Source organism: Cyprinodon tularosa, unplaced genomic scaffold (genome assembly GCF_016077235.1).
Source record: "Cyprinodon tularosa strain WSP-4 unplaced genomic scaffold, ASM1607723v1 ctg225, whole genome shotgun sequence".
NCBI lineage: Eukaryota > Metazoa > Chordata > Actinopteri > Cyprinodontiformes > Cyprinodontidae > Cyprinodon > Cyprinodon tularosa.
The window spans coordinates 385917-530095 of NW_024038839.1; the positions used below are offsets into that span (position 1 = coordinate 385917).

The 144179-nt window shown below is 38.0% G+C and overlaps 2 protein-coding genes across 5 annotated transcripts in view; both read right to left on the minus strand.

The window, feature by feature from the left end:
- Positions 1–40464: 40464 nt before the first annotated feature.
- Positions 40465–80225, minus strand: LOC119784401 (cytochrome P450 26B1). Its single transcript, XM_038286434.1, has 7 exons — positions 79123–80225; positions 58117–58341; positions 48165–48283; positions 46627–46783; positions 46310–46465; positions 44758–45042; positions 40465–43725 (listed from the first exon to the last, which is right to left on the minus strand). The coding sequence occupies exons 1-7, from the start codon at positions 79324–79326 to the stop codon at positions 43333–43335; spliced, it is 1539 nt and encodes a 512-aa protein (XP_038142362.1). The 5' UTR covers positions 79327–80225; the 3' UTR covers positions 40465–43332.
- A 26488-nt stretch (positions 80226–106713) lies between these two features.
- Positions 106714–144179, minus strand: part of exoc6b (exocyst complex component 6B) — a 145783-nt gene continuing 108317 nt past the window's right edge. For 2 of the 4 annotated variants that reach the window (XM_038286421.1, XM_038286423.1), the window contains 3 exons: positions 111124–111236; positions 110402–110413; positions 106714–107748 (listed from right to left, as the gene is read on the minus strand). In XM_038286421.1, the coding sequence (XP_038142349.1) occupies positions 107622–107748; positions 110402–110413; positions 111124–111236 (252 nt within the window). In that variant the 3' untranslated portion in view covers positions 106714–107621. The remainder of the gene's footprint in view (positions 107749–110401; positions 110414–111123; positions 111237–144179) is intronic. The other 2 variants (XM_038286424.1, XM_038286422.1) reach the window with 1 other exon arrangement.

A 144179-nucleotide genomic window follows, 5' to 3' on the forward strand; every position in this document is an offset into this window, starting at 1 on the left:
CTGTCGGCATTCCTAGGTTTACCAAATTCCCAGAGACAGAACCAGTATGAGGAAAAGGCTAGGTATGAATGATGGTCGCTTCCAGCCACTTCCAGCCATATTTCCGCCTATCAATGACCCAGTTCCATGCCTACTGTCCCGCGTTGGGGAAAAAAATCACCCGGACAATAGAGGGTTAGGTGAGACAACATTCTGGAGCTCACCGGACATCAGGGCAAGAACCAGGACCAGAACCAGGCTGCCCTCTGGACCTAATCAGCCAAAGCAAGAGATTGGAAAAGCCCTCTGGGGAATCAGCCCACTAGAGTAGGGAGAGAAGGTAGCAGGTTGCTTCTGCTAGCTCAGGAAGAGAATAGAGAAACTGTATCAGCAGGGAGAGGCTACAGCTGGCTGGGGCTAGCTATAGAAGCTAAATATGGAGGAGCAGAGGAGCACAGTACCAGAAGGGAAGTGCACCAGGAAGACTGAGAAACCAGTCAGGGAGACAGAGCTAGGAGAGGCTATGGCAGGTGATGAAAGGAATACCACAAATGATCAGTGAAGCTTGTCCAGGCAGACACCGTCTGAACTAGGAAGAAAAAGCATTGGCTGACCATTTGCGCTGGAGGTAGGAATAAGAAACAGGCATTCTAAGGCTAAATTGAAAAAAAGAATCTTAAAAGATACATTAAATCCTCCAAAGAACATTTAGTCTTCATCCTTTGTCAACAATATTGTCTCTATCCTACATTTTTTATTTAAACGGAAGCTTGTGACCTACACTTCATTTTAGCTTACAGCCACATCTCATCCCTGACTGGATTTTGCAAGGCAAATGTAAAAATAATAGCTCCCCACTGAGCAATATCCATGTAGAATGTAAAATATCCTACATGTGGGGACTTACAGGTACATATGGGGATATTCAACTGGTCCCCATATGGTAAAGTTCTGTCGTGTGAGTTAGGGTTAGGGTTAGGTTTAGGGTTAGGTATATGTTGGTGATAGATAGCTTTAGGTTAAGGGTCTAGGTTAGGCCATATAAAATGAATGCAAGTCAATGAAATGTCACACACAGCTGTGTGTGGGGGGGTACATTCATGTGTGTTTGGTTGTACCTGTCTAGGCAGAGTGCGGACTATTTTTCCAATTTTACCATCACAAAGAGGACCAGTTGTTGTAAAATGAGTTTGTTTTGCTGGTACTCACAAGGTCTTTTGCTAATGGTTAGGTTTAGGGCTAAGTTGTCAATTGGGTTAGGGTGAGGTATGCACTGATAATGGTTAGGTTTAGGGTTAGTTTTAGGGTAAGGACATAGAAAAGGTTGAAAATGACTGAAAATCCATGGAAGTAAATGGGAATAAACACATTGTCCTCACTACATATACTGTAACAGAACGAACATTTGTGTGTGTGCTATATATATATATATATATATATATATATATATATATATATATATATATATATATATATATATATATATATATATATATATATATATATATATATATATATATATATATACTTTACTTACAAATGAAGTTTCTTTTAAATTGTTTAAACATTTCCCTGTCCAAACCAGAAACAAATTTTACATTTACTCATTTAGAAATTATTTTATTTCACTGAGAACATCATATCCTATTTGTATTTAGATAAACAGGAATAAATTAAAATTTTCTGTTGTTTTTTTTTTCTACTTCTGAAGAAATCTGTGTGTGATATATCTACATAGATATATCTAATTTTTGGACTGTACAAACAAGAGTTATCTATCTCATCAAATAAACCCTGCAGACTGTGATGTGAATGTGAAATCTCTGCTGCTGCCTGCTGTTGTTCCTACAGTACGTGATTTATAAGTTGTATTGTCATTATTATGCCATTAAATCCACCAACGCTAATGTCTACACACATCTGTTAATGAAATGATTGCATGTGTCAGAATGGATGGGCCCTCCTTTGTTTGTTATCATAGAGAGTAATATTTGTTCTATAGGATGACCTCAGTTTGTTTTGGACCTTGTTGTGTCGGTTAACCTGGTGATTGTTGCTAACGATGTCTGCTTTGTCTGTCGGTTTGTCAATATGAACCAGACAAAGAACTGAGGAAGAGAACATGTGTTGGTTAAATTCTGCACACGTATCTATGTTTTTGTGTTGTGATTTGTTTTAGGGCGCACAACAATAACTCACGGACAAATTTACTGTTACGATTCATAGGGGATTGTCAATAGAACAGTCTATATACTATAAAACCACTTTATGTTTTCAGGCAAGGAACTGTGTACTTTCAAAGCTTTCACTACACTGTTTGGTATGATTCATGTTTCCTTTCATTATTGCAAGTTATTCAGGTCCAGAAGACAAAAACAGGCCCAGATCGTCACACTACCATCATCAAGTTTTGTCCAAACATTATCATGTTTGACTGGAGTTTGTTTCTAATCCTAAAAGGAAGTGTTTCATAGTAGAGCTAAAACAGTGGTTGTTGTCCCATTAATTTACACAGAACAATTACCAAGAGTCTTGAGGAATTTTACCTTTACTAATCCAGACATTTTGAACTAATAAAGCTTTCTGGGTGGGAAGAAAAACATCTTCAATGTTGAAAAACAAAGTTCAGTGGCTTGTTGTTTTTTTTTTTACTTTTTTGTAATAACTATGACCTGGATGATGGAGAATCTTCACCAGCACTTTACATTTTTGTTTATTTATTTATTTTTCATATGTTTTGTTTTTTTGTTTTTTGTTTTTTTGGTGAGCAGTGGTTCCATCCTTAGAAATATACAATATAAACCATTTTTGCCCAGTCTCTTATTGTGCGACCACGATCAATGAACCTAATTAACTCAGTGCTTCCCTGCTGTTAAGCTGTATTTCTTTGCTAGATTAACCCACTGATGGAGTTGTTACGATTATTAACTTTTTTTCTTTTATAAACCATTGAAATTAGTACTGGATCAGTCCTTCTGAGCTTCTACTGTGAATATGCCTAAATACGTCTGCTCAAAGACCCACATGACTGTTCACTGTGCCAGGTTCTAATTGAGGCGTCTTTTGATTAAAACGGTGTTTATCTTTCCATTGTCACAACAGGGGTATATGCATTAGGGATTGCTATAAAGATAACGAGACAATATTTATATTTATATAACAATAATATAAGGACAACAGGGAGGATCATTGGGGCTCCTCTTCCTTCCATAAAAGACATTTCCTCCCAGCGCTGCATGTCCCGAACCCTTAAAATCATCAGTGAGCCCTCACACTCCCACCATGGACTGTTCTTCCTGCTGCCCTCTGGAGAGAGGCTTTGCAGCATTTGCTGCAGGTCCAGCAGGTTCTGCAACAGCTATTTCCCCGTTGCCGTAAGACTGGTAATGTCATTATCTGCCCTGATAGCTCACCTAAATTATTCATGCATTTTACCTGCTTAACTCTCTCCAGCTCCCAATTATCACTCTTCTCATCCACCTGCAGCTTACCTGTGTTTCTCTCTACAGAATCAGTGGGGTCGCGCTCCGCACCTGCAGGCGCTGCATTCACAGTTCTACAGCAGCGCATTTCTGTCCTGTCTGTTTCTGTTTTAATAAATGTTTTGAGCTTTCCTTCTGGCTGTCTCAGCTTAAAGACTGCGTCCATCTGTCCAGTTTTATGACAGTTGTACTTTCACACTGTTTAAACCCTAAACTGGACTCTGCATCACACTTGCAACATTATTTTGCATCAGCAATGTGGCTGAAACTTTTATAAGCCTTTTAAATAGTACACAACTCAATGTTATAGTGCGTTTTGCAACACAGTTATTTTGCACTGCACTGAACCTTTCCATATTTATGCCCTTTTGCACCACTATTCTTTTAAACTGGTTTCCCTTTTTCCTGTACTATCTTTGCATGGTAATGCTGCTGCAATTTAAATGGTAAAAGTCTTACAATACATTTTATGTCAGTATACTAAGTCACAAGGATCAAATTAATGAGATGGGGAGGAGGGGGGGACTTAGAGACACAGTTGATACTATTAAGTCACTGAAGTGCAGAATTGACTTCTAAGCATGTAGCAGTAATATACATTCACTTGCATTTGTTATTAACACACCAGGGTTTGCAAAGACAGAGCATCCAGACACAAAAGGAACACACTTTAGCCTTCAGTAAACACTTTTCTTTTAGAACACAGTCATTGCATCAATTGCTCTATGCCATTGTTTTAACTGTCTTTCCACCCCTTAGCTAGTAGATGACTTTAGATTATTTTATTTTAGATGCAAAACTTAGACTCCTTGAATAAAGGAACTGTATGAGCTTTTAGCACCTTATAGCTTCTGATTATTTAAATCTGGCATTTGTGTTTATGTATGTGTTGTGTCTGTATGGGATGTTGTTCATCTTTGCTAAATATCGTATCAGAGTGTCAGCGTGATAAAACATCTCTTAGCAGAGCAGTGAGATTTATAACACATAGTCAACATCCCTAATCCATCTGTTACACACAGATATGGAGACACACACACACATAGCCCCTTGACTTTTTCATATTTTTCAGACATTTTTAACACAAACGGTGGCACAAATGTATTCACACATGAGCCAAAAGTCAGGCAGATTCACAGCTGACCCTGGGTTACTTACTGTATATACAAATTGTATTATGTAGAATGCATTTCCAAAAAATTAAACACTCTCATATGCACACTCACCCACAAGCAGACCACAGAATGATAATTTGAAAAGTAAAAAACCACAAAAATCTTCTCTGCAAGGGATTAATATATTTTTTCTTTTTTAATCCTTTGTTTCATTTCTCTTTTTGTTGCTGTGTTCTCAGCAGTCGTAATTAAAAACACCTGAAACGACTTCTCATCTCCTCTTCGCGTCTCCTAAATCACGTTGTCACAACAAGGCATAGGTCTGTACACATTCTGAAGAATTTTTAAATCTCTCTGCTCAACATCAGTTTTTCATTTGGATAATATAAAGAGAAGTGCTTAATTCTGTGTTCTGTCCATGGGTTCGGGCCTGTTTTCTGAAGCAGACTTTGTGTTTAGTGAGGTGACTTAAGGTCCAACAGCCTCTATCAGAGCCTACTTCCAGAAGGTGATCTCACATGTTCTGCACTGCACAGTAATTAGCCAAAAGTATCAGCAAAGAGGATGATGAAGAGAACTCACCTCTGTACATCTGATAGGCTGTCTCAGAGCTGTAATAGCTTCAAGATATAACAGGATAAGCCAGGAAGAATGTGTTTTATAGTTGTTTAACAGGTGAGCTTGATTCCCCAAAGTTTTTCATTCATGAGCTGTTTTTACCCACACAAGCCATTACATCATCTCCCACCATCATTTTTCATAATGTTTTGTTAAATAAAATTTGTAATGGAAAACTACATACCTCTGTGCGCCAACTCCTCTTTGTTTGTGCAAAGCGCTCGAGGGAAAAAGTGCTTCAGTAACATTAGTCAGTGTGATGCGGGATTAATTAAATACTTTGTGTATCTGAGAGGTAATTTTCATCGATCTGTGGAAATAACGGACATAGTAAAGTGATAAGCTTTAGGTAATGCTATAATGCCACCCCCTATGATGAATGCCTTAATATGACTTTTTGAAATTTGATTTCCTTCCACATTATCATGCCTTCTGCTTATGTTAGCACTGTGTGCTTGCTTTTAGTTTCATAACGACAAAACCTTAGGTTGTGTTTTGAATAGTTGGATTTCATAAACATGTTTATAATCTGTTTGGATGTCTTTTTGGTCTTTGAGAACACATGATCTAAAAGGCTTCAGTGCAACTCTTGAAACTATTGTGGGCTAACATACAAAATGTCAGGCTCTTGAAATAAAGAGATTTTAATTCACGAGAGACATTTTAATTCATGGTTTGGTCCATTCATGATGCATCATCTGTATTTTGAAAGGTATCTTAAATTTAGTTTATGTTAAAATATTGCAAGTAACATTAATTAAAAGATTCTGTTTAAGTTGTTATTGTGAATTATTTTAGCTCTTTTCGCAATGGTTTAAGCACTTAGCCTATAGGAGTAAAACATGCAGTTGCAATTGTTTCCAATTATGTTTCTTCTTTCTCTTCCTGCTTTTAGTCAAACTTGAGCTCCAACATGTAAGGCTGGTTTGACTACTCTTCTATTTTTGAACATTTTTGTCTCACTAGATAATTGTACATCTGCTATCAAAACTACAAATAAGACAACTACATTACGCCCATTCAGTTTTTTCTCGTCCTGATGCTGTAAAACCCCTGCAAGAGATTTTGTGGATAGTCTTGGCTAATGCTGGGCCTTTGGCCAACCCATCTCCAGCTGCTCCTGTGTCCCTGAGAATTGTCTCCTCTAATTATGTGGGTGTTGCCAGTTAGTAGATACTGCCTGGAAACCTGTGGCCTTTTTCTTGTAATTAGCAGTAAACCTATTGATGCAGAGAAAAAGTATGGTACCTTCAACATAGAAAAACTTGTTGTTTTTTTTGTTGTTGTTTTTTTTGGCCCTTTTTCTTTTTTCTCACCTTTGCTATTGAGAAAGTTTCAGAAATGTTGTCAATGCTGAAATATGGTAATTTAGCATGTGGCTGGCAAGAATAATCTGCTGGCTGACCGCTTTTTCCAGAGTGCAAGTTAATTCCATGCAATTAAGGTTTGCTTATCTTGCCATGGTCACAGACTGACGATGATTCTGGCTTTTTAAATCGGGGAATACAACTTGTGTTGGGAATAGGTCCACTTTTATGAGTGGTGCAGCCCTTCTTTATAATGTGTTGACTGGCAGGCCACATCCAAACCATCTTTGCATCCCACTTACTGGAGGCAAAGTAGCCTTTAGATCGAAGGTCTAACAGTGGGTCCATGGCCCCTAGGGGGTCCACAGAGGTACGAAAGTTTTGGTTGATTAGACTTTTTTTTATATTCCCCCCTGCAATTTTTCCACTAATTGAAATGTCTTTAAATACACATTAACATGAATTCAAAACACTATAGTGAGCAGAAGAATGGAGTCAGAAGATGTCTTAAGGTCATCAATGCACACATTCAGTAACACAGGAGCTCTTTCAAGCTGGGCACTGTTTCATTCACACCTGTTCCATCAACGAGGAATCACTATTAGAAATACTTTAATAATCCCAGGGCGAAATTGCTTTCGTTACATGACTCCCCGCTCCATCTCGCAATCAGTTTGGGGGTCCTTGGCCCGGAAAATGTTGAAGACCCCTGCTTTAGATGTTTGACACAGTTAATTCCCTTTGACAGCCAAGTGTTAAAGCTTTGATTAAATTTATAGGAGCCAATTTTGTGTGACAGGTCCTCAGATGTCCAGACATGGATATCTTCCACTGTAGCTTACCAATGTGTTAAGATGTATTGGAACACTAAGGCTCTGTTCAAGCAGTTTCCTGTTTTGAACAAGTCTGAGCATATGCATGTGGAATAGGTTGGTCCATTCCCCGCATCCAGTGGTTTTACCTATTACCTGACAATTGTAAACAGGACTACACAAAGCCAAAGGTGGTTCTTCTATCAACAACCACTTGATGTTGTTTTACTATAAGCCATTACATACATTTTGTATATTGGGAACCAATGTCCATGGTGAATGAACAATAGTAGAGGAAGATCCAGTTTTGCTCTGCTGCACCAAACCCCAAGACCCTCCCACCATGGTTGGGAATAAAGACAGAGATATCTACCCACAAACACTCGTAGTCTTTAATTGTAGGATTCCAGAGGTGCCTCATCAAGGATAACAAAGACAAAATTGTAAATGGGATTAGCAGAGTTCACAGGTCAAGTAAATTTTAGAAAATATATAACAGCTAAAGATTTTATGTTTTTGATTGTTTTTGATCATTTTATGTGATGGCTGTACTATGTTAGACAAGCTAACAAATTGAGTTGCTTGGTAAACTATGCAGATATGGTTTGAGTTGTGTTTATATAGGTAAAACAATCTTTGTTTCACAAGGGCTCATACACTAATATAGTGTTAACATCCGTGTGTTTTCTCATGTACTCATTGTATTTAATTACCAAATTATGACCAAAAAGTCCTTTAAGAGGAGTGCTTGCATGCCTGCTTACTACTTTCCAAAACAGAGACCAACACAGCCTACAGGTCTGGCAAAGTTAAGAGTAGAGTTTCCAGACAAACAATTTGGGTTTTTGATGGTTTGTTGTTGTGTAAAGCAAGCTTACAAGAAGTTAATGGTGACCGCATGGCACCCCATGTTTTCCTATTGTTTAGCTGTTGTTTTGAAAGTTAAAACTTCTTTTCTCATCTGCTTTAAACACTGATTTAATGTTTAAATGAGTTTCACTAGTTTAGTTGAGACTATTTAAATAAAGTTTGTTTGCACTGGTATTGAATTGTTTTTGTTAATAAATTCTTATATTCCTAATGGAGGTTGTGTATTTGTTCTTCATGTGTGCAGAGTTAACTGTTTTATCATGATTTACACTTTGACTGACATTATTTACACTTTCAATTATTGTCCAAACAAACAGGCAGTTTACATTAGTGTCCTGCACGGGTCGAGTTTAACCAACCCGCACCCACCCGAACCCGTTAGGATGACTACGGAACCCGACCCGTCACCCGCGGATATCTTCAATTCAAACCCGACCCGTTGATATTTAACCCGCAACCCGACCCGTTAACACATCAAGTAATAGGCTATAGTACGCTGCGCTGCAGAATAGCGCCATTTACACTGCAGCAGACGTGTATGCACTGACTGTGGCCTTTTTGGAGGGAAGCCCACACTGCCGGCAGGGCTTTAAGCTACAACAAGGGTGACCCCAGTGCCTGATTAATATAACATTTCTGATGTCCATAACAACACACATGCATAAAAAAAAATCACCAACTACCCGCCTGCACTAAAAAAATATCCGCCCGACCCCCGACCCGTTTATTTTTATTTATGTATTTTTCACCCGCAAAAAGAGCATTTAAGCGGGTGACCCATCGGGGTCGGGACCCGTTGCAGGACTCTAGTTTACAGTGTGTTCACAGAACAACACATGACAATCTGAAAGTTATTTTATTAAATAACATATTAATAATGAGTGGTGTTTCTTTAGACCTTTCAAGCTTGTGCATGTTACCAGCCTAGCCAGTTAATTAGCTCAACTTCTTAGCCACGGCCATCACCCAGTTTTTCTTTTCCACTGTTCCTATTTTTCTCACTAGAGCTGGTTTTCCACTCATTTGGGCAATTTTGTGGCAGTCAACGCAGGGCATCCCTTGCTGCTAACCCATGTGGCTGTAAAGAGCAGCCGTGGCAGCCATCTTATTAAACTTCCATACTAGTATAGTTAGGGGTCACAAATGTTTTGTTCTTCCCTTTTTTGTTACTTTTGGTGAAATTTCACATCATGGTGAATGGCCTGTCCTTATAAAGAACCTTTTCTAGTCAGGGGACTCCAAAACTCATTGCACTACAATCAGTCTTTCATCCAGTTTGACATACGTTCACATTTTGATGATGATAAGTGACATCGTAGCCACACCTGCACTCGAGCTGTCTGAAAGAAGCAAGGTAATTGTCTTGCCCAATGGTACAATGACTGAAACAGACAGCCAGAGTTTGTACTGCCAACAACCCAACGGCACGGTGAAGTCCTGCATACTACATTACCTTTACTGTATTTGTTTTTTCTTTGTTTTAAGTTCATAATAGTTAAAGCGAGACATCCTTACTTCTTCTCATCTTCCTCTGGTGAGATCATCAGAAATATGTAAGAACTATTGATAAAGGGATTATCGATAAAACACATATTTTAAAGAAAGTACAGAAGTGCTAAGAAACAGTGTATCCACGGAAATTTCATTAAAATTTCATTGGTAACTAACAGGTACTGGCTAGCAGTGTACATGAACATGTTCTACGTCAATAGAAAATCTCTTGTTAGTTCCACACTTAGGAAATTTCTCCTCTGCGTTTAACCCATCCCTTAGGTAGCATTGTCCGACCACATCAAATGGTACACATGGATGAATCCAGCAGTCTAGGTCTGTCTCTTTACCCTTTAGGTGAGCAGTTCCCAAAGTTAGGGTTAGGACCCCCAGAGGTTTGCAAGACACCAAGTGGGGGTTGTGAGGTAATTTTCACATTCACTGTCATGTAATCCCTAAGATATAAGAAGGGCCAAAATATCTCAAAATACATCAATATAAATGTCATATAAAACATTTTTAGGAACCCTCTCTCTCTAGGCAACCACTATTTCAGAATCTTAAATCAGGAAGTAGCCTACAGTAGCTTCATTCTCCTGCAAAATGGGACACATTTGACAACTACCCAATGCAAGAAAGTGACTGCTAGTAATATGTATGTCATGGTCTTGGCACCTATGGCTGGATTTGGCTCATTTCTCACATCTGCTTTGCTCCATCCAGCGCTCATTGTCTCTCATCAGATCCAACTGTTACTGCTCCTATTTAAGCTACCTGTTCCCAGCCATTGGTGCCAGATTATTCGAGCCAAGTGTGAGAGTTATCTAGAATACCCAGTTGTGTTTTGACTGCCTGACCCTGACCTGTCTCTGCCCCCGGTCCTCTGGGTTCTGCTCTGTGTGCCTGATGTGTTTCCATACTGTTACCTGGATTCTGCCTGTTAACGTCTTTGGACCTGTTGCCTGACCCCGGCTTGGTCTGCTCCCATGTATGTTCTGACTTCTGCTTGTCGTTGCTCCACTTCTCTCCTTGAACTCTGGAAACGGCTCTGTTAGAAGCTACGGAGAAGCCACTCCTCTGCTTGAAGTCTGCTTGAATTCTGGGTCCTAACAGAACAAAGTTGCAAAATGTAAATATTCATAAGCTTACCATACGTTATCCCTTGGGTTAATACATAGAGGCTTCTTATTTGCTGATATCCCACAATACATTATTATAATATTGATATTTGAATACTCAAATTTGCTAAAAAGTTTTCTAACTGTGCTTTGTTTAACATCTGCAAACCTTTGGCTGTCCTTCTGAATCATACTGGGGAATCCAAGTCACAGGAGGCAGTGATGGAAAGTGTGTTATATCACGACTACAGAAGAAACAAACTTGTTTACTTCTGAGACTCCTGAAAAATTGGCATTTCAGCTTGTGACAGAGAGTTTTCTCAGGACAGAAAGATGTTAAGGCCTGTTTTTTGGCTTGCTCAGCAGCTCAGGATGCTCTGACTCCTGGAGAGTTTTAGTCAGTCAGTGACAAATGAGGTTTTGATTGAATTCATCAACAATATGAGATCTGGATGAAAGATGGTGAGATGTGGAAGAATGAGAACAGAGGGGGTAAAATGATAAAGGGGGGGCAGTTTGGGAGGTATTGCAAGGTAAAGCTCAAAAAACAGAGGATGAATATTAAATTCAGAACAAAAGGAGGTAGAAAATTGGGAGAGCAAAGTTTCTGTGTCTTCACTAAGTTTTTGTTGATACTAGTTTCTGATCCCTCCATGACTCACTTATCCCTTAATAAATCACAGCTGTGGAATCAACAATCGTGTGATCAAAACTCGATTCATGTCTTTGACCTCTTTGTGACCATTCCTGTGTACTGGTAAAGCTTTTTGTCTTCATCTGTTTGTCAGGAAAACAATGTTCACATTTTCATTACACTCAGTTGAAACTGTTTTCCAGCTAACTTTGGGATTTGTTTTGTTCAGGAAAGTTTTACTCTATCATTCGAATATGAATCTAGTTCTATTTTCATACCATTATTTACTGTATAGTTTCATCTAGATATGTGTTATCTGCTACCTATTTCAGATGTGAGTTTTATACCAACAGAAATATGGGTCAAATGAGGTAGAATTTTAATACATATATATTACAGAAGTCGTAGGAATAAAGAAAAACAGAGAGAGAGAGCGATTTGCAATAGTTATTGAAAGGTTTACTTTGTCAAGTTTAAAGTAGACAAAATAAACTAATTTTTGAAAAAGATGGTGTATTCCAGCCTGCAGTTTTTGAGGTTTGGAGGTCCATTAAGAAAAACTTGGTTATCCACTCTTGGGCAACTGTGGCTCCAAGTAGTCTTCCAATCTAAAATTTCAGTCCAACAGTTGTTGATTCCATTTTAGCTTTCACATAACAATATATACCCAAGCAAAATTGAATGGTCACAGTGACAATAAAAGTGCTATGTAAATTGTGTTGATTTATCATTTCCTTATGTTTATTCCAGCAAAATATTACAATCATACATACAGGGAAATCTTCTAAAGGATTAAATGTAAATTACCTTTTTAATGTCAGATCAAGATAGAAACTTATTTTAGCTCTTTATATCCGGGATTTTGTTCTTTCAGTTGTGATCCAGATCTCATGCCCACAGGGTTGGACAATTGACTGACTGATTTCTATTTTACCTAAATCTTTATTTAATTTAATTTTCAATTTAGTTTATCTATATAGCACCAATTAACAACACACGTCATCTCAAGGCACTTTACAGTTCACTAGATCAGACAGTGAAATTGATTCAAAATTTTCTATCCAAGGAAATCCAGTTGATTGCATTGACTCATTCACTCGCAGATAATCCCTCACACTGAGCATGCTTGTAGCGACAGTGGAAAGGAAAAACTCCATTTCAAAAGGAAGAAACCTCCAACAGAACCAGACTCATTGTGAGTGGTCATCTGCTGAGGCGCGCTGGGGTTCAAGGAGACAGAAGCAGAGATACAAAAGGCAACTGTAAAAGGCAACCCCCTTCCAGGAAATACACAGCCAGGCAGACAAGCTCTGAGCAAGATCCCATGTCAGAGGATGAAGAGAGCAACTGTCACAGTCAGAGAAACAGGACTACACTGAAAAACAGGACAATCTGGAACACCTTGGTGTTGATGGCAGCAGCACAGCTGATATCAAACTTAGAAGATCTGTATTTCATCCCAGCTGCTTCCCTTTTTGCTCCAGGGTTATGACTTGAAGCTGTCAACAGAAACACAAAATATGTGAAGATATGTGCAGTTCCTTATATCCCCCACAGATAGACGGGCAGATAGATCTCAGGTGCGTCTGAGAGCCAGCCACGTCCACCTGCAGTGTGACTGGAGAAAATGAAAAACTCTCCACACAAGGGTTCTGACAAAACCCTCATCTGTCTTTTATGACTGCTAATAAACTTTTAGTAGAGCACCCCATTTCTTTATTTTAGTGGGGTGGAACAAAATCAGTTGGCATATCTTAATATTTGTGCCACACTCTTTGTAGATCATCTGCAACCTACCAATAAAGATTATTGCTCATGCAATTTAGCATCCCTTACTACACACTGTGACACTTCATTTGTGATAAGGACTCATCGTTTCTAAAAAAAAAAACAGGAGGAAAGATAAACAGTTTGAGAGTATTTTCTGGCACTAGTGTGGTATTTTTGCTGTTCTCTAAGTTCTCTATCAGGGTCTGTACCCGTGTTTAGTGCTGTTTTCATCTGTTTCAGGTATTGTGATATTCCTACTTTGAACAGTATGACCCTTCGTTTCTGTAAAATCTATTGTTTACTCCAAAGCTTTCAGCCTGTATGAGATATCTGGGTTATTTATTTCTTTACAACCCCTAAGTTGACAAAATGTGCGTAAACATGTGGAATTGCCCATCACATATACTGTATGTTTATTTTTCTCCTAGCTTGCACTCCTTGCCCTTCAACTAAATGCATCACGCAAATAAAGAGGCTTTGTGAGTTGTTAGAAAATACATTTTTTTCTGTAGCTAAAATGGAAACCTTTAAAGTAGAATTAAACATTTTTGGCTGGAAGTCCTGCTTTCATCTACACATGAAAGCAAAGAAATGAGGTTCTGGCACTTCTGGGAGGTTGCTGAAGACATGTTTTACTGATCTTTTGAACATTTCCAAATCCACTTACAATTTGTATCGCACTAGACCATTTGATGAGTCAATCATAGCATAACCACAAATGGATTTCCATCTCTTTTAAGGGTGTAATTTATTCTCCATTCCTCACAAAGCATAAAGGAAGATCTCAAACACATTCATCCTTGTTAGAACCACATACCACAAGAGGTATGTTTCTGCAGGGTAAATGGGAGTTTTTTTTAATCAAATAATAATTAAAAATGTGTTTACGGCACAAAATCTCAATAAATACATTAATCCTGAATTTAATTAATTCTAGTGTCAAAATGTGGGGGGAAAAAACACTACAAGGAAATAAATAAGCAACTCAGCACAGAATGAACTCCATATACAAAACCCTACTAATGATGTTAAGCCCGGAAATAATATTTAAGAAAGAAAAAAAGAAATTGAAACATGTGGATCTTGATATTCTACTTATGGTTATTCGGGTGAAGGTTTGGAAACCTTAGTATTGATACCATCCTTGATTTCCAAAGAAAAGGCTTTCTTATTCAATTCTTCAATCAAATCAGGACCTTTTTACAAGTCTGATGGCATCCCTGCTGCCATCAGACTTTACAATGTGGCACTATAATTGCAATAACTTGAGCAATAACTAATGTGCAATCACATTTAATAACCAGTGCAATAACCTGATTTATATTTAATACCCAGTGCAATAACTATATATATATGAAGATGCACTATAAATACTGTTTATACTCAATGCATCTTGTCCTCCTTTTGGTACTTTCTTTTTGACTATTGAGCCGATGTAACAAGTAACTGTGAGATCAATAAAGTCTATCAATCAATCAATCACATGTCGACTGATGTATCTGTATTTTTTTGTTTGTCTTTGTATCCAAACCCTTTCCAGGCTGATGGGCTGCATTTGCTTCTCTAAGTTCATGGCTGATTCCTTTCCAGCTTGGCATTTTGTTAACAAACTCCAGTATGCTTCAGGCAGCAAACATTTTAATACGGTCAAGGCAAGCATTTAAAGTGGACCACCCAGCTGCTCCTTCTTCTCTTCTCTTTTTTTTTTTTTTTTTGCATATAGCTTGTACAATCTAGAATTCCTGTTTTCTTTTAAAAATCTAATAGTAAAAAAAAATCCTTTAACCATCAAATTTAAACAAAAAAGAAAATGGAAAAGAAAAAAAATCCTCATAACACAAGTAACACATGCCCTGCAGTAGGTCCTACTTACCAGTGTCTTCTGTTTTCTTGTTTTCTCAGCTTCTTGTTGGTCAGACTCTTGGCAGCCTGGTCCCGTGCATCAGATTTGTTTCAGGTTGTCTCCAAACTCTCCACATTATGTCACATCATTCACAGCGATGTACAGCCGTTCAAAGGAAACTGGAAATGGGCCACTGGATCTGGTCCGCAACAAGCTGGCGTCTGTTAAAAGCAGAACATCTGAAGGCACCTTAAGAGTGACGAATCATGCTGGCGGCTTGTCTCTGGTGCGCTTGATCTCTTTGACGGCAATGAAAGGCTAAGTTTAAACACTGAAAGCCAGGTAAATGAAACACCAAGATGTTTTACAGCTAAGACAGTCAGACCACTTGAGGTGATCTTATTGTATGTATGTGTGTGTACTGCATTATTTGGAAAAACTTTTCCACCTTTATTTTGGGGTATATTTTGCATAATTCAACATAAAAGCTTAACAAAAATTAATAAACTTACAAATTAATCTCAGCATTTTCAAGACCTATATAGTCTCTTGTTGATTTCTTCAAGAATTTTCCTGTATTTATCTAAATCCATATTTCCATAGATTTTGTCCCCGGTGAAGAAAGGCATTCCCACAGGATAATGCTGCATGGTGTGTTCAGGATGGATCTGACCATATCGTTTTCTGTGGGTTTTCTGAAGGCCAAAAAGATCAGTATTCCTCACTATGGTTGCTTTCTCCCTTTTATGAATTGTGGTAACTATTATGTTTGTTTAAAAAAAAGAAAATCTCCCTTCCATAAAGGCAAGAGGAGGGTGAAGTACTAAATGTCTTGCCAACAGATTCAGTTCAAAAGCAACTTCAACTGTCAATCTCTACAGCTCATCCTGACTGTGCGTCTTGGCTGATTTTCTGATTACTATCTCAGTCAGTTAGTTTAGGAGGACAGCCATGTCATGTTTTGCTGTTGTTCCATTCTTTTTTTCAGCATCAGATGATGTAATAAATTGATCTCTGTAAGATATCTGGAGTTTAGAATATTTCAAATTATTATTTTATTATTTTCTTCATGATGCGTTTTATTGCCTAATGTTCTATAACAATCATATGAGGCCTTCATAAAACAGTAGTATTTCTACTGGGATTAAATTACACACAGTTGAATTGGGTTTACTAGGTAGGTGACTTGAAGGGAATCATGTATTATAAAACTATACATTTCTATCAGTTGTAATTAAAAAAAAAAACATTGTATATAATTTCATAATCCCACACCACCCTGTGTTGGTTCATCACGTACATTTTCAATCTACTATAATGAATTGTGAAAACTGAAGAGACCCTTTTCCAGTCTATGTCACAACTAGCTCATGTAAAACAAAGTGACAGCTGGCAGATTGTGTTGGTTGCCAGGGACAGATTACAGACAGAAGTTTTATGTGTAGGTCGAACTATCTGGTTCTGCCCTTTAACGTTAACTTCTTTAAATAAATGTCCTGGTCCCAGAGAGTAAATAAACTTTCTTATGCAGATAAAATCAGATTTTCTACAGCTGTTCTTCTTTTCTTTTTTAAGAGAAAAGACTTTCTCAGGTGAATCTTCCTGTCCTGCTAAGCTCCACCCACAGAAATATATCACAATGTTTATGAACTGAAAAGGAGTCCATAGAAGTTAGAAAACACTCAGTGCCTGCTGTTAAATAGGGTGGTATTAGGCTACATGCCTGTTTCTCTTCTTGATACTCTCTTTAGAGAATCTGTTTAGACAATAATTCTGCCAGCTGCACTACTAGCAACTTCTTTGCTAAATGCTTGCATTCTTTTTTTACTGAAATATTTATTTTCTTCACATAACATTACATCTGACTTTGTCCCAACATTTAGTTGAATGTCATATGAAACCGAGGAAAGAGCACATTTTCCTTCTCTGCATGCCTTTCCTGCTCGTTTGGTCTTTAATTTCATCGATATGATTACTGTAGACAGCTTTGAAGGACCTTAAAGACACTCAGTCTCTTTGAAAGGGACCACAGTCATGTTTGGCTCTGTGTTGGGACACAGAGACAAATGGAACGTACATTGTTTTTAAACCAGCCACTTCCCACAAGCATCTCCCCCTCAGAGCAGTGGGAGTCGATGGATTTTAGTGGGTGTGTGGAGGAGAGTAGGAGGATCAGTATGATCTGTGGATGTTTACTGGTTTTCCATCAAAATAGTGGCATGGTATGAAACTGGGATTGTCAGTGCATTCATTGAGGTTTGTTTGCCCTCACTTTTTTCTTTGAAATCTTCTGAAGTTTTGTTGCAACTTTGTATTCTGTAATGACTCTATTAACTTTTACATTTATACTATCTGTGTCATGATGGGTTAACAGAGAGGCCCAAGATGCAGAACACTGACGACTCAGAGGGAAAGTTTTAACAAGTTTATTGTTGCACAAGCATGAATTAAATGAACAGTTGAACTGGTTCAGGTCTGGGACTGGTTCACCGGAGTCTGTGAGAGAGACAGTTCTGTTAGCGAAGGCTTGGTTGGGATTGATCTTGGTTGAGTTCAGGTTTGTACCTTGAAGTGCGTAGAAGAGGCTTTGGGAGCGGAACTGTTGGGTCCGGAGATGATTTGGTTCTGCAGAGTCCGTAAGCTGTTTCAGCGTCTTACTTCTAGAGACGAGTTTGACCTTGGCTTGAGTTTCCAGTTCAGTATTCAGAGCTGCTTGGAAATCCAGAGAGTAAGTCTTCAGGTTTGGCTCGGAGGGCAGGCTCGGCTGGTTAAGCTCTTCCAGAGCTTCACAGGAGAAAAGCAGGTAACCTGGAAGCAGAGACAAAAAGGGTTAGAACCCAAACAGGACTCAGGAGTAACAAGGTTCTCAGAGGATCTATGGCTTAGGTGCTAACCCACTGATTAAGACACTGCGACGTCGAGGCAAGGTCTGAAGACAGCTTATGTAGTCTGGTCCTCCAGATGAGATGATCAGAAGCAGGTGCGTCGACAGCTCAGCTGAGAGGAACCAGGAAGGGACTCTGCTGGAGAAAGTAGGCATTTCTCCAGCTCCCAACAATCTGTTTGATCTACCATTCTTAAGTTGTTGTCTTATTTCTCAGTTGGTCAAAAATTTTACCAAGAGCCCAACCATTTATTACAATACTGCAGATTACTCTGTTTAAAGGTTCTGACAGACTGAAGACAAAACTCCCCCACTCACACAGAGGTATGTGTCTGCAAGTTTGTCGAATGAAAACAAGGAAAATGAAGGACAATATGTTCAAAGAAATTAAACAAGACACATTTGTTCAATGATGGACATGGAAATTTAGCTAATGTAAAAAAATTAAATATTGAGACAAAACAACAGGTTGCTTTTTACTGTTGCAATATTACAAATTTAAAACATGATCTGCATTCGTGAATTTCTCTATTCTAACTTCCATTCTGAGTATAAAGCAACACTGAGTAACTTTTGAACCAAATATTAGCTTAATTTGAGACATAATAGATCAATTTCAGTTAACATCCACCTCATTTTGGGTAATCCTCACCTATTTTCAGAGATGGCAAAAGTACTCACTTTCCTTACTTGAGTAAAAGTACAGATACTTGTGTTAAAAAAATACTCTGGTAAAAGTGGAAGTACTGATTAAACTTCTTTACTCAAGTAAAAGTAACAAAGTACAGGCTTGTAAATTTACTTAAAGTATAAAAGTAAAAGTAGAAACCACTTTTTTCATGCCGTTGCCTACATTTTAAATGGATGTCTGCCAATAGGACTAGATCTCCGTTGTGTTCATTTTTAATCATCTCGTCGTCCATACTACTATGCTAACGCCACCGCCACCAAGCTGCAATGATTTGCCGCGAATGAATACCGCCGAATCTGTCGATTCATCTTGTACTGGTGCGTCAAATGCAACGTAGATTCCCATCCAATTAGATTGAATTTGGTATTGATGACATGAAAAATAATAACGGTAACTCCATTGAAATGATTCAAAACTAAAGTAACGAGCCAATTTTTTAAAATGTAAGGAGTAGAAAGTACCGATATTTGTGTAAAAATGTAAGGAGTAGAAATAAAAAGTCGCCATTAAAATAAGTAGAAAAGTAAAGTAAAAATATCAGAAAAATCTACTTGAGTACAGTAACGAAGTATTTGTACTTCGTTACTTCCCATCTCTGGTTATAAAACAATATTCTTAGCTCTGAAAATGTCAAAAACATTTATTTAATACATCATCTTATAATGGAAAGAATAATTGCAAACTTTCCAAGCCATAATTTCCCACACTAACTGACGGGCCAGGAAGGAAAAGCTTGAAGGAAAGCAAATGATAAACTTATAGTTACTCTGGATGAGCTATACTTAAGGCTGTAGTTCCAACCAAAGGTTGGTCTATAAAGTGTCCCTTGACACACCTGTCCGCATGTGCAACTTCTGCCGCAGCTTCTGGCTGTAAGGATGTGAAACAGCACATAGCTGGAGGGGAAGGAGCCTGAGCTTGTGGTTGAGAGGTACCAGTTGGATATAGTCGTGCTCACCTCTACGCACAGCTTGGGTTCCGAAACCCCATCTCCTGGAGAGAGGCTGGACGCTCCACTTCTCTGGCGTTGCCCACGGGGAGAGGCGACAAGCTGGGGTGGCCTTGCTCATTGCCCCCCATCTCAGTCACGTTTTGGAATTCACCCAAATGAACGAGACGGTCGCGTCCCTACACCTTTAGCTTGGGAACAGGTCTCTTACCGTTGTCTCGGCCTATGGCCCCAACATCGGTGCAGAGTACCCAGCCTTCTTGGAGTGCTGGGAGGGGTACTAGATGGTGCTTCAATTGGGGACTTCATTGTTCTATTGGGGGACTTCAACGCCCACGTGGGCAGCGACAGTAAGACCTGAACAAGGGTGAGCGGTAGCTATTGGCTCCCTGATCAGAACTCGAGTGGTGTTACGTTACTGGACCTCTGTGCTAATCACAGTTTGTCCATAACGAACACCATGTTCGAGTACAAGGGCGTCCATTAGGGCGTCCAGGACATCCTAGGCCAGAGGTAGATGATTGACTTTGTAGTTGTGTCATCTGATCTCCGGTCTTGTGTCTTGGACAGTCAGGTAAGGGCTGAGCTGTCAATCGATCACCACATGGTGGTGAGCTGGATCCGCTTGCAGGGGAGGAAGCCAGTCAGACCTGGTCGGCCTAAGAGTGTCGTGAGGGTCTGTTGGAAACGTCTGGTAGATCCCTCTGTTAGTGGGGTCTTCAACCCCTCCTCCGAACAAGTTTCTCTCAGATCCCGAGGGAGGTTGGAGACATGGAGTCGGAGTGGTCCATGTTCTCCTCCTCCGTTGTCAATGTGGGATGCCGTCAAGCTGAAGAAGGAGGCCTACCTGACCTTGTTTGCTAGTGGGACTCCGAGTTAGCTGAGATGTACCAGCAGGCCAAGCGTGCTGCAGTTCATGCGGTCACAAAGGCAAAACCTAGGGTCTGGGAGGAGTTCGGAGAGGCCATGAAGGAGGACTATCGGTCAGCCTTGAAAGTGTTCTTGCAAAATGTCCGCCGCCTTAGGAGGGGGAAGCGGTGCTTTATCAACACTGTTTACAGTGCGTGTGGGGAGCTGCTGACCTCGACTAGGGATGTTGTTGGGTGGTGGAAGGCAGAGGCTGGGGACTTAGAGGCAGACTCGCCCATCAGCCAGGCTGAAGTCACTTAGGTAGTTAGAAAGCTTATCGGTGGCAGGGCCCCTGGAAGTGGATGACATTCACCTTGAGTACCTTAAGTCTCTAGATGTTGTATGACTGTCTTGGCTGACACATCTCTGCAGTATCACGTGGTGGCCGGGACAGTACCCTTGGATTGGCAGACCTGGGTTTCTCTCTTTAAAACAGGGGGACCAGAGGGTGTGCTCCAATTACAGAGGGATCCCACATCTCAACCTCCTTGATAAGGTCTACTCCAGGGTGCTGGAGAGGAGGATCCGGTCGATAGTCGAACCTCGGATCCAGGAGAAACAATGCGGTTTTTGTCCCATTCGCGGCACACTGGACCAGCTCTATACCCTTCATCGGGTACTCGAGGGTTCATGGGAGTTAACCCAACCAGTCCAAATTTGTTTTGTGGATCTGGAGAAGGCTTTTGACCATGTCCCTCATGGTACCCTGCATGGGGGTGCTCCAGGAGTATGGGGTGTGCAGCCCTCTGTTAAGGGCTGTCTGCTCAATGTATGTCCGCAGCAGGAGCTTGGTTCGCATTGCCATCCGTAAGTCAGATCTGTTCCCGGTGCATGTTGGTCTCTGCCAAGGCTGCCCTTTTTCACCGATTCTGTTCATTACATTAATGGACAGGATTTCTAGGAGAAGCCAGGGAGGATGTCTGGTTTGGGAACCTCAGGATATCATCTCTGCTGTTTGCAGATTATGTTATCCTGTTGGCCTCATCAAACCAGGACCTCTGACGTGCACTGGGGTGGTTTGCAGATGAGTGTGAAGTGGCCGGGAATAGGATCAGCACCTCCAAATCCGAGGCCATGGTTCTCCACCGAGGTAAGGTGGACTTCCCTCTTCAGTTCAGTTCAGAGTCCTTATCTCAAGGGGAGGAGTTCAAGTATCTTGGGGTTTGCTCATGTGTAAGGGATGGATGGAGCGTGAGATTGACAGATGGATTGGTACAGCGTTTTAAATTCTCCATGTTTTGTGTTTACTCTAGGTACAAGTTGCTCTAGGTCTAAAGAGTACATCTGTGGTACCACATGGCAGAAAGGTTCCTGGTAAAAATACGCATGCTGATTCCCAGTTTTGAACATTTGAAGTCCTGTTCATTTGCCTCTGGCATCTGATGAACTCAGCAGGAGTCTGGAACAAAAGCCAGTGTCCCTGTTTATAAAATCCTCCTTCCCTCTGTGTTATCCAGCCAGCAGCATGACAGTAATTATTTCATACCAGTTTTCTATTCCAGCAGCAGATTACTGGTTTAAAATGATGGGACCAGGATTTACTGACAGATAAAACAAGAATCCAGCAGATTTCCAAACTTGGCTTGGACTCTCTGAAGCTCAGATCGGTATTTTGGCACAGCTTGAAATTTCAGAAACTAGAAAAAGTCTCTATTCCAATTATGTATCCAATGTGTTTACATTATCAAAGTTTATTTGAGTTTATAAGTCAAAGCTTAGAGTATTTATTTGTTGATTTGGCCCAGAGCAGTTGATGCTCAGCACGCAAGTCTGTGGTTTTAGTTTAAAATGCTTAGTTAGAATGTAAAATGTGAGCCAACAACAAACTCAGCAGTGAGATAGCAAACACAATGCAGTGGTACCCTTTGAATGGATGATGACAGCAAGAATGTGCATGACAAAACCTGAAAGGGAACAGAAAAAAATGATTTTAGAAAATAAAATAATCAGACATAACCTCAGCAGGCAAGGGTAATTATTTGTCTTATCTGTTGCAGCAGAATTTCTCCCTACTGGCATGAACTTTATTGAAATGCCGAGGGCAAAACCTCTGTTCAGCACCCTGGACAGCGGCTCAGAAATGAACTGACTGTCCTAGAAAAACAAGTCTAATGTAACAAAATTAAGATTCTAAATGGACTTTCTTTTTTTGTCTTCTAAATTTGTGTTTCCATGAATTACATCAAGTTGTTCTGGTACTGAAGCCCGAGATCATCACAACACCACAGATAAGTGTTGGTGGGAGGTCCTTCCTTTGAAAAGCTGTAGTTTAACACCAGATGTAAAATGATGCACAACATTTGAAAAGTTGCTCCTTATTTTTGCAGAATATTTCTTGTTAGTCTCGGTGATCATCAAGATGTGTCTTGGAAATGTGAGACAGACCTTTGTGTTCTATTTGTGTTCCCTTTCATTTCTTCCTTTTAAATAATGAATATTGAACCTTAACTGAGACCAGAAATACTTGGGGATATTTAATTGAATTTTTCTGTGACCTCATGGAGGAGTTGTTGAGGCGAGCTTGAAGTAAGTGTGCTACCACTCCAACAAAGGCACATAACTTTTCCAAAATCTTGATCGGTGAACTATAACTCTCACTGTGGTTCATTAGTCTCAAAGCCTTTGAAATAGCTCTGTATCCCATTTGGCAGAATGATAGAATGTGATATTGTTTTTCATCGTTTTTTTCCCATTTCTTTTGAAAAGAACACTATGGCTTCCTTTTTGCGGTATTTCATCCAGCTTCCTGTTGTTAGACCAGTTCTGTTTAAATCTGTTTCCTTTTTCAGATCACACCAGGGTGGGATTTGTGTAACATAATCAAATGCTTTTATATATTCACAGCACTGTTTCTGTATCTGTTTCAGATTACAATCAGTTGGAGGAGGCTTGTCTGTGATCAATATACTGCAATTCAATCCAGAGACCATCTGTCATAGCTGTAATGGTTGTAATGGGAGTATGATAGAGACACTGGAAGTATAAGATGAAACAACAGGTATGGAGACAAAACAGAGCCCCCTGTTGTCCAAGAAAACTTAAATACTAAAGGAAGGCTAGGCAAGAGAAACCAGGTGATCAGGTGGAACAGCTGAGCTGATACAGGAGAGAGGAGCTGGGGGAATATGATGAACTAACAACATAAAAAAAACAACTATAAACCTAATTACAGAGAAATAAACTAGTACATCTAACAAATAATCATGGAAATTGAGAACAAAGAGAAAACACACAAACAAAAACTAACATAAATGGATTATGACACAATCTTACTGCTACTACCAGATGCGTTAAATTAGTAGTTAATGAAAGCAGCTGTGTTCATTTAAAACTGGATATATTTATAAACTCTTACATTTGATGATTGGGTAAAGCTAAATGTCCTATGGAATTTTTTGTGACATTCAGACCATAATTTTCAACATTTACAGAAATAAACACTTATATTACTGTAGCACAGATGACAGGCAGGAACAGGGCTCAAGCCCATTGATGGCTTGAGGTAAGTGTACCCTACAAGGAAAAGCAGGTACAGAGGTTTGATGATAGTGTAATCAGCTGAAATGCATCTGGTTGCATTTAACTTTCTGTCTTTGGATGTGTCTTTAGATGATATTTGCTGGCAAATGGAGCTCTTTCAACAAAAAAATGAATAAAAAAAAAACATTTCTCTTATTTGGTCACATTAAGGTCCCAACTTCATATCATATGTATCATGTACACACACCTACACAAACACACAATAGGTCGAGTCAGAGTTTCTATATCTGACGAGATCTAGTGCAGCAATTTCCATCTGCAAGTAAAATCTTTAATCAAGCAACATTTGAGAATCATTTTTTTTTTTTTTGCCTTTGTTTTAAACAATCCAAACTGACCTCAAAGCCATCTGTCTGTCATTGCCTATGTCATGCTGAGATATGGCCCATTGGCTACCCATCTCTTGAACGTACAGTATGAGACTTTTTTTTCTTTCTTCTGTTAATAAATAACAGCCCTGCTTTTTGTTGTGCTTCTTTATTTTGTTTAATCCCCCTCCTTTAGCCCCTATCACTTTTCCTCACTCCCTCTGCTTTTTGCTCTCTTTTCCGTTGTAATTAGCTCCCCTTCAGTCGAGTTCAAGCCCTGCGGTTGGAAATGTTCATTCCAAAGAAGGAGAAAAGCTGAGGAAGATGAGTAAATAAAGGAAGTGTGGGACAGAGAAAGAGGGATGAAGAAAGAAAGCATTGTTCCCTTATAAAGGCTGATAAGAGCCCAATAACCATAGGGCAAATCGAGTCAAAATAGTCCATGTGAGTGCGTGATGGTGGCGATAAAGGAGCAGAGCTTTCCCTCAAAAATGTAGATGTTAATGGGTTGATAGAGGAGGTTAGATGTACAGAGCCAAGACACAAATCTAATGCACAGCACCTCCTTTAGTTCATTTTGTTATATTTTTTCTTTATCTTTGATTTTCTCTTTTTGTCTACCAGTTTTCTGTTTTTACTTTGCAATTTGTTAATTTTTTTCCTTTTTTCACTTTGACTTTCAAATAGCGTTTGCCCTTTTAGATCTTCTGCCTATATTCCCTACAGTGTTTTCATACACCCCATCCCACACACACACACACACACCAACTTGTCTCTCTATCTTTAGGGGACATTTCCATTGACTTCCATTAATTTCTGTACCCTGGGCATGACGCTTATCTTAACCCTATGCATTACGGCCTCATACCCAACCTTAACCCCAACCTAAACTCAACTGACACTTTAGCCCTAAATATTACCCGAGACTGAAAAACAGCAATTCCTCTCATGGGGTCTAGGCATTGGGCAGCATAAGGAGCAGTCGACTGCAAACCTGACTGTTTCACCGTGTAATTACTATCCATGTTAGATCCAGTTCCAACAAAATTAGTTCACGACGCTACAGTACGGAAACCGCGGCAGACCAAACCAGATGAAAGTGCGCATTCAGCGTCTGCTCTGCCGATAATGCAAGCGTAGAAGAAGAAATGTGCTGTTTACCTGTGCAAAGAAAGAAACAACGAAAGAAAAATGTCTGAGGACTTCAGTGTTGAGGAAGAGCATGAGTTATTTGCCGAGCTGAATGTGCACTTTCGTCTGGTTTGGTCTGCCGCGGTTTCCGTAGACTCGTGAACGCGCTTTTAGGAAATCCTATACACTACTGTTTATGCTCTAAAAACATTCTAAATGACTTCGTTTCGAGTAAATTATGGACGCTACCCACTCAGGACACTTGGATTACATTGGACGAGCAGTATGGAGGAATATTGACACGTTTTTTGTGGACTTTTATGGACCTTTCTGCCTCGGGCGCCATAGACCTCCATTATTTGAATGTCAGCAGACAGCAAGAAGCCTCCCAGATCTCCAGATGCATTTGAGATATCAAAAAAGTACTCCAGAGTGTTGTTCAGCATGGGGGTGAGTAGAAAATGAAGGCTAATCATGTTTTGGGTGTACTATTCCTTTAATGTAGCGGTAATTAAACCTTTACCCAAGAAATTGTCTCATGATGACTTGGTCAATTAAAGACCTATATCTAATTGTTCTATCTGATCCAAAATTCTTGAGAAAGTAGTTGCCAACCAAGTGTGCGACCACTTACACCATAATTAACTGTCTGACACCTCTACTGTAGAGAGATATCAGCTGGGCTGCCATCATCAACACCTTTGTTTATAGATATTGGAGCTTCACCTGTTTTTCAGTGTAATCCTGTTTCTCTTACTATGACTACTGTATCTCAGAGCTTGTTTGCCTGCCTGTGTGTTCCTGTACAAGGTCCGTTAACAGGGACGTTTTGTATCTTTGCTTCTTCCCCAGTCGGCCTCGACAGATGGACACTCCTACTGATCCTGGTTCTGCTGCAGGTTTCTTCCCATTAAAAGGATTTTTTCCTCTCCACTGTCCCTACATGCATTGTGTAAGGGATTGCTGTCGAGTTTAAAAGTCAGAGAGGCTGAGGTGAATACATGTAGTTTTAATGAAAAAATGGTTAACAAAGGCTGTCCAAAAATCCAACTAAAATGTAACAGACCATAACCATGGAGACATCAAGGGAAAACACGTAGAAGGAGCCATGGAGAGACAAGGGGAGACGATTGCAGCGATGACAGGACCAGCAACAACAGAGGAACCAACAAAGAGTGAGAGCAGAGGGAGAGCATAAATAGCTGATAGAGACAAAGGGAGGGCTAACGAGCTGACAAGGAGCAGGTGTGAGGAGACAATGAGGGAGCCAAGGGGAAAGGAACACACACACACACACACACAAGAGGGCAACAGAAAAACATGAGTACTAACATAAATCTAGAAATTACAACAAAATAGGAATTAAACCAATAAAACTAGAAAACAAGGAGCAAAGTAAAGCACAACATAACCAAAACCATGACAGAACTAGAGGTGGGAAGGAGTGCCCATTGCTACCCTTAGTCAATCATTGGACATTTGTGTTTGGCTACCCCACAAGGTAATTTGTTGTTCAATATAAGTCATCACCTCCAGAACAAACAGTTCCTCTCTAAAACAGAGGGCGGCAGAAGTGATACTCTCAATTGGGATGTCCTAAGTAGTTTGACATTTTGTTAGTATATTGATCATAAACCGACAAGGTTTATGGTACTAAATTATTCATTTCAATAACATTAAAGTTGACAAAAACAGAAATGATGCTCTTCTCAGAATTAGTTTTCTTATTTTGTTTTAGGTGGAGAAGGGGGACTATCTCTGCAAGTCACCTTTGAATCTGATATTCAATTTGAGATAAATAACAACCAAAGCCATGTAATGTATGAATTTATGTACTGTATTTCAATATTATGCAGAACCATGACTTATAGAAGGTAAAGTAGGCTTATCCAGATATGTAGGTCAGAAATGCCCACATCACTTTTATCATGCAGGCTGAGACCATCCCACCTGCTCAACTGCCATCGCTGAAAAGACTTTCCTGATTGCAGTGTTTACACACTAAATGTAGAATACACTCTACATTTCTATTTACTAGGGCTTTCCTCTTTAAGTCATTAACATGCACCATTTTCTTCTTGCGATTCATGATTATTATATAGTTAAAAAGAATCCAGTCATTCACACATTCAGCACACATTCATTGTGGAAAGATTCATTGTTGCCACAGCTGCTTTGGGGCGCATTGATAGAGTGAACGCTGCCATGCAAAGGCACCACTGGACCCTTTTAGCACCATCAACAAGCAATGAGGGGGAATTGTCTCACCCAAGGACGCAACAACTGAGACAGATGAAGGGTTTAAACCTGCTACTGTCACGGTTGAGTCGAGGTTTTTGAGGACCAAAAGCAGAGATCAGGAGGCAGAGGTGAGTCTTGTAGATAATCAGGAAAAAACAAAATTACAAAATACAAGAAACAAAAAATTAGCAAACATCAGGAAACAACTCACATGGGGAGCCAGAGATGAGGAAGCAACAAACAACAAACCAGCACTGAGTGACTGCAGAGGTTATGTACTAAATAAATGCGGAGACTGAACCAAGACAGGCTAATTAGCAGATTAGGAGCAGGTGTGCGCAAGACCAACTAGGAGGAAGCCAAGGGGAAAGGAAACAAGCACAAGGGGGCAACAGAGAGTAACTAAAGAACTCTGAGAGCACTGGTAGAAAACAACTACAAACTCACAGAACACAAAGAAACTAAAAATAAACCCAAGCAGAGGGCATAACCCTGACAGCTACCCTCTGGTTCAAGTTTTAACCTCTGCCTCGTATGTCACTGTTGCCCCAGACAGTATTCACTTTTTATTTATTTTTTGTTTTTAAAACTGTATTTTGAAATGAGCTTAAAGTGCTTCTTTCTTACATAAACTTCTCCCTCGTCATCGACTTCATGTTGCTGCTTTTGTCTTACCGATATCACAACTATTTTTGAGCTGTTTTCTTTCATGACTTATCGATCTGCTGATCCTTCTATATCTTTAATTGGTTTTAAATCAATATGCAGCAGGATGTTTTCATTTGTCATCCATTTCCTTGTATTGAGTGGCACTCTGAGATCCCTACAGATAATTTTCAGTTCATCAATATCCAGCTTCAGTATCCACAATTCCATCAGCCTTGCAAGCTGTTCCTGCGGATCGGCTTCACAATAAAATATGCAAGAAAACATTAAGTATATTGGTAAAACGGATTGTGTTTCTTCTAATAGGATGAAACACATCTTCCCTCAAAGTTGGTGTGCATGCTTTTAATAGTTTCATGAAGCATCTGAGAGACCCAAGCTAAAGTGTTTGTAAACAATATTATTCTTAATTTAAAATATTTGTGTTATGCATTATTTTTTATGACATATGTTGTAATTCTGTTGGGGTTTTCTTCTGCTACTGTTTTTATGTTTTCCCTATGCAAAAGTTGCATTTGGAGACTTAGACAGTGCTGTTTGCAACTTTATAAAGTTTGCAACAGTGAGTGTTGCTTTGACAATGACTGCCGCATTTCCTTTCATATGTTTTGAATAAAGAGTTTCCTTTCATTATAAGTCACATTGTTTCACTTGGAACTTAAAGAAAGTTTTGGAGGGACTTCAAAGAAAAGGTAAGTATACATAATTTTTCTTTTGTTCAGCTTCCAAACTATACACATTGTTTGGGAGCATTTCCCTTATCTTTTGATGAGTTTAAAGTGTAAAGTTTAAAAGTTGCTCTGTGTATACATGCATGTTCGGCTTTATTGCTTGTATTTAAAGGCATTGCAGGTTAGTCTAAGGGGTCATTGTTACATAAGGGATAAATTAGCTTTAATTCAAAGGGCTATTTAATTTGTGTTTTTTTATTTTTTGTGTTATTGGATTTATTTCTGTTGTAGAAATATTGTGGCATGTGTATATAACCTTTGAAATACTAAATTCAGTAAGTCACATCAGAGCACTAGCTGTGTTTTTTTCCTGTTTTTCTTTAACTGGTTTTATTGATATTTTAACCCACAGCACCTGTGTTTTTTCTTATTTTCTTGGGGTCTCCTACATTTGTAATTGTTGAAAGTGCATTTTCATACTCCTAATGGGTATTTCAAATGTTAGCAATGACAGCAATGTTTATACTGCTTTAATACTGCCACTTTGGATCTCTGAAGTTTTAAAGAGGTGAAGAAAGTATTTTTAGATGTTGAGATGTGTATTTTTTTTTTTTTTTTTTTGGAGTTTCATTAGGTCTGAAAATGGGAAAAACCCACATTTGGTTTAATTTTATATGTAATTTCTTTTCCCTCATTTTTGTGTAAAATATGCACTTGCCTTTTGAAATATGATATTTTCAGACTCCTCAAAAATAAATGGCATTTAAAGAGAATTTTTTGTTTTTAATTTTTACCTGCAGTGAATAATTTCAGTGAATTTTTGTTTTATATTGTAGGGAAATTGGCTTGTAATGTTGTGAAATTTTGAGTTCTAAAAGGGGGGGGGGGGGGGGGGGGGGGGGGGGGGATCTCATTGACCTAAACTGAGTAACACTTTAGCTTGGGACTAAATATAATGTTTTGAGTGCGGAACAATGGAAACTTGACTTTGTGTTGATTCAGAAAATTAAGTTGAGAAAAATTACAAAAAAATCTGGTAACAAAATTACAGCATTTCAATTAGTTTATTTCAAAGTAAATCTATACTTATATGTAATGTAAAAAAAATGTATTATTTCCAAATTGAAAAAGTTAAGTTGTAACGAAGGATAAAACTTGTTTATGGTCTTTATTATCAATTATAGTTTCACTAGGTATGAATGCAGCTTCTTTCTTTGGCTTAAGGAAAAAATATATTTCTAGTAAATCAAAATGTATAGTTTCAGCCACATCAGAAAGTTAATTCGAGACTAAGTAATAAATTTAGGTGTAACAAATTACAGTATTTTTTTAAGTTGATCCAAAGTATCTTTTTTTCAGTGCAGGTCCTCAGAAGTGTAGAAATATGTGTGCCTGTGCTTGTTCTTTGAACTCAGTTTGACTCTTGCACCTGCTGTGTTTAAAACACATCATACAGGTTCACCTGAAGTTCGTGAACTTACATCATTAAGTGCATACCTGTACTGATTCCTACTGTTGATTTATGATTTTTATCTTTCCATCGTTCATTTGCCCCAAGCCTTTTTTTTTTTTACATTTCCTTTATGCTCAGAATGCCTTTCTTGTCTCTGCTTCCTTCCCATCACCTCTTCCAGTTTTTGTTTATTGTGACAGTCTCATGAACTGGTGTCTGCTGAAGTTGCTTTGTAAGTCACCTAAATATTTCACCTTTGTTCCCTGTTGTCAAAATAAAACGATACACAGTTACTTTATAACTATGGCAGAAATGAAACCAGGTTCATAGTGAAAGTAAGAGATTAATGTGGTAATTTTTGTCCCAACGTACAGGGGATTTCTTTATCAGTTGCTGCTTTCACTCCACCACAGAATGAAATTTCTCATGAAAGACCAGAATGCAGTTCTCAAAATAACAAGCAATGCTGGCTGCAGATATTGCTTTATCAAAATGAACTCTGGTGAACAAGAAAGCACTTAAGCATTTTGAATTATATTTTCATTTACCACAAATGTGATTACATTTATTTGTATCTTATTAACAGTTCGACACAGAGTAAACATTTTGTTAACTACAAGCAAAAGAACAAATACATTAGTATACAGTAAGTTTAACTTAATCTAAAGCAGCAGGTGTTATTGGTTTGTTTTAACTGGCTTCTACATCTAAACATTTTTCCCACTGTTGTTTGTAAAAGAGCTAATTATCAGTAAAACTATGTATTGCTACAGCTTCTTGGTTAGGTTTAGCTCTTGATGTTAACTGAGGCATTCTTTAACATGTATGTTCACTCTTCCATCTATTTTAGCTCTTGTTTGCCTTATTTAGCTTCATCTATCTTTCACCAGTTACTCTCTCTGGCTCTCATCATGCTCTGTGATAGATTTTCTCAGATAGGTTTAGTGTAGAAAGTTGCGTCTCCATTAATTTTGTTCAGTAAACGTGAAAACTGGTCAGCAAGCCCAATAAAGTGCCAATAAAGAACTGTCCCTCTAATTTGTTTTAAATGAGAGGAAAAATTATCTGTGTTTCATCAACTGAAACATAAAGTTTAAATGGCTGCTTAGCCTATGAAACATGGATGCTTTATTAGACTGAATTTGTTCATATTTAATATGAACAAATAGTTCATATAATTATTTCAGCTTGCACTGGTCCGTTGATTTTGCAGCAGTCATGTAGCGACAGTAGAGAGAAAAATCCCCTTTTAGAAGAAAGAAATTCACTAAGAACACTCTGCTATGACTGACAGGGGGTTTTAGCAGACAGAGCATACACACAAAGAGATCACAAAATCACTGATCCAGAGGAATCTTCTATGTGTGAAAAAAAAAAGTAATAGCAACACCTGTAGTTGCTTCATTTACTGAAGAAACGAAGGTAAACAAATAAGTGACTCAACCTTCCAGTCCTTAGGATGAAAAAGAGCAGATACCTTTATTACACTTAAAACGCAGCCAAAAGATATGTCTAGGAGAAAGACAAAGTTACTCACTAAACGATTAGGCCAAATGTATCACCTTTAGAGGGAGTACATTAAGTTTTTTGTCAAAGCAAACCAACTGAAACCCCCAATTAGGTGGTTGTCGTAGAATCCCACCCACCAAGCAAAAATGTATTGAAAAGATGACATGATTCACATCCAAACGATGTCTACATTTGGTTGACAAGTAAAACATGAAAAACCACAATTTTTGGATAGTTGAAAAGACGTTGAAAACCAGTTTTTATATAAATTTGTATTTAGTCCAATATTAATGTCTAATATTGTCTAATAATATTTCAACAACTATTTCTGGACTAAATCAGGACTATGGCAGACCGACCAGATTTAGACTAAAAACCATCGTCTAAATGATGTCTGATGTTTGGCTGGAGATTGGGCTACTATGTAGAGAAAAAAATAACAGGGAAAAAAAAATCTTAAAAGTTCAAGTTCAAAAGAGTGGAGCCTAAAATCTAAAAGATTTGCCTCCAATACAACCTTTAGAAACATACAGTAAAACTGAGAGCAAAGTGCTCTGTTAGGAGGATGTAGATTAATTAATCCCAGATGTAGGATTCAACTTCATAAGTAGGAGCTTTATACTGTATGTGAAAATATTTCTATTTGTTGTGGTGTTAATGTCAGGTTGAAACTTCCAAACGAAATAAATAAAAAATGAAACAATTTACAAATCCAATGTGAGCAGCTTTCATCCTTGAGAAATTCTGCTGCAAAATGACACAGGCATAAAAGCGAAACTGCTGATCATCATGGAAACAGTTTGAAATATACCGTAGATAAAGCAGACAGATTAATGTTTACTTTGGAAGTTGACCTGCCGCGAGGATTTGTAGATGTGTGCTGCAAGTCAGACTGTTAGTCCATGGTATGACAGCTCATCTATGCAGGGAAATCCCATGGAAATGCCACGCCTCGTACATACCAGAATACTTACCAGTTTGCCAACTGACAGTACGGCCTTGCTTGGAAATATTTGTGCAAGCTCAAGCATGCAGAGGCAGAATCTAAAGCTAACTGTGAAGATGGAAAATTAAAACAGAATCAATTTCTGCAGAATATTATATCACTTTCAGTTTTTTATTGCACAACTTTATAAAAAACATTTTGTACATGTCTTGCAATCCTTTATCTCTAATCTTATGACATTTTACTATGTTAAAATCCATTTCTAGTGACCTGAGACTGACATTTATTACTCCTTGTATCAGCAATTTGCTGTGGATTCATCCTGCAAATCTGTTCTGTTCTCTAACGAAGAGGCTTTTCTGCTTCATTTACAGGAAAGGGTGTTTTTGTTCTTAAAAGAAAACTGGTTGACAGGTTAAATTAGAATTTGTGTGACATTTTAAGCCTTTATAAGCAGTTTTGCCCCAGGCTTTATATACGCAGGTGTAACTGCTGCTGAAAATTCCTTCAAATTTCCGCGACTCAACCTCTTTGAACATGATGATCGACATACACCTTAAGCTACAAACTGTTTGCAAGGTCAATTTGAGGTTAGAACAGGGAGGGAGTTCTTTGTCAAATCCAGATATTTTTTAGGATGTGTCAAAGTCATTTTTGAGGCAACTAATGAATCTCATTAAAACCACTTTAAAGCCAACAAGTCAGCACGATGAGACAGGAATTTTACTAACTCTTGAACATCCATAAACATTTTCCTCAGTCCTGCTGCTTAATTTTCTCATATTAGTTTGTACAGTTTTACTTTTGATGGATGCTTTAGGGGCCTTATTCAAATTTGTGTATTTCACAAATCTGCATTAAAACACCTTTTTATATAACATGAGTCATGTGGTTAATAGCCAGACATTAACAATGGCAGAAAAAGATTGAAGACAACAGGAGGATGGTGAATCTGCATGGTTCTGTTAGGGAGTGTGAGTTGAATTGCGTTGATTTTTTTTATTGAAAACATTGCAATCCTCAAAATGTGTTCTTTTCAGCAAAGTATCCACAAAATTTTACATTAATTTGTAATGAAAACATTGCTATTCTTGTGCAATTTTACCAGCAAATTATGAATGTATTAAATAACTAGAAATGGAAGTTAAAGTAAATTAATCGTTAATTAAAATCAAGCGTGAAACAAATGAAAAATTATTTTAGTTATAAATGTAATTGTCATTACCTTGGCATTGATGACTGGCTTAATTGTTCATTTCATTCACCTGTCTAGCTCCGCCCCATTTCTCATCACTTTTCATCTGTGTCACCACTCTTTATTTAAACTGCTTGCTCCCAGTCATCAGAGCCAGATTATTCAAACCTTCAGGTAGAGTTCTCTAATGTACCTGTTTGTTATTCTGATTGCCTGATCCTGACCAGTTCTGCCTTCAGACCTTTGAGCCTGCCTGTTTCTGTTTCGGATCTGTTTGCCTGACCTCCCTTCGGACTCCTGCCTTTATCTGCCAGTGGACTCAACCTGGATCTGCCTCGACATCAACTGAGATTTCCCCTTGGTACCTTTTTGGATCTCTGATTTCCTGGCATGGACTCCTGTTAACTTCTTCAACACAGGCTTTGGCTTCGTCTTCTGGAAAGTCCTGCCTGCCTTAATCTGCTTGGATCTGCTCGTCAGCCAGTTCAGCAGCCTTCTGCTCCTGGAACTCTCTGGGCCGCGTTCACCACGTGCTGTTGGTAGGCATCCAGCTGGATTCCACTCTTTCTTCTGGGTACAGACTGAACTCTAGAAACAGGTTAGTGACTCACACACTGGTAATCGTCCTCTGTCAGATTTATGTGGTCACTAACCTCAGTTTTCCCTCTACAGAGATTCCGGCTTTTGACGCCCTAGCTGCTGAGTTGCAGATCCGACATATATTAATAAACGCTACTGGACTTCTTGACCGGCTGTTAAAATCCAGCTATCTGTTGTCAATTTAGTCATTTATCAAGGGTTATCAGCAGAGTTATCAACCAAAAACCAAAGGAAATTGTTTCTGTTTCTTCCACCGTTAACCAAACAATTTGGATCTGGCTCTGAGTGATAAATTCATTCACTGTATAAATAACCACAGACAACCATTGTTTAAAAAAATTAGTACTTTTATTGCCTAATAATCCGTATTACAATATTATTGTATCTAATAACTATGTAACCCTATGTAAAATACTTTGTAAATACTATGTAAATAATACTATGTAAAATATAGATTGTCACTAGCTTAACATGGCTGTAAACATTTTGCTCTAACTGACCAACCAGGGGACAGAATGGTGACGTTCCTCACTAATATTGTTAAGGTAACATCAGCCAGCACTGCTGATTCTGAAGGCACTGGGCAGATTTGTTTTACCTAGCAACACACTAAGGCTGAAATCTGATTGGACAAACAATGAAGCAACCGCATAATAGTAATGGAAGCAGCATAGCTAACAGAAACACCACAAAATTAAAAGAACTGATTGTTTTGAAATAAATACAGCTGGATGGAAAAAAAAGAATTAGTTTTGTAAATTTAGTTAAGTGTTTCTGATTGATTTTAGGCCAGCAGTGAAGGCTTTGAATGCTGTTATCGTCCGCCACTGTTATAATGTTGCTAGACAGTTGTGTAACTGGCCTATATAGTATTTGATGTTGTTAAAATTTGCATACAATCTTGACTGTTAAAAAGATTATTTTATGTTTAAACTGGACTGTTGTATTGCTCTTCAATAAGGCAAATGCAGTTATCAATGAATCACTCTAAAAATTTATTCTTTGGGTCACTGTCCTCCTCCATGTCCTGCCCTTCATAATCCATTTAATTAAAGTTTTTCAGCTTAAAATGTTTTGCATCTCAGCTGGAAAATGTATGTAACTGTCACTGAGTTATGACATGCTCATTGTGTCATTCCACTTGTGAGTTAGTGTCCTAAGTACCACAGGAAATCAGAGTGGCAATCAGCTTCTCCGTTCACTCCAAACAGGAAGTTTGGGTCCACTTTTCCCAAGAGGTCATTTGAGCTTCACACTGAGCAACGGTTTCATCTGTACCACAGCCCGTTCAAGTACCGCAGGAAATCTGAGTGGCAGTCAGCTTCTCCGTTCACCTAGGAACAACCGCAGTCTGAGTAAACCGCCCAACACCAAACAAGACAATCACTGGAATCTTCCCACACAGACAGGATTCCATAAAGTACACCTTTATCTGGAGAAGTGAATCTGCAACCTATTCCTCCAATTCAAGCCTAAGAATCTAATTTCCCACTGAGCCTCAACTAACCGCAGTGCCTTCCCTTGATTGATTGATCATTTATTTCGAACACTTAATAAAAAGCAAATATAAGTAAATTAATAAAGTCATACAAAACAAAAAAAAAAAAAAGAAGAAAAAGAAAAAAAAAAAACATATGTACATCCCATCATGTTCGAAAAGGAGTAGGAAGAAGTAATAAAACTTATTAAATCCTACCCCTGTTCTATATTAACATCTACCAATGTTTAAGCATACATACATATCACCTTCCAGTTCCGGTTTGACAGTGTTCAGAGCAGCACTGGATTCATCACCATATTCTAATAAACCAGTTAAACTTTTCCGTGGTCTCTCTGTTTGGTCTTCTGCATTTTGGGTCAGACCTTTAATTAAATCAAGACACTACCATGTGTCCACACATGGTGCTCACCTTTATTTCCCCAGAAGCCCTGTATCACTGATGACAAAACCTCTGCCTTCCTTGATTTTCCAACAGCTAAATAAAATCCTGGCAGTTTTTTGTTTACTTTTCCTGGAGTTTCAGTGTTTTTTCAGACACCTGACCTTGGTAATGTTGGCATTCCTTTTTACTCAGGTGTTCATTGATGTACGCATTTCTCCCCCTCCACCTCCTTCCTATTAGCAGAGCTGTTTTGTGCTTTCGATTGATCAACCTCATGATGAGGGAATGTTTATCTTTAGAGCTTTTTGTCAGCTAGGGGTGACAATCTTTGATGCGCCCATTGTTCAGGTTAATCCCATGGGACAAGAGAGAATTAGCAGCCTGTTGTTCTATGGAATCAAAATCCAGCTTTCCCGGTTCTTGGAATCCACCATGTGAGTAAATTACCAGGGTTTAATCTGTAGCAAGGTGATAATAACGTAATACATCCTTGTATACTGCGATAGGTCAGACACTATGTCTTCTAGATAGGCCATCCTCTTGTCCTTCTCTGAAAAATTTGAGCAGAGAGCTTTCATCTCTTCAAGAAGCTGGAGAATACATTTTTGAGTCAGTCTGATAGAAAAAAAACTCCTCTGAGAGAAAGTCCAGGAATTTTTTTATGTTATCCTCCATCAGTGGTGTCCTGTTTGCCCCATGCTGTTAATGCTTGCCTTGGTTAATTTTATTTTCTAATCTTAATCCACACAACATAATTAAAGACGTCAAAGAACTGCCACAAAAAACTAAAAGTTCCAAAAACAGGCACTGCCCATTATCGCAACATGCAGATACGGGTTGAGACCCCATTAAAGAAAGAAAACACACATGATGACCTGAGGTAAATTTACAAAGATAAAACAATTACAACAAGTATCGTTTAACAATCAACCTCTGCTAAGTCAGTGAGGTAAATCAAGTTAAGTCAATGTCAAGTTGGCAGCATACCTATACTGTAGAGTAGGGAAAATAAAAACAAGTTTCAGTGAAGGTATTTATTTAAAAAGTATCAATGAAAGTGCAGATGTTGGTTGGCACTGAATGTAGATCAAGATAATTGTGATAAAGATTTTTTTTGAGTAGGATCAATATCCAGTATTTTCCAGTTGGTTTTAATCTTTGCTGTCATCATTTCTATTTGGATAAAATATGTTTTTTCAGTTTCTTTCTTTTTGTGAGTGTTGTTTTGCACGTTAAAGCAGCATAACTTTTAGGTATAAACACACTCTAGAGAACAATTTCCTTCGGGCTTAGATTATATGTGGGGGCAAAATCTAAACAGACATTTGTCACTGATGACAGAGCATTTCCCTGTTCATAAAAACTATCGAATAATTTCAGCTCCCTTGAAGTGGTTCGTCCTGGAGTACTATGTGTGGCAAACAGGCTCTCCTGGCTGCAAACCCACAAACAAACTGAGCTAAACTTGTTCCAGCAGTGAGCGGTGTGTCACTCTGGACAAGGCCCAGATATCTGCTTTGAATCCCTTTTTTAACCACTCACTGCTGATCTCTGTCTCTCTCTGTTATTTCACCCCACATATCAAAGTATTGTTACTATAACACAGTAGACACGTGTGCCTGCTTCTTATCCTTTGGTGTTTATGGGCAGCTGAAAGTAAGAAAAGGGCTCATGAAAGTTCACTGTTCCTTAGTTGATTGGAAAATCACCAGTAAATGGTTAAACATGTGGGGCCATCAGCGCCTAGGAGTTTAAGGGTACTCTGCAGTATTTCAGCCAAAGTTGGGCAAAACTTCATTAAGACTTGTAGTTGCTTATTCTGAAATGTGCTGAAGTGTAAAGGCTTATTTAAAGACAACTTTTAGTGCTTTCTTTGTTTGGATCCTATGTCTGTTTGGTGACTGGGAAAACTCAGAGTCTGTCTAATACAGCACAGGTAGTTTCGTGGAATCCGAAACCTTTGGGCACTTACGGAGCCTTCATAATGCACTTAGCCCAGCTGGGTTTTGCAGCACCTCACAGGGCAGGCAGTGACTCAGTGGTCCATGGCTTAGGACGGCTCACAGCACAAAAGGCACCTCCAGTACAGATTGTCTAGACAGGACGGATCCAGGTGTTGTTTTAGTTAATCAATGGGCGGAGATTTAAAAACTCCTCATCCATGGTACAAACAGACAGCACCAGCGAGGGTGTGTTGCATTTTCAGTTTAAAGCCTCTTCAAGGAGGGATTCAGTCCTTTTCGCCAGCAAAAACAGACCACAGCTCAAGGTTCTGCACAACGTTGGGTGTAGTGTCCAACTGGATGGTTATGTCTCTTTGTCCAGCACATTGGTCACCATTGAAAGAAGAAGAAAAATGGGGTTTCAGTGGTTTTAAAGGAAGGGCTACTTGAGGATGTGCTGTCAGTGGGGCGGGGTGCAACAAAACTGATCTGTATTCTCATGCCTCCAAGGGAAATTGCAATTTGATCCATAACAACCTGATTAATGTTGAATCCATAGTCAATAGACCTGTGCATTTTAAAGAAGCAGATTCATTTCTCCTACTAATGCGCTCTATGCACAGCTCCATTTCCTGAAGTTCAGCAGCTCGTTTGCTCCTTGTCTTTCATTACTGGACAAGCTGATTTATCCAGGTGTGTCTGCCTGGCTACTGAGGTCCGTTACTATAGTTATTCTGGTAAAATCTCATCATACATAATGTTAGCAATACTATTATTTTTATTATTATTTTGTCACCTGATGAAATACTAAAAGTGCTATATACCACAATATTTAGAGCTACAAAGAAAAACATCATTATAAATGAACAATAAACAGGTGATTATCTCTTCCTCCATCATTCTCAGATCATGCAGATTTTGTCTCATTCAGTTTTCCTGTTACTTTTCCCGTTTTCCTTTACTGATTCCTATATTTTCATGAGACACTTTTATTTTATTCAGCCAAACTGAGTAGTAGGATTTACACCTAAGCCTTCACCTTCTCTCTTATTTATAAAAACAGTAAAATCAGGGACGTTTCCAGGGACAGCTTTAGTTGGGGTCAGGTGGTCTAAAAGGTGGATTGTCCCCAGAAATCGAGGACTTCTGCTCCCCATACTAAATATGTAGGAAGGTGTTCAGATTTTAAAATGGTCAAGCAGTCATTTATCCTTGTAATATAATTTATGTAGATTAATTTATTGTATATTTATGTAAAATTATATGTTTTATATTTATAACATATGTATTATATGTATATCATATAGCCTATGTTTTAAAAATAAAGTTTAAACTAGAGTCTTAGCGCTTTGAAAACTGCTGTTGGTATTAGCTTAAACACTTTTGTGCTGTGCAAAAGTGTGCAACACCTTATGTTCCTCAGCCCATCTAGCTTATATCACTTTATCTCTAACTCTGTCATACTGGCAGGTGGCAGTGATTGACTAGTGAAGTAACTTACTAATATAGGCATTACCCAGTGATCAACTCTCTACTAATAAAAAGAAACTCAACACCTTAATTTGTCCACCAATATGTGAGGATGGTCCTGTAAGGGAGATGTGCATTATTTGTTTTCTGTCACTCATAGACTTTTTTCTATGTATTCTCTGATCAGGGAAGAGTCATCCACATGTTTGCAGAGGATTTGGTTTCGCTATTATCAATAATGCCCACATTACTGTTGGACACATTCAAAGATGTCTTGAAAACAGATTGCCTCCCCTATGTTGTATTCCCTTTGTGACTTTAGATAGGCAACCCCACCACATGATATTGCATATCTTAACACTAAGGAATTTAAACAATACCATTGTTCCTTTTTCTCTTTAGTCAGTTAGATTATAAATCATTTCACATAGAGATGTATTTTTCCTTTGTGGTTTATTACAGGAGTACACATAACAATCTTGGTAACAAAAAAGACAAACTATCACAAGACATTTATAATTAAACTAAATGAACATTTCTTCCTGTAAAAAGAATTGCAAATATGTACAGAAGGACATAGGGCAGATTTAGAAATAAACAGGGTGAAAGGAAGAGGAAACTGTAGTCGCATGGCACTTAAAAAATAAACTTATCTGGCAAGTGCTTTCTGTTTCTATAATTAATGAAAAATAAAATGCAGTGATAATATGTCTGGATAACAAAATAATAATTATTACAGTAATCAAATCAACAATATCAACATTTTAAACACTGTTTACAATATAAAATGAAATTCATGACATTCTAAATACATCCAATATTTTACCAAAGACATTCTCATGTTGGCTAAAACTCAAAATCTGCAATAGAATAAAAATAGCATTTCAAATATCTCATAGCAACAATATTAATTATACAATAACATTAATATTAGGTTATTAGTTTATGTAAATAGCTATTTTCCCCATATTCTTATAAGGAATAATGTACAAGTTAATACACACCTATTAATAACCCTATTAATGTTCTTTATGCTTAAAAAAAGTTTTAAAAATAATTGACATATTAAATCTCACTCAGTACAATCTATAACTTTCAATTTGAAAATGTATACAAGAAAAGCAGCAAAAAAAAAAACATTTCAGTTTTCAGATTTGTATTGTTGTAAAAAAAAAATCAGTGGTGTGGTAGAGAAAAATGAAAATGGTATGGCACAGGCAGTCATGGTTGTCCATTAGTAAACACCTTTTGAGCGGTCCTTTTCTCTGGCTCTTTAGAACAGTCCTAGAGCAGGCTGGAATGTCTGAAAGTTCCTCTAGAAAGCTCAGGAACTCCACTGAGGAAAATCCACTCCCCAATATGTGGAATAACTGAACAAACTCCAAAGGTTCTGATTGAACAATCAACTCAATCAAATTTACTCTTCTTGAACTGAGTCTGCTTTACCATCTTATTACTGATTTGAGGAACAACAAGAGCATAAGCACCATTGTCCTCAGTGGTGGTTGTATAATAACAGAAGTGCACAATAAAGACAAAGATAAGGCAGCAATTAAGCAGCATGTATGTAGGTCTCTTCCATTACACTTTCACTCTAACCGCTGATCTGATAACCTGGTTCCACCATAAGAAGGTGCACTGCTTTATTGGAGCAAACCTACTATGAAATAGGTTTAAACACCCAAGAAATTTAGTTGAAAGTAGTGTTTAATACCTAGAGCACAGAATTCAATTTTGAAAACTGAACATTTGCTATTTCCCACTAAACACCTGTAAAGAGTATGATAGATGGATAGAAAATTGCATGAGCCTGAAACAAAATTGAAGTTTGCTATATAGTTTTTCCAACTATGAAATTATAGCTATCTAAGAATGTCAGAAATATATCAAAAAGCAGATACTCTAATTACTTTTACATTGTCTTTGCACCTGAGTTTCATGTCAGCATCACTAGGTTAATAATATTTAGGAAACATTCAAGCTCCCGCTTCTTAATGTTGGGAATAGGCAACCTGTGCTTTTTTTTTCTTTTTTTCTTTTTCTTTTTGTAATTGCTTTACTTTGTCTTAAAAGAGAAACAGAGGTATATATGTGAATGGGTTGTATATATATCCAAATATATTATTCATTGTTTGAAAACATGATCCCAAAACTACATTTTTAAGTGTGATCTGTCATCCAGCTGTTAGGTAAGTCAACCAATTTTCCACCCCAATTTTGGGGTTGAATCAGATTGTTTGTTTCCGATTCGGACATCTACATTTGGTTCTTAAACCCAATCAGACATTAGAAACTGGGTTGCCTAACTAAAGATAATTGATTCTTAAACCAAACTAAGTAGGCTTTATTTATTAATATGACCATTTACAAACATTCGGGTCCCAGACTAAGCAGATTTAGATCCTAAACCTAATGAAGATGGTTTAACCTTGGTTCATAAACCTAAACATAGATCGGATGCACATATTTTTTTTTTTTACAAATGGTGAACCAAAAAGGACTATAACGAACAAAGATGTAACAGTTTTTTTTTCTTGATGCACTCTTTAAACTGTTTTTGCAGAGTGTGTTGCCAGTTATGTAATGTGAACTTAATGATAAATGTCTGCTTTCTGCCTATAATGGTACGAGCACCAAAGGTTTTTTTTCCAAAGATACCATGGACTGAAAAATTCCAGTAAATCAAAGCGGTTTTGCTGTTGATCTTTCTTTTTCTGATCTTTTTTCTTCATCCCTATATCAGAAACAATATTACATGTTTTAGCTCAAAGGTGCAAGGCCAGCTTCTGATTCAAATGACCGGATATGCTTAAAGTGTAATGAAAATTTTTTTTTTCCATAAAATCTCTTGTACCTAAAATTATTTGTTGAATGTAAGCACAGGCAAAATGGTTTTGAAATTATATTCCTTCTCTCTATACCCTGTTTTATCTCACACCTCTTCCACACTATTACTTTTCTCATCTCAACACTTCATCTCACCAAAAGTCTGTTGTGCACTACACTGTTTCAAATTATATTAGATAGCTTTTTGTACATTTACTGTAAGTATAATTCTTCAGAAAACACACAGAACAGAGCACATTTTTTAACTTTTTGGCAGTTTTCTCCTCTCATAAAGAAAAGTCCTGATCATCAGTTGTTAGAAGACACGAAGAGTCTGAAATTATGCTCCAACTTGGCAGAACAAAGGTGAAAAAGGAATGATTATTCCAAAATATTAGTTTTTCCTTTCATCTGTCCTCTTTCTAATGATTTACATCACCAAACCTCTCCACTCCCCCCTCATAAGCACATGCCCTTATTAAACAGTTGTGCCAAGCAGTTCTTCTGACTTTTCCAAAATCTCGTTCTGGTTGGAGTCCAGGCCGTAGAACTTAACCTTTAGCCCATCGACAGGGTGAACCACAGGAACCGTGACAACACGTGGGAAGTGGCGAGTGGCTAGCTCGAAGCGACTTGTGCTGGCCAGTTCGATGGCTAGAATGCGAAGGAAAAGTGTGGCAAGCTGCTTTCCCAGACAGGATCGAACGCCACCACCAAACGGCAGATAGTGGAAGCGGCCCTCTTTGTCTTCGCTCCTCTCCTGACTGAAGCGGTCAGGATCGAAGGCCTCCACGTCTTTAAAGACAGCCGCTGTGTCATGAGTGTCACGAATGCTGTACATAACACTCCAGCCCTTGGGAATCTGGACGCCCTATAAAGGAAAAAAAAAGAAAAGAAAAACATGGTTACAAATGAATTTGGCTGATACAAATAGTCAGTTTTAGGGGTACTGTTGACCTAGTGGGTTAGAGCAGTGCATTTGTGCTCTGAAAAGATTGCAATATCCAGTTTGATCCCCACAGCCTGCACTCTGGGTTCCTTAGCAAGCAACTTAACCCCCAATTGCTCCCTGGGAGCTGCACAATGGCAGCTCACTGCTCCACAAGGGGATGGGTTTAATGCAAAGGTAAATTTATCCAATGTGAGATCAATAAAGTTCAATTATTATTATTAAATTCTTGCCATTTACAGTTTAAGGGCAAAGCCCGAATATTAACAAGGTACCTTAAAATGCCTGAGGCAGAAATAATTACCTAAAAATGTTATTATGACCATTTTAATGTTGCAGTGAATGTCCATTTCAGTCACTGATTTATACTTAAGTTAGTCTATGATAGCTACGTAAGACTGCCCCCCTTCAGGAAGCACCTACCTCAGTCCCACTGTTTGTGCACTGTTAAGAAACACCGACTGGGGGTGGTGATTTAAAACAACGGCTCTGGCTCTTTAGCAGCTAATCTACACAGCACATCAACGTTTCTTATTTATGGTAATATTAAAGTCATAAAAAAACATATTTTTTTCCCCCAGTTTAAGACTTTGTCCCACCTTTAGAAGTGGTATTAGGTGACGTCATGAAATGACCACAAACAGACTGGGAGAGTAGGGCCTTGCCTTGAAGGAAGGGTTTTTCTTCTGGGTTGAAAGAAATTGACTATATTTCATGACAGATATATACTCCATAGCATTAAGAGAAGTATTCTATCATATATTTGCATATAAAAGCAAGACAAGCAGGACATTTAAATTGACTCCTAACAACCTGAGCAGAATGGGGCCTGACACTGTTCCATTAGGTGAGATGGTTTGATACACTCTTTATTTTAACCAGTAGTTATTGCATGTTAATCTGGATGGTGAGAAATTACTGGACAAATGACATGTATTCTACATAAAAACTTACATCTAGTTCAAAGGTCTGCATGGCTGTTCGGTAAGCACCAGAGACTGGTGTGTACAGTCTTAGCACCTCCTTGATGACACAGTCCAGGTACTTCAGGCTGACGATCGTATCAAGCCTCAGCTCTCTTTCAGGACAGAGGCAGCCATTGTTGAGGAGTCCCCTGCCTCTCAGCTCCTCCCTGAGGCGCTCCAGAACCTGAGGGTGGCGGAGGAGCGCCATGATAAGGGAGGTGCTTGCGCTGGCAGTAGTGGCGAAGGCAGCGAAGATCAGCTCGATGGTTGATTCCTATGGAGGCATGAAAACAAGTTGATATAGCTATCCCTTATTATCAGTTTTAAAACAACTACGACCTGCAGGCTTCTACAAAAAGGGGCAATTTTGTGATTAAATGAAAAAAAATAGTGATGATCTTTTTCAATCGAATAGCAAGAAAATTACAAAATATATATTTTTTTGCTTCATCTTGAAGTTTGGACACAAATCGCCTTGATGTACCAACAATACCTTTGGTGCTTTCTGATTACAGAAAATAGACAGTGTCTTATTTTGAAAACCACGGTTGGTTAAAAATAAAATCATAGCAATTTGAAGGATGACACTTGTTTTAATAAGAAATCTTCTATTCACACCTTTTCTATTTTTTGTCTTGGCAATTATGACTAACCGGTTTAGAACTTACAACTGAAATATGTAAATATTTTTGATTTCTGAAAAGTGGCACTTTTGTTTTCCAATAATACAGAAAGCCTGGTGTTGATCCTAAAATAAATAAGACTAAGCTGAATGCCCTAGATTGCAAATCTCCCCATTGTCAGGGTCTGTGCTTCTCTCTGCATGTGTGTGTTTGAAATGGGTCACAGACCTGAAAGGGAGAGCCTAGGCCTCTACGACAGGGCCTCCCCAATTCAGTTTTTTTTGCACATTTGAGTGTGCACGCACAGGAGGGCTTATTCAGACCCCTAGCAAGAGCAGTGTTGACTTATTTTTGGTCCTGGACTTCACCCAAAAGCCACAAACAGTGAAGCGGAGAGGGGAATAGGCTTCCACAGAATTCCTCAAATAGGTAAATAGTGGGTGTGCCTATCCTTCATTTGCTCCCTATTTTACAAGAAACTTGACAAATATGTCTCATTAGATGTTTGCATTTATTTGAAATACATATAATCATTGAAAATATTGTTGCATATCTCTTTAACTAATTCAGTGAGTTCTTGTGTGTTTGGCTAAAATCCAAAGTATTTGTTTAAGCCCTCCTTTTCCTTTTAAAAGGTGTTTTTTTTTCAAGCCCCAAAACAGCAATCTGCAATTTGTGGGTCAAATTAGATGTGGGCGGCGTCAAACCCTTGAGCACATAAAGCCAAATGTTTTCAAGGTTTTTCATCTGTTGTTTTTGAAAAAGTTTTACAAATTTTACAGTACAAGTAGGACAAACATGACAAAGTTTTTGATAGAGCCTAGGCTGTGGTCAGTTTTTTGGCTCCGCCTATGTATTGAAATCACCATGAGATGAAGACTATGGGGTCTTCCTACTATCTTTGCAGAGATGTCTTACCTTGAGCTCCTGCATGCTGAGCTCGGAGCCGTTCTCTTTGGCACTCTCCATCAGGACATCTAAAGCATCACTATAATCCTTCCCCTGGGACCGCAAAGGCTTTTCTCTGATGGCTTTTTCTATGCTTTTTTGAAGGGTGTCTCGTGCACGAATACCCTGGAAACAAAAAATACACAGAACCACTCTAAACAACTAGTCAACCATGTCTTTGTATATTATGAGTATAGAGCGCTCTGTTCACATTGGTTGTCTCAGAGCAGGCATGAATCATATAGGGAAAAGTTTTGCAAGGGGAATCTGCAGTTTCGAAATCCTACCTTCCTGTAGCCACTGAACGGTAGATCAATAGGCAGGCTGAAGAGGTTGTTTACAAAGTCTTGAAAGGTTGAAAACAGGTGTCTCATTTCGTCCTCCCCCACTCTGAAGCCCAGCAGCACCCTTACCGCCATGGTGAATGATAGCCTTTGGCTCTCCCTGTGGATTAACACCCACACAGTTACACCAAAGACATAACAAAAACCTGAGAAATCTTTATTTGCAAATCTGGCAAAACCTAAGAGACCAAGTCTGGCCAAGAAATGTTGTACTAGTATTGGTGCAACTACCGGAAATAAAGAACAGCTAGGAAATCCTATTTCTTCTTTCCAAAGGCAATAGAATTGCTACAGACCCAACGACAAGCAAATCATAACTAACTTTCTTCCGTTAATACTGGTCTACAAAATTCTGTTTTATGTTTCTAATTGTTCTTGGTTTTATTATATGAATTTCGTAATTTTATTAAATGCTGGTCTTTATTTTAGGTCTTTTTTTAAATAGCTGATTTTACCAGATCTAACAAGTTTGTTTGTTTTTATATGAAAGATAGATCTAGTATCAATATTAAATTTATTAGTTATATTTCTCTATCACTTTTGTTACTCAAACACGGGTTCCCCTGTCATATCTTAGGTTTGATTAGTAATAAATAGCTAAAATGAGTTTTTTGTTGACGAGCTGCAGGAAAAAAGGTTAACAAAATTATTTATTTTTGATTATTTTCACACAGGCCTCAAGGGCTGTGAAGTTAAATGCATTTGTGATATTGTGTAAATTGAACAAAAAGCAGTCTCACAGAGACATTCTGTTTTGGTCACATTGCATTTAACAAGAGTAAGACACAGATTTTCAAAATGTAGTCCTTTAGATGGCACTTATAATACTCTTAAGTTGGGTTTAATGCCACAACGAAGGGAAGAGTTGCAGCTAGCATGCAGATCCAGGCATGCAAGTAGAAGAAAGAACTTGTCAACAAAACAATAACCAATTCTAAAGTCCACAGGGATAAATATGCTGAGTCAAAGTACATAAACTCTTTTGGAGTTATTAGAACAAAAACTGGAGTGAGATACACGCTATGTAGAGTTCTAATTTAAGGCTAATTCAGAGTGGGACCAAATGCACTCTTAAATTGTTACTTTAACACTGCAAAATTGGCTCTCAGGAAGAAAGCTTTTAAGTTCCTGGATAGAATGAAACTCTGGAGTGAAACAACTAAATGCCAAGTGAAAATTAAAGTCAATATAAAATCATAATTGCAACAGAGTTTGAAGAAAAGATTGCAATTTTGCTTTATGGCAAAATCAGTCAATATTGGTACAAAAACTTCTACTTCCAGTTCAAAAACATGACAGTCAGGTTAATAAGTCACTAATCCTTTCTTTAGGGTGAGGTTCTATGAGGATGTGTTGCTATTTGATTGAATGCTACCAGTCCAGGACGTAGACCACCTCTTGGCCAATGACAGTAGTAGAGCTCAAAGGTCATAGAGGATTGTTTAAGCCTACTGCGTAACCTTCCTGGACTACTGGCTTACCTGTAGACATTGATGGGTTCAGGGTTGGAGCTCCATACTCTGAGGCTCTCTTGGATGACCTGCTGGATTTTTGGGAGGTAGGACTCCAAGGCTTCATGGCTGAACACTTTAGCAAACACCTGCAGAAAAAAAGTCAAAGACAACTCCAATTAAGATAGATTTCCAACCCTGTGTATATAAAAACCTGACAAGCCCTGAAGAAGCTGCAGTCACCACAAATGCTTACTTAAGACCACAAATCAAATCCATACATCTTTCTTTTTAAAAGAATTATGTGTTAAAAAAATGAAATCTAGTCAAAAGTTAAACTGTGGATTAAGGAAGTCATTTCTATAAAAAAAAAAAATTCCTCCTCCATTTACTTGCTTACTCTTTTCTTTCTCTTCCTGCTTCAATCTTTAGTGAAAATGTAACATTTAAAAGCTTTTTCCTTTGCAGTCAGCAAAGAAAAGACTGATAGAGTGAAGAGAAAAAAGTCTAGTGAAAAGCACAAGTAATGCCTGCTAAGACCTTTTTTTTCGGGATGAATCAATCACCAGTCGTCAGCACTGTTTGAACAAATAACATTCCATCAGATCCAAGCTCCTTAACTGCCCTTAAAACTGTTCTGGGTATGGTTCAGAAAATGACGGTTAAACATGGGATCTTTATAATTCTTTTAAGAAGTTTCTAAAACGTATCTTTATCTAAACAAAGACATTTTCATGGATCTGACAGTCAGAGCTATTGGAGAACGTGACATAAAGAAGATGCCTATTGGGTCCATTTCAGGAAACCAGTTTTCAGTTCAAGTTCCACAGATTTTCCATGACAAGGTTTGAGTGAATCAGGAATCTGAAGGAGGCAAAATGGCACATCCTCCAGCACAATGCTCAGCAAACAGCTGCACATGGTTTGCATTTTCTGCTTGATGAAATGAGTCTGGAAGGCCTGAATAAGCTTTTTTTTTTATATCAGAGCTTCTGTGCGAAGACTGGTGGCCTGTCAGGCCCATCAGCTACCTCTGACACGATCACAGTAGATGTGGGTTCACAGAAAAGTCACACATCAGTTTCTCTTTCCTCATTTTCTCTTTTTGTTATAAATGAAACCTAAAATAGGGATAGTTGACATTAACATCTCTTTTTTTTTAAGGAAGCCCTGCCGTAGCATAACAATGCAGCAATTTTAAAATTACATCAAAATTATTTAGAATATAATGAAGTACATTTATGTCAACAAAGGGGCACTACATTAGTCAGACATAAAGAGGGAGGAAAGGAGTTCCCACTGGGATTTGATCCATGTGGTTCACCATCACTTGGGCATTCATCCTCCTCTTTTTTCCCCTTACCTCATTCTGCTGCCCTTTATGTTCCTCTTTTACTGCTCATTTCTTTAAATCCTGTGCCCATCCTTCCACTTAATGAATAAACAATGGTCTACTGAGTCCCCGCTGCTTGCATGAAAGTGTTTACGTTTTAGTTATGTCTGTTAACTGTTTGGGTATGTTAGCACGGCTGCATTTCATGTGGCTGCTACATCAAGTGGCTGCAGGTCTCAAATCAGCAAATATTACACGGCATCTTCCTCTTTAAGAGCAGATTACAAACAGAATCTGACATCAAGGTTTTAGTTTTGGTTCTTTGTTCAAAGAGGACCTGTGAATGGTTGCCTTCCTCCAGCTGTTTAGAGTTCTACATGTCTAAAAATGCTAATATGTCTACAAAATATAGTTTTTTTAGTGTTATTTAGCAACTGTGTTTAAACTTATTTCTTTTTTAGTGTAAAATTGATTGATGTTAGCAGTTATTTATCAATTTTCTGTAAATGAAAGATCCAATTAAAGTGAATTTCAAAAGAACTATACAGCTTTGTAGGATTTTGTTTTTTAAATCCTGGTTAAACTTGGTTAAACTCAATATAAGTCTGTGAGATACAGCGATCATTCTAAAAGAGAGAGTTATAATGAGGGGGATCTTTTTTCTAAAGTGTCTATCACAAGTCTGTTGCAGGAGAGGGTCTTCCAAAACCACCCTTCTTCAAAATAACTCTAATGTTATTCAGAGCTAATGTTTAATTAGTACTTAGATTCTGTTCCTCAGCACTATAAGCAGTTAAATATGAGAAAGAAAAGAAAAAAATATATAATTTGATAAGATACAGTTGGACATTGGAAAGTGGGTGGAGTGGAGGCCTAGTGGTTAGGGCATAAAGCTTGGAAACCTGAGGTTCTGAGTTCGAGCCCCACTCCCACAGACTGCCACTCTGGGTCCCTGAGCAAGACCCTTAACCTCACACTGCTCCCCGGGCGCCACACAATGGCAGCCCACTGCTCCCCAAGGGGATGATTTAAATGCAGAGAGTGAATTTCGTTGCTCTGTACTTGTGACAGTGGAATGACAATAAATGCTGGGGGAAAAAAGAAATTCAGTACCCTTGAATTTAACCCACATTCATAATTTAGAGCTGATGCATTAAAACTGACACTTAAACTTTAAAATGCTCCACAAATTCCTTCTGCCATGTTAATATTAATCAATGTGGTTCTGATTTATCCAGGATACAGTGCAAGATGAAAAAACGGTGTGACAGCAGCTTAAAGTTGGACTTCTTCACCCAATTTCCAATCATTTTTTTAATAAATTCAAGAACAATTGTCATTCTGTAAAAATAATATATTTAATGAACCGTGGCTGTGTCAGCATAAAAGACAGTTTAGGATTGAAGTAATCCTAAACTGAATATTTAGGCCTCTTGTTACCACTAATCTCAAAGACAGATTTGGTCAAATATTGAGTTTAATCACAGAAAATTATCCAGACTAACATGGCTTTCCAGACAGAAAAAAGGATATAGATTTAACAAAGTTATTCCCAGTGATGAGAAAATAATATAAGTTTTAGGTCCTGTTTAATTACTTTGAGTGAAAGTGAGAGAAAAAAATCTAAGTCCAAAGAAAACCATCCAAAGACCAACAAAAGCCCCTGAAGAACTTTGGATTTAGACCACTTTAAAAGATTACAAGATGTCTGGTTGTAAATTCATCCGTCTAACCTGTCTGTGCTGGATTGTTTATCATTGCTCGGGCTGCCTTCCCTGCTGACACTCACTCAGACATGAATAGACAGGGGGCAGAAGGGCTGCGCTACTGTAGGACCAAGGAGTCAGTCTGTCACTGTGTTGCACCCTTAAAGGTAACTACAGGTCATCCAAACACACACCCACCCAGCATCTCTCTGCAAAACCTGGCTGCCAATCAAACGCTGCTTTACTGCAGCGTCATTCTGGGACGTCCAGGTCCCAGTTTGGATGAGGGTAGAGGGGTGGTGGAGTGTGCTAAAGGGGGATTGTTCTGTACAAGTCATTCTACTGCACCACAAAAACGTGACTGTCTTCTGTAGCCTGCAGCGCAAAGACAAAACACACACTCACGAACACAGTTGTCCTAATAACGTCCATATGTCTTAAATTATGTGAAAGTGCTGCGAGCTGCTGGTTCCACCGACATGTAAAGACTCCTTTATTCTTTTTCTCTGCCCTCAGTGCTCCCACCTCTTCCCGTCTCTGCCTGCCCCCTTCATCCATCCTCTTTTCAGAAATACTGCTTCGCTCTCTTCTTTTCACTTCATACTGTACGTATTTCACACTTCTGTCATCAATCTGAATCAGAGATGGCTTTGTTGGTGAAGGGGTCAAGATGTCTGAGCGGCCAAGCGATGTTTAAGTATTAGCTTCTGCTTCCCCGACCATGTTTTACATCTCAGACAAGAGACCATAAGATTCAAGTTTCTTGTTTCTAAAATTTTAAGTAGGCCGACTGGCTCCCAACACCCATATATCTATTTGACGAGTTTTTGTTTTAAAGTAACTGCCCGAACACCAGAGGTCATTGGTTTTTGGGCTAAATCTGGTCGGTTCGTCGTAGACTTGGTTTAGTCCAGGAATATTTGTCGATAATTGGGCTGTATTTGGTCGGTCTTATTTTGTCCAACTTTAGTCTAATAAAACACGTTAAAAACCCAGTCTTCACCGTCTTTCACTTTTCAACCAATTGTACATGTCATTTGGAAGTAAATGATGTCGCCTTTTAATGTCTTTTCAAACAATTTTTGCTTGGATGCGCATTATACAGAGAGAAACTGAAAATTGGTCCATGGTGACTCTTGAGAAATTGCAAATATACTTAGGTTAGTAGGGACAATCTGTCAGTACAGAAGCAAATAAACTTACACTCCACAAATTTGGACTTTATGGATGTGCATTAAGAAGAAAGCCACTGTTTAATGAAATCTACAGGAGGTCATGTCAGTAGCATTTCAATTTGTCAAATGACACTAGAATTGAAGTCTTTGGACAAAAAAAGAAAACTTGTGGTCTAAGTGTAACAATTTAAATGCACCCTTCCAGTGGTACAACATGGTGGCGGTAGAAGCATGCTGTGTGGGATACTTTCTTGATCTGGAAGTTTGTCAGAATTGATTGAAATTTGAATTGGATCTAAATACAGGACAATCCTGGAGGAAAACCTCGTTGAGGCTGTAGAAGACTTGGGACTTGTACAAAGGTTCACCTTCCAACAGGACAAGGACTGCGAACATACATCCAGGGATTGATGAAATGTTTTTAATCAAAGCATTTTTGTGTGTGCAGAATCTGTGGAGCATCTTAAAATGTATCAATTAAGTCTCATTAATAAAAACCTAAAAACTGGTAGAGACAGATGAACCAAAAGTTGCTTTTAAACCTTTATTTTTTTATTTATCAAAAACTAAAAATCAGTCTTCATCTACAGTACCACATAAATGCCGTGCTCTATCTGGTGCCTTATCACATAAATGCAAATAAGTACAGTGAATGTTTTAGAACAAGAACAAAACCATGAATAGTGGTTCATGGTTAGTATAGTGAGTTGTTTTGCAGTTTTTCTTAATTAAAGATGATCTTGTTTTAAACTAATTCTACTCCACTACTTAAAAAAAATGTTTCCAAACACTTGTTTACCATCATTATGATTTCAAGTCACTTTTTAACAACTTTAACTGAATGATTTTACTGATTTAGACCAAATATGTATTAGATTCTTTAATAATGTCAAAAATCTCCTATTTATAAAGCTTCAAATTTTGCAAATGTGTTACATTTAGACCTGAGAGATGGAGAGAAACAGTTAGAAATAGCAGTGCCCCCTACTGGTAATAACAATTATTTGGAAAATATGTGAGGCTTGATGAGGCATCACCTCACTGCAGTACAGCATATAAAAGCCATCTTTTAAATGTCTGCATTGCCTGACAAGTTCCTGATTTAGATTTACAGAGTAAGTTGACAGCTTTTGTTTCTTGTTTCTGCTTATTTATATATATTTATATAAATTACATTACCTATAATCTAAATTATAGATCATTTAGCATTAAAAGGTATAGAGTTTAGTCTGACAAAGACATCATTCATTGCTACATATTTTCTGATGTTGGTCAGACAGAGCTGACTGACAGTGACATACACCTGGTTCAAATTTTGATTCAACAAAACTTTTGTTAGTTCAGTGGCATCTTTACAAGACTAAAGTGCTTCAGATTGATTAGATCAAGCTTTTGTATTCTTGAAGGCAACAGACATATGCATGTTACAGATTTGCTTTAGTCAGTTTGATACTCCTGAATGTTTGGCACAAGCTGGTCTTTCTTGGAAACCCAGCCCTCTGTGGTTCCTTAAGAGACTTAGCTTTCCAGCTCAATACTGGGTTATATGGAAACTGGCTGGCTCTGTTGATCCACTAAAGGCTAATGTGCTGTGTGAAGATTGTTTTTCCGTGCAAAAACCTCAGGGAGGGCAGACATACACACTCGGGTCCAGTAGGTCAAACAGTAAGCCAATTGCTCATTCTTATTCTCAGCCGCTGTCGTCCTGTCTCAGTCTGTTGACTTGGTTTTATCACCCAGAAAACTCGACTTAGTACTGCCAACGAACACACACACACTGACCAACTGTAGCCATCAAATCTACCACACTGCATTCACACACTCCCTACAAAATCATGCTTTTGTTAAGTAAAATATTGGTCTTTATTTAAAAAAGATAATGATTCTCTTGGGCTAAAGGGAATAGATCTGACAACTGTGTGTGTTATTTGCAGTATGCAGCATTTATAACATCTAAGTATGAATAATCAGTAACAACATTTTATCAATTTTTCTGTCATGCTTAATCTCAGCTGGGGTCATGAGGGGTGCTGGTGCCTATCTCCAGCAGTCTATGGGCGAGAGGCGGGATTCACCCTGGACAGGTCGCCAGTCCATCGCAGGGCAACAGACATACAAACACGACAAACAAGCATTCACACACTCACACCTGAGCAGAATTTAGAGAGGCAAATTAACAGTAATGTTTTTGGACTGTGGGAGGAAGCTGGAGTGCCCTGAGAGAACCCAAGCATGCACAGGGAGAACATGCAAACTTCATGCAGGGAGACCCTTGGCAGGAAATCGAACCCAGAACCTTCTTGCTGCAAGGTAGCAGTGCTACCCACTGCTACCTGAGCACCAACATCTCAAAATCAAATTGATAGCTAGAATCAAGTGGACAGTTATTTAAAATCATTCTAAATGCTGCTTTAAATAGGTAACTTCCTTCATAGAATGATGTTTCAGATATTTAGTTGGAAGCACCACTAGCTGACCCCTTTACAGTTCAGTATTCAATGGGCCTGCCACACATTTCAATAGCTGTAAATTTGCTTTCTGCAGCCCCTCCTTTTCACTTATTTGGCTGATTGTGTTGAGTGAGTAGTAATGTAAAATCTCTGGTTTTACTTAAGTTCAAGAAAATGTTTTCATAGCTTGTATTAATTGAAGTTAAAGCTATCCAAACACAAGCTTGTATTTACTCACAATATATATTTTTTTCAGATGCATAACATTAAAGGTTTATACATTTCAGTTCCGGAGTTGCAAAAGTCAACCTAATAGCTATGACCTGTTGAATAAACTAATTCTGATAAAACTAGCATTTTCGAAAAGTTGAAGTTAAAAATAATTAAAGTAAAACTAACAACAATGCAAGTTTGCAGAGACAAAAAGATAAGCTTTTAGGTGAAATAATAACCAGTTAAGAGCAAGCTTAGCTCAAAGCGGGGCATATTTCACGGTTTACTTATAACAACTTAAACAATTTAAACACAATTGGTCCCTTTTGCACTAGACATGTATATATGTGTGTGTCAAAATGTACTCCTGTATACAATATCTGTGTGGCTTTGCTAATTGATAAATCAAGTTCATAATTCTAGCCTCTAATTGAGTTGGAAAAAAAATACAGGTTTACACTTTTTAATCTGCTCCTCTTTTTTTTTCTTTCCTCCAACAGACATTTTTGAAACTTTAATTTAAAAATCAACATACGTGTTTGAAAAAATTTTAATTAGCTACTTGATTCTTAAATTGTTTTTATGGTCTGTTTATTTTTTTATTTACTGAAACTATAACATTTTTAGTTGAAGTGATTTTAGATAGTAAAGCCACTCTTTTAAGCAGCTGACAGTGGAGATAAGCTTTACTTTATTTCACTCTCATTTTCACTAGACTACTTTAACTGCTGCCTACTGAATGCAATATTGGGAATTTTGAGACTGGCTTTGCAGAACCAACTTAAAAAAAGACCATCTATAGTCTAAAACATGAAGAACCTTTTTAATTTGTTGTATTCTTCAGTATTATATTACCAAAACTCAGCTCCCTTGTCATGTTCTTGGAAATCTCTTTGTAGTGAAAGTATAACTTTGTTGTTAACAAAAGATATTTTCCAAAAGACACTTAATCTCTTCATCTGCACACTAGATCAGTTTTTGTTGCTATCCAGGTGTTACAGATAGAGTAGAAGTAGGTGTGGAAAACTGGTTGTCATGTCCTTTTTGCACAGCAAGATGAGACATGAAATTATCTCTAAAATCAACCTTCCTGATTTCACATCCATTGCTGTGTGTTTTATTGTGTATAAAGCCAGGCAGAGTTCAGGTGTGTGCGCACAGATGCACTTCCATGCTTTGTGTGTTTGTGTGTGTCAGGCCCCCACACAGAAAGCCCCTCTTTGTGCCATGTCGGAGGCAGCCTTCCTAATCAGGGGTCATTACATGAGGTTAGTCCTGGGGTCTCAGGGGAGAAGAGAAGGGATCAGAGCTCAGATTAGACCCAGACGACCCCTTGCCGTCCCCAGGCACCATGGCAGCGAAACCGAAGCCTCTCCCTCTCCTCAAAATGAGAGAAAATGAAGCTGATTTACAGGAAAACACGGTGGGCTCTTTCTCAAGCTTTTTGACTTGTGTGTTTGCGCATCAGGTGAGCAGGAGAGGAAGGTTATTACCGGTAATGGTTCTCATACACACAACACAGAGGAAGGGATGGTAGGGACGGAAAAACTGATAATCGAAGACAGTCTCCTTTCGGAAGAGAAGAGGGTGGAATGATGGAGAAGTCATTCTCATGCTTCACTCGGCAAAACGCGCTGATAACACTCAGCCTGAGGGATAGTTTTACACCAATCCTTAGATTCTGAGTCAGTCTATGCTTCAGCATAGAGCATCAATACTTTGCATTTACCATTTACTTTCCTGCTTAGAAAGTTTACATTTCATACACTTCCATGGACGTGTTTTAAACTGTTTTATTCTTACAGTTCAGAATCTCTCCTACTCTTTTTTTCTTTTTAAAATAATGAAAATACTCAATTGAGAGACAAATGTTGACTTTTACAATAATGACACTGATTGGGATTAATCCACATTTTTTTTAACTTGTTTATCACAATATCAGCACCTCTTTAAGCTTTTGCATCTAAAATATGAGGTCTAATATAGAAGATATTTGGTATAAAAGCCTGGTATTAAAACATAGATCCAAATGCCATACATTGATTTGGTTCAGCAATTTAATTCTATATAGTCAACTTTGTAGTTTTCTGCTTTGACACACCTGCATAAATATGAAACAGTTCAGATTTTAGACTGATAAAGATCTGCTTCAGTTTTGTGTTACTTAAGTCTCAAAATAATAAGCTCTACGCAGGAGTTTTTAGCACCTTTATCTGCTTTTTTTCTTAAAATTAATTTTGCATAGTAAGTAATATAAAAATGTTTGAGCTGCTTTTCAGTCTTTGGCAATTATAAGCAAAGTAATTCTAATATGTCAACATTTGTGTCATTTTTCTGCCGCTTCTTAATAAAAGCTTTCTATCTTTTTAAATTTCTATACTTTTCCTGTTTTTCTGTATTTTTAGCAACATTTAAGCATTTGAGTAAAAATTTCACAGCTTTGCAATAACATTTATAAGATTAACACATGTCAAATCAGGAATAAATAAATCTGCAGAAAATTTAAATGTTATTTAAAAAAGTATTGAGATGGAACGGTCCTTTTTCTCATTATAGAATATGTGTGAATATGTGATGTTACATATTGTAGATAAAACATGTGAATGAGCTCAGAGTAAATATAAATATCTCTTTTAAATTTTCATCTTAATAAAAATCAAATAAGTTACAAAGATTGGAAACTTTCAATTCTTATGTAGAATTTCTTTAAATAAAAAACAAACAAAATCAAAATTTAATATAGGACTGCTTTAACTGGAAATGAAAATGTGTCACATTTTCTTGTAACAACAGAATGTAAATCCTCAACATTCAGCCTAATTCACTATTTAGGCATTAATATCAGCCGTTTGCCGATTCTGCTTTTAAAAAAACTTAAAACATTTGGATTTTCTTTTGAGTTTTACCTCCATCTAATTTAGATGCATATTACTTCAGAGTAGTATTGCTTTTTCAAAAGCAATATTCTTTACCTTTATGTAATGCATTATATGTGAACAATGAGCTTGGTGAAACCTTTCAGTTGCATCAAACTCATTTCTGCAGCTTCAAACAGTTAAACTGATCAACCCTCAGTGTTTGAGAGTGTAGGCTGAGTGCTCTGACCTTCCTCTTCTTGCGATGGATGTCTCCGATGCTGTTGGCCAGAGAGTTGGGCCCCAGCAGTGTGGACGTGCTCTGGGGCCAGTCAACCGTCACCAGCGTGTGCTCCCCCATCAGGACCTTACGGACGTTCTCAGCTCCCGTCACTCGGATCAGGGGACGGCCGAGAAGGTGGGTCTTGAACACATTTCCGTACTTCTGTCTACGCGATGCATGAAAGCCCGAACCCTGCGGGAACAGAACAGAGAAACCAAAAATGTTCAGGCTGATTGTGTTTTTTTGTTTCGCTTCAACGCAGTTTATTTCAATGTCGGTTAAATTTGAGACTCTAACCTTAAATTTTAGCATCATTATCGTCAGTATTATAATTTCTTTAAGTCTATGGGGGAAGAATAACATTTATAATCTTTGAATGCCTTAAAGAGATAAATCCAGATGGGAGTTCATTTAACTAAATAAATTTAATTTTAAAACCTTCGAATCCACCCAGGATCTACTTTAACAACTGGTTGATGTAGGTTTTCAGCCATAAGAACCTCATCAAGAACTTGATCCCTGTGGCTGACTTTTAAATGTGAAGTAAATACGATACATTTCCAAAAGAGTTTAAGATTTTTTAGTTCAGAAGGTCTTTAAGATAATCTTTAACCTTTTTGTAAATGACTATCATTTCTTATTTTATTGTAAGAATTACTTATCATAAAAGATAAAGAACTAAAATACAAAATTGGTGACCCACACTGAGGTGGGCTGATAACATTTGAGTAACTAACCGATCGATTTCTCTAAAATTTCTTTTCAAACATGTTCAATAAAATATATTTTCTTCCTTTTGCTATTTCGTATTGATCCACACCGTGTATTTATTCCACACTGGAGAAGCCTGCTTGCCGGTAAACCCACATAGGCCCAGACCTGGAGTCAGTTTTCTGGCTGACCGAGTGCAGCGTTGACCTCCAAATGGTTGGGGTCATGACAGAGCGAGAGGGAGTCAGAACTGTAGATGGCCTGTTTGAGTGAGTGGACACATATCAGCCTGGGGGCAGCCTACTGTGTTACGCACACATGTAGGATGCTCAAAGCATATCTCACATTCACATGCAAGTATTCACACTTATTGTAAAAACACACACTTCCATTGCCCGCATGTTCGGTTCCACATACACACTTTGGAGACTAAAAAGAAAGCATGCAGCGCCGTGCAACAGGCAGGCTGTGCTACAAATTGCTCTGACAAGACTAACTGGTTTGACCCCACTTTACTTCAGGGGTAAAATATATGCATGAGACACACTTACACACATGCACACACACTTTTACAATGAAATGTGATGCATGTTCAAGAAACAAGCACAACTCTAAAGGGATGTTTGAAAATTTACATCACTTTTTATCTAGAAATCACCATTATCTTGTGTTGTTTTTCACTAATCTATGAAACTAGCAGAAACTCTGAGTGCAATCCACTTTTCTAATGTCTGCGACCACCGAATGAATGCAGAAATCAGCATCTAACTTAAGCAGAGTTTATTTGTTGTTTGAGACACGCCTCTGTCAGCAGGAGTGTGTTCTGTTTGTTTTTAAATGCGAGCTACGATGACACGGCTCTCCAAGTTGCACTTCGATTTTAAAGTTATCATACTAGATGCAGGCGGGTAATTTAATCAAGGTCATCTATATTTTAAAAGCAAACATTTTCAGAATTAATAAAGCTTCCTTACTAGATTTGAAAGTAATTGTTTCAAAGAGCAACTTGTGAATCACATGCATAAATTGTGTTTTACATTGTGTTTATATGTTTCATGGGCTTAGATTTGACCCAATCCTTTAAAATTAACTGCAGATTTGTTAAAAACCTGCAGTTCTTTCAATGTTTTGGTTTTCATTTTTATTTTGATTGTTTCTGTGTTTTTCATAGTTATGTTTAATGGGTCTTGCCAAATAAGGTTGAGTTCATTATCATAAAAAGGCATTTCGAATCAGTTCATTCCTTCGCATTAACCTTCATAGTCTATTATTTTCTATTTTTCTCTATGCATTTTGATTTATATCTATTAGATCATATTTCTAATTTGGTCATAGCCTATTTGTGTCAGATAGTGAAGACTTACACTGCAAAACCTATATAAAAATAAGTAAAAATTTCTTAAATTAAGTGTATTTACCCTTAATTTGAGCAGTTAAATGAGTTTGCCAATGGAATGAGACATTTTACTCTTAAAATAAGATAATTTGATAATATGCACTTGAAATAAGACAATTTAAATGTGTTTTCTTATTTTAAGTGTACCGGTAAATTGTCTTGTTTTATTGGCAAAATGTCTCTTTTACCTCCTCAATTCAAGAACAAATGCACTTATTTTAAGAAAAAAATGACTTATCTAGATTTAGATTTTTTACAGTGAAACTAACTTGGGTTCCTAGAGAGCTGAATCTCTGATAGGTCTGTGTCATTAGGTTCTTTATTTGATTTGAAGGTTTGTGGCTTTTTCTTTTTATCTTAAGTCTATGTTCTAAACCAGTAAAGAACGTATACTGTAGGTCATAAATATCAAACCCATGTTTTTAAAAATTTTACAGGCAAATGAATCACCTTTTCTTTCCTTCCTAGTGCCTTTTGACTCTAGAGCTCCAAACCATGCAGCTTATCAAACATCCCATAAAGCAGCTGCTCTATTTGCAAGCTTCAGTTTAGTGAATATTCATTTCTTCTAATGCGTATCTAAAACCATTTTTAGGTTAAATGGTGGATATTAAGAACTATTTTAAAGTATTTGGGTATTTCTATCTATGCTTCTTTGCCACTTTATTTAAGGAGCAAATATTATAATTGTTTTATTATAATTATAATAGGTGTAGCTTTAGCAACTTTATTTGCTTTAGACAGTTTGTTCAAAATGTGTTAAAATCCAAAAGTGAAGATAAACTATTTGTCCCCAATGGAAAAATTCATAACCTGAGATGAAATCTGTGGGCTCGCTGTTAAAACACTATACTGTAGGAGTGCATGTTGGGTTTTTGTTTGTTGTTTCTTTTTGAAATCATAACTAATGATAGGATAACAATGAATGGGCTTTAATTACCTCCCGATAAGCATCATGTGTTACACCTTAAGGGCTTTACGGTTGAGTGAAAATAAAACTTTGAAGGCAATGGCTATCATCCAAAAACAACTGAGAAAAATCTTTCATCCAGATTTATGGTTTGACATTTGTAGTTGGTGCAAAGCATTCAAGTAGCGACAAGCAAAGGGTTTTTGGTTGACAAAACCTTTAGCTTTATAAGAATCGTTCACAGGATCAAATTCATTCTTTGCTAAAAAATGGATATTTACACCTAAGCTGCAAAAAATATTTGCTACCACGAATAGAAATGATGATAAAAGCACCAGATATTTAACCCATGTCAAGTGTATGATTTGTAAATTCAATTATCTTAATGTTTCTAAGATATAAATCATTTCAGATTATTTAGCATTTGGGTTTTTGCAGAGATGTTTCATTTTTTTAAGTAAATAAATAAACATTAAAAGAGAATGATCTAATAAAAATAAAATTTTGTTTTTTTTAAGTCTACCTTGTGTGACCTGAGTGTTCTGCATTGTTTTCAATAGAATATCGTGAAATAATGAAATCTAACCTTTCTTTCCTGCCATATTAAATAATATATAATGTTTCTTGGGTAAGAAATTTGACATTTTCAGTTAAACATTAATTATAATCCAATATATATTTCTCAGACTAAAAAATGTATTATAGTTGTTAACTTCATGTAATTGCATACTTCAGTGTTTATGCTTTTAAAAGCCAAGGGGCTAAACAATCCCAAAAGGTCTTTATCGTATATTGATTTGATTTTTTAAGTCTGTAAAAGTAAGGAAAAATTTAAATATGGCAGCAAATGTTTGGTAGTAAAATGCTAATTTCTCACATTGTTAGAATTGTTACTGCCTTACTCCAAATGATGTTTCATTAAGCTCTTTCCTCAAAATATTACATCAATAATCCTTTTATATAAATATGGAAAACATTTTTTTTTTCAGAATGTTGAAAATCTTTTAAAAATATAAAACGAAGGAATCTTATTTATGTTCGTATTCACATCCTGTGCTTAAAACTTTGTCTATACGTCTTTAACTACAGCCTGATGCCTCGAACTTAGCACAACTTTAGGCAGTTTTACACATTCTTATTAGAGATATATCTGAGGCTCCATCAGGTTGGATGTTTACAGCCATGGTCACATATCTGTGTAATCAGATTCAGTTCTGGACTCTGGTCCGACCACTACAGGACATTCTTGGAGATCGTGGCCGTGCGCTTTGGGTCACTGCCTCCATCTGAGATCAAGAGTGTAATGAGAGCAGGTTTTTATTTGCTACATTAATATTTCCTTCTATCCTGACTAACAAGTTCCTGCTGCTGAAAACTTCTCAACTGCATGATGCTGCCACCACTATGCTTCCCTGTAGGGAAGGTATTGTCGTGGTGCTTGGTTTCTTTCATACATGACATCTGACATTCACGGAAAAAGTTTAATCGATGTCGCATCAGAGCAGACAATTATTATTTGCTGTGGTATAATGTTCTTCAGGTGCCTTTTGGATTCAGACCGGTTGCTATACGTCCTTCATTGAGTAGTGGCCTTCATCTGGCCACCCTATCATTCAAGCCAGACTAGTGAATGCTAGAAACATTTATTGCTTTTAACTTGGTTAGTTTAGTCCATCCTTTGCTTTATGCATCCTGCTGAATTTCATCAGGTGTTACCTTTCTTACAGTTAAACATCTTGCGACTCGGTTTTTGCATCACATTTTCGGTGCAAACACAAAAGAAGTTTGGACCAGAGATACCAGATTAGCTTTCAATCCAACTTCTTCACGTCCTCTGGCTCTTTCTCACCTTCCTGCGACACATCTCACATCTTTCTCCATGTAGGCCAAATTGAGCACAGATGCCCCAGCCTCCCTGCTGAGTCATTTAACCGTTTCATCTTGCTTTAAGGAAGAAAAAAAAACTATGAACACCAGACCTGCTTTTATAGAAGCAAAATGCAGCTAATCAGCCACTGCCAACCCAGTCTGAGGGTGCATGTGTTGTAATTGCACTTAAGCTTGTTCAGATGTTAAAACTCTATTGTAGGGTCTATAAAAATTTTATTCACACTGCCTGTTTACACCAGGGTTTTCCTATAGAACTGCCTTGGAGCTTATGTTTATCTTGAACGGCAAATTTTACGGTTCTTAGTTTTTAGTGTATTTATGTTTTGCGTTTGATTTCCATCCATCTTTCAGGGTACAAACTGTTGACCTGAGCTGTTTTCCCAGCTCCTGTACACTTCCTCCTTCTCCAGTGGCATGCAGACCCTCTCTCTCTCCCTCTCTCTCTCACACACACACACTCACACAATAAAACCAACACACACCGGGTTACCGGCTGGCCTCTGGAGCCCTGGGGGTGTGTGTGTGTTTTGGAGTAGGGTTGTTTTCCAAGCTACATTTTGCTGCCACATGGATGTAGAGTGGTTTAGTATGTCTGCCTGGCAGACCTGTCGACACACGCACATACACACACACACTGAGTTTAATTCAAAGGGAGTTCCTCAGGCAGCCAGACAAGGCTCCCTTTCACACTCTCAGATACAGCATTAGATTGGAGTGATTGTGGGTGTGCATATGTTTGCATTATGTGAGTTTCTCTGCAATCTGTCTTTCCACTGGCCTTTTCTTTTCATATGCATATTTCGAAACTGAAGGCTTTATTCTGTCATATTCTGTTCAGGAAAGTGGAAAGAAAAGCTGCAACAACACCAATAAGCTGCTGTACTGAAATAATCTGAGTCTTTCTGCCAGGGGTGTGGTTTGGATGACATTTAACTCAAAGGTGAGACGAGTACACCCCCACTTCTTCCTCTTCCTCCAAGTTTTGGCCAAAAAGAAAAACCCTACATGTTCACATAAATAGAGAAAATCATGGAAAGTCATGATGTAATGACGCCACTCTTTCTGTGGCCCACAAACGCACGCGCAGACGTCTGAGCAGCAGACGTAGCCACAGAGACGCAGGCGTCGCAGCTTCGCGCTGATTGAGCAGGCAGCGACACAGTTTCCCTCCAAACGTCAGTGAAGCGAGGGAGCTCTCACTGTAAACACTCGATCAGTTTTCATAAAATAAACCTCCAAGAAACCAAAATTACCACCACAACATTACGGCTGATTTTACCAGAGAGGTCAGAGGCAGAAAACTCTGATGTGAGTTGAAAACCATAAAGAGGTTCCTCCTAATAATGGCAGGCGCAAAGTTTTTAAGGCCCTTTTTTTTTTTGTCGACATGTTACTAAGCAACTGAAGGAAGTACATGTGAACTGTGGAGACAGAAAACAGGACTTGTGCAACCTTTAGGTTTCTCCAGCTTCTTGTCATCTTAGAAAAATATAAAACGGCTTTATGGTGCCATGGAGTTTTGTAGGTTACTTCAAGTATGACCACGTTAATAAGACAATTAGCTCTCAATTTAACCATTTAACCAACTTTAGAAGAAAAAATTATCAGTATATATCGATCAAATTGTTTCTTTATTCTTTCTTAGAAAAAATAACTTTCGTTTCGAAGGAGTTTAAAGTATTTTTTTGACACACAAACGTAACTAAATATGGAGATTTTAGAATTTGAGGTTGCTTTCTAATAACAGACTACATCTAAGCAAACCAATCAACTACATGTTTAAAATGCAACTTTCTACCCTATTCATTATTTAAATAGGTCCATATATTATTTATACATATGGTAAAATTATCTCTATAACAATTGCTTCAAATGCTAACATTTTCCCATATTTCCATCTTCAGGAGTTAGGGAGCTTGGCACATTATGCTGCATTTAAGACTCATTATTTGATTAACTTTGTAGTTTAAAAAACATCTGATTAACCAATCTAAAATTGAAATATTTAGCTATTCTAATTTCTAGCTATTTCAGATAATTATTTACATTAAACGTTTTGGCATATCTTTATTATTCTACGTTGTGACACCAATCTTATATACAACTCTATAATTTACATCTTTTTAAATAAAAAAGGGTCCTGCTAGCGTAAACTAAGGATTAAAACCAACATTTTGAGTGTTGCTTTTTTGTAAAACAGTATATTTACTTATTACTGTGTATTAGTAAAAGCCCAAATTATTCTATATGATGAAATTGACAATACCAACATTTTTCCTCTCCTTTTTTAAAATTAAAGTTAACTAGGAAAAAATACAATGAGAAAAACATCTTTAAATCATTAATACTATATTTTTACCTATTTATATTTACACCCTTTGTCCTTTTTTAACAGATACTGTTCTCATTTTTATAATATTCAAACAACTTAAGCTACCATAAGTAAACTAAATATAAAAATCGATAAAACATTACTGACCTCAGCAGAGTAAACGGTGGCAATAAAATGCTCAGTATCGCACTTCTGTGGCAAAAGAAATCTAACATATACCATCATTACTTTGTGTTTAACAATGCTTAATGCATGTCGTCCCTTTAAATATTTCCCACATAGCAGTGTCTATAAAAATAAAAAATAAAAATTTAAATCCAGTGTTCTGTAGCTTTGTAAAATGAAACACTTCCCTCTGTTTCCCATGAGTTCCCAGCTAACTTTAATGCGAGAATAAGTCCGGCGCCGGTGAAACGAAAGCTCCTAGCTTCAAACTGCACCCCAAGGCGTGGTTAAAGCGAGGTCAAAACACGTTTCTGTTCGTGTTAAAGGTTTCATACTCGCAGTAACACTAAATGAACGGCTGCAACAGTGTGAGGAGATGTCACCAAAGGAAAGCCATTTAAAATCGGCCTGCTTTTTGCAGCCTTGGTAGAGCAGGTCTGGTAACCTAGAATATCCACTTTCACAGAATTTCTTTATCTTTCAGAGATTTGTCAGATATTTTACTAAACATCCAGTAAAACTGAGATAAACGGAGGTCTCTCTGAAATCCCACACCCATGAAATCTAAAGAAATTTCCTGATAAACGCAATCCTAGATATTCCCACCGAATATCCCTTTTACTCTTGTTCTCTATGTGCAAACCAACAGACTCACTTACACTGTCCCAACACAGCTCTCTAACCCGCCGGCCGGGCTAAAAATACCCCCGTCTGTACTGTTGGGGTTGGCTTGGGGGCAAACCTGGGCCAGGGCTTATAAATGTGTTCTTTGTAACGCAGTGGAAATGTCCAACAAATGACTCTTTTATTAGGGCAAGACAAAAAAACACAGCTAATTATGTTTACTTAGAGCAGACACACATTTGTGCGTGTGAGGAGAGAGAGAGAAAAAATTCAAAAATAAGGGTATTAGCTTTAAGGTATTAGAGACGGACAGAGATTCCTGGAAAAGAAACTCTGATAAATACATTTAAAAATTACCCATTTCTTGGTAAAGCTTACAGTTTGATGCTTAAACCTCAAAGCCTAAAAATGGCAACAACAAAAAAGCGTAAGTTTTCGATTAAGCTTCCAAATATGGTTCTGATTTCCTGTTATTATCATAAATTTTCATGAATTTTTCGGCAATGTAAATTTGTTGAGATTGTGGAACGATTGCAGGATATTTAACAGATTATTGTTCTTTTTTTTTGTTTTTGTCTTTTTGAAATTTAAATAAATCTTTATGATATAATTTGGAATTAAAAAACAACATTTTATTTTCGGTAAACTTACATTGAGATTTATAATTTATCGTATTCTTGAAACTCTTCCTAAAGCACATTTGGCCAGGGTTCCTGCTCTGCTGCTGATTGGTTGTTGGTTATGGCCTGTTGGGGCCAAAGTTAGCTGGTGGATGCAGTATAAATATAACCAAGTCTAAAGCAATCAATGGTGGAAAAGGGCCGAGTGTCAGTAAGGTACAGTCTGTTCTCAAACTAATCAACCAGCAGGGTTATTTCGCCCTCTTGGATAAAAAATAATAATGTTGATTATAAAAGAGACAAAAATTTCTGGCATGATTTAATGGTTTAAACTCTCAGTCTCCTTCAGGGAAATCAGGGCTCACCAGGAAGATGTTCTTAAAGGTAGAATTTTTGGAAACCCCAGTGTGCGATTATGCATAATTCTTTTTGACAGTGTTCTAGTAATCTATTTAATTAATGGCCGCTATACTATTAAAATCAGACATAATTCGTTTCAAGCTGTACACGGAAAAATAAAGCTGAAAGGCAAGAAAATTCTTGGTTGGAGAAAGCTGATGATGAGTCAGGTGAGTCACACATCTTTCCCACAAGTATTGCAATGAGTACATGTAAGTATGCACAAGAATCATAGAAACTGAACTTAAATAAAAAATCCGCTCACAGGGCTTGACTGGCAGGTAGATCCAGACATACAAAGCCAGCAATCTCCACGGTTACTTCTAAAATAAAGGTTAAAAATGAAAAAGTAAAACAGCAAAGAGAGCAGCAGAGAACAAGAGAGAGGAAACGAGGTCAAAGGCACCGAGGGAATTCCTCCTCTCTTTTCAGCCGTCAATCATTCAGCTGGTGCCAGAGATACCGCGGATCCAGTGTAAGGGCTTTTATGTGTGAGTGATTGTGCATTTGAATGGTGTGATAGGTCCTCGACTTGACAATGAACCCCGTCCCTTTGCGGTCACGCCACCGCATCAAGGAGACCTGGAGGGAGGAGGAGAAATGAGATGAGAGAAAGCAGAGAGGGAAGGAAACCAAGAAGAGTGTAAGGGGGGATGCAGGGAAGGGAGACACAGCAAAGAGCCAAAAACGGAGGCAGAGAAAGCGAGCGCAGAGCGTGGCAGTGGAGGCGGAGAGATGGGATGGGTGCTCATTTGATACAGGACGGATTAAGGGGGAAAAAAGTTTTGGATGGTTCAGCCAGAAAACACTAAGAATAGAGAGGGAGCGGGAGAGATACAGAGGGGGAGGTAGGGCTGGCCCCTGACCCGGGGACATTATAGAAAGGGAGATTATGGTTGTTCAAAACTCTCTAAACACTAACCCCAGGACCCCAGCTAATGCTCTGACACACACACACACATACACACACACACCAGCACACTGACGTATCCCTGCTCCAATAAAAACAAAGTAAAATCTCAAATATATGCAGTGGCTCATCAAATATACCAATAAAACCAGCCATTTATGTTGCTTTATTCCTCTATATGCAGATGATACAAAGCAATTTCAGCAAAACCTTAATTTATTGCTTTTCTGTCAACATATAATACACCTTAAACGGAATGCAATGTTGACTTTATTTAGCAGCAAATTCTTTGTAGATAAACCTCAGAACCATTCATCTAAGTTGCAACTTTAGGTTTATGTAGGTATTTTTATCTTGACTCCATCGTCTCACATTTTAATGTCATCATAACATAATTTCTCACCAATTTCTGATTAATTAATTTCTGTTTATTGCAGTTGAAATAAGGTGCCTGTTTAAACAAACATCATTATTAGCTTCGGTGTGGTAACACTATGCTTCCTTGCCGAAGACTACGAGGAGATATTATAGGATGTACGTTGGTATAGAAAGTGGAGTAAAAAATGTCCTAAGACAAATGGCTTCTTTCTGAACCAAAAGAATTGGGGTTAAACTTTTAAAACTACTAAAGACAAAAGTGATGAATGGACAAAACACAAAGATTTAAAAGACTACAAATACAAGCAGAAGACCAAAAAGTGCAATGTTCAGTCTTTGTTTTTAATCTCCATGTGTGCATTCTCCAAGAATACAACATTATCCAATATGTGATAACAAAACAATCCAAAGTCCTTCTCAGGCAAGTGACAACCCAGCATATTTTACCCACCTCTGGGACTGTGGACTAAATCAAATACCAAGGCAGTTAATCCAAAAAAACAACAATTTGATAAAGGGATTGAGAAAATAACATTGACAGCCTAGTTGTGAAGATTGGACTATTTTCTAAGAGCTTTCAAGTCTGGTCTTAGAAGGCTTTTTGGTGTCACAAGAAATCAAAAAGTCTCTTGACCAGTTAGAGAGGTATGACTTTAAGGATGGTGCAAGTCTATAACCAATTCTACTGTTTTTGGTTTGAATTGCTCTTCTGGCTCTGTTGCATCTATTTTTCTATTTACCAATAAATCTTCCTTCATTATGGCTATGTCTGTCTACCCATCTGTCCATCTAGTGATGCGCCCACCATGCATCCATGCATCTATCCATCTGCATTCTACCTGAATTGTAAATCTTCAGCTGATAGAGGTGGAAATCCTGTTAGAGCCGCTGGTTTGCTGGGTCGGTTAACATGAAAAACCGCCTGCCCTTTGACCTGATTATAACCACTGACACAATCTGGACAATTCAGATTTTTTTTTCTCTATGGATCTCTACATGTGGAATAACCCTCTGCTTGAATACCTTTTAGAAACAGTTCTACCGACAATTAATGAAAACAAACTACATGGAGGTAAAGTCAAATTGGTGGGAAAACTCTACCATGAGTCTTCTTCCGCTCGTTTGTGGTAGTTTTGTTGACCAAAGAACATAAAGACACCCACTTTATCCTTTAAGCTTTTCACACACCTACACACTCACTGGATGAGGAGAGGGGGGATTATCAGTGGCCTCTATAGTCGGCCCAGGACAAGAGTGTTGAAGGAGGGAGCAGTGTGTTCTCGGGGTGAAAGAAGGGGCAGAGGGGGCTGCTGCCAGAACCTCCCGCTAATCTACAAGAGGAGGAGGAGGACAGCGAGGTCGCTTGGACCAGGAGAGGGAGAGAGGTGTTTTAAATTTTAAGAAAAGTTTAAGTTTTTGACATGAATCAACCTTCCATTGGATACATTTAGATTAAGATATCTGATAAGTTGAAGAAAATTGGAATGAAAATATAGATGAGCGGAGTAGAAAGTCGTCAGCGAAGAAGAGATAGACGGAGAAACTGAATCTGATTGAGTAAGCGAAAGGAAATATACCAAAAAACCTGAAACCTTCTCATGTTGGAGAAACCGCTGAATTCATAAGGAAAGTTCGAAGGAACGTAAAAACAAGGGCAGCGGAAATAACGGTAAAGCGATAAAACTGAATTTCAACAAAACTTTTTCTACTCTTAAAGATGTTGTTTTTTATATATATATATATATATATATTATATTATCTTTAAACACTATTTAAGGAAAACTGAAAGAAAAGAAAGATGGATATCTTAAAAGTTCATGTAACGGGCGAAGAAGAGCCCTAGGAGGTTCAGGATTCCTGCCTTGAATGTTAACACTCCAAGGGCCGCCCCTTCATGCCCGCTTAATGAACTATGTATCTTAAACTTAGAAACTTAGAGTTCTCTTCCAGGAGGACATCAGTACAGGATTCCTGCACTTATTTCAAAATTGCACGCTTTACCAGATTCAAAATTTGTCAGTAATTTCTGGACATAACTCTAAACATTAACTGTTTATGTTCCTTCTAAGTATTTAGAGCGTGATCAGGCTTTAAACTCAAGCAGAAAACACCTGAAAAAGAGTAAAACGTATCAACAGAGAAACATCAACTCTCCAAACCCTAAGAATTTTGAGGGCAGTGATCAGTCTTTGCTTTTTAAGGTCAGTTATTCTGGATATACACAAGAAAGATAGGATTAAAATTATAGAACCAAGACGATGAAGAAAAGAGGCCTTTGTGGTGACTATTACCATCATTTTTGTGAATATAATACCATGTATGTTCTAGACTTTATTCACTGTCCTGTTTTTCTGAATAAAATTATTTAAATTAGCTCTAAAGATTGTATTATTATTATTACCATCCTTATAAAAGGAACAGTTAATAAAAAAAAACTGTTTTTACCTTTCCCTAAAATTGAGACATAGATGTTTTTCACTTAAAAGAAAAACGCAAATTTCCACAATTTAATATAATGATGAACATTTGTTAGTTATGATGTTAGATCTATAACCCCTATAATATTCATACTTTGTAAGGCTATCTGACTTGAAATCCGCTGATAATCAACAGGATGTTTTCAAATTTAATTTGTAACCAAAGTGTAGTAGAGTTGCTTTATGTTTTTCTTAGGTTTTCTGCTACAAATATTCTCAGACGGCCAAATTTCTTTTTCGCTAGCACGGATTGAAGTGGACCACTCTTTTTAGCGAGTTAACTAGTCTGCTACAACAAGTGAGATAGGGGAATCCTACGTTACCATTTGCTTCCTAAAGCTGTAGAAAAATCTCTTTCCACCAATGAAAAAGATATTAAGGCATGGAGAAAGTAGGAAGTCCAGATTGTTTTGTTTTCTAACTTTATTAAACCTTAGTGCACCTCATTACCAATATGTGATCCGGGCCTCATCTGGAAATACTGACATGTTTGCAAAAGTTTTCTTTGTAAATATTGTTCTAGACCTGAAAGATAAATCTAATTCCACATTTTCTTGACTATAAGAGAAAATGCGTTTTCTGCAACATCATGCATTATTCTATGGGATATTTCATGACTTCATGTGATTCCTGCCTTGGGTATTAGTGTGTATAACCGCAGTCATGCAGCACACAGTGAGCTGCACCACAGTAATGGAAAATACTATAGATGAAGCCACTGGGCCTCACAATGCTCGCTCTGTCTGAGACGCTTAAAGGCACAAGCCTCTAAAATAAAAAAAAAACGCAGAACAGGGAGTGATCATAAGAAGTCAGCTTTGAAAGGATTTTTTTGGTTTTAATAGTTTCTGTCAATATTGTAGTTACTCTGTGGCTTTCTAAAGAATGGGAGAGGATGTTCTAATGGTTGGGTATTTCATGCATTCACTGTTGAATCAAGGGAATTTGATCCCGTACTTGTTCTGGCTGATTCAAGCAAACCCTGCTCATTTCCACTGTATTTATTTTACCAATTAGGTTAAAATGTGTTCAAATCCTTCAGCGTTGCATGCTTTCGATTTCTATATACAATGATAATACAGTAAGCATCCAAATTATTTAAAAGCATTTCAAAAGCATTTATTTTTTACCCATTTTGAGAATGATCCAAAGGCATTTACTGTTCACACAATCTATGTCTTAACTGAAGTTTTAATTACTTGTTGAACTAATAAAACTATTAATATTTTTCCTTAAATACATGTATGTTACGGTAACTCTTAGGGTTTGGCATCTCTTCGTTCATCACAGGTGTAGATCTACGTCCATTTTAACGCTTCTCAGCCAGAAAATAACCAATACAATCACTAATAAGTTAAGTATAAAGATTTAGTAACTGCAGTTTTGTTGTTGTTGCTGTTTTTTAAGCTTAGATTTTTAAAACATACATTTGCTATAAGTTTGTTGTGCTTTAAAAAAAACTTTAAAATGCGCCTTAAGTTTAGTCATTATTTCTTCATCCGCTGTTGTTTAAACTCCTTTTAGCCAATATGCTAAGAAAGGGAAATTAAAAATTGAGTCTGCGGCTATAAAACACCCACGGAAGTGATCCACATCTGACACCACACCATATAATAACATACATTTGATTTTTCAAAATATTTGTGCTTTTACTTTGAAGATATTTAGTTCATGTAAATATCTAAATAATATAGTTCTTTAATTTTTTATTTTTTTTTAACCATTTGAAGACTAGTTAAAAAATATAAATTTTTCGCTCATTATGCATTAAATTAATTCAAAATTCTAAATATAAATAACTTTACATTGGACTGTTTTGCACTATATTTTGGACTCATTTTTAAGAAGCTTCATGATTTTAAATAGTGATAAATACAATTATCAGGGCATTGAGAGTATCTAAACAAAAAAAAACAAAATGTGTGATTTTTTGAGAAATTATTCCCTGATGTTTAATTTACAGCTGATGAAGCAGGAGACAGGATAGGGCAGGTGCTTTAGGAAAGAGAACTAAGTGAGAGGAGCCTCTGTCATCGCTTTGTGTGATGAGGGTGTTTGGTCTGCAGGGCGGTTATTAACCTGACCACCATAATTTACACTTCATCACTGTAAATCAGACAGACAGGAAGCCAGGCTGGCAGACAGACAGACGGATGATACACTGTGGAAGCCACATCCAAAGAAACATTTGCCATGTCTGATTACTTCCAAAGGTCTATGACGAAGTATTATAAACAGAGTGATTGTTCGCCAATATAAATCAGGTAACATTTAGCACATTCATATTATCAACAGCTGAGTGACTGGGATGTTGCTGACTCTTCAAAAAAAAAAAAGTCTTGCACTGGTTTTGATAAAAACTTTTTTTTTATTTTATAATTAAAAATTTTAATGAAATTTTTACCTTCATAAAACATTTCAAGAATTGTGCACTTTAGTGACACCGTGTGGAAGCAGGAGATAACTATTTAAAAGATAATTTGCATTTATTAATTAGGGACTGTTTTAGGTATGTTCCAAGTGATTTTTTTTATTCTAAATCTTTTTATAAGTAGTGGTAGAGAAAATGCTTTTAATTTTTTTTTCATTACTGATTAAAAAAGAAAATGTTGTGCTTTCATCAACAAAACCAAAATACCAAACTTTAGGAATTATGTTTTGAGCAAAGTTTGAGCTTTTTTTTATTTTCATGCATCTTGAAATACTATTGCAAGGGAAAAATCAACGAGGACACTTGAGGCACTTTAGAAAATGTTTACCTAAACAACTAATATTCAAATGCTTTTGTCTGCCATGCTTGATATCTATCAAGCATCTATCTAGCTGTTTAAAAGAATGTTGATCAGACACCCTTACTTTTTTCTGGACTAAATAAATGACAACTTATGTTCTTGTTTTAACGCTTATCCTAGCACAAACAAATATGGAGTCCAGGACATTTCTAAACTTAAGACTTAAATCGTTTTTTTGTTGTTGTTTTTTTAATCAAAAGTGAAGTTGAATTTGTGCCAACTACGTTTTATATTTTGTTTCCAAAAGGCCTCTAGTTGACATCTGCTGTAATTTGCAGCAACATAAATAAATCTGATTTGCATAAAAAGAAATAGGTATTGGGTTTTATTTGAAGCCATCACATCTGGATTGGTCCAAATTGTAGTTATTTCTGCATGCTGTTTTCTATGCATAAATCTACCCAGTGTAGGTAAGTGATTCTCTGCACTGTGTGTGTCCTCCCTCAATAGCTCTCCTTGCTTGGCACCGTCCATTCAGAAAGCTCCGGCTCCTAATGAGAGCAGACAGATCCTTGGCAAAATGGCCACATCACTATTTCTAACTGTAGATTGCTTTAAAATGGATCGGCCACAGAAATATGTTGCTGTGTGTGTGTTGAGGTAAAAATATACGAAGTGTATACACTTTGCACACACATTTAGACACTAAGTGTTTATGTTGGAGTTCTGAATGAGGTGCCAGGGGACGTCAGCTGAGAGAGCAGAAGAACAAAGTGAGGATAGGAATCGAGAAAAGAAAATAATCTCAAACGAGTCGATTTGTATTGAAAAAAGAAGAAATAAAAGCTTTACTGTTGCCTCACGACGTGCTTCTACAGAGATGCCTCTTGTTCACTTATGTAAACAAACACCCTGCTGTAATTCTTCATAGTGAGTTTTACCTCAATGTTTTGCTCCCTATTGCCCAAATGAAGTATTTTTGTTCTCTGTTAACTCACCCACAGTGCTGTTTTTGGCAGACAAGAGCAACAAAAACCAAGCAGTTACAGCTAGTAAATACCTCTTGGAACACTCAGTATGTGTGGTGTACTAGCCAGGTCTTGCTTAAGACCAACCTGAACCGAAAAAAAAAAAACGGTTTAGGGCAAATAAAATGTTGCTTGATAACATATAAGCGAAAATATTCGAGAGTTATTTGAAAAATCCTGTCTGCTGCCACCATGTGGCCAAACTTAGCAATTGCAACCGCATATAGCAACTCAAGCATAGCCAAACTATATCTAAATAAGATACTTAACATTCATTTGTAAATTTTAACATTCGCATATTTATGGTTATAAGGAAAACATCTAATGTGAGGCAATAGGGTCTGTTGTGCCAGTAGTGAAACAATGATGTAAAAGCTTAGCCTCTACAATTGTAGAAAAGAGTACACAGTCAAAACACGGGGGGTGAAGTTATTAAAAAAAAAACACATTTGGATAACTGCAATTCCTCTTAAAAACAGTAGGGGTCAGTAGATGAAACTTCTAGAAAGCTCCTTTTATTTTTTATTTTTTTAAGTTTTTAAGTACTTAAAAGTCAAGTTCTGCAAACGAAACCAAGGATCCATATTTCAAAGGTTACCAAGGCTGGGTTCAATTTCGGTCGATGCGGCTGAACCTGGCCTACCTGGACAGGGTCCATCAAAGTCCATGAAAATAAGAGCTCAGCTATGGATTCAAAAAGATCCACTCTTCTCCGACTGTCACTCAGCGTACGTTCTGTTGCCAAGCAACTGTTACAGTTGACTCACAAAGAAGGCAAAGAATGGATGCCGAACTTCTTACTGCTGTTCTGTATACTACAAACTACAAACATTACCAATTATTGTATTTGACTCAATAACCATCTAAATTAACTATTTTCCTTAATTCAAACTGAGATTATTCACATACTTGTATTATAATAAACTGCACTTACAATATTCACCACTGTTGGCCGCTATTTGCCTTTTTCCTCTGAAAACGGAGCAACCAGCTTGCTTGGACTCGCAATGAACGATACAGGGGATCTTTCCTACCAACCCAGAAAAACGAAGGCTTCGTCTGTTGGCCGCATACAAAGGAGTCTTCGAATCCGAAGAAGCCACAGCACCAAGTAATGACGTAATAAGCCAAAAAAGCTGGCCTTTGAAGGACGCAGCTGTCGGATTTGTAAAAAGCCATTAATGCATGTACTTGCCTGACTTATCAGGCCTGGCTAGTTTGCTCCATAGCAAAACCTGTTGTGTCCAAGAAGGGAACAGCAATTGAAAATAATCTGGAACTAGTTAGATTCTAGAAGCTAGTTCTAGAGTTTAGTAAGTTCTAGAATCTAGAATTTACAATGTGCAAAAAGCTGCAAATGTGCTCTAAATCTTAAGAACTCAAAAAATTATAATCTACCAGGTAGTTCCTTACTTCATGAACATGGTAACAGGCTTTAATGAGTCAGACATTTTGACTTGTATGTAAAACTCCTCCCTAAATCTGTCTGACAATTCATCACCACAAACAATCAATCAGTAACATTCTTGACCAATCGTAATCTTTCTTCGTCTAATGCAAGTAATATGATAAAACTCACCTGTCTTTCACATGGATTTAGGTATACATACCCACCAAGCAAAAATTGGTTTAAGAGACATTGTGATTGAAAAGTGAAAGGTGAAAGGCTTTAATTTTCAGATCGTCGAAAAGATGTTGAAAACTGGGTTTGCAACATCTTTTCCACATCTATTACTGGACCAAAGTGGGACAAATTCAGACCGACCAAACACAGCCCAATTTTCAACAAGGATTTTTGGACTAAATCAAGACTATAACAGACCGACCAGATTTAGCCTAAAAAAAAACTATGTCTAAATGGTGTCTGAGAGGAAAAAATTTTGAATCGTGAGATGCCTGTACAAAATCTCAATTGTCTGAGTTATGACAACCACAAAACAGCCTTAAATTCAGGTTAAATTGCAGATAATTGGACTTTCACTCAGTTTTTCCAAGAGCATTTTGAAGCCTAGGAGTGTTTGTCAGTTCTGTCAGTTCGCGCTATAGCTACCAGTAATCGCAGCACTGATGCTCTTTACCATCCGGGGACCCATCCTCCTAAAGACAGTTCAAGATTCAAATAAATGACCCACTAATTTCCCAAGGGTCATTGGTTAGTTAATGGTTGGTTGGGTTGTGTTGTATGAGTTTTGTATTTGGCCATTTGGATCATGGTAAAACAAAACTGTGCCAAACTCGAGTTTTCTCCTATTTAGGTCTGTTTTTTGGTTTAATTGTGAGGTTTTGCTTAAAGGCTATTAGCCCACAGTAGTTAATTCTTGAGGAAACTTCACTTAGCACAACTCCAGGTTAGTTGTTACAACAGGTTTAAGTTAAAGGCTAGCCAAAGTTGTCATCTACCCTTTTTAAATAACTCCAATTTCAGAAGGGTTTACTCAGAAAGTAATGATTATTCTACAGAAAATGGGGGTTGGAGGCAGCTATTGTGCTCCTGTGTTAAAACAACAAGTAGAGAACTGAACTAAGGTGTCTTCAATCTGAAAAGCATATTAATAAGCAGGCTAAAAATCTGTAGCGTTAACTTAACACATCTGTATTTTCATTTCTTTGACCTAACTGCTCTACGTGATCTGTTCCCCAAATCGGAATAAGGTAGGAAGATCATCGATGTCCCATCACCTCCAACATCTATCAGTCAGTTTTTGTGTAAATTGCTTAGTGGAAAGGGTTAGACGATGGTAAAGTAAGATCCAGACCTACTACAATGAATTGAACATTAGAGTTGTTTCAGGACAGCAGTGTCCTCTTTGGTTTCACATTCTGTCTTGAATCCAACTAAATTGAAATTTCAGCTGAATTAAACTTTATAAGATCCTAAACCATCCTCAGCTTTATATACAGCAATGCAGCAAAGAAATAACAGAGAAGGAACTTAGCAACTTTTTCTTGATCAGGTCTAACCAGTGATGAACAGATCAGATGCAGAAATAAAATCTGACCTTTTTTTTCTAGATGTATGAAACATGTTTTTTTTTTTTTTATCAGTCAGAATTCTAAATTTACAAATTTAATCAAAGAAATCACAATTTTTATATGTCAAAAAAAAAAAAAAAAAAACAGTAGGCAGGTTACACCACATAGAAAAATGGGCAGTGTGCAGGAAAAGGCAGATCGGTACTGATCTCTAATTTCACTCAAGTCTCCTCCAGACCCAGCCTCTTTAGGAGAACCAGCGCCGCCGCCAACAATCTGGACTTTTCCACACTTTTCTGCGCTTTCGGAGACATTTGGAGCTCATAAGTGCAGACAGCCTCAGCCTCCTCCATCAGACTGACAGAGAAGCCCCCTCCGTTCTGCTCCCCTCTTCATAAACTTGGCCGTGGTCCTCGACTGCATTCCGGGAACGCGTCTCTCTCTCTCTCTCTCTCTCTCCCCCTCTCTATGTCAGATGTTTCACCGACAGGAGCACTGCGAGTTCAACCTCCGCGCGCTGCCGACGTGCCTCCGCGCGTCCTGATGAACTTCGCTCATCATGTTCCTCCCCTCCAACACCATTATCTGTGATTTTTATTAATGCAATTCTTCTACTCAAACTTGTTTATCTCTTTTATCCATATTTCTCCTTCTGGTTTACTCTGAGCGGTGCGGAGGTGAATTTGAGTGGGTTTTAAGTTGGGGTGGGGAGATGCTGCAGGCTGTTTAAAGGTCCCGGAGCATCAGATGTCTCATTTGGGATTTTTTTGGAGCATGCAACAAGCTGTGAACACGAAGCATGGAAATCACTTTTCCATCCAATTTAAACCTCTTCTCTGCTCCCCATCTCCATATAAACAATCACATTCCTGCCATTGCAGCCGATTCCCTTCATATCTGATGTGATCGATGCGTTTATCAGGCTGACTGCAGCTCGACCCCCTGACGCGCGCCGCTCTGAGATAAGGGACTAAAGAAAGTGACCTGATTCCTCCACCAGCGGAGCAATAAATATATAAACCCATCAAGTTTGTGAGACAAAAAGTCTGGGGAAACTCTGCGCAGGATGGGGATAGACTCCAACTCAGATCACATCAGATATGCTTGCTTTTAACTTCTCTGGTGCTGATCAGAGCAAATTTACATTTTATCACAGAGACAGATCTTTGATTTGCAAGAGTGAAAAGTTGAAAAGGGGAAGAAATATTTGCAAATAAATCAATACTGAGATATTGTGATTGTCCTGCGGGAGACTAACTCATCAGTGACTTGATAACTTCCCAACATGTGGCCAAATGGAAAGTGTAGGAACAACAATTAAATGCTTACAAAGTGTATTTGATAATATATAAGGAGCATTTAAACAATTAAATTGGAATTGTCTCCATAGGGACACTAGAACCATCAATAATTTATGATGCCTCTTACCTGTACCAACCAGTGGCAGGTCTCACCGATGAAGGGGAAGCCCATGGAGCCCTTGGGCATTGGCAGCTTGCAGTTCTTGTCCCGGGTGGCCGTCCACCGGAGCTGCCAGAGCTGCTGGGAGACGGCGACCAGCAGCGCCATGGACACCAGGCAGGCGGCCAGTGTGGCCAGAGCCGAGATCAGGTCGAAGCTGTCGAACAGCATGACGAGGATGACGGGCGGGATGATTAAAGAGAGCTTTAAAAAGTCTGGGACACAAATTGTGGATATGGGTGGTGATTTTTTTGTGCGTAAAAACAACGCAGCGCCTTTTTACGCACACCAAACTCTCCTGGAAGTTAAGAGCGGTAGGATTTTGCTCTGAGAATGAATGAACTGTAAAGATATGATATGAATTATGTTCTGAGAATAATCTTTAAGAGGCGTTTTAGCGTCTCCAGAGCGCAATTCGCCTAAAGCTGAGGTGATGAGATGCAACAGGTGACGCTTTTATCTAAAACTTTCAGGAAAATCAAATTAAACCACCAAAAGTTAGTTTGATTTAATGATTTAAACTTCTGAGACTAGAATCACACCTGACTGGGGACGCTCCTGGTGTTTTAAAGTTCATTTTTAGTCTTTTATGGGAGTTATTGAATTCAAAAATAAGAGTTATAAAGAATAAAATGTCTAGAAATCTGAAGGGAAATAATTGCAAAATGGCCAGGACACGTGGGGGCAAAAAAGTAAAGCCGAACCTAGAGTCAATAAAAGTTTCAACTTTTATAAAAACTTCTGGAATGGATGGAAAAAAGTTGCTTTTAAAGGAGAAACTCTTCCAGAAATCGCGTTATTCAGGTCCAAAGCTTAAAAATATGTTTTTTTCAAAAATGTTTACGAGCCTCTGTGAGGAGTTGGAGATGTTTTAAGATCCGTGAAGCTGCAGTGATGCACAAGAGATGCTCCGTCTTGCTGCTGCTGCTGCGCTCTTTCTGCTTCTGCCGTCCACTCTCCTTTCTGTGCACCTTTCTGTCTCTCGGAGCGCTTCTCTCTCTCTCTGTTGGCTGCATATACAAGTCACCCTCAATGCGCGTGTGTGTGTGTGCAAAGAGTGTGTGCGTCCAGCCAGAGGCACCAATGAGTGTTTATATAGTGTGGAGGCAACTGGAAGGCGAATAGGCGGCCAAGGGCTCCCGTCGAACCCCCTCTAGCCCCAGACTTCCCTCCCATCATCCCTCCTCCACCTCTGCTCCACCTCTCTCAGCTCCCGGAGAACCCCCTCCCCTCCCCTCACTGAGAGGGGGTGGGGGGTGCTGTAAAGTGAGCGGCAAGCGGCGTAAGAAGAGAGGAGGCTCGGAGCGTGCTGCAGCTGGAGCAGCGCCAGCGGCTGAGGTGGAAGGAAAGGAAGAGAGCGAGATCCAGTGCTGCAGTGGCAGTCCTGACTCCATGCAGGACGTGCGCTCTCCCCATCCTGCTGGTCCTCTGGAGCTAGTCACCTGCAGGCTAAAACAAGCAGCACAATTGATGGAAAAAAACAGTTTGTTTCGTTTGGTTTCTGCGCAGTGCGCCTTTTACGCACAAATCTGAGCGCGTGCTTTTTCCAGTTTCTCTGTATTTATTACTCACGTTTTCTTTCTGTCTTCGAAAAATAAATTAATAAATAACTTTTTTTTGTTTGTTTGTTTGTTTTTCATCATTTGAATAACATTCAGTAGGCTCAAAATATCATTTAAAATGCAGTTTGACTGAGGTTAGGAGCAGCAAGAACTTGGTCAGAGTGTCTTTCTTGGAGAACCGCCACTGTCTCCCACACAGGTTTCCTTAATATGTTAATTAGGACTAAATGGTCCGGATTAAGTTTAACGTGTTTCTGTCTTGGTCATATTTATTTAGAAATATTGATTTCTTTTTTTACCAAAAACTTATTAAAACTGAACTTTTCATGAATACAATAAAAATGAAAAATGGCCAAAAATCGCACTTTGACCCAAAATGGCCGACTTCCTGTGGGTTTTAGGGCATACCTCCAAGATACTTTTTTTCATGATTTGAGGAGATCTACCTGTGTGCCAAATTTCAAATCTCTGTGACTTACAGTTTCCCCCAACTCACGTTAGGGGGCGCTGTGGGGTAATTTGGGGGCGGCCATTTTGGATTCCATTATAGACCGGCTATTTCACGCGGGGGACAATTTACTGCCACGTTTTCCTGAGTTTTTGAATATGCGAAGTCCCCTTAAAATGCGTTCGAAATGCCAAAAGAACCGTAATAATAATAATAATAAGAAGAAGAAACTTTCGAAATACAATAGGCCTTCGCAGCACTTTGCTGCTCGGGCCTAACTATAAAATACATTGCAGAAGTTATACCAGGCCTAAAACCACCACCAGAAACAATGATGTCATGGAGATGATGCTTAATGAGTGTTCTTATACATAAGGGGGTTAGATTAGATTTTTTTAAGTCATTGCATGTTTGTTATTTACTAGGAAACATATGAAATTAACTCTATAAAGCTTAATGTGCCTTAAATGATAATAAATAAATAAAAAAAATAAAAGATGCACTGAAATGTCCTATATAATACCTGATCCATGTAAGCTTTGTTTCTTAGAAGGTGCATACATGTTTTCTTGTCCTTAGATCCCCCATCAGCAGGTTAATGAAGACAACACCAACTTTGATAAAGACCTAACAGCCTCCATAACACCAGTATATATGTTGATATAATATACTGATGTGTACTTTTTGCGTTCTATGTTATAAATCATTTATTTGGTGAAGCAATATTTTTGAGGCCCTGTAAACCTTGGGGCCCGTGCTCTGCACAAAGCTCCAATCCAACTGGTCACTGTTGGTTTAGGGGTTGTACGCCAAACCTGAAACCCATGAAATAACTTCTAGTGACATTTATCTATACTGCTAGAGATAAACAAGATATTCTCAGCAACATTGAGGGAAATACATTAGATTTATATTCTTTAAATATTAACTTAAGTTCATTTGTCAGGTTACATAAATCCCCTGATTTACATAGAACTATATTTATAGTGTAGTGCACCATTAAAACACTGTAACTCTCCTGATTTTAGCCTATATTTTGTGAAGCTGGGGTCATGCGGGGGGGACAGGAGTGAGCAACAAAGATCATAATACATTTTTAAAGCTACCAGTTTAAATTTTCATGCATAGAACTGCCATCCTGGTTCTTGGTGTCACAACTGATTAATTTATTTATCTTTTTTTTCCAAGCTGACCTTACAATAAATAGGAACAGTTAATATTTGTGGTTTATGTGACTTCATACATCTCTCACATCCTTCTCAGCTTCATCATATGTAAAATCTGTTTGAATGATTTTCACAGAGATCCCCTCGTGCTTAAATTATGCTAAATTAAATAAACATTGTGACTAATTATTTCCTTTTCCAGTCACTGTCTTGCCTTCCTCACCTCTAAAGCTGCTGATGAAGCATAGCTTGGTATATCCAGTTACAGTAACAGCCCCTCCACTCAGATCAGTGATTCCTCCTTTAAAGCTAATTTCATATAGATTTCTTTCATAACTCAGTCATGTAGAGGAATCATTTTCTCTGCTCTAAACTACTCCTCTTGCTTCACTTCTTCCTTTCCAGAACAGAGAAGAAACCTCACTGGGGTTTCCTCATTTTCCTATTTCATGGAATCTTCTCTTCAGTGCAGCCCTCAATTAGCAGCTCAGCGATGCCGCCTAGTGGAGACAACCCTCACTGCAGGCTCTCTAACGGAACAGACTGGGGAGAGCCACAGATTAGAACACATTTTAATCAACATTTAGCTGTTTATTTAGATGCACTTGATGCTGTGAGACAGATTAAAAGAAAGATTGCACTTATTGCACTGCTGTGCAGTATTTTATTACCTCAAATTGAATTAGTTTTTGTTTCTACTAATATATGGAAGTTATGATATGTGATATAAATAAGATATACATGCAATATGATATTTGACTTGTGTTAAAGCAAATTCGATGTATGATACTCAAACTCATGATAGATGTGGCCATCTGAAATCCCTGAAAAATTCAAAATGTAGTGAATAGATTTCATTTTCACAATTAAATTAACATTATTTGAAGTTGAGATGCAAGTTTATTTCCCACCAGCGACAATATGATCTTTAACACATTATTTTTTCCTTTTTTTTTTTGTATCAGGGTTTGGGTTATAAGTGTGAATTGGTAGAAATCATATTCCAAAGCAAGTCCACAAATGCAGGACAATAATATATATACATATATATATATATATATATATATATCAGTACCAACTTTTCTGCTCTAGTCCATCTATGTCTGGCTAACCAACCAGACATCGTGTTAATCGACAAACAGCAGAAGAAGGCAGTAGTGATAGATGTGGCAATCCCAAACGACAGCAACATCAAGAAGAAAGAACACGAGAAGCTTGAGAAATACCAAGGACTGAAGGACGAGCTAGAAAAGATGTGGAAAGTGAGAGCAGCAGTGGTGCCAGTGGTAATTGGAGCACTGGGGGCTGTGACCCCCAAACTGGGAGAGTGGCTACAGCAGATTCCAGGTAAAACATCAGAGGTCTCTGTCCAGAAGAGCGCAGTCCTAGGAACAGCTAAGATACTGCGCAGAACCCTCAAACTCCCAGGCCTCTGGTAGAGGACCCGAGCTTGAGGATGACACATACCACCCCACGAGGGGTGAGAAAACTGTTTTTTTTTTTTTTTTATATATATATATATGTTGATCAGTTTTCTCGATCGGTCCTGGCTAATTGCAGGACTTTCCATTAATATCTGACTGCTGATTTTCAGGTCAAAAACCTTTTTGCTTCTCTTTTCAGTTGAACGTTTTAAGGAAAACAGGAGGGGTCCCAACAATGTAGAGCATTGAAAAACTCTGCTCACCTTTCATCCAGTCCTCTAAAAGATAAACAAAAAAATCAAGTCAGGTTGGTTTGATATTAATGAATACAGAGTAAGTAGACAACAGAGTTTTGACTGTTGACCTGATGAGTAAAACAGGTCAGCTCTAATCAGATGATCTCTCCCTGAAGCACATCCTTTTATGTCCACTTTTTGTCAGACTTCATTCATGTTTATTTAAGAAAATGCATGAATATCTGTATCCTGTCAGCCTGAATCGATACCATGACTAACATGACCGACACTCCTAGAAATGTAAGTGTTTTCAGCAGCTCTGACTCAATATATCGGCCATCTTTTTTGCGACAGATAATCGACTGAAACTTGGAGTTTCAGGTTACTATTGTGAAATTGAAAAGATTTTAACACCTCCTGAAAAAGAGGGATATACTAAGATTTCTTTGTTTTTAATACTAAATAAACAAAAAAAAAACTCTTATTAACCACAGATTGGGCAAAGTACTAGATAGGAATACCTATCTTCAAACAGAGTGCATGTATAAACTACATCCTACAAGCTTGTTTTGACTTAAAATAGGGTTTCCCCAAGGCTCTGTTTCAGTACCACTGATTTTTTTCATTTATTTATAAATAATAATCTGAAAGATTATTGATAATTTTCACAAAATGTTCAATCCATTTTATAAAAACAACATTCAACCTTATATTTCATGACAATATTCAGGGTTCTTTGAACTATATAAGTTACTTTCATTCTGGAAAAAAAATTTAAAAAGTGGTAAAAGTAAAAAGAGCATTAAAGATAGGACATTTTGAATTTTTAAATCTTTTTAATGTCCTTCAAAAACTGTTTGTGCAAAACTACTTTTATCAATAAATTATTAAAGGTCTGAAACAGTGAACCCTAGAAAGTTATTTGCTCCTTCATTTCCTCTTATCTAAGCCTCTTGCAAGTTATTCTCACACATATAAACAAATATGCAAGACGCATTTGTTCCAAATGTCTTTTACGCAACAGAAGAGCTCAGTTTAAAAGCTATTCTCTAACATTTATGTTTAGGTTTTTACTGTTTGTTCCCTCATTTTCATTCAGTTGCATTAAAGTGCTTAATAAATGCAGGAGAAAGCCAGGAAGATGAAGTGGAGAAAAATAGTTTGATTCAGTATTTGTTATTAATACTTTGAAAGAACTCTGGGAAAACATGCGTTTTTAATTAGTTTGCCAATCCATCTGGAAATTCACAATCTTTCCAAAACAACAAAAATGGAGATCATTAAAAGAGTAGAACAAATTGAAACAAAGACCTTGCACTTTTGCTAAAACAAAAAAATACAAACAAACGTTCAAAAAGTCCCATTTTGCAAGCTCTGTTTCGTGATCCACAGCTTTTCAGTTTCTTTTTTTTTTATTTTTTTTTTTTTTTATGGAAGCCTCAAATCACTTCCCACAGCCCTGATATAGACACTATGACATATAAAAATTGCCTATTTTTGAGAAATAGACAAACTTTGATTTTCTAAAAGCTTAAGACGGAGGCAGTTTAACCCATAAACCTTTAGTTTCCTTTTTAAACTAACAAAAACATGCTTCTTCTGAGTACAATTGATCATCTCAGTGCAGGACAGCTTGATCTATGGAGGCTTTAATGTTTGCAAGTAGAATAAAGACGGCTCCTTTGACCTGCAGCAAGTTTCACACAATATTTTCAGAGGGAATTAACTGCACTCCAAGCATTGATGAGTAAGTAGAAAGCAGCCCTGATTCAAAGCTGATTCACAACCTGCTGCTGTAATAAGGATGAGATAATGGCATACGGTGCCAAACATCTGATTTACACAGTTCCTGTAAAATCAACCAAATAAACCCTCCTCTTGCTGCGAGGCCATGACCTCCTGTGAGATGTTCAGATCTGGCGCAGCTCAACCTGTTAACACAGTTAGACGTGTAACTCTGCTTTGTGGTGCTGTGGCCCAAACGTCTGTGTCGCTGGAAAAGCACAGGCTTATCTTTACATTCCATGTCTATGTCCATTTAAGCTTTTAACACCTGCAGCACACTCGCTCAACTCCATCGGGCTGACTGGAGACGGTGTGCGTGTGAATGATGATGTGGCGCTGCTGCTGCTGCTGCTGAACACATTTTCAATTTCCTCTGACCCGGGAACAACCTTTCACAGCCAGGGTGTTTAGTTTAGGCTTTAGAGGGCTTAGGGGGACACAGGAAGGGAACATGGGGGCACATCAACAGTGAGGATAAAGGAGACTGAGGTTCAATCCTGTCTGTGGTTCCTGAACATCTGTCATTTCAAAATGCTAAAACCTTTCTGGGCTCGAATTTACCCGATTTTTAGTTCAACTTTGAACCTACTTTATATGGGAGTACATTAAAAATAAAATAATCTCAAAATATTTGATTTAATAATAATTCTATAGTAATGCTTCTATAATATCTTGTATATCAGTGAAGGAATCCAGTTACTGATGAGGCATCATCTAGAAACTTTTTTTATTTAAATTTTATTTTTATGCACTCAATTAAGTGTTGGTATTGCTGTATAATGTTTCTTTGCAAAACTTTCTGTGTCTGTTAATCTTTGCTTGGTGTTTCAATAGAAAGCCAAATGCTTTGAAAACTGTTTACAAAGCTATGCCTTCCATTGAGATCCACCCACTCTAGGGGTTGTTTAAAAAGTTTTCTATTATTGCAAAATTCTTTTTTTTGTACATAACACAGCAGTGAATAGTGATTTTTGATTTTATTATTAGGAAGTCTATATAGATAATAGTCTATATAGTTAGAAGCCTTCCGCTGATCCAAAATGCTGCAGCCAGAGTTCTGATAAAAATTAAAAAGAGAGATCATATCTCTCCTATCCTGGCTTTTCTTCATTGGCTTCCTGTTAAATCCAGAATAGAATTTAAAATCCTCCTTCTCACATATAAAGCCTTAAATATCATCAGAGATCTGATTGTTCCTTATCTTCCTAACAGAATACTTTGCTCTAAATCAGCAGTTTTAGTAGGGGTTCCTGAATTTTAGAATTGGAGGCAGATCTTTTAGTTATCAGGCTCCTCTCCTGTGGAACCAACTACCAGTTTTAGTCTGTGAGGCAGACACCCTGTCTACTTTTAAGACTAGGCTTAAAAATCTCCTTTTTGATAAAGCTTATAGTTAGAGTGTCTCAGGTTATCCTGAGCTATCTCTATAGTTATGCTGCTATAGACTTAGACTGCTGGAGGACATGGGGACCCCTTTTTCATGATTCTTCTTCATTCTATCTCTGTTCTCCCATTCTGCATAATTTGTTAGTTCAATGTCTAGCCTTATGCTCTCTCTGCTTTTTCCCATCATAGCAGCATGATCTGGTTTGTGCCTGTTTGGCTGTGACTCCATCCTGGAGAGAAATATCACCTTTGTTTAAAGACCCTTCGGCCTGTTTTTCAGCGTAGTCCTGTTTCTCGGACTGTGACTAAAACTGTATATACGTTCTTTCTCTGACATTGGAGCTGGCTCGGCGCACTTCTGCCTGAGTGTGTGTTTCTTGGACGGGGTTGCCTGTGGAGCTGGTTGACAAAACTTTTTGTATCTCTGCTTCTTTCTGTATCTCTGCTTCTGTCTCCTTGAACCACAGTCGGCTTCAGTAGATGGCCGCTCACACTGAGCCTGGTTCTGCTCGAGGTTTCTTCCTGTTTAAAGGGAGTTTTCCTCTCCACTGTCACTACAAGCATGCTTACTGTGAGAGATAACTGAAGACTCAATGAGTCGATGCAATCAGCTGGTTTTCCTTAGATAGAAAACTTTGAACCAATCTGACTGTATGATCTGGTTGAATTGTCTCTGTAAAGTGCCTTGAGAGGATATGTTTTGTAAATTGGTGCTATAAAAACAAACAGAATTGAACTCAAAACAGCCACACCCCTCGCTATAAGGACAATTAAGACTATTCTTTTCTTCTTGTTCTCTGTTCATTTCTATTCTAATCTATGCTACTATATATTTGTTTAATTCAGTTAATATTAATGTCTTAACCTTATCAGGTAAATCAAAGATTCTGTTTAGAGCACTGATTTTGCCCTCCTTTGCTAGATAGGCAACGCATATATATGGAAAAGCATTGAACAAGGTTGCTATCTCGCAGATACAATATACTTTAGCGAACATTAAGTAAATGTGCTTTTTTTGCTAGTAGTTAGATGCATTTACCATATTTTTGATGCCAGAATAAATGGAACTATTGGAAACTGCTTCAGAAGAGCTAAGTAACTTTTTGGGAGCTTAAATGGATTTAAGATTTCATAACAAAACTAAACCAAGCAGGTTCTAATTATGTCAAACATAGATAAAAACAAACATATTGTAATCTCTACTAAAAAAAATTGCAGCTGCATGGTCCAACAGGGCGGCTTGATTAACTGTCAGGATTGAGAAGATCAACTAAACAACAGTAAAGCCAACATGACAGGAACACTATGGTTACAGATGTGGCCGATGGCTCAGTGTTACAGCAGAATAGAGGTTTTTAAAGTTATTTTGATATTTTATTATCTAATCTGATAATAGTCTATATCCTGTTCTGTTCTCAGCAATCGAAAACTTCTAAAAATGAGAATACTGAGAATTTAAGGTGGTTTAGTTTACTAAAAAGTTCACCCAAGGTAAGTAGTCTGTTTTTTATTATCACCATTAATTTAATTTAATTCCTGAATTAATGTAATTTATGAAGTTCCTTTCATCTTTTCATGTGACACAGATTGAAGACCTGTTGCTGTGAAAGGTGGACATATTTTGGGGTTAAATTTGGTGAGAAAACAGTGTGTGGTGTGTTTCGTGTCCTCTGGGTTACGGGTCAGTGACTAAATGCGGTTAAACAGCTCAAGATTTCATGCAGATTCCTTGAACTAATTAAGAACAAAGTGGCGGTCCTGCTCCTTGCCAAATTTTCTGGATAAGGACTTGTGGGAAGACTTCCGAATAAAACAAGGATGTGGGTTTTTTTCCAACTCCACGGGGTTACTGTGTGGCACTTTAACCATTTCTCATCAGACTTTATATGGTTGCATTTATGGGAAATAAGTCAGCCTTACTCTCTTCATTAAAAAATACTACTGCAATGCTCTATTTTTGCTATGAGCCATGTCCTATAATCTTCATCAGCTGCTCTGCTACAGCATATGTTGTTTGGGGTCCGAGTTAAAGATAGGCCAGTATGAAATCCTCACATTACGGCAAATTACTCTATAATCATTTATATGTTTTAGTTTTGATATTTTGTAATGCTATCTAAACCATGTGGCACTTTATTTAAAGCAACCATGTAACCAACTTGCAAACTACAGCTTCAAAAATGCATTTTGTCTAGAGTAATGGATGGTGCTTATTTAGGTTTTATAAAATGATTTGTCTGTGAATTAAGTTTGTTCATATGTTTCAAAACAGCTGAATTTATCTCTTTTTTTAATAAAAGGGATAATGTCACAGCCATCTATCAAACAGTTGACTAGCACAAGATATGGGCTTGTTAAAATCTGCATGACTGTACATTTTGTACTTTAGAAATCAGGGTTAAGTCTAGGCGTTTCTTGATATGGCTAGCTGGCCAATTTCAGTACATCAGGCTGTCCATTGGTGATGTTGTATGAAAGAACAAAAATATGTGCTTATATCAATGTATAAAAGCTTTTCAAACTTTGAATTAAAACATTTTTAATAGCAGTCAAAATAACTTCTTTTACTTGGTTAAAAGAATACACATTTTATGTACTTTTGAAAATGTTAGTCAAAATTGGCAAGTCTTGTGCCATTGGCTGAAATAAGTAAGATGGCTCTTAAATCTATTTGCCAGTCTGAAAAGGAGATAGACACACGCTTTTATTGTTCATGGTCCTGCAGTTTGGTTTACGTTCATGAAAACTGCTAACAACTCCTTCCAGCCGCCACGAACAGTAGAGGGGAAACCCCCAAGAGATGACTGGACCTTGGGCAGCTGCTGCTGGGGATTCCCAGCAGGCATGCAGGATGTCGGAGGCCCCGTCTGCATGCCTCCGACAGTAAAATAATATCTTAAAGCAGGATCATAATCTTGATGAACTGACTGATCAGGCAATGTTTTCAGATGGACTTTCTCGAATAAAAATATATTGAAACTACTTTTTACCAGCTTATCGCAGAAAACAAATCAAAACCATTCTCTGCCATCGAACATGGGAGGAGGGGTTAAATGTCAAGAGGGAGAAATAAATAAAGGAGAGAAAGAAGGATAGAATACACCCTTTACATTTACTGCTAAATCTGCAGAGAGAAATAAGAAAAAAGAAAGCATAATGAAAAATAAGAATCTTGTTGTATTTGTGTTGTATTTAGTTTGTTTTGCCAAGTTTACAGGTAAAAACTTGATGTCAATGCAAAAAAAAATACATATAATTTTCAGGAAGCTTAAGTTTTTGTTGTTAAAGATTTAGAGAGAAGGACTCTAACTTGATCCAGATAAATGCAGTCAAAGTTATTCATTGTTTACGAGCAACCAATGGCTCATCTAATATCTGTCGAATGCCTTTACCTCATCTAGGACCCAGGATGCCACTAAAACTTCACAGAAAAGTGTCATTTTCCTAGTGAGATGAAGGATGGCTCAGATTAGCAGAATAACTTTTGGCCAACAGGCTTAAACCACGCTGTCACATGTCTGATGACGTAACAAAGCGAAGGGATTAAAGTCGCGTCTTTGACAAATAAAGGCTCACATGAAAAAATGAGCTGAGGCGAGAGTAAAATAAGGACAATAAAAGTTTTTTCACTGAAAAAATAAATGCTGAATGACAAGAACAAATGGGCCATGTGGAAGGAAATGGGACGGCATTGACGCTATGGTTGAGACACGAACACTGAGCAATTACATCAGGCATCAAACCCCATGGGGAAAATGGATCAACTGTGATTTTTTCCTGTTTTTATTCATGGGTTCATTTCTTCACATACAGTAAACATTCTTTTCTATGGATTTTTTTTTAACTTTTACGGAATGACTCTGACCTGGATGAGTGAGAATCTTCTTCAGCTTTATTTTCTATGATACTAATCTAATTTTTTTCTGTTTTAAATACCAACATTTTTTTGACCATAAACCTCTAAATAATAAAATATACTTTTAAAATTCCTCTTGTTGCAACTAACAACAATTCTAGCAACTTTTCTTGTGCTCATAAAGTCAAGGGTTATTCATACAACTCTTAAACAGCAAGCAGGTATTACTTTAGACCCCCTTTCAAATCAAACCTTTAAAAAACGCTAAATCATGTCACAGACTCTGCATCACACTGTTAACACCAAACTAAACAAAATGCACATTTGCACCATATATATTAATGATTTTGAACAATGCATTTTTGCACTACATTTTCTATACACTGTGTATACAAAACAACAATAAAAGTTGTCCAAGTCTCAAGTGACCCCTAAGTTGTGGGAATTGGTCTGCTTCCACTGTATGCATTAGTGTATGCATAGTCAATTTTTACAAATGTGTACACGTATGGTAAACTTCATTGCGGAAAAATTATGCTTAGTGGGGGAAAAAATTCTTCACATTAAGATGTTTCATATGTGACGTAGAGCTGTAGCAATGTAGAACATATCGGAAATTGATAAGCTCATTATTAAATCTTCAAAGTCAGACAGTGAGCATGAAGTATGCGAGACAGAGAGAATGAACCCTGCATCATGAGGCAGTATATGGTTGCTGTAGCCAATAACAACTGTAATTTGGAGTCCTAGATAATCAGGATGGGTGCTTTAAAGTCAACCCAGCCATTTGTTTGACTCTGATTTTGCACTGAGAATGTAAGCTGTAAATGACTTAGCCTACTATGCTGATGCTGTCACGTTAACTAAGCCTTTGTTATTAATTTTATCTACTTGCATTCCTGATTTATTCATTTTTTGTCTAATGGTGGGGGGGTCGGATTAGGCGCTTGTTTTGTTCATATTCAGACACAGACGTCTGTCAAATACTGAGCTATGCTTTAAATAATGTTCAACTCCTAAAAGCGCTGCTAAATGCAAGCTGGAGCTTGACTGATTTTAGTTCCCATTCCTTTGGCGATCAGTGACATATTGCTGAAAAACCTCAGTTTTGGAGGTGTCTGATCTCCAGCTGACATTCATGCAGCTCAGCGCCAAGACAGACAGAAAACACATCACAAAACTATTAGCCTGCACTGCAGGAGAGAAGGGGGTGAAAAGTAAGTGTGTCTCTTTGTCAAGCAACACATTTTTCACAACCATCCTGAGTTACACATGTACAGCGCTCCTTTGCATAGAGACACACTGTTTTTAATCAGCGTTTTATAGTTAACACATGTAGCGCCACTTTGGCATGATGACACACAGTCCTTGGCTGGAAAACATGGTTCATTAGGTCAGGCTGGTGTGTGTGCTCACACTGAGTAAGGTCATGGTAATGCCAAAATGCTTTTTGTTTGTGTGTTTTTCGAATGAATCATTATAGCATGTGTCTAACAGAGTTAAATTAGTGTTTGTACATCACTTTTATTGTGATTACCTTTACAAGTAGACAAATGCATATGGGCCAAGTGACTAACCCCTCTAAGCATGGGGTTTTTTCTGCATTTTGTAACTCCTGTTCCCAATTTCCCTCTACCCCTTTTATTATTGTTTTATTTTTTTCTCATTATTCTAAAAGCTTAGATCTGTTCTGACTAAGAAGAGAAACTGGAATATGGAAGATAGGACTATTTTCTCCTAAGTGTTGTTTACTGCTGGAAAACAAAGCAGTTTTATTGCAAAAACCTAATCTCCAAGGGTCCGTAGATCAGAACTTGTCTTTCCAAAAGAACGGGCTTCGATTTAAAGTCAGCTGTGATGCTTGACAAGGAGAACTGCAGGCGAACTGAGGAGTAGAACCAGGTTTATAATCAAAGAAATTCCCTGTTGTTAACCATGATAGGTCCAGAAGTTGCTATTCTTTTTCTTTCTGTTAAGCTGAGATCAAACTGTTTAAAATGGTCAAAAATTATAATAAAAAACGAGATTTTTAAGAATATGATTTTCTTTGACTGACAGCAGCACATTTACGTTTACAAATGTGCCATTTATGTTTCTTTTCATGGTTCAAAACAATACATTTTGGGCAAACTTGTAAATCTTATTTGATCTTTCAGATGAATTAAGAAAAAAAAGGGACCCCAGGTCAATTCTTGGATTTGTACATTTACAGAAAACAGACACAGTGGAGCGCAAGCTGTGAAAATAAATAGTCTCGACACAAAATCAATGTGGTATAAACTAAAAAAACCTTCATGGCACATTAAAACAAAAACTATTTACAAGTATTTACTATGAATACTGATAGAGTAAAAGTTGCCTTTTAAAGTAAATTTACACATTTTTTTAAGCCCTTGTTTATCTTTAAAAAAAAATTTTTTTATTGCTCTGTATGATATTCTAAAGTAATTTTTTGGGTTTTCATGGGGGCAAAAAATCTTCCTTACTAAGAGTAATAAAGGAGTAAAAAAACTTCAATTATTTTGTAGTTAATCTTTATTACAATGTTTTCCTGAAAGAGTTCAGGTCTCCTCATAGACATTTAAAGAGTTCATTTCCAAAAACAGATAACTCAGTTTTTATAAATGTAAAAAAAAAAAAAAAAAACTTTTTATTAGCAGCACCATGCAAAGAGTAAATTATATGCCTCAGCTCATTTTTTTTTTCTTTCAAAAAAGGTTTTAATCTGTTTTTGCAAAAGAACTCTTAAATTGTTATTGTCTTCTTCTGCAAAATCCAGGACCGGATCGAGGGGTCTGCAGTCTCAGCAGAGAATTCCTTCTCTGCAGAAATCTGTAAAATTGTAGAGAGTATTTCTGAAAACAAGTTTAAAAAATGTATATAGAAAAGTAAAAAAAAAACAAAAACAGAAAACCCTTCAAATTATCAGGAAATACTTTGATTTCAGTCATTGAAATATGAATCCTGGAAGCAAGAAGAATCACATTAAAATCATTTATATTAGCCCACTGGATTTTTTTATAGTTTGCCATCTGCACTTGGTAATGAATATAAACTAAGGCTTTAGAAATGTTTTCGATCCATTAAATCAAAACGCCATGAATGTTTGAGACCATAACTGCAAAGGAATCCAGTGGCTGCGACATAATGGGTTTTACACACCAGGCTTTACTGAGATGTTTTCAAACACAAAACATGAAAACACATTAGTGTCCATTTACCACAACAACAATGGACAAAATAACTAGAGAAAACACGCATTCTGTCCACCAGCACTACTCATTTCCCAGAAACCATAACAATAACTAGTTAGTCATTTTCCCAGCCAGACCACTCATACATACATGTGCATTCAGGAAAAAAGAATTCCCCCGAGACCTGCATCAGATCCTGTCTAAAATGGCAATTACAGTAATGCCATCCGACACTTTAATGCTTTTAGTGCTCACCGTGAATACTGGGCAGAGAGATTCTGACCTAACGCATTCCTCGTCATTAATCCGAAAACCAAATCTCAACCTCAATTTTTAGCCAAATTTAACACCGGCCAAAATATCCATACACTCCAAAAAAATGTCCTCTAAAACTCAAAGAACGACTAACAAGCACAGATGCACGTGTTGCACCCTTCCCCCTGAAACTCAAAGCAATCAGATCTCTGCTAAGCCTTTATTACCCATTATGACAGTGTTCTCTTTAATTGTGGTCTAAAACAAAAAAAAAAGAAATGAACTACTGGCAGAACAACACACATTAGTCGTCTGTGAAGGGGAAAAAAATAGATTTGGTCAGGCCACAAATATTTTTGGGGCAGTATTAGTAAGAGATTTTGGATGAAAGGTGAAAGAGAAGAAGGAGTATAACAGAGGAGAAGAAAGAGACCTATAATCGAACCTACAGGCATGCAGTGCACATTAAGTTAGCCGCATTTTAGATTAAGTTACGTCAATAAATATCTATTAAAATTCTATTGTAATGAAGCATTGATATCTAATCTGGCTTCATCTAAACAGAAACACATGGATGATCTGCAAAGAGTCTTTGCTGAGTCTCTGAGAGATGTTGAAAGCTTGAAATATATATATATTTTTAATTTCTGCTTTTAATTCAGCTTAATTTGTTATACATGCAAATTTAAAAGCATTAAATTGAACTTTTGGTGCTGTTGGTGCTCTGTGCAGAGTGGTTTTCACCTGTACTGTGGCAGAGTCGTTCCAGAGACTGACTGGCTGATCTCTTCCTTGGCTGGAGGAGATCTACAGGACCTGCTGAAGGAGAGCCCACAGCATCACTAGGCACCATCCTGACCGTCACCTCTTCAAACTCCTGCCTTCAGGGACGTGTTTCAGTGCAATAAAGTAAATAACTGCATGGGCGTCTGTCGTGGCTCAGAGTAGAGGAGAGACTGAAATGTAATGTTTTGTGTTTCCTGAGGAATATTATTGTTTGTGGAAAACCTTCTCCTTTGTTCAGTTTGTTACATTATGTGAGAAATGAGAACAATTATTCAACCAGGCAGGCAGCTTCTGGTCATTTGACTCGACCCATTCCGAGAACAGAAGCAGTGTGCAGGTCTGTGCTGTTCAGAGCTGTGACTCTGTGGAACAAACTGCCTCATAACATCTTGACTGCTACTACCAAAGGTGCATTTAAAACACTTTAAAAAAAAATACTTTGTTGAAAGCCTTAATATATGAATATTTGTGTAACAGATTGTACTGTAATGCGAAATAATTTGAAATGTATAGTTGTTCTTATGATGTGATCATTTGATATGTTTTGTGTATCTGTATAATTTTAAAAGGACCCCAGGAAGAGTTGCTGTCAAATTACTGACAGCTAATGGGGATCCAAATAAATAAACAATAAACTAACAGACTTAAAGGCAGTTTGGGGTATTGGGGTTTCCTGAGCCTCCTTGTCAGTGGGACACCTACTGAGAACACCCATCCATCCAAAAACATATTTATTCATTTATGTATCCATGTTAGCTTAACATCCCGGTCATTATATGCTTTATTTGTTTAATATTTTTTTATTTTTCCAGTGCTTGAGAGTTGCTATTTTTTAATCTTGTGCTTTTTTGTGCAATGAAAACAAAAGGAAAACTGATTCTGATTCTAGAGGAATCCAATACTGCTTTAATTAAGAAGATGAACAATAGAGTGAAAATAAAATGGAAACATAAGGCACATGATTAATGAATAAACTAAAACATTTCCATGTAAAACAAATTAAGCAATTTTAAATGAATGTTTTGGGGTTTTTTTCCCTTGTTGACAGTGAGAGGAATGGTTCCATTAGATGTTTAAACTGGTTCATCTCTAAACTGGTTTCAAAGAACATGATTGATTCGATCAAAATAACAACGGAGAGATTTCCTAAAACAAAGGTCCGCCTGTTGAGTAACTAACTTCCTTCTATTCCCTCCCTGATCTTCCTGCTGTTTAGTGGTCTTCATGATGCTGTTTTTCTGGTCCTCTCATCTCTTTAAGTTGGATGGACCTCACAACTGCAAGATTCCAAGCTCTATACCCTAACCACTAGGCCGCCTCTCCCAAGTTACTTGTTTAGGTGAGTTTAAGGAGCATAAATGCTTATTTGAACAGTGCTGTAAAAATCTATAAGAATCAAATAATGTAAATAAATCTAGAACAACAATCCAATTTATTACAGGCCTACTTTGAATCATATTTAGTTTATTAATTTAATTTATGAAATGTCGAAGAGTCAGAATTAAAGCCTAAAAGCGTAAAAAAAAAAAAAATACAGTGAATGGAAAAACATCCTTGGTTTCTCAGCCATAGGAGTTGGCGTATGTTTCTTTAACCTTTGACCCTCCAGGCCCATCAGTAACCAGGAGGCTGGACTAAGTGTGTGTGCTGTCCCATCCATCTTCATTAGACTACTGAGTGTGTGCTCAAAGTTGTGAGTGTGACACTTAGGATACTAAAACAGAAAAGGTGACACTTTAATATATGAGTTAAACCTTTTTTCTCATTCGTGGCCTGGATGGGCTTCTGAAAGAAATGGATATGTGAACAATAATATATATGGACCCTTGGAATTCAAACTTGCTTTCCAGTACTGCTCAGTTTCCAGCCTTGGTGGGGCTGTTCTATTATTGCTCCCCTGCCACTGAGCGTACACTTTCGCTGGTTGAGTTGCGAACAGCCAGTTTACTCTTCTGGCTTCATTGTCTCTTGTGTACCTCTTTAGGGACCTGGCCAAGGCTTGGAGCCTTTCTTTGGCAGTTTCTGTTTCTGAATGGGGATCTGGTTGTACCTCTTGGGTACTTGCTTTTTCATTGCACCTTATAGGGCAATTGACTAACTTCTCTCTTTCTCTATTTGCCTCCAGCCTTCTTTTCCATGGTGGGTATTTCATCACATGGTGTTATATACAGTATATATATATACACTCACCGGCCTCTTTATTAGGTACACCTGTCCAACTGCTCGTTAACACTTAATTTCTAAGCAGCCAATCATGGCGGCAACGTGGCATGATTGTTGGTGCCAGAAGGGCTGGTGTGAGTATTTCAGAAACTGCTGATCTACTGGGATTTTCACGCACAACCATCTCTAGGGTTTACAGAGAATGGTCCGAAAAAGGAAAAACATCCAGTGAGTGGCAGTTCTGTGAGCGGAAATGCCTTGTTGATGCCAGAGGTCAGAGGAGAATGGCCTGACTGGTTCGAGCTGATAGAAGGGCAACAGTGACTCAAATAACCACCCGTTACAACCAAGGTGGACAGAAGAGCATCTCTGAACGCACAGTATGTCGAACTTTGAGGCAGATGGGCTACAGCAGCAGAAGACCACACAGGGTGCCACTCCTTTCAGCTAAGAACAGGAAACTGAGGCTACAATTTGCACAAGCTCATCGAAATTGGACAATAGAAGATTGGAAAAACGTTGCCTGGTCTGATGAGTCTCGATTTCTGCTGCGACATTCGGATGGTAGGGTCAGAATTTGGCGTCTACAACATGAAATCATGGATCCATCCTGCCTTGTATCAATGGTTCAGGCTGGTGGTGGTGGTGTCATGGTGTGGGGAATATTTTCTTGGCACTCTTTGGGCCCCTTGGCACCAATTGAGCATCGTTGCAACGCCACAGCCTACCTGAGTATTGTTGCTGACCATGTCCATCCCTTTATGACCACAATGTACCCAACTTCTGATGGCTACTTTCAGCAGGATAATGCGCCATGTCATAAAGCTGGAATCATCTCAGACTGGTTTCTTGAACATGACAATGAGTTCACTGTACTCCAATGGCCTCCACAGTCACCAGATCTCAATCCAATAGAGCATCTTTGGGATGTGGTGGAACGGGAGATTCGCATCATGGATGTGCAGCCGACAAATCTGCGGCAACTGTGTGATGCCATCATGTCAATCTGGACCAAACTCCCTGAGGAATGCTTCCAGCACCTTGTTGAATCTATGCCACGAAGAATTGAGGCAGCTCTGAAGGCAAAAGGGGGTCCAACCCGTTACTAGCATGGGGTACCTAATAAAGTGGCCGGTGAGTGTGTATATATATATATATAGATATATATATATATAGATCTATCTATCTATCTATCTATCTATCTATCTATCTATCTCTCTCTCTCTCTCTCTCTCTCTCTCTCTCTCTCTCTCTCTCTCTCTCTCTCTCTCTCTCTCTCTCTCTCTCTCTATATATATATATATATATATATATATATATATATATATATATATATAGATATATCTCTCTCTCTCTCTCTCTCTCTCTCTCTCTCTCTCTCTCTCTCTCTCTCTATATATATATATATATATATATATATATATATATATATATATATATATATACAGTGTTTGGACAGATAAACTTATAGGAAGGCCACCCACCCTGGAGTGAAGGACTTTGTACAAGCCTCAAATTAAAAACCAAAGGAGGATTTTCCATGGTGCAATCACCAGAAACTCATTTTTTCTGTTATTAATCATGGCGTTTTAACCAGTGACATCTCTGCAGTGGATTTCATGTTTTTCTGGACTGAACCTGATTTAAGATCTTTTCATTCTTTTAATACTTTCTGACCTTTATTTATTTCATTCATTGCAACTATAATTAATATTTGCCAAAATATGACTGTATCAAGCTGAATTTAAGAGCCTCGTAGCTAAAAGTGGTTGTAATGCAGCATAAAGCCCCCAGCCTCATATTTGTTTTTTTTTTTTTTTTTAGGTTTTAATGGCACCAGTGGCTCGTTTTTTATCTTTTTTCAACAGTGACAGGAAAGAGGGTGTGAGAGAGGGGTAGAGACATGCTATTTCCTACCTGAGCAAAAGCTAAAACCTACTGAGATCAGCCTGATGTTATTGCTGTTTGTTTTAATCACCTGCTTATCTCCATGTTTGCATGAAGTAGAGATAACAACCTGATAGCTGCTAATCTGATGGTTTTAGCCTGTCCCACACAGGAGCCAGACAATATGCAAAAGAGAAGAAAATAGGAAGTAATGTAGATGCTTTGAGATCTGATGAGATGTGCATGTGAAAGATGAACGAGACCCTGATGCAGACAAGAGTTTTTCCTTTGTTTTGGTTCATAGCTTTAGTGAACTATTACTGTTTGCTGAGATTTAAAAAATGGTTCTCACCCAAGCTTAGGAGTGAAATGATCTGCGTAGGTTCCTTGACCATGTACTGTAGGTCTTAGATATATAATACATAAATGCAGAGTCTATTAGCTGGGCTTAAAAACTTTGCTCTTAGCTCTACCTTTCTTATAACTCATCCAAAATAGTTAGATATCCTGAGCTATTTCCTATATTTATGCTGCTATTTATGGATTCCAGTATGCTCATGGTCCAGACCGGACACAGAAAAGGTTAATGAGAGGGTAAAGTAAAGGGACAATGCAATTTCAAAAAGATTTGAAAATGCAAGTTGAAAAAGAATATGGAAATGAAATAAAAAAAAAAATTTTAATGTGTGATTAGGAAAGTTATTTATAATCAGATTTATGTCTTTTTTGTTTGTTTTTTTATATCTAGTTAAAAATAGGATTTGAAGATACTTTTTCAAATTCCAGCATTTAATAATGCATTAATAAATGCAATTTGCAATTCCTCCTTAATAATTAAATTTAAAGTGTTCAATAAGAAAATGCTTTTCAAATTGGATTTAAAATTGCCTGATTTAAATGTTAGATTTGAAATTACTCTTTTCCTTTTACAGTCTCTTTAGGTCCTCCATAGCTATAGATTTAGACTGCTGGAAGACATAGGGATCTTTTTTTATTATTCTGCTTGATTCTATCTCTTTTTTCACATTCGGCAGAATTTTAGTTAGTTAGTTAGTTAGTTCAATCTTTATCATTATGCCCGCTCTGCTTTTTCTCATAGTAGCATCATCTGGTCTGTTCCTGTTTGGCTGAGACACCTTCCTGGAGAGAAATATCAGCTGTGCTGCTGCCATCAACATCTTTGTTTATAGATATTGGAGGTTGGTCTCTGAAAGAGACTGGTTTGATGTGCTCTCTTCCTCCTCTGACATGAGAGCTGGCTCGGAGCTCATCTGCCTGGCTGTGTGTTTCCTGGACCAGGCTGCCTGTGAACTTGGTTGACAGTTACCTTTTGTATCTCTGCTTCTTTTTCTATGTCTGCTTCTGTCTCCTTGAACCCCAGTCGACCTCAGCAGATGGCCGCTCACACCGAGCCTGATTCTGCTGGAGGATTCTTCCTGTTAAAAGGGAGTTTTTTTTCTCTCCACTGTCGCCACAAGCATGCTTAGTGTGAGGGATTGCCTTCGAGGTAATGAGTCAGTGAAACCCAGCTGGTTTTCCTTAGACAGAAAATGTAGAACCAATCTGACTCTATGATCTGGTTGAATTGAATTGTAAAGTGCCTTGAGATGACATGTGTTGGAAATTGTCGCTATTAAGATAAACTGAACAGAATTTGAATTGAATTTAGAAAAGCAATGGATTTATCTTCATATTCCTTTTCAACACTTCGTCACATTACAGAAACTTTATTAGGTCAGTTTTTGAGAAACTGAGACAAACATGTCCTGAATGAAAAGTGAAGGGAGTGGAGGGCTCTAAGGTAACTCTGAGGAGTTGCAGAGAACAACAGCTGGGTTGGAAAATTCTTACAACATGACAACTATTAGCCATATATAGTCCACCAATCTGGCCTAATAAATAATTTTATAGATATCATCCCATGCTTGAATATGGTGGTGGAAACTTTTCTTCAGCAGGGATTGGGAAGCCAGTCACAGGTGGATGGAGCCACTAAATAAAGACCCTGACTCAGAACCAGGGTGGAAGCAGAACTTGGATCAGAAGCATTACTATGTGTTAGATTGGCCAAGTTGAATTCCAGAACCAAATGTTACTGAAAATATAAAAAACTGATTATTTTTCTTAAGCCAACTTAACTTGTTTTTTTGCAAAGAAAAATGGACAAAAGGTTCAGTTTACATCCACAAAATACTGACACCTTTGGGTTAAATAAACATGCATGTCCCACTTTTCAGATCTTTATTAAGGAGGAAAAAAAAACTGAAACTGAAACATGATTTTCCTTCCACTTCTAAATAAGAGATAATTTTATGTTGGTCAACCACAGAAATCCAAATAAAACACATAACAACCCACTGAATGTGAATAATTGAGGAAACACATACTAAAAGAAATATTTAAGTTTGTTGTGATTGCAAGGCTAAAACAAAGGTTATGTGCCTGATCCTGTGCAGTGATGTTGCAGGATCCTGGTTCAGTAGTTTGTGCAGGAAGACATCCTCCTATATCGTACCATCTCTTCCTGTTTCTATATTTAGCTTTCATATCTCCCCTTTCTGCTGGAACGAGCTATCAAACCTGAGCATCACCTGAAAACAAAGTGATCCGATTAGACAAATCCTTAAAGATGAACAGATATTTGTTGTAGCAGTGAGTGTGAGAGATAAACACATGAATGGGAGGCTGAACTGACCTCAGGTGACCCCACATTGACCTCAGATGACCTGCTTCAGCAAAACATGTACATAGGGAAAACAAAGCATATGGAAAATTTATTAAAAAAAAACAATAATAAAATAAAAAAATCCACTTTGATTGTGGTTCTCCTATAACTATTTTACCAATGGCTCTATCTGCCACAAGTAGGATATAAACTAACCTCTTTACAAATGACACTTTAAATATAAATCTCAAACATCCCTTTAAAGCCAAAAAAGGTTTCCTACTTAGCCTTGTCACCTCCTTCCTGCGTATTCCTGGAGTTGCTAAGTGAGTTTGGCTCCATAGGAGCAGATGGAATATGAAGAGATTCGATGGATCTGCTTCTTCTCATGTTTGCCAGACCACATGAATGTGGGACCCGTGGGGTTTTTAGACAATAAATACTGAGATAACTCTCACATGTTGAAGCAATGTCACTCTATTAAAACAATAAAATAAAATAAAAACTTTATACCAACTGCGGAGCAGAGAGGGGAGGTGTTAGGTTTATTCAGTGATGATTACAAATTGTGTGCTTATAAAACATTTGTGCAGGGGGATGCTCCACTCCTGTCATGATTCAGTCAGGAGACCATCCTGCCTTGTCATTCTGATGGAGCATTCTGTCTTCATGAACTGATCAATTGTTCTGTCAGAAAAATACTCTGTTTGTAACCATGTGTCATGTTCTGTTAATAAAACTGCTCTGCGGAGGAGGTCCAGTGGGTGCGTTTGAGTCTGGGGTTCAACTGTCTCTCCTTCCTGTAGGAATTTTATCCATAAATTGTGTATTTCAGTTCTTCTTAAGCAAAAACCTACATTGTATGAAACCGACAGGAGGTTTTTAACAGGACGGTCCTGGTTCTAGTCCTACAGAGCTACTGAGCTGCAATTTTTAGATGCATTCCTTCTCCAACGCATCTAAATGGCTGAATTCTCTCATCAGCATTCAGCTCTGCAGAGGCCTGGTAACCAGACATTAATTTGATCAATGTGTGGTGAAGCTGACATTTAGAATTTACCTGCTCTTATTTTTCTTCTCATATTCTACTAAATAAAATACAGAGAGGCTGATCCATGGAGGGAAAATAAGTTCAAAAGGTCTTTTAGCTCAGTGTTTCAGGATGTAGTCAATAAATAAGTATTTTTCCAGTAGTTTATACCTGGAAGGTTTCTGGACCGACTCATAGAAACCTTGACAACTCGTCAATATGACCAGTTGGGTGCATAGAAATATTTGAATCCTGCATTAAAAACAACTATTGTACAAGCAAGAGGCTAAGATGATAGAAGTGCTTTGGCCTTTTCATCAGTTCACACGTACCTGTTGCTTTCAGTCACGTTTTTGTGCCTTAGAGGAATATTGGGATACTGTAGGTGCCAAAATGAGCTGTTTCCATTTATCTATTGTTATACCACATTCCTATATGCACATAACATGGGAAAAGAGACACAGAGGACAAACAACCATGGACTCACACACACTTAAGGGTAATTTAAAGATGCTTCCTAACCTAACAGTCATTTTTTAGACAGTGATGTCATATTTCTTCAGTCTTTTGGTCCTGGTATGATCCTTGATACACAGATTTAGAGCCTAAATAAAGAAATGAGATAGAGAAAGGGGACAGAGTCCTTTGAGACTCCTGATTTTCTCAGAATATTGAGCAATATGATATTAGAGGAAATTTGCTGGGGCTTTTATTCTCGACTAAGTTTTGTGTAGCAGCCCAAATCCTCATCAGATACAAATGCTAAAATCTCAGTGTTTTATCCATAACAAATGTTTCTCTAAGGAAGTGAAACTAGAAACCAAATCTGTGCATTCAGCTGTTTTTTTAGTGGTTATAGAATGATGACAGATCGAAAGCTGATAGAAGCTTTCTAGAAATTCTTAGTCAGTGCATGAATGTCTTTAGAGAAATGTGAATAGATAAGGTTCAGAGAGGGGGAGTGAAACAAAAAACACAAGACTGGAAATAAACTTGTAGCTCCTAATGTCAAACGATGTTTCGATGTGCGGACATTTAATTGACTTGCATTCATTTTATATGGCCTTACCCAGACCCTTACCCTAACTATTACCAAAAATATAGCTAACCCTATGGAACTGAATTCACACCTTAATCCTAAACCTAACCCCGGCTCAAAGAAATTAACTTTACCATATAAGGAGCAGGATTTTAGTCCCCATAAGGACATAGGTCCCCATGACGTGACTGTGTATACAGATTAAATTTGCCAAATGTTCATATCCCAAGCTGGGTCGTGAGAGGTGCTGATGCCTATCTCCAACTGTCTACAAGCGAGGTACACCCTGGACAGGTCGCCAGTCCATTGCAGGGCAACACAGAGACAAACAGGAAAAACAACCATTCACGCACACACACTAACACCTAAGGAGAATTTAGAGAAGCCAATTAGCCTAACAGTCATGTTTTTGTACTGTTGGAGGAAGCCAGAGTACCTGGAGAGAACCCACGCATGCTCAGGGAGAACATGCAAACTCCATGCAGAAAGAGCTAGGCCGGGAATCGAATCCAGATTTTCTTGCTGCCAGGCGGCAGTGCTACCCCCCTGCGCGCGTGCGTGTGGCCATGTCTTTAATAACTGGTGGGGACAATTCCTAGGAATATGCTACATTTATGGGACTCATAGGTACTTGTGGGGACCAACAACTGGTCCCCATAAGGAAAGTTTCTCTTCTTGGGGTGGGGGTTAGGTTTAGGACTAAGGTGTGAATTGAGTTTAGGTTAGGTTTAGGGATAGGTATGTGTCGGTAATGGTTAGGGTTAGGGCAAGGGTCATGGTTAGGCCATATAAATTAGTGGGAAATGAATGGAAGTCAATGGAAGGTCCCCACAAGGATATTGTGACACAACAGGTGTGTGTGTGTGTGTGTGTATATATATATATATATATAAAAACCAAGGTACAATCAATATACTGAATACACAAGATATATTCCACAGTTTGTCATTTATGTCATGTTCGTCTGTTGGCATCTGTCACAATATTAGTATTTTCATTAATTAGTGGTTTAATACATACAGTGTACAGTGCTTTTGTCACAACTGGTTTGCTTTGCAACAAACAAAAAAAGAACAGAAAGTAGAAACATCAGAGAGAGGACTCTGGAAAACCGACAAAGCTTCATACAAAAGGACTGAATCTCATTTCTTTCTGAGGTAAACATCTAACAACCTGCATGGAGAAAAAAACAGAGGAGCTCACGGATCTGTTAATGCTGTTAGTGGGAAACAAATGAAAATCTGACCTCCACAAAAGTTTGAAATCCGGCTATAGGTTGAAAACATAAAAAAGAGAACAGAAAAGCAAGCAGTAGTTTTAAGTTTTCTTATTGTGAACCATCAGTAAACCACCCAAAGTCCAAAAAAAACCGCAGTATTGCTGCTTCATTGGTTGAACAACAACATACATTAAAGGCACATTCAACAACAACCCCGTTCCCTTTAGATCAGTAAAAACGAAGAAAAAAAGTAACAAATGACCAGTTGGTTACAAAATATAACCAATTCTCAAGGAAATACACAAAAAACAAGATGCTGATGCTGCTCATCAACATGAAACACATGGTATCTCTAAATCCCTTTATAAAGCACATTTTTTTTTATTTTCAATGCTGCTGCACTTTCAATATTGCACCAAAGTTTGAACAAAATGAGAATGAAAAAAAAAAAGACCCTTAATCTCTAATGTGAAACTAAGTAAATTTTGTGCTCTAATTAGTTAACTGTGTGTGAAAGTATCAGAGACACACAGATCTTTGCATTAGGGAAGACCTAGGACTGTGTGCTTGGCATTAGTACAATGCTTTCATACAAACTCCTCCCAATCAAGCAGTTAAACTACACAACGTAAGCGGTTGCCAGGTTGGAGCATTATACCCCCCCTGCCCTCATTTAAGACCCAGCTACTTACACACAGTAAGTTTAAATACTCATTCCGTTCTAATCAAGTTTGACTACAAGGTTGGGGAATGGTTGCAATGTTTGGATGCCATCCCTCTCCTTAATATATTTTATCTCTATGGAGGTTTGAAGTTGAGGCACCCATTCAAGTATTTGCAGGTTGGATATTAGTTTCCTGTGAAGTGGGGTCGCTTGAAAGCCATGTCTGCTGGTTCGGTCCAGCCCTACCTCATCAGATTTGGGTGTGGGCTCATCTAATTTCTCAAACTAAGGGTTCATCCTAAGTTCCCCAAATGTCTCCGAATTAAACCACCAAGATCCGCTTTCACCAACGTTTTTTTTTTGCTGCCATGTTGGTCTCTAAATGAGAAAGCTCCAATCTGACTAAGCAAAGTCCTGAGATTGCTGCAACAGTTGGTGAAGATTAAATAAAACAGCTAAGTTTGTACCATGTTGAGGCAACTTAAACCATTCATATTATATTGCTGCAGATCTCTAAACTTCTACTGATTACCAAACAATTTAACAAGACAAGACTCATATTTAAATCTCCTGTTAATGCTAAAATGTAAAAGTTTGAAGGATTAAGTGTGGCATAAAATAGGATTTTTTATTTTTATTTTAAGAAGGTAGAAATTGAAAGATACTGACTGCAAATACAAAACACATTCTTGGACTTAAAACTTAAATATTGCTCACTAAATCTAGGTCAACATTAATTGAATGATTTTATTTATATTTACTCAATAGAACCCACTTCCCAAATATTCTCTGAATTGGATTTATTTTCCCCCTCTTTCTTACCTTTGCATGGCTTTCACTCAAAACCACTTCAGAGTCCAAACTACTGTCGTCTTAAAAAGAAAGCACACCCCTCAGGTGCACTTAGTTTCACACAATCTTCTACATCCCTTTAAAAAGGAAAAGTGTTGCTGTGTAGTTTTATAATCTATTGCAGTAAAATCCTGCATTCGCTTTAGCTCCAGTCTTTATTTCAGTGCTTTTCCGAGTACGAAGCGACCTAACATGACATCTCAAATGGCAAAAGAATCTCAGACGTACATTCAATGTGTTTTATCGTTGTGCTACAAGAAACCAAGAGGAGAGGAATGGAAGACGATAAAAGTAGAGCCAGAAGAGGCTGCTTAACCCAACCGGTTCAGTCAGATTAATAAAAGTGTTTCAGGGAAAATACAGGGTTCATGAATCCTAACAGATAATTTCCATGAAAGTATTTAACATCTCATACTTCTCGTCTGCCATCTAATAGCATCCTGCATGAAAAGATCAAACCTCCTAGATAAAGATGAAAACAAGGGGTTTAGGAGCAGCATTATAAGATTTGGCTCATAAATCTGCTGCGTCTCATCAAATATAGGGACTCAGTAGCATCCTAAAACATCAACGTGACGATTAGTTAACAGTGTCAGAAGAATCTTCTTCAGGATAATCTCAGGGAAAATTACAAAAACAGCTGATGGCAGGTCGACTAGCAACTAATGAGCAGAAGCTGGGATGGAAAACTTGGCGACCTTTTTAAGTGCACGAATCAAGATTTTGCAAGTTCTAAACATTTGCTTCCAATAAGTAGATTTTTGGTAGACAACAGCCGCTCCGTCCACTCCAGGATGTTTCATATCATAGAGTTTGATGGAGCTCATGGGCCTCTTGACCAGCCGCTGTTTAGGTGTGATGCTGCGCGATGAGGCTGCGGAGCTGTTTGATGACGGCGTCGATGAGCTTCTGTCTGTCTCTGTCCGCCTTCTTGAACTGGGCGAGGACGACGTTCTTCCTGCTCGTCTCCTTCATCCTGGGGGACAGAAGGAGGAGGACAATGATTAGATGGATGAAGTGGAATGACAGCAGTATAAATGCTGCAAATGTAGAGGAAAGATTCAAAATGCCTCCATAGACGGGCAATCTGTGTCAGCCTTTCAGCAGTGCTGTGAGAAGTATTCATCCCCGTACATTAGACGTTTAAAAGTTCAATCAGTTTAAATAAATAAAAAAAATGGTTTTAAATGATTTTATCAATGTAGGGAAATAAACTAAACCTTGACTGTGTGAAACAAAATAATAACCTCCCTCATGACATCACTAAATATGGCCTTTTTTTCCAACATAAAGAATGTTAAAACTTCTAAAAAAAAAAGTCTCCAAACTACCAAACATTGAGCATTAAATGAGACAAAGTCTCTATCAGTCCATCAGTCATTTATCTGAGGCTTTGGGACATCAAAGGATTACGGTGCCAGCCGCTTTCCACAAAGGAGAAAACATTACATCTCTGTGAACCTTCACGTGAGGGCCCACCCTACCACAGCTACTCCAAGAAGGCCTCAACCATTGATCCAGAAGGTTGCAAAAAACAACAAAAAAAGAAAGGCCAACATCTAAAGCACTACAGACCCCATTTGCATCAGTTAAAGTCAGAGTGTGTGGTGCATTAGCTAAAAACAGACTCTTAAAAGATGGCAGCCTTACGAGGCAGAAACCACTGCTGAGCAAGAACAGAAAGGTTCATCTTTGCCAAATACCATCTACATCAAAACATTTGGAGTTTCCTGGAAGACTGTGGGTCCTATTACATCTGCTGCAAACCTAACAGCACTTAAGAAAAAAGACATCAAACCAAGAATCAAACATGGTGTTGAGGTGTTGCTGTTTTGCCTCGACTGGCAAAACATGTCAGACCTGAACTTCGTCAAGAATCTGTGGATCGACCGCAAACGGTGATCCACAACATCCCCCAGCTCCATTAGGAAACCTCAGAGGAGCATTTAGTAATTATTGGTGAGTTATTTTGAGGGGACAGCAAATTTACACTAAATTATGTTACTTTCTATTGTGTGAAAGTGTTATATCTTTAATTTGGTCTTATGGAAAGATGCAATGGGAAAGCTGCATTTTGTAAGATTTTGCAAACATTTCTTTTCTTTAAAAAGTTCAAGTATGACCAAAACCTATGCGTGCAGAGCCAATGCTTTTTCACATGACTGTAAATAAAAAATGTAAATCCTTTATTGACCCATAATAAGGAAATTCACTCTCTGTTGTTCATTTACTATCTGAAAAGCTGTACTACACAAAAAATAAAATTTTATTTTGTATACACTCTGTGTAAACAAAATGACAATAAAAGTTGTCCAAGTCTAAGGCTACGTTCACACTGCATCCGGAAGTGACCCAAATCCGATTTTTTTGGCCCATATGCGACCTGGATCTGATCTTTTCATGGCTGTCGGGAAAACATAGATTCGATTTTTTCCAATGCGACCCAGGCCACTTGGCTATGTGGTCCTGAATCCGATACCAATCTGATCTTTTCAAATGTGACCTGGGTCTGAACGGCCAGGTGGCATTTATCCGACCCGAACGCCATTAATACCTGACATTGGTCACTAATTCTGGGTCTTGCTATGAAAAAGTGGCAAGAAAAACAACAACCATTGTGGACAATAATGCGGAGAGCAGTATTCATGTTTATTAATCTTAAAAAGATTGTGTTTTTATGGTTGGAAAATATTGCTAGATGCGCTCCAGCACTACCATCCATGTTTACTTCCGTAAACATAGAGCACGCTGGCCTGTGATGTCATTGCATCCTCTACTGCGCATACGGGACACTTGCGTTGTATGAAGTTGTATCCCATACAAGTGGCATATAAACGCAAATAAATCGGATTTCACAAAAAAAAAAAAAACAGAATTGAGCATCAAGGCCTGCAGTGTGAACGCAGCCTAAGTCTCTGCCTTTAACCAATTACCTATGGGAAGCAGCAGGCTGCCAACGTTGGCACCAGGGGAGCAGTCTGGGGTTTAATGGTCTTGCTCAGGGACCCCAAGTGGTTAGGGCATTGGGTCCAGGAGGTTCTGAGTTCAAGTCCAACACAGTCCCATGGACTGCCACTTTGGGTCTCTGAGCAAGACTGTTAATCCCCACACTGCTCCCTAGGCGTTGCACAATGGCAGCCCGCTGCTCCCCAAAGGGATGGGTTAAATCCAGACAGTGAAATTCATTGCTTTGTACTTGTGACAGTGTAATGACAATAAAGTTGGATTTTTTTCTTCATTTGAAAGGTTCCACCTGGGCATAGAGGTGCAGCAATACCCTCTCTCTCTCTTTATTATTGGGATTTATGTTGTGCTTGTTAGTGTTCTTGAGCACGTAATTGGTGTAAAAACTCTTACAAGCCAGTAATCCACAAAGACTGATTAGAACTTTGTTTACATGCAGGCTGTGTGAGAGAGGATGCGATAAACGTCTATGATGACACAGATGCACACAGATGTGGGTGTTGTTGGAGAGATAAATCTCAGTATCATCAACATATCAGTTCACTTTCTGTTAACCCTGAGAATCCCTCAGGTGAAATTTCACACTCTGACTTTTAAAAAACAATTAGGAGGGGTTTAACAATACATGCCTGCAGAACACACACAGTCGTACAAACAATACTCACGGCTTAAACAACCTGTCAAAACAGGAGAAAGGGGAACAACAGGAAGCAGGAGTTAAGATGAATACGATAAGCTGGAAATCATTTAAACATTGCTTTTCTTTTTAAAATGAAATCAGGAAAATTAATTCCCACTAAAACCAAATTAGATAGAACTTTGTGGGTTTAAGTATCTCTTTAATGGTAATGAAATTCAACCAGTTCTAATTTCTGAACTTTAATCAACTAAACTTACCCATTATTGACACAATCCTGTCCAATCACAGTACAGTAATAAAGTATTTTAATCCTTCATCCATTTTTAAGGTTTATTTGCTTCCTAATGTTTAAAATGACTAATTGGTCATGTTCTTCTGATAAAGCATTAAGGTTTATCATTATACAGAAAGTATGATATTTAATGTTTTTTTTCTTTAGAGCTATTTTGACTTTGTGCTGATAAAGATTCTCAGTCATCCAGGTCATAGTCATTACGTAAAAGTAAAAGAAAAAAAATCCACTGGACTTTGTTTCCTGGTGGCGAAACATCTTCAAATCTTGGAAACCAAGTCCAGTGGATTTTTTTTTTTTTTACTTTTAGGGAAATATTTTGACTTTGCTTTTTCCTATTAAAAAATATTTAAGAAACTAGTCAGGCTGGCAAACATATAGAAAGTTAAGAAACAGAAACAAGCTAAATTGTTGGTAAGGAAAACAAACGGAACAAAGGCAACATGACTACTCACTTCTCCAGAAGCGCCAATGCTGTGTGTGGGTTGACTCTCAGGTATTTGCAGGTGGGTTTGCCGTAGTCGGCCAGGTAGGTGGACCAATCCCACTGGGTGAAAAGGTCCAGTAACTGTACAAGAACATTGAGAAAGAGGAAGAGAGAGATTTAGAAAAAAAATTACTCACAGATTCAAAAATATAGCCTGAGAACTTCAACACGAAAATCAACAACGTCCACATGCTAAGGCTGATACGGTAACGAGCTGCAGGAACAGGGAATTATTACACTTTAGAAGTTCAAAGCTAAAAAATAGGATGAAATATAGACAGATTTATGGAGATTATTCAAATTGACAATGAGCTCTTAGAGTTTCCTTATCAGAAATTTCTTAGGCTCAAAGAAAATGTAGCTTTTCAAAGCTTATTTACACAATAATTCGTTCCACTTATGAGAGTTTTGTTATACAAGCTTTCAACTTTTATTAAAAAAATAGAACCACTTAACCAAGAACAGACCGTTTTCTGGAGAGCTGATGTTAAAGTTATATGCAATAATATTTTACAATTCTGAATATCTATATAGCATCACCAACAAAGTAAAATAAAACAAGCAGCTCTAATTTTAACCTAATGAAACGGCATTGCTTGTTTCAAAATAGCTGAGTAAGGAAGAGCAAGTTTTGTCCCTCGCTGACCTTCCTGTTATGAGTTAACTCTGCAGTGTTTTCTCAGTGCTAAATGAACAATGAGTAAACAAAGCCGCTATAATCTTCCTAAGAACTTAAAGGGGACTATACAAACTGAATTAGCATTGGATTTACAAACACTGGTGCTGCTGTGACATGGTCTTGGCTGCTTTCTTTACTCCGACATGACAAACATCTGACCTCCATTAAAAACCCACCAATATTCTTGTGACATCTTGGAAATTGGCATTATTTTTTTTAAAAGACTGACAGAAAACAGAAATAAAGAAGCAGTGAGTGGAGAGAGAGAAACTAAAGCAAGGCTACGAGGAACGGTGTCATCTTCTCCTAAATGACCCGCTATTCACAGTGTTGCATAACCAGCTGCTGACCTGCTGAACCCTCCGTAAAACACTCAAACACGCATGCAGAAACAGGCCCTGGCAGGCTAACCCATAAGCCACCACAGTCTGTGTGTGTGTGCAGGGAGCCCCAGTGAACTCCACATAACACCAAACACACACAGATCCAGAGAGAGAAACCATATGTGAGCGAGGGATGAGAGAGAAGTAGGTGGGGCAAAGAAAGAGATGGAGAGCAAAACCACATGTGGGCGAAGATGGAGGGGACAAATGAGAGAGAGCAGCGATGGAAACAGATAGCTAAAATCAAATGCAACAAAGAGGAGGAGAGGTAAAAGAAAGGTAGGGTAGAATCTATAGGACGAGGAAAAGAAAAAGAGGTAAAGACTGGGCGTTAGAGGAGCCTCATCAGAGCACAACAGTAAATGAATGAACAAATTATTAGCTTTATGAATGACATCACTTTATTTTGAACTGTTTTTGGTAGAGGAAATATAATAAGCAGCATCTTATCTGATTGAATAGTTGTTGGCATGATTTCAGTTTAAGAATCAGAAATTCTCATCAAGGCATCAAAGCACATTCCTAGAGTAGAGAAGATGGATTCCTTAGTTAAGCTGAAAGCTTCTCAAAGTCAAGCTAACTGCTCTTCTGAGTCAAGGTAAAAACCAATGACTTGAGGTAACGGCGGCTCACTCTGCTAACAGCAACTAAGACTTGAAGTAACATCCACTGGGACTAGAGCCGATGTCCCCTCGGACCAGAGACCACATCCATTCAGACGAGAGACCAAGTCCCCTCGGACGAGAGACCACGTCCATTCAGACGAGAGACCAAGTCCCCTCGGACGAGAGACCACGTCCATTCAGACGAGAGACCAAGTCCCCTCGGACTAGAGCCCACGTCCCTTCGGATTAGAGCCCACGTCCCCTTGCACTAGACACCATGTCCCTTCAGACTAGACACCACGTGACACCATGTCCCTTCAGACTAGAGCCCACGTCTCTTCAGACTAGAGCCCACGTCTCTTCAGACTAGAGCCCACGTCTCTTCAGACTAGAGCCCACCTCCCTTCAGACTAGAGACAACGTCCACTCAGAATCAAGCTAACAACTACCTGTTGAACTGAGGGGGTAATGGGATGATTTGGGGTTCTTTTGCTTTTTCTATATGTGAATGACATTTTATAAATATTTTTCTCTCCTGAGAGAGAAAAACCTTTAAGACATTATCTGTGTAGGAGATTGACCAAAACAAAACTAGAATGACAGAATCTGAATGGGTCAAAAACAAAGCAAAACAAAAACACTGAAAGAGGAAGAAATGGCAAAACAAAGGCTTAGGTGTCACATCGTCAAAGTTAGGACTGAAAAATGCCATGACTTTTATATATATATATATATATATATATATATATATATATATATATATATATATATATATATATATATATATATATATATATATTCCTTGCCATGACTTCGCAATCTGTGCTCAAATACCTTCTTATGTTCTTATGTTACAGAATTAAAATAATTTTGCAATAAAAAATTATTCTATAAACAGTAATAAAAGTTGTTTGAATATTGAAACAGGTAAAGGACTCTAAACTGTGTGACAGATGGACGCTTGAAGGAGTTTTTAAAGGTAAATTTGAATGATTTCTTCCTTTTTTTTAAAATGATATGTGGAAGTTTAAAGAAGCAAAGAGGTTGTGGTTACTACCAGAGTTATTCCCTAAAAGAGGAAGTTTCCTAAATGTTTTTTTTTTTTTCTGTTTAGTTCAATCAGCTATCACACAGGGAAGATGAATGCCTCTTTTGTACTTCCTCCCCTTTCTCCTTGTTTTCCTCCCACCTTCGTCACACTCCCACTATCTGCTATCTGTTTTCTTCTCCTTCCCCAGTCCTCCCACTGCCGCTTTCCCCTCTCCTTGTCCTCAAGTTCACCCCTTTGTGGCCGAGGTTTGACCTGCTAATCCTCTCGCATAAACAAGTACAAACAGGCGTGCTGCGTGCGCACTCAGGAACAGGTACATGTGAGGCTAAACAAAAAAAAAAAAGAAAAAAATCAGTGTTAATTAGATACAGGAAGCTTAACAGGCTGTTCTGGCTTCGTTATCATCAATTTGGTGGATGCAGCTTCCCAAAAAAGATTTAATTTTAATTTGTTGATTTAATATTCATGGATATTGAGATCAAACTGACCTTTTATTTTAACAGTGTGTGTTTTGTTTTTGTTTTTTGTTTTTTTGCGAAATGACTACCAAGGCCTGGTTAAGCTTTTCAAACTATTATATAGTTGGTAACATTTTCAAACATAACTTACTCATCTGCTTAACCAGATTTTTATCTGAAAAAACAGATCTTGGATGACAACTTCCAACAGTTATCCATCAACTACAATTCCCAATTTTGTTTCTGTTGCTAAAACTGTCACTTTTTGTTCATCATCAACAATTGCAAAAGATTGGAAACATTTCCTTTCAGTTCATTACATATTTTTCCAGGTAGTCCCGTCAAATTTAAGAAACGAGGAACTTTGATGTTTATCATTTATTTAATACAACAAGTAATTGATTTACCTTGCTAAAAACTCAACTAAAGTGAACAGATAAATATAGGAATGACTGCATAGTGTTTAGAACAGAGTTCAAGGCCCAGTTAGTCCCATATTGCTCTCAGTGTTCGCTGTAAGCTGTCCATTGATCACTAAGGGTGACAGGTTAAATACAGAGAAAATAATTTTGTGGAATGTTAAAAAAAAAAAAAAGGGAAAATAAAGGTGATAATTTATTATTTATAAAAATAATCTGTAAACCAAACAATGAGAACAATTACTGCTCATGAAGCTGGAATCGCGTCACACCAGCCGCAGCATTTGTTAATCCGATTCCAACTCAGTTTGTATAGTCCCTCTAAGTTCTTAGGAAGATTAGTACCAAGTAACCTCCACAGTTAACTCATGATAGGACCCTCATTTAAAGTGGTATAAAAAAAATATACCACATAGTTACAACTTTCATGTTCCATGAAGGCCATGATTCTACAATAAGAATAAACTAAACTGAATCTTTCAAGAAAATATTTATAAAACAAAAAAATTTTATTGCTATTTTGGCATGAATTGCTTTCAACCATTATATTCAATATAGACCTGAAACCATTTTTCTCAACTGTAATAGTTCCTTTATATGAAGACTAAAAACACATTTGTTTAGGATTGCCTTGGACTGTTCTAGTTAAAAAGTTCAACTGAAACATAATTAGTTCATTCTTTTAATTTTTCTTCAGTCCAACTGCTTTGTTTGTTCTTTCTTGTTTCTGCATATTTTTTTCTTCTACTTGCACTGATTCTGTTTTATTTTCCTATATTTTAATCATGTAGAGCACTTTGCATTGTCTTCGTACTAAATTGTGCTATACAAATAAATTTGCCTTGCCTTGCCTAATAGCTAACTGGGAATATTCAACTACCAATTGTGATCCAGCTTGAGCAGCAGACGGTGCTTTTTGAGAAACTGATGTTTGTTTTGTGTCTAGAAGTACCAGAAGGAGTATTTAGAGCAGCCCTGACAGAAAGTGCTGTACTGCAAATAATTATAATTATAATAATTATAGTTTTAATGAGGATCATTTTATCACGAGTAACTTATGTGTTGCATTTTCTGTATTCAAGCTCATCTGTTTCGGCTTTTTCTTTTCAGGGGTCGCCACTTAGAGCCACGTATCTCCTTTTTTGCTCCACCAGCTACCTAAAAGTCCTCTCTAACTCAATCCCTAGGTCTCCTCCTTGGTCTTTCTCTAGGTCTCCACATTCTATCAATGAACTCACCATCACCCTCTGTTGTACATGTCCAAACCATCTTAGTCTGGCCTCTATGGCTTTATCTCCAAAAATTCAAACATGAACATAAAAATAACAAAATCATTATATAAATTATGCTTAATATCATCCGTACAGAATAAATACACAAAAAATTAGAGTAATCTTATGTTAACCCTAGCGATTGCTAATTGTTACCTTCTTAAAAAACTTGTGTTTTCTCTTGCATCAAACATCACACATACTTATATCTAGACTTTTTATATAAAATCTAACAAAATAGAGACCTATTAGGTTAGCAAAATTAAAAGGAAAAGATAAAGTGGCTACAGTATGTGAAAAAAAAAATCCCCATGAACAGAGAAACATAAAACTATCAATTAAAGAGAGGGTAACGTTCATGTTAAAAATCAAAATAAACACAAACAGCATAATTACACTGAGAAAAGGTCGAGAATACAGTCAAGAGGGGCAACAGAATGCTTTAACACTAAAAGGCTCCAAACGGAACCCAAACAATCCTCTCTGTAAAGTTTTACTGGACTCCTCTTCATATAAATAAACCTCGACTGAAGTATTTTCATTTAGGGAAAGCAGCGTGTTAGTTTTTTAAGGTGCCCTCTGCTTTTGTCTCATCAGATCTTTTGCCTTTGGACCATATCGGTAACTTTCGGTTGAGAAAGTGCCGCTGCTCCTCTATAGGTACCGCCTAATTTAGATGATATCTTTAGAAGTTCCTAAAATATCTACTCCTAAAACACAAAGTGCTCTCTCTCTATCATTCTCACTGATAAAACAGTGGAAAATGATCCAAAATCGGTTTGGATTGTTTCACAGTTCTGTTCTGGCATACTTCCAACGATAGTTTCTCTTAATGGTCCGACTTCGCTGTAGATGAACAGCGGCTGCCTATTCTGGATGGTGAGAATGTTCATCCAAAGAGGATCCATCACTTACTCTTATGGAATTAAGACTGGATGGAAGACATTTTTATCTAATAAAAAATTATTTAGATTAACGATGAGATGATTAGTTTGAATCCCTACTATGCATTCCAGCACTAAAGCAGCAAGTTTTTTTCTGTGATCAGAGCAGCCAAGTGGATAGTGTTCATCTAAATGTACTAATAATTAATTTATACTTTTTTTTCATACCATCAGTTTGACTACAGATGTCTTGATTGAGGTTTGGTAATACATCTTTGTTGCAGTTTATATTCTTGTGATCAACCGTCCTCTCAGATTCCTGTCATTTTAATCTGTGCATTGCTAATCTAATTTGAAAAGGAGCTAATTGAAACAGCCATTATCACTGTGGACGCTGTTAATCAGAGTAATGCTCATACAGTGCACAGTTTATCCCGATGATTACAGATGGATTTACACAGGGCAACAAGAGGACAGATAAAAGACATCCTGCAGTATTGCTTTACAGGAAGCAACGCTGCAATGCCGTGCTAACAATCGTGCACGGAAAGAAGAATAACAAAACCACAGACTGATAAGCTAGCAGCTGAGATCTATAATACTTATATTTTATCTTAAAGTTTATCACAACAATCGGTTCTTTTTTTTTTATCACGACATGCAACATCGGTAGCTTGTTTGACTTGTAGCCACTGAGCGTGCCCGCTAGACTCACGCTATCAGCTCACAAAAAATAATAAAACATGAAAAGAAGGAGTAGAAAGGGAATTATTTGAAGACAGGATTTAGTTGCTGCTAAAGGTAAAACATTGATTAATGTTCATCATTAGTAAACCATTAACGCTAACTTATGGTTGAAGCAGTGTAATCCACAAATCTACACTGCAAAAACTATCTAGAAATAAGTAAAGATTTCCTAAATTAAGTGTATTTGCCCTTAATTTGAGTAGATAAGTAAGAGGATTTGCCAATGGAATGAGTATTTTTACTCTTAAAATAAGACAATTAGATAAAATTCACTTGAAATAAAACAATGCAATTGTTTTTTTCTTATTTTAAATGTAAATTATCTTGTTCCATTGGCAAAGTGTCTCACTTACCTCCTCAATTCAAGGAAAAAAATGCACTTATTTTAAGAAAGAATGATTTATTAAGATTTAACTTTTTTTACAGTGTATACTTCAGACTCTCAATTATAATATGGATACTTAGAGAAATAAAACAGTTTTTGGCCCAAATGAAGATTTTTTTGGGTCACACAACTGTAAATTAATGCTTATTTAAATGAAAATATTCATGTAAAATAAATAGTTTGAATGTATTTATTTTATTTATTTATTAATAGTATGATTGATTGGTTAATAAACAGGTTACAGTGTATGTTACTTACAAATGAACACCATAAGTTTTAAAAGATGCAACCTAGTTTGATCCAAACCACTTCAGTGTGATCCAACAGAATTACGATCTTTTTAGGACTCAGCACTAAAGATTGAGTTTAAATGCAACACATTATATATATTCCAAGTAACCTGAGTCATGTTTTTTAAATTCAGTCAAATAGTTTTCACTGTACTATGCTTCTTATTGAAAGGAGATTGTGTAGCATGCGATTTAATCTAAATCAGTACAATTTAATCCAATGTACCAGTTAGATTGAATGAAAATCCAAATCCATTTCACCACGACACTGTGCTGCTGAACATTAGCAATTCATTAAATGCCCTCAGATTCAAGCAAGATGAAGTACGACTCTGTTTTAAATAAAGATCGATACATTCCGATTTAATCCGATTCCATTTCGATCCATTTTAAAAAACAGCCGAAGGATTCTCGCTTCATACAATGATTTGGACAGGAAGAGAGACACTGGTGGAGTAAAACACACCCTCTTCCGGGAAAATGCAAAGTAAAATCTATATCACAGTCAGGGTCGCCCCATTTGAGTTTACTGGTAAGAGCTCAGGAGGACAGAAAAAAGGAAAATGGTGATCCTCAGAGCAACAAGTGTTGAACAAACATGATGCGTATAAGGGAACCAGTCAAATGTGGGACATTGCTTTAATATCTAGGTCACCAGGACAGAAGTGAAAAATGCACCAGAGTCCCACACAGATCATCTGCTCATCCCATGTAGTGGGAACCTCTCCATATGCACTGCAGCCAGCCTGACAAATTCATGTGAAATTGCATTGGAGCTAGAAGAGCCAGACGCAAGAGGTGTGATCCCACTTTAAAATTTAAATGTATTTACATAAGGTCAATTTTAATCCAAATAAATACATTTGGATTCTACCACTTTCAGATTTATATCAAAAACTAAACTTATTGCCATGCAGTCAAATTGCTTTTTGAACTTTTGTACTGTAGTTTGTCTCTGATTAGTTAGTGTTCGATTACATTCAGATCAGAATCCACATCAGGAAATTTCTGAAGCATTCACTTTAATTCAATCGATTCATCAAATGTGGAAAAATTCATGTTAAAATATAATAACAGACAATTCAGTTCTATCTGAAGCATTCCAGTTCAATATTATTCCAGATTAATTTAAAGCAATCTGAACTGGATTGCCATGGAATGTGTATAGATCAAAGCATTCTAGATCATACTAGTAATGTGAATTAAAAAAAACCCAAACTGAATCGATTCTGATTACATATCCAAAAGCTTATCAGATCATATTCAGTCCAGTCCAAATCAAAACACGTCATGAATATGCCATCAAATAACAGCACTCTGATTTGGTTTTAAATGTAACTACATAAATACACATTTTTTAGAACCATCCTAATAAATGTAGTTTTCATTTCCATTCAATTCTATTAAAATTTAATCCAGTACACAGTACACAAATCTGATTTGAAACATAATGGCATAACGCCAAGTTTTAACCAAGTTAAACTATTCCTTTCCAATCCAGGTCAAAAAGCGATAAAGTCTAATTCAATCAGATCTAAAACTATTAAACCAAATAGGTCACAGTCACATTCAGTAAATATATAATCAAATCAAGACTGATTCAACTGAAAACATTCATAATCAGCTGTATTAAACCAAACACAGATCTACTCATGTTTACATACAAACCAGATGAACCTTATGCAGCCTGATCTGGTCTCATTTCTTTGACTATAAACAACTATTCTGTTGAAATCCTTCTTAAAGAGATTAGTTAATTTTTATCTTATAAAAAGTTTAACGCAGCTAAATCACAGTAAAATACAGGCATGGTTGCATACGTTTCTGATCAAGATAATTTCAGACTAAAAAAATTAAATCCAATGAACACACACTGATCAATCTGAAGAGGCGCACGCGATCTAGCAGGTCCTACTGGCAAACACTCCTACACACACACCTGACCCTGGATTCACCCGCAGCGCACACACCCGGAGAAAACGGCAGGTCCCTTTCTTCACCTCTCGCTGAACTTTTCTCTCCGTCTCGCTCCCCCTCACTCACCTCGCCGTGACCTCCCCCCTGTGCTATCGCTCCTGTCTCCACACACACACACAGATTATTGCTTCCTCTCATTCTTCCAGGAGGGACGAGCACAAAAACAAAGTGATGCTGCGTTAGCCTCACTTTTCTTGTTTTCTCCTCCTTGTAGGCCCCCTCCATCTCTCTTGTTTCTCCTCTATCACTCCTATTATTACTCTCCATTATCATGTTCTCTTCCTCACCCTCATTAGTTCTTCTCCTTTTACCGTCTGCCTCCGGAAGGACCCCTTTACTTTCTTACAAATTTTGCCCAAATTTACCTTCCTCTCTTTCTTTATCAGGCCACCTCTATAGTTTTCTTGGCAATTTCTTACTTTTCCCCTCCTCTGCTTATGCCCCTTTCCTTTTAGAGATGCTGATGGTTATTACAGCTGTTTCCAGGATTTATTTTCATTAGGACCATTTGCAGTATTCCCAGAATAACTGTTTACGCGTCACACACCCAGAATCTTTCACCTGTGAAGGAAAGGAAATTGAAACCAAGTTCCTTTCATATAAGATCACTGTGCATAAAAGTAATAAAACTAAACCACTAAACTTTTCCCTGTTAATGTCCTACCAGCCACCTCCGTTTTCACCACAGACGGTTTACCGCTTGCATTTACCTCACCAACCTGTCAATCTCCTGGAAAATTTGACATGCCAGAGGTCAGAGGTGACTAAAAGCAGTGAAAGTGGATTGGACTTTTATCAAGAACAGCAGCCAGTTTGGCACCCGTCCATCTGGACCGTCTGCCTCCAGACTGCGGCGGTCCTCCATCCTACGCTCATCAATCATCCGTCAACTCTGACGTCTCTCCTTATCCAGCTCTTCTAACGGTGTTAACAGAGGATTTCTACACATTTCCAAGATTAACTTTCCAAAACTTTTCAATCCTCAAATTTCCAGGATGTTTGAATAATCTCTTGAATTTCAAAATATATAATTTAAAACTTCCCAGTAAATTTCTAGACTTCTTATGTGGAGCCTGCAACATGACATAAGCATGACACCAGTAAGGAAGGACACCTGGAATAAGGGTAAGAATAAAAGAATGATGAGAAAAGTGGTAAATAAGGAAGGAAGGTAAGGAAAGGAAAGAATGAAGTGAGGGAAGGAGGACACAAGGTGGGACCGACACAGGAAAAAACAACAACAAAGAACATAAGAAATAAGGACGGGCTTTTATGACCAAAAAGAGGAGTAAACAGTAACATAGAAATGAATGGACAGAAGGAGGAATAAATAAAGTTTTAACATTTGCTTCCTGTCCATCGAGACAGAACTTCAACAGAACCAGATATGAAACTTTCCAAGTGATGGGGGAAATTTATTGGTCTATCACAATAAAAAGAAAAACAACCTCAAGCTAAAATTGTATGCATGTATTTAAGATTTGAACATATCTAATTGTGTCAAACAGAGTTCAAAGTTTACCAAAAGTAGCTCCAACCAATTCCACCCTGTCAACCTGTCTGTCATCAGCCGTCTCTTTCGACTTATCTTCCAGACATTACTTCTAAGATCAGGGGTCACCATCAGCACACAGACTGCGCTGTGACACCTGTCATCCAAGCCTTTGCCTCCCAGATTAAAAGGCTAAGGAGACGTCCAGGCTGAACCTGGAGCTTCTTGGCACTTGTTCGTCACATGGGTGATTTGTGTCCCGTCTGTCCTTCAGGCAGGAATTCAACCAGGAGAAGGGAAAACTTTATCAAGAAGACAACAGGGACTGTCGTCCATCCTTCAGCTCCTACCTAAGAAATGAAGATGTGGATCATTGTTTTTCTTTGGTTGTTTTTCGTCTTTAAGGGAAGACAAAACTACCGGCGTCCTAAGAACAATCGCTGTCAACTTTGGTGGGATTCTGCACATTATTTAAGTAGCTATCTTCATCTTGTACAGAAGTGAATAGAGTCAATGTTCAAAGCTTCTGCTGCTGATACTTTAATGTGGAGTTAAAGAGCTTAACTAATATTAACTTACCGTCTCTGTTTTGATACAACCTATTGATCATTCAGATCTCAACATATTTTAAGGCAGTTCTTTTTACCTCTCAAGGTAAAACTCAAAGAACATTTGTTCTAATGTTTCAGGATTTTAGGACTTTATGTCTAAAAAGGTAAAAACTTTTAGCTGTTTTCTATATAGCTCTCCCTTATAGCCTCCTGGGTATACTAGAAACCAGGTAGCAGTCTACTGCACATGAAATGGACAAACCGGCAGCAAAAGGAGGCAAAAATAAATAATAAATTCCAAAGTTTCAACATTTTCCTTTTTTTTTGCACTACATAAAAAAAAATCTGTAACAATTTGATTTAACAATTGAGGTTTCTTCAAAGAAAGGTTTTTCATTTTGGTAACATTAAAATAAAAAATAAAAAAAGTCAGTTTTAAGACTATGTTTACCATTTGAAATGGCCCAAATTTAAGCAGTCAAGCTACATTTTATTCAAAGTTGTTTAGACACCCATTTTGATTTCTGAAAAGGCATGCTAATAAAAACTAATTCAAAGTGAAGCCCAGTGGCCTTTTCATATAGCGACATCATAATTAATGCCTCTGCAACATAAAGTATGATTATAGCTATGGAAAATAAAAACCAAACCACAAAAAAAAATTATGAAAACCAAACTCTTTTCATTGCTGAATTGGACTTTTCTGGACTTATTAAGATCAGGAAAATTATCGAAGCAACTCTGCAATTATCTTGTCATTTCGAGCTCTACTAAAAACAGTCTCATTTCTAAAACCACAGCTGGGTAAAGACATATGCATCAGATAAACAAAAATTATGTAAATCGTCCATAAAATGGAGTTTTGAAGGGAGTGCCAATAAAAATAGATGTGGAAAGTCCTCTCATATTATGAGTTTTTTTTGTTGATAAAAATAAATCTAAATGGCTGGATGATTTCAGAGCCACCAAGAACCAATTCCTAAACATTTCCTCTAGGGAGAAGAATCCTTAGACTCATCTCATCTCCAACAGAATCTGACTGAACACAGCAGGAAGAGACTTTACACTTAACCTCAGAGTCAGGAGGTCAATGGTCACAATGGGAGGTTATCAGGCGACACTCTGGCAGCTACAGGTTCTCCCTCTCAGAGAGCCTTCTCAGGTTTAAACAAACATGTCCAACTTTCCTTATTTCCTATCGATGCCGCACTCCAGGAAGATTTCCTTTGAAACTGCCATTGTTGCAGATGAAAGCGGCCTTACGAGCCTGTAGCCGCTAGCCCGAGCGCTATCGCTCCATCATGAGCTATGACTGGAATGAAGTAAGCTTGGATGTTTATCGTTCTGCAGCAGGGAACTAATTTTAAATTCTTACGGCAGGGCCAAGAATTAAATTAAAACCAAGAGCGTGTATCTTTGTATATCTGCCTGCCGCCTCCATTCCACCGCCGCCGCATGCTGCTGCCAGTGACCACAACACAGCGCGGCCTCCGCAGCGATACCCTTTCAGTGCACAGGCTGATCTTTATTAATACAACCAGGCTTGACAGCTTGTCGTGTGCGAAGCAATCTGCACATGCACACAGGGGAACGAATGCAGTAGAGTAAATCTTTGCTGTTGCTCACAAAAAGGTCAAAGCTCAGCTGAAGAACAGGACTGCTTTGCAACTTAAGGCAAGTAAAATCACTAAAAGGGGAGCACACTTTGGATTAGAGACCTTTTTATCATTTGCTCTATGACTGGATGAAGAGAATAAAGCAGAGTCTAAAGATTAAATTAGCTTTCTAACCTGACGGACGGCGGCGTTATTCTCAGTCCACCTTAAAGACAGAGGAGTCTCCCAATCTTGCCTGATTCTGTTGGCTTTGTCAATAAACTAAAAACAGATAGCCATTGGTTCAAAGAATAAAATCGACACCAAAGAAAAGCTGAAACCTTTTATCATGCCTACCTCAACCTCTAGACATAAAACCAGCAGCAGTGATATCAGCAAATTCTGCTTCACTTAAGACTCCCTCTTCTTTGGGGTGGATCTCATTGAATCACAGGAAGAAAATGAACATCTTGCAGTTTACGGTACAGCCTTTGTTAGATACTATATCTATATAATCCCAGTTTTATTAAAAGCCTTTCCTCATATAGGGGCTCTAACTCACAGACACTGTTAGATGCTCCTAGAAATGTATTTTTTGCTAAACTCATTCAGAACAAGCTTCCAAATGTCAGTATTGAGATGCTTTCGCTTCTTCATATTTTATGAAACTGCGCTGAGGGATTATTTATTGGCTGTCCTCCATTTTTAAAAAATCTAAATCATTTGATTATGTTGAGGTACCCATCTTATCCAGGTCTTTCTGGAAAAAGCATTTTGGATGAACAAGCTGGTCAGAAAAGAGTATCAGAAGATCTTTTATTCCTATTAGGACTGCAGTTAACAGATTAAATGAGTTGCAAAATATTTGCTGATTATTTTTTCGATTAACTAATGAATAACCGGACAGCGAAAGGTTCCTTAAAGAAGATTTTATAAAATTTAACTAGGTGAAAATAAAACTTTTCCACTGGAGGAGTTCTGGATAGACAATACTGACAGATGAAAATATTCTTTTATCTTAAATGCAAAATTTTTATATGTTTTTGTACATTTTTGTTACACTTGCCGCTCTAAGTTGGTTGCTCTGTCAGCTACAGGCATTATTTATGGTCTCTATACTCCAGTTAATAATTAATCAATTACTAAATCATGTGGTGATTGTTTCAATAATGGATTGTTTCAGCCCTGATGCTTTCACCTCATGAAATAATATAGATCAAGGGTTTCCAAATGATCCCTAACAGGCTGTCTGAAGGTGATGTCTGATAGGACTACAAAGCTTGCTCTGTATTTGAAGACCTTTACTCACCGTCTCCAATGCATAATGCAACAGTAACCGGCTGAAAACCTCTACTTCCGATTCCATAGATGTACCAGAACTTTGCAATTCGGAGGAGTGTTGACCTAGTGGTTAGAGCAGTGTGCTTATGCTCTGAGAAGGCTGCAAGTTCCCAGTTCAATCCCAACAGCCTGCACTCTGTGTCCCTGAGCAAGACCCTTAACCCCACACTGCTCCCCGGGTGCCGCACAATTGCAGCCCACTGCCCCCAAGGCATAAATTTCTCCAATGTGAGATCAATAAAGTTCAATTATTTTTATCAAAAACCTTAGCAAAAACTTTACTAGATCTCATGTGTAGCATATTAGATCCAAATCAAACCACCATTAGTTCCAACTGTTTTAATCACTGATTAAAACAAACCCTGACCTGGATCTCAAGCATGTTTATCTCATACGTATGCTTTTTGCTTCAAATATCATAGTCCTTAACCGGTATTTGTGTTATAAAATACAATGTGTGATCCAAGATTCATCTCCTGCTCTGTTTATCACTATTTCTGCTTCATATCTTCCAATCATTAATAGTTATAGACCAATTCTGGTACCTGCCAATGGAAAAACCTGTAGAAAGGTTGAAACTAGAGTGGCGGTGGTTCAACCAGGGGTCTGTGTTGTCAGTTAGACACTGCACAGGCGGAGAGCGACAGAGACGGACAGAGAAAGAGGCAAGAGAAGAACAAGGGAAGCCTCAAAAAGAATGATTGTGGAAATATTAGAGAAAGTGCAGGAGAAGGAGGTCAGGCGGAGGGTAACTAGATGTTACGGAGGAAGATAAGGAGCGAGACGATAAACGAGAGCGGCCTGCTGGGATGAATATGGAGCGCTGAGAAAACAAATAAAGACAGAATAGTCCAAAACAAACAGGGCTGGAAGAAAGGCAGCTTTTAGCTGAGCTCTGAGCTCCATTAAGATTCTGGGCCTTTCTGTTTTTTTTTTTAAAGGCCACTTTCTGAAAGTCGGTTCGGCTCCAAACCAGTCAGAAGTTAAATCCTGGCCAGGAGTTCACGCCGGATTCATTAGTGTTTTGAATCACGTCACTAAAGGCAAGTTAGTTAAACACAGGATGTTTAAAATAACTTTCATAAACATTTATTTTTCTATGTCTGTAGTAATTCTTGTACTTATTGAAACTTGAAATAAAAAAGTAGATGAACCATCCAGCTTTCTGACGATTGACAAATACCCTTTTTTCTTTTCAAAGGCAAACTGTTCTTTTTGCACATAAATAGATCTACTTTGGTTTAAATCAAGACAAAAGTACTGTTTTCCTTTCATTATTAAACTAGACTAAATTATGTGAAGCAAAAGACAATAACTAAAAAGAAAGAAAATGTTTTACTATTTAATAAAGATAGTTTGATTGCATATACTTGATAAATAACAATTATATAGTTATTAATATCATGAACTGTTAACACATTTTATAGTTACAGCAATTGTTTACCATTTTTTTTTACAACAATATTACAATATCTCACTAAAAACAACTACACAATTGTAATTGATTGATTGATTGATATTAATCGACAGACTTTATGGATCTCACAGTGGAGAAAATAAACTTATTTTGAAATATCAAATTATTTTCTTTGGTCAAAGATAAAAAACACTACTGTTGTTTTTATTGTTTTTTTTTTTACTAACATGCAATAACAGCTGTGAAAGCATTGACTTTTTTATGAAACTAAAACACTAAAAAGGTATCCAGTAATTCTATACTGTGACACAATGAACATTTATTTAGGTAAATTTAGATGTTTTATCAAACCTACTAAAACAGTAAAGTTTTTAAAGTTATAAAACATATTTCGATTTGCTCATTAGAAGCTAAATGATTATTCTGTGCCAAAGCCTGAAAAGGATGAAATTAATATTGTTCGTCATTGTCGCTGTCACAGTTGATATGCTGGGATGATTTATTTGATGTTTTAATTCATTCATTTATTAATTGTTTTTATTCAGCATATCTGTTTGTTTGTTTCTTGCAGCTAAAATGTTTGTCATAGATGAATCTTTAAAAAAAAGCCCGATTCAAAATCGAATTAATTTTATGAGATGGTCAGGTCTCCAGTAAGTGTGACACTAGTTATTTTTGTTTAAAAGACAAATGAAACCCCAAAAAATTTAAATCTGTATGAAATGTACTCAAATAATTTGTTTTAAATGTAGGCAGTAGGTTAAAGTCAGCTTTAAGTATGGAGGGTTTGGTGGTTTTTTAAAATATCCTAAGGTGTTTTTGAAGTCGTCGGGAAACGGCTGTAACCAACCGTTGCATTTCTGTATTCTCCCGAGTGGTGCCTGACTTTACCCAAGTAAATAAAGTGAATGTGATTGGTTAATTATCAAGGGGCCGGGATTGTTTTGGCAGAAGGTTCACAAGCAAGTTTGATTGTGGCCGGTTTGTTGGAACCATCTTGCTAACCAGTTAGCAACTTAGTGCTAGTAGGTTCCCAATGGGAAATTCCATTGGGACCAAGTAGCAATAAATTGGTGACTTAGAAACAACACTTTCAAGGAACACTATGGACAGAGGAAACATGCAACAGGAGGAGAGTTTTGTGTCGGAGGTCGTGGATGAGTCTCCTCCCTCATACATTTTTTATTTAGAGGAGGAAAGTGGGGACAAAGATGTTGTGGAAGAGGACGCCAGGGCGGTAGAAGCTTTGTTTGTTGTAGAAGGCTTACAGCCGTACATGTTTGAGCCCTTGCCTCGCAACGCTGCCAGTTCTGTTAGCTCTACGCCTGCTGAAGACACAGACGTGATCCCCGTGAACACTGGGACAGAACTCAATGGTGAAATAAATGATTCTTATTTCTTAATTCAACCGTTGCGTATATTAGCTACGACATATGAATCAAGATGCTATGCCCGAAAAAATTTGATTGACAGATGACCGTTGTATATTGGCCAAATTTAGAGGTGCGAGCTGACGTATAACTAACTGGCCTGCATAAGATAACGGGGTGGGGTGGGGGGTGGGGGGGGGGGGATTTTAATTTAAGACACGATTTTTATTAAAATAGATTTTTTTTTTTTTTCTACTTTTGGGACAATATGGTCTGATAAAGAATACATTTATATACATGTTTAAGCCAGAATCATTTGAAATTTAAATACGACTTTCCTACGACTTTAAACCTGCAACAATAAACTGCCCGGTTTAGAAATTCGATTGCACTTCATATGTGTCTCCATGGTTACAGGCATCCCATCAAACAAACAAATGATCAGCAGCTGAGAAGAACCTGACTTGCTCATCAGCATCAGAGCAGCTGACACCAAACAGGAAGCAGATTAAAAGGTGAGAGGGCTTTGAAGGCTCTCTGCTTTGACCATGAGATGACCGCTGACAGGAAGGGGCGTGAAAGCAGCTCGTATCTGAGAGACTGACGGAGAGGTCGGGACTGATAACGCAGAACAATGACCTGACCCGGTCAGCACACGGTCACTGTAAAGAGCCATGTTAAAAGCCTGAGGGGTTGATTAAGCATTCTGATGATGAATGTGTTTATTTATCCGTCTTTCATGAGCTAATGCTTTCTTATTAATCCAGTTTATTTATATCCTGTTGTACAAGCAGCTCATTACTTCAACAGCTGACATAATTCCTGACCGCTGCTTGACCACCAGTCGGAAGCGCGGACCCAGATCGGGTCGCCTCGTAGCTCTGCTGCTGCTGTGACCACGGCCTGACCTGCTGTCACACCGATAAGGCCAGCCACAGACAGGACAGGAAGTTGAAATCGAGGACACCAAAACATGTTAGCTCTCCCACACAAGCCAGCAGTCAAAAGTCCACAGATACTGCTGCACATATATTTTGAACAGTTATCTGTGTCCCACTGTATCAGCTTCAAGCTGCAGAGGGAAGAGGACCACATTTGAAATAAGATGCTTCAGACCTTTAGTTTTTAAACAAAAGATATGATGGAAAAAAATCTCAGATAAGAGCATTTTTACGATCTAATGTTAGAAGTACTTTGCAAAACAGCATTTTCTGCTATGCTAACTAGCATTTTATAGGGACATTAAGAGACAGAGAGGACAATTCTAATTGTAGCACAATGAAGATAATAAACAGATCTTAACAGCTGTTTATTAAAGACGAAGAAGAAGCCAAGAGGCAAATCTGAATTAATGGAATAAATTTGGAGTAATAGATCAGTTCAAAGACAGGAGATGTTTCATTTGCTAGCTTAGAAGTAGATCGAAGTTTAACTCTTAGGGTTAAGATGCTACAGTAGCGGCCATTCAAAATGGCCCTCCCCAGTCAAACGGCAGCCCAACGGCAGCCCTACTCCCTGTAACTCCCAGCAGAATCCCCTCCAGCCTCCAGCCACTGGAGTGACCCCCTCCTTCACCTGGGCATGCATATTGTTTTACTCTGACTCCACCCCTTCACTGAATTTTAGGGTCTGACCAGGAGATGACGTTTTCTTTTTAGATCTTAATGTCCACAAATCATGACAGAAAGAATATTTTAGTACAAATATTAATGTTTAATTGTAGGGGATCAGCCAAGGAAAGACCCATTAAGGAAAGTGGGGACATTTTGAATGGCCCTCAATTATTTACTGGACCTCTTTCCGTCTATTGTAAAAAAAAAATATATACAATGAAGGCAGCATGATGTTTAACAGAGAAGCTGATCATAGCTGATGTGAAGGTGGATCGAAGAAGATAGTTGAAGACAGAAGCTGCAAAAGAATTGAGGCTGGAGTGGAGGGTCCCTTTCCCATTGGCCCAGACAAAGTCTAAATGGAATTGAGAAATTTTGGACCAAAGGTGAAGAAGATTGTGCAAAATTTCAAGTCTATGGATGGAATTGCAAAACCCCTAAACAATAGCAACAAAGGTTTACTCAAAACCATGTATCATCTTTATCATTTCTCATCAGTATTCTTCACCCTCTTTGAGTTCTTCCTTTCATTTCAATAAGAGATATTCCTTTATCGCATTGTTATCAACCGTTACTGAGTGCTCAGAGGCAAAAAGTGCTGCAAAAGCAACTGGTCTCGGAGTTGTATGCAGAGTAGAGACACCATATGATTTGGAGGGAATCCAATCTGAGGAATACAGCACTTCCCTTGGTTCAATCAGATGTAAATAATGAAATGTTGAGGAATTCCAAAGTTCGATGTATTTAAACAACTTGGTTTATTTGACACACCTTAATCTGGGCTTGCAGGAAAGCCGTGAGTCATGAACCACACCCCTTTAGTTCCACATTATCATCTGAGAGCAGTATAGGAACTGTGACCTGTGCCTGGAATGATGCAAACAAACAAAGTGATCCCAAACAGGGGTTTATTGTAACTATCTGAAAGGGGATTTAGTGTTTAATCATCACATCAGTTTCTGATAACTTGCATTGCCTTTGGTCATCACATGACAAAAGGTAAAAAGTGTGAATGTTTTTGCAGGGCACCAGTGTGTGTGTGTCTGTTTCCAGTTAACAAATGGAGAAGGTTAAAATGTCGCAACGTTGCTAGACTTCCAATCGGGCTTTCCCAATAGATCGGCAGGCGAGCATTTAGATGTCCGTCTGCTGCTCATCGTCCCTTCGCCCTCATTCTTCTCCCATCCTCTCTACTCCTCTATTCATCCCCCCCTTCTGTGACCGGTCACATAGATGAAGAGAAGTGTCAGCCTCCCGAGGAGACGGTGGGGGAGAGAGACGGACCACCCTGTACGTCCGTTTTTTGACTCTCCATATCACTTTCACCTGACTGCACTCTTTCACCCGCCATCCCTTGCTTTTCTTGCTCCGCTACGTCAATGCTTTCACACATTTGGGGCTCGTTCAGGATCTGGCCGCAGCAGCTCCTCTGCTGCCGTTTCTATTCAGTGTCTTCGCATCATTTTCTGTTGGATTCATTCATCTGTTGCCCTTTTCTTTTTCCATAATCGCAGCCTTTCTGTCCTTTTATCTGATTTCCTGCTGATGTGGAGGAGCGTGTGCACGCGCTCGTACCGTCATATCTCTGGCCCTGACCTGTCACACATAAACACACTGTGCAGCTGTCCCAGCATGACCACATGACTCAGATATGTGACAGTAGCAGATTTTCCATCTCCTCCTGGCCTCTGCATCACCTCTGTCCTCCACTCTTTTCTAATCCTTCACTGTTGCTCCACCGTTTGCTGGACAGGTTTACATCATTGTTCCTGAAATGGCTAATGTTATTCTCTGAATCTCTGTACAAGATAGAGTTCATCTCTGCATCCCTTTATAAAGTTTGTACTAATTTTAGGAGTAACTGTTAAGCTTTTAATGTTGCAATGCAGCACAAAGGACCAGTAGATGTTTGGATGATAAAAAGGCAAGATGTGTCATTTCACAAAATTGTACAATTTTCAAAAATCATACCTCAGAGTTTTCAGTTCTATTTATTCTTATATACAAAAGTGGATAATGGATTTAGAGCAAGTAGTTCTACAATGGAAAGATGAAGGGACAAAAAGCCTCTTAATGAATGCCAAAACAGATGTAATGACTGATTACTGGACTGATTAATGATTGGAAAGAAGATTTCTGTAAGGAGGGATGGATGATCAAAAGGGTAAGTGGATGGACGGATGGATGGAAAAGCAATGGGCAGATGAATAGAGGGACAAATAGTGAAAAAATGATCAATAGATGAAGGGGAGGAAGGGACACCCAGATGGGTTGTTAAACCGATAGATGGAAAAAAAAAACACAAGTATGGAATAAAATTGTAGATAAACTAATAAGGTGGTCAATAATACTGATTTATATCTCCTGCCCATCCAACGGCCTTTTGATGACTGCCACCAGCATCAGTTAAGCTGGATATAAATAAAGCTTTTCTGAGAAGTCTTCAAGGGTTTAATAGTAAACAACGACAAGGAACAAAGAAGACAAATCGGAAGGACTTTTTAGAAAGGTTTAAAGCAGGGCTGGTTATATAACAATGTCCTAAAATTTAAACTTCCGCTTATTCAGAAACCTAGAAGCAAAACCTGTCCAGTTAAAAAGACAGGCCAAGGCAGGGAAAGCATTAACCAGATAAAAAGTTTGCAGAGATACACAGCTTAGGTAGTCAAGAGCTCTACACATCTGGCTTTTATAGAAAATTGGCAACAGAAAGCCATAGGAAGTACCTTCTGCAGTACGGCTAAAGCAAAGTAAGAGACACAGTAGTGGATAGAAGCGTAGCCAGAGAATTAAGGATGCGAAACCTGTAAAAAAACGTATAGATCCCTGAACTCAGGTTCCACAGTAGAGGGGTCAGTGGTGACAGAAAATAGATGAAGCTAAAGTTGAGTTGCAAACAAAACCCTGTTTGAGGCTATTACAAAGGTAAGAAGGTAACAGATTGACAGGTTCGCCTTCATCAGCATAACAGAGCCAGAGCTATAGTGGAGCGCTTTAAATCAAAGTGTACTCATGTGACAAAGTCTTGACAGAAACCCAATTTCCTGTCACAGTTTTCAGATTTATGATGTAGAAAATATTTTAATTTTTTTAGCTGACTTATTAACTTTAACCAGTGAGGTTCACATTTCATGGCAAGTTATTTTTAGCTAGATGGCTAGAAAATTTTGAAAATGGCTTTCAGAACTTAGTCCTACTGTACCTCTTTCATTTGGGGTGAATCGAAAAACTCTCGGCATTGGACTTTTGTAGTCAAACTGATCGTTAAAATGAGCAAATGCTTCCTGGTATAACGCACAAATTCAAAGAGATATTTTCTGAGGCTATTAGAAAGGTAAGAAGGTAACAGATTGACAGGTTCACCTTCATCAGCATAACAGAGCCAGAGCTATAGTGGAGCGCTTTAAATCAAAGTGTACTCATGTGACAGAGTCTTGAACGAAACCCAATTTCTTGTCAGTTTTCAGATTTATGATGTAGAAAATATTTTAATTTTTTTTAGCTGACTTATTAACTTTAACCAGTGAGGTCTGACTTCACATTTCATGGCAAGTTATTTTTAGCTAGATGGCTTGAAAATTTTGAAAATGGCTTTCAGAACTTAGTCCTACTGTACCTCTTTCATTTGGGGTGAATCGAAAAACTCTCGGCATTGGACCTTTGTGGTAAAACAGATCGTTAAAAGGAGCAAATGCTTCCTGGTATAACGCACAAATTCAAAGAGATATTTTCTGAGGCTATTAGAAAGGTAAGAAGGTAACGGATTGACAGGTTCACCTTCATCAGCATAACAGAGCCAGAGCTATAGTGGAGCGCTTTAAATCAAAGTGTACTCATGTGACAGAGTCTTGAACGAAACCCAATTTCCTGTCAGTTTTCAGATTTATGACGTAGAAAATATTTATATTTTTTTAGCTTACTTATTAACTTTAACCGGTGAGGTCCGACTTCACATTTCATGGCAAGTTATTTTTAGCTAGATGGCTAGAAAATTTTGAAAATGGCTTTCAGAACTTAGTCCTACTTTACCTCTTTCATTTGGGTTGAATAAAAAAACTCTCGGCGTTGGACCTTTGTGGTCAAACAGATTCCTGTTCATGTTTTTCACTTAGGAAAGCAAATATAAGACCTTGTTTTCAATAACTCAGAGTGAAACCTTCCTTAAATCAGATCAACTGGGCTGTATCAAACCTAATTAACACCTGTTAATACAAGGTAGGCAAGATTCTTTCTGCCAGGAAACTGAAACCAAGGCTCTCTGGGTTGTCTGGTTTCCAGTCTAGACTGAGTTAAACAGGTGAAAATGAACAAGAATTACATTTTAATGGGCATGCCATGTATATGGTGCAGAGAGCATGCTTCTCATGAAATCACTCATCAGTCTAACCCTGAAATCCCTCATTCTGTTTTACTCTGGACTAATTATGAATCAACCCGACAAGTGTTTCAGCTCAGCTCAATAAGACCTCCAGGAAATAAATCTACAAGCTTAGCAGGAACCGCCCAAAAAAAAATCCCTTTACTGTTATTTCAGGGCTAAAACAAAAACTTTGGCAGGTATTTCATTCTCAGAAGAAGTTAGTAAGGAATGACACGTGGGCATAAAACAAAGCTGTTGAGGCAAGCTGATTTTGAGGGATTTTTTTTTTCCTAGAGTAGAGCATCATGTTCTTCCATTGGCAGCTGAAAGGAAGAGATGAGTGTTTAGCAGCGCATGCACTCAAATCAGAAACAATGAAAGGACAAACAAAAGTTGTTGGAACCAAGTGAAGGCTTCCTCCTACAGTAAAGAATGACCTCCGTTTGCAGAAGCTGTTTTCCTCCCGACTGTGTCAAGGATCAAAAATTTATGATCAGTTTATCCTGGAAAACAAAACAAGCCCACATTTGCTCCTCTATGGAAAATACCTTTACTTTCTTAAGAAGTCAAAACATTGGGAAGCTCAGCCAAGCTTAAGCTGCTATTTTTGATGGTTAAAATTATATATATATTTTTGTATGACTCAGGGTTCTTACTATAAATAAAGCCTTTTTTTTTTTACTTCAGGTAAAAATAAAATAAAATCCTTTATTTATTCTATCTTATGCTACATTCAGACAACACACGATTGAAGCAGCAGAAGCAGTTGGTTTATATGCAATGTCAATGGTTGACACGCATTAAGGCGTATCAAAAGGTCCTGTAGCGCGTCGAGCAGCAATAGCAGTGCGTCTTGATGCACCGCATCAACCAATTAGAGAAGCTGATCTGGGAGCTGGCAGGGAGACAGTCACAACACTGCTGATCCAGATTACTATGATCACTCCTTGAAACAGTTTATTAATGCCTAAATTAACTTAAAATGTGGAAATCTGCTGACACAATACGATTGCTTTTATTATTCTTTTGCCTGCGGTTAGTACCACATACCTGAAAAACTCTAACATCTACTTAGAACAGCGACGAACACTACGGGAAACCCTCTAGCTGCTGCTGGGGATTCCCAGCGCACCACCGGTATGTGGGGGTCTGAGCAGCTCTGAGAGCAAAATAATACTTAATGCAGGATCGTAATGTTGAAGAACTGACTGCAAAGATTAAGTTTTGAGGTGGACTTTCTTGCTTAATGTATTTTTACCACCTTATCACAGCAAATATAGTCCCTAATTGCCATTGAACACAGGAGCAGCTGAAGCATCAGACAAATCTTTATTCACTTCAATGGACACGCTTCAGGAACATTAAGGGTGCTCTTGATGCGCTTCTGACTTTAATTTGGACAAACTTCCAAAATTGAGCAGCAGGCGCTTTTTTGCTGCCTAAAGTGCGTGTGGTTTGAATGTAGCATTAAAGACATTTTCTGACTCCATTCAGAAAATATTATTATATTAATTTTTGTGTAAATAAGACCTTTTATACCAAAACATTTAGATTATTTCCCATAAATAACCCATGGATGATCAGTGATCTAAAAGAACTGCCAAACCAAAAAAAAAAGAGCCTTCACGAAGCAAAATCGGGAATAATTGAAGAGCATAACAAAGCACCTTGATGTCAAGATAAGGGAAAGCTAGGTGGCATGCAAACAGTAAGCTCCTCCAGAACAGTATGAAAGAGGTTTGGTCAGGGAAGAAAAAGAGGGTTTAAGCAGGAGGAGAATCAGACAGATGGAGGCCTGGATGGGAGCAAATGAACTGAACACATTCTACTATGGGTTCATGTCGAGGACAGGTTCAGCATCTTTTTCTCCAGCCCACAGTCAAATGGACATCCCGTCCTCCTTTGACCCAAAGCTTCTCAGTTACACCCCCAAGGTTTCCTCTTCCACCTTTACCATGGACCTTTCTGCTTCTATGAGTTTATTCTCAGCCAAATCAGAAAACTGTACTGCTCCAACTGCCTTCCACCTGTCTGTCTCTAGAGGTCAAGTGAAGAGGAAACTGGAGAGACTGAATGACAATAAAGGACCAGGTCCAGATGGATTTAGCCCAAGAGGCCTGAAGACCTGTGCAGAACAGCTCTGCGTGATGCTACAGCAACTCTTGAACCTTAGCCAGACTTAAGAGAAAGTTCCAGTGATGAGGAAGACCCCCTGACTTGTTCCAGTACAAAATAAAACCCAGCCAATGCACCTCAATGGATGTTGTCTCACATCCCACATCAGCAAGGTGACTTCTGCTAGCAAATATGCAGGTATCAGGACCAAATGGAGTTTGCTTATGATGCACTCAATTTGTCTTCGGAAGTCAAAAGTTAGAAATTCCATGTCAAACATTACAACTACCTATTATGAAAGGAGCATTTATTAGGTTCTACATGTGCTTAGAGGAAAATATGCATCAATGCACAGAATAGTTTACCTTACTTTCAAGTTATAAAGGGAAGCTAAACTACATATAATACTGGCAAATACTGGTTATTGGCCATGACAGCAATGGCAGTAGGACTTTCAATTGATTTCCATCATTTCTAACCCATTTTTACAGCCTAACCTTGACCCATACCTACATATATCTCTCATGATTTCATATCTAACCCTAATCTTTATCTAAACTACACACACACACTCACACATTTCTCTATCTTCCTGGGGACTTTCAATTGGCTTCCATTCATTTCTAACCCATTTCTACAGCCTAACCGTGGCCCTTACCCTAACCGTTACAGGTTCATACCTAACCCTAACCCCAACATAAGCTCAAATCACACCCATCTCCTAAACTTAACACCTAAGCCTAAAATAGCATTTGTAACCATGGGGACCAGATAGAATTTATGGAAAATTGAGAATGTGAGAGAAAAATAAGCAACATTACAAAGTATTACTTTATGCTATGCTTTTCATATTTGTGCAGAGAGGGAAAAAAAGTGGTTGGAGAAAAATGCTGCAGGATGAGGTCAAAGTCAAAGGGTCAGAACTGTAACAAAAGCTATGATGCGGAGTCCAGATGGGTCAATCTCCAAAAATGTGTATTATGCATGTCAACAGGAAAAACCAGTCATTTGAATTGCTTTCAAGCCTAAAGATGTGTAAACATCAAAGAATAAAGTTATTGACATTATTTGAATGAATAACTTTGTGGGGCTGACGCAGACACAAAGGGCCACCGACTGGAGGGGCCCCTGGAGCCTCTCATACACAAGTCAATCAAACATCTACAGCGGGCCACAAAGACGGGAACAATCCAGAGACAAAAAGATGACTGCAAAGATACAACAAAAAAGACAAAGTGGAAAATCCATTTGGAATAGAGTCAGAAAAAATAGACCAAAATTTGGAATGTAAACACACACCAAATAAACATGATGCAATGAAATAAAAGGGAAACAAATGTCCTAAAGATGCATAAAAAAAGACAAGTGCTGGCTGCCAGATGGCTGCAAAGCAACAAAGACTTAAATACCCAATCTAAGCTGATAAAGACACATAACCTCAACAAATGAACGACAAATGAAGGATGAGGCATAGAACGGTACGGAAGGAGACAACGGTGAGTCAAAATAAACTTGCTTACGCAAGTTGTCCAAAGGTTAATCGGCCAAAAACAGCGAGAAAATAAATCAATGAAATATAGCAGGCTACATTAAGAAGAAGTGGGTCTATATGGGATTAAAGTATTCTCCTTATTCTAACCTCTTTAAATGTATCATCACAGCTGTCAAATATTTGATCAATTCTTTTGCAATAGGTATAAATAAAAACCCTACTGATTAAAAACCATACTGATTTACTGGCATATTTATTTGATTAGTATTAACTGGATACTACCAAATATCATCAAGAGGCCCAACACTCCAACCTAGCTAAAATCAAACATATAGAGAATAAAAGTTGTGATATGGTAAGCTGAAGGTTTCCACACCTTTCCTCTCCATCGTTCTCTCTCATCTTTCATCTCTCTCTTTTCTCCCTCCCACTGCCCTGGTTAGTGTGGGTTATTAGGAGGTGAGGTGGAGGTTTCTTCTCCCGCTGGGCCTCATCTCATCGCTTAGCCTGTCTATTAACTTTGTGTTTACATACACACACATATCAGCAGAGCGGTGTGTGATGCCGCTGCTCGAAAATTGCTACTGGCTACGCTATTCATTCTACCGATGGACAGACAGCAGAACGGGGATCAGCAGGGCGAGCAGTTGTCATGCTGTGACATGTTGCTTTTGGAGCAGCAGAGGGAAGCCTTGTGAGGTAATGGCTAGGATGCACAACGTCGAACAGACGGCACTGAAAGCCAGGGGTTGGAAAGGAAAAAATCGTCAGTTGATCCAGCGAAGCCCTGACTAGAAAGGATGAAAGAGTGACGGCGAATAAAAATGAAAAAAATGAAAACTAGTTGTAAGGAAACAGTGATTTGAAATAAGACAAAACTGACATTAAGAGCATTAAGTGAAGTGGAATGACGAATAAGAGAAACAAGAGAAGAAAATAATAAGAGAGGAAAAAATAGATGTGAAGGAAAAAATGTACAAAACGCAGCAGAAGAGAAGAAGATGTAGGCTGCTGGAAGAAATAACCACTCAGTCCCTAATGGTTCTCTTTACTCTCCATTTATGCATTATTAGCAAGTTTTGGTGCCAATAACAGAGTGTTCGCTCTGTTTTTCTTTCCCACAGATAGGACACTCAGCCCAGTGCCTCTGTGTTTAACTGTGTCTCTTTCATGGACAAACCATTGAGGAAGCAACAGCTGCCAATAACTCGACAAACTTGCCTTTTGGTCTCTTTTAGGTTGTTTCTCTGATGTGGACAGTTCACACAGCCTTCTGCTTCTAGGTTTCGCTCTGTTTGTCATGAATACAGAATCTGAAAGAACTAATGCTTCCTCTAACTTTTCTCTTCTTTCCCATAGAAAGTTTGCATGACCAAATGCTTTTATGTCAGTGTGGTGGGTACAGCCACGTCATGACACTCACCAAATATATCTATGCGAACGACTACAAGTGCCTTTGATTTGTTGCTAGCAGCGAGTACACATGGTTCAGTAGATTTAAGTTAAGTTGTGCATCTTTTATATCCTGAGCCAAAGACTAACACATGGCTGCAGAAATACGTTTACTTCTGCTTTTTCCCTAAACAGAAAGTCCACCTGGTGAAGTCCTTCCAAGTTCATGCTATTAACCATGTTTACTCTCCTTGCTTTATTTTCCATATGAGATCTGGTTTATTACTTCCTAGTCGTTTCTATTTTTTTAGTCTGAGCTATAGACTTATATTTTGCCTCTATTACTCTTATTTAACAGTTTTGGTCCAGTACACAATGGTTAAGCTGCATCCCTTTTCTAGCTGATAAACTGGTGCCATTATCTTTGTTTAAAGACCAGCTTCAGTGTTGTCTGTCTGTCTAATGGTGCATTTAGACTGGCCGCGATGACTGTGGCAAACACGGTGGATTCACAAAGAATTCCTATACAAACCACGAGGTGAAAGGCGGTTAAGCCAGCAGCTGTGAACTCCACAAAGTGAGAGGGTTCACTGCTCTGCTCTCACCTTGTGCTACTAGATAGAACTGAGGTGTTATCAAACAGCCGCACCGCATGGAGAGAGCAGAGCGGTGATCACTGAAGTTAAAAATTTTTTCAATGAAATCGCGACATGGCAGCCAATCAGGGACTGTTTAAGTTTCACTTAAAATGGAATACTGGGATAAACAATATTAACAAAGTAAGAACTAAGGAATGCTCTGAAGAGGTATCTAGGTGGCTTTAAAAAAGGTGGTTTTAATTTAGTCCTAGGAGTGTTAATCATCCTCTCTAACCTCCAGCACAGACGCTGGTCATGGTCTGTCGCTGCCCACAGCCCAGCATCGGTGCTGAACGAATCAGAGCAGCGTCTGTATGAACCAAAGTGGACGCTTTTTATTTTTTTTTTTTATTTTTTTTTTTTTTTTAGAGCTTTTGGGCTTTTCAATAAAATGATGGACTACCCCGGCGATTCAATTTAGCAGCAGTCTGTGATGTTATGTCACCTGTGCTTTTATTGGGAAATGCCGACAGATGGCTAGACCTTGACAGGAAATGACATGGTGTAGCCAGGGGAAATGGCAGGTACAAAGTGAAGGGTCTGGGGGGTTGGTGATTAAATAAATATTAAACAATCATTCCAGCCACTAAATGAGGTAAACATGCCCATTGTTATATTCAATGCCTGCACAGGAATGACATGAGATGTTAGGCAATAACATAAGATGGTGACGTGATTGGCTGACAAAAACATTTCTATCTTAGAAACCAAATCAGCACAAACAACAGTTTTACCTGCACAAATCAAGTAGCACTGAACAATTAGGCTAGATAATTTTGACTTAATTTGGATCTTAATGGGGGTAAATTTGATCTCAGGGTGATCTTTAAATATCTCTTTAATATCTCTGAAACAACAGCAGCACATATGATCTCTTTTTAATTTATTTTTTGTTTTGTTTTTTCCTTACAACCGACAATTTCAAATACAAAAACCTGCTCTAAAGAAGCAATAACCATTCAGCCTATTTGCTGAGTTTTTGTCACGTTAGTGGGGTTGTCAGCTTCACAGCTAAAACTCCTCCTATTTGATGATGCGCTCCAGGGTGTAAATACTGTGTTTCTGAAATACAGAGCGGTGAACTACATTTGGTCTAAATACACCATTACACTCTGGCTTAAGTGCTTTAGGTCCTTGTTGGATTTCAATATACTAGCAATACACTGTGAGTGTGCAGACTTCAGTCTAGCAGCACCTTTTGCCCCAAATTGTGACTTCCACCTATAGCTATCATTACCACATTTAAATTAATCGTTTCTTGGCATGAGGCAGACCTTTGGTAAAAAATGTTCATAAAATTCAGTTTTTAAGTTTTCAGTAAAATCCCTCCAGACTTTGAGTCCGATGCTGAGGCTGTCAGTACTCACTACAGCCACCCTCTGGTAGGGGGGCACTGCATGTTTCGCCAAATATCCCTATCTCACAATGTTAGAGAATTAAAAACAAATTCCTGTATCAAGATTTTGATCTAGATCATCAACATAATTTAAAGGATTGTTCCTTTGCATGAGAGACGTCTCTGATAAAGATACGCAATATCTGCTAAAAACATAACCTCCTTGGTGGAGGTAATTAATCAACTAAAGAAGATCGACAGTAATTGACTGTAAACTGAGCTTCTCATGAACAATACAGTTAAAGAATGTAAAAATGAACAGAGTACAATACATCTCAACTTTATGTAAATAAGTGTAGAAGGAAGAAATGAGCAGCCCTGGCAGCAGGAACTCAGAGGAAATCAATGGAGACAGATTTAAATCTTAAATCTTGGGTCAAAAAGAAGCAGATAAAAGGAGTCAATTTGATCCACCTCAGCATTTGGAAACGTAGTGAAAGTCTGAAGGAGAAAAAGAAAAGGAAAAGTGATGAACAGATGGAATTTGACTGTCTGTGGTCAACCAGAGGAATGAAAACAGGATCGATCAACAATGTGCACACATGGGCTGAAGGTGGAACAATGTAGGCCTGGCAGATTATGGACTGGAGAAAGGGATGAGTGAACATCTACTGTTGCAAGCATTTACTTGGAGAGATGCCAGACCACAGGAGGGCCAGCCAAAGGTCTGAAATAACCACAGACTTCTGAATGTTCTAAATTTAGGCAGATTGATAAGATCTGTGGAAAAGCACTAGCCAGAGGACTGAGACCAACATAAACAGCCTCCTACGCTCACCAAATTGTTTGGCTATTTTAGAGAATAGTAGAAGCTGACTTGCTCTGGAAAGCAGAGGAATAGTTTACCCTGAAAGGTTCAATTCTGGCTCGTCTGAAGAGAACAGGAAAAAAAGCATCTGAAGAAGAAAAGTATAATCAAAGTTTAGAGGTCATAAACCAATCAGGTTAAGCAATTAATTAAGACAATGGACCCTTAGTTTAATGTGCTTTAAGACTAAACAGATGATGATAAAGTGCAACGTTTATGTTAATTTCTTTTATTTATTCTCTACTTTTTACAAAGTTACATTTATATTCTTATTATTTCTTTTGGAAATATTTCAAATATTTACTTAAAAAGTACAATTGCATGGGGGATAAAAACACCCAGCCAAGGCTTAAATTAACCAGAGTTAGTATAACCACAGCTTACTGATAAAATGTCTGATCTTTTCATGGTTTTGTTGAAGAGGGTGAGAGATGATGTTTAACCAAATTTGGAAAAAAAAAAAAATAATTGGTTACTTTGATAATAAATTGTACTATATAGGTATTTAATATGAGTATATTCAAAGCATAAATGAGCAATGATGCTTTATCAGAATCTTCCAAAGGTGATTATGTGATGACAAATGTTTGACATGTGGGAACAAAACAGGTGAAAGCCTCTGATGTTAGTTTGGTAAGAAAAATTATTATTCACAGCATCAGTAGTATTAAAGCACAGAAGAGGGGGTATCATGATATGGAGCTGCTTCTGCTGTCTGAAGCACTTGAATGCATTGCTGTCATCCTGAGATCAAACAGTCTAAGACATGAGAAAGTTTACAGCTGCAGATGAGGGTGAGGACTTATTTTAATCCTATTGATGCATTTTGATGCGGCTGTTTTGGAGTATCTCTCTACCTCTGCAACATCTACAGGCTGAACAGTTTGCCTCTTTGTTTAAATAAAGCACCTCAAACTTGATATTTTTAGGGTTGCTTGCTCAATTTTTCAGTCTTAATACTTTTGCAGTCTCAAACTGCTTTTCTTTGAACATTGACGTTCTCCCCATCGATTCTAATAAGCTTCCCACAGCATCTAGATGCCGCCTCCGTCTACAAAGACCAAAAGGGCTTTGCTAGAAGTCCAAAAAACCAAAAATTTCACCCCTTCGGATATGAATGACTTCTTCCATTAATAGTCTGAATCCAACATTTTTTTAAACACAAAATAGAAGCAGCCTTCTTAGAAACTCTTTACATCCTATCAGAGTCCACACTGAAGGGAGTTCAGCTGCACTGTGAGCACCTAAGGAATCTAAAATTTCATTTAAAATCAATGAGTATTGATTTTATGTTCTGATATGTACACTCATATCACACTGGGTATTTATGTGCACTAATAAGGGGTTTGGCCCTAAAACTCCCTAAAACTGTGTGAACCCACACAAACCTATTTTCTTGAGCGCGCCGTTTCTGCAGCCGGAGACGTAGCTGGGCAGGGCTGGTCACAACATTCAGAGTATGAGTGACTTTTTCCAAGGCGCCTGCATCGCGGCTGATTCGTATTCAGACTGAGCGACTTTGTCCTCTGGATAGATTCTCTCTTCAAAGCTGCACATTTTCCTTGCAGCTCCTACAGATTATGGCTTCTGATCCGTTTCTCCAATCACTGCTCCTCTTGTCTGTTCAGAGAGTTCAGGATGCACTACGACTGGATCTACGGGATCTTATTGATCGAGGAGGAATACAATTTAAAGATGGAGGAATTTTTCAAATTAAACAAAAGCCAAATTAGATAGATCCCCCGGTAATTTGATCAAACGTACACTGGAATTGATTTAATTGTACCAGAATTAAAGAAGAGACCATGATTCACTATTAACAGGTTTTTCTTTTATTTAAAAGAAGCTTTATGTTCTTTCAGATAAAATCCACAACATAATGACCATTAAAATCTAAAGATAGAGAATTAGTCTTAAAAACTGGACCAATGTCTTTTTATAAGACACAGATTTTAAATGCTATCTAAAAGAAGATGGAAATCAACAGAAAAGCAGATGAAAGCACCAAAGACAAAAGTTAAGCCTCAGCCCTGTCCCAGGACCCCAGAACCTCTCAGAACACCGGGACCCGAGCACGCAACAAAACGGTCCCTTCAGCTTGATTTATCGACCATTCACCAACATTTACAGATTGTCACAGAGACTCCTGGGCATGATTGAAAGTCACGTAAAAAAAACATGAAAATTCCCTTGCGACAAAAAGCGGATGGCATGCGAAGATGTGCTCTGGCAGATGTGCTGAGGTTAGGTGTGAAAGCACGTATGGGGGTTGCAGGAATGTGCATCTTTTGATAT

Coding starts and splice junctions, on each gene's coding strand:
- LOC119784401 (XM_038286434.1), bottom strand. CDS start 79,326: ATGCTGTTCGACAGCTTCGACCTGATCTCGGCTCTGGCCACACTGGCC. Junction 46,784..48,164: donor GAACCCATCAATGTCTACAG/GTAAGCCAGTAG, acceptor GTTAATCCACAG/GGAGAGCCAAAGGCTATCAT. Junction 45,043..46,309: donor TCAGCATGCAGGAGCTCAAG/GTAAGACATCTC, acceptor ATGCCTCCATAG/GAATCAACCATCGAGCTGAT.